Consider the following 144179-nt stretch of genomic DNA (forward strand, 5'->3'; position numbering starts at 1 on the left):
CTGCAACGGCCTTATGATCGCTGATTCCCTGTTCTGCGCTTACAGAGTCGAAAAGTTCGGGTCTGTTTGTTATCAGTAGGTCCAAGATGTTATCTCCACGAGTCGATTCTCTGTTTAATTGCTCGAGGTAATTGTCGGATAGTGCACTCAGTATAATGCCACTCTGTCCTTACCACCTGTCATACACATCTGAGTGTCCCAGTCTATATCTGGTAAATTGAAATCTCCGCCTAAGACTATAACATGCTGAGGAAATTTATGTGAAATGTATTCCAGGTTTTCTCTCAGTTGTTTTCCCACTAATGCTGCTGAGTCGGGAGGTCGGTAAAAGGAGCCAATTATTAACCTATCTCGGTTGTTCAGTATAACCTCCACCCATAATAATTCACAGGAACTATCCACTTCTATTTCACTACAAGATAAACTACTACTAACAGCGACAAACACGTCAACACCGGTTGCATGCAATCTATCCTTTCTAAACACCGTCTGTGCCTTTGTAAAAATTTCGGCAGAATTTATCTCTGGCTTCAGCTAGCTTCCCATACCTATAAAGATTTCAGCTTCAGTGCTTTCTATCAGCGCTTGAAGTTTCGGTACTTACCAACGCAGCTTCGACAGTTTACAATTACAATACCGATTGCTGCTTGGTCCCCGCATGTCCTGACTTTGCCCCCCACCCTTTGAGGCTGTTGCCCTTTCTGTACTTGCCCAAGCCCATCTAACCTAAAAAACCACTCAGCCCATGCCACACAACCCCTGCTACCCGTGTAGCCGCCTGTTGTGTGTTGTGGACTCCTGACCCATCCAGCGGAACCCGAAACCCCATCACCCTATGGCGCAAGTCGAGAAATCTGCAGCCCACATGGTCGCAGAACCGCATCAGCCTCTGATTCAGAACCTCCATTCGGCTCTGTACCAAAGGTCCGCAGTCAGTCCTGTCGACGATTCTGCAGATGGTGAGCTCTGCTTTCATCCCGCTAGCGAGACTGGTAGTCTTCACCAAATCAGATATCTGCCGGAAGCCAGAGAGGGTTTCCTCCAGTCCATAGTGACACACATCATTAGTGCCAACATGAGAGACCACCTGCGGATGGGTGCACCCCGTACCCTTCATGGCATCCGGAAGGATCATTTCCACATCTGGAATGACTCCCCTCGGTATGAACATGGAGTGCACATTGGTTTTCTTCCCCTCCGTTGCAGCCATATTCCTAAGGGGCCCCATTACGCGCCTGACGGAGCTCCCAACTACCAGTAAGCCCACCCTCTGCGACCTCCCAGATCTTGCAGACTGAGGGGCAACCTCTGGAATAGGACAAGCAGCCATGTCCGGCAGAAGATCAGTATCAGCCGCAGACAGAGCCTGAAACCGGTTTGTCAGACAAACTGGAGAGGCCTTCCATTCAGCCCTCCGGAATGTCTTTCGCCCCCTACCACACCTAGAGATGACCTCCCACTCCATTACGGGTGAGGGGTCAGCCTCAATCTGGGCAGTATCCTGGGCAGCCACAGCCGTAGTCCGATCGGGGCATGCATGGCAAAACCCCGTCCGGACCCCCACAGTGATGCCCATTGGCAACAGCCTCAAGTTGAGAAGGAAAGTTCCTACTCACCATATAGCGGAGACACTGAGTTGCAGATAGGCACAACAAAAGGACTTTCACAATTAAGGCTTTCAACCATGGTCCGTTGTCAACAATAGATACACACACACACACACACACACACACACACACACACACACACACACACACAAACAAACACGCACGTGTGCGCAGTCGTAACTCACACACACTACTGCAGTCTCAGGCAACTGAAACTGCGTGTGAGTTGCATTTGTGTGTGTGTGTGTGTGTGTGGGTGGGTGTGTGTGTCCTTATGTATATCTATTGTTGACGAAGGCCTATGGCTGAAAGCTTTAATTGTGAGTGTCTTTTTGTTGTGCCTATCTGCGATTCAGCATCTCCACTATATGGTGAGAAGCAACTTTCCTTCTCATATCATTGTTAATTTATTCACTCATTTATTATAACCTATTCACTTTACAGTTGCTATTTTAGCTGAACGTGCTGAGATTTGTTCACATGTTCTGCAATTGATTGTTTTGAATGAGGCACGAGCAATACAACTGCGCACAGTCAAAATTTCAGTGCGTTTCCTGGACTGTACTTTCTACAAGTGAAGCAAATAAAACAAACATACATTCTGTTAACTCACGTTTACAGAGAAGCAATCGAAAGGAACAACAGGAAAATAAAACTTGTTTTACAGTCACACAATGCAGCTGTGTGTGTATGAGACAATAGCACTTTCAGTTTTAATATATTATAGAGGAAAGCTCCGGAAATGAAAAAAATAAAATGTAACTTTTGTTACTCTATAACAACTGAAGCGAATGTCTAAGATAATATTAATACATTCTTCGAGAGAGAAGCGTATGAAATTAAGATGCAATGATCAATTAATTACCCTCTCTGGTGGGAAAGTGTCACACTCCCCCTGCCATTTATAGTTAAAATTCCATCAGGACAATGCAACCTCTACTAACCTAAGAAAATGGTGGGTAAAAATGGCACCTCCACTAACCTAAGTCAGCCGACCGCCAGCTCTTCCTCGGAATTGGTGGGAAAAAGACTCTGTTGATTGATCATTTGGAGGGTATTCGATTGTAGTGTATGGAATATTTTTTAAGCAACTTAGACATTGTGTGGAATATTGTTTGTTTAAAAAGTTTAATGGATTCAAGGCATTGTGTGGAATATATGGAAATTGGTGGAGAGGAAGGATCTCATAACACGAAATCAAGGGTATATTGTTTGTTTATAAAAAATTCAGTTTTTGGGGGGTTTGATTTCCTTTGCTCATCATTTTTTGCTGTTTGGAAACATGTACGTCTTGCAAGAAGCTGCATAACCTAATGTTCGGCACTGTACTCTGGCTGTCTAAACCTAATGTTTGGGCCTTTGTTGGCACTTAACCTATTGTTCCGTTAACAGATTTTCCATGTCACCACCATTTCCTTAAACTATTGCACAGCCTTTGATACCAAATTAAGTAATCAAATATGTCCTCCCACCACTTTCTGGTGCACTTTTCGAATTTCACATGCTGTTTCTGGCGCATTCTTCTTTGTCACCCACCCCTTAAACTATTTTACTGCATTTTACATAAAAATTATGCAAATTAACATAGTGTTCTGCACATAACCTGCTGTTGTGCTCCATGTCACCCACTTACGCACTCCCACCCATTAACTACTGTACTGCTAACACCACATTGATATAAAAATTTTTGCAAATTAATTAAATCGGTATTCTTCACATGTATGTGGTAGTTTTTCTTAATTCGCAGCATCCTATTGGTCGGAAAAATCGATGGAATATAGTTAAAACAAAAGATTGCTAGTAGGAAACATATCCCCCACTCAAGACCCGACGCCGCCCCCCCCCCCCCCCCCCCCCCCCCCCGCCCGCCACGCCACGAGCCACTGCCGGATGCAAGCCAGCACGAGTCATGGCTCTCACACCGTTGCAGGTGAAAGTAGGATCTATTTTCATGTATACAGTTAGAATTCTTAGAGTTTTATACTGACGTCACAGAACTCCAAGGCGTGCCCATGCTGGTCCCATATGTGATGATGCATAGCTGTGGTACGGTCCAGCATGGAGAGAGATGTTCCAATGCTTCCCAGAATAGCACAGGGTGCATTGCTCCTACCGATTCTTCCACCATTGTTTTCTACAGACGAGACTTTCACCGGTAAAAGTATTTTGCACAGATCGCTAAATTGCACTGACAGTTAAACATCGCTAAAGTTGTCTACAGGTCATCAAATACATACAAGACTCACAAGAATATTGGAAGCCAGGAACATATTTACCAGTATAACTACAGTTAAATATTACGATTGCTGCTCCAGTCTGTCACCGATCGATGTACAGGTAATGTCTCCTCTTAATGGCTGTTGTTCTGGAACGAATCTCAGTATCTATATCGAACTCTTTCAAATTACGTAGTGCCCCAGTAATACTTAACGTGCGCTTTTGTAGGAGTTATCGTCATGTCTCGGTTTGTATCCACGGAAACTCTTGCTCTAACAGAACCTGTTTACGAAAATAGCGTAGAATAACTTGGCAGCCCATCCATCACGTGTTACCCTTCCTGCTTTCAACATACGCAAACGTTCTCACCGCCAAAAAACCTGTAAACGCTCGCGAAAACACCGTTCATCATAAAAGCATTCTTGTTGTTTGGAACAGTTATGCAAACAGAATTCGAAGCAGAAGAGAAAAACATGGTCGGAATTTTCGGTATCCTACAGCTGCAGGTCTGGAGATGTCCTAATGCCACAGTGGCAGACGAGTGACGGCATCCCCGCCAGAGATGGATGGTCTGCTTCAACTTGACTTTGAACACATGCTTTCTCAGAACTTTCCGTACATACCTTGTCTCCATATTGTTCGAATCAGTTTGTAGATGCCCCTACATCCAGGCACAATTAATGTCTTGTGAATGAATAGCGCATTATGATTGCATTTTGTACAGATCACAATACTGCATCGACAATTAAAGCCTGCAATGTGCCCTACATATCGTAAAATATGGAAAGACTCTTACACATTTACACTGCTCTCCCACTGAGGATAGGAGCTTGAATATTAGAGCGCAAAACAGATCTACAACCCAGCAATATATCCCCATGTACCATGTCGATGTAGTAAACATACATTTCCTATCCTGCACCATACAAAATCATCCCTTTTACTTCATTCGTACATATACTGCAAAAACAGACAGCACCGTATATACTGCTTGCAGCTCTGGATATTTCCATCGGAGGTCGGTGGTCATCCACATCCAACAGGTGACCAGAGCGCTCAGAGCGAACTGAAGTCACTCCCAGAACTGTTCTACAAATTCGGACTCGGTTCCCCTCGGCACAAATGCGTTACTGTTTCTGGTCCGGACCTGCTTGCTTGCTCGCTTTTCTACACCGATCTCCAGACTCAGGGATTACAAGAACATATGTATTTTCGCATGATTTGCCATAATATTATACCATTTACGCGGTACTTCTCGATATCAAGAACACAGCAGCTGGTGCAACATAATTCTGAAGATATAGACGGGAAATTATCTCTCTACAAAACCCGAAACTTTAGCTAGGAGGAGGCTTGCTGTAAACCACTGACTAACTAGAAACTTGTCATGTCTACAAAGACATTTACGCGGAAACTCGTGAAAAATAGAGAAAACTGATATTTCAACTCGCGAATACCGATGCTGGTGATGTAGCAGATTCCCAATTAACCCTATAATTTACAAGGTTAACTAAGGTGTTTCTCATGTCTAGAGATCCGGTAAACATGTCTTCCACATGCTAGATGCTCACACCACAATCGATTTTCTCTCAACTATGTAAAGGCGCGAAATGTGCAGAAGCAGTCAACCGGACAATTTACATTGGAGAAAATAACGGTCCAGTGCAAACACACATCCATATTGAATCTTCTCAAATTTCCATGTGATCACGAAAGCTATCCAACACATACTAAGCGTTAGTTCGCTATTTGGCTGTCTAGAGGACAACAGTTAAGTCAGCTACATTCCTACACCCCAACAGACCTCTGCATTCGGACGGCTCTTACAGTTAATGGGAAACGTGAATCATTCCTGCCACAAGTCACCAGCGCTGCATGTCAACCAAGCATAGACAGTGTCGTCCTAGGAACAAAACTGGCCTCCTATATATCTGATCGCTATACTTACAATTAAATGTTACGATTTGCGGGTTCAGTGGAACCACATTTGACAATGAGTGAAGTATCGGAAATACATCCTGCTGACGGCTATGGCTCTGGAAATAGAAATATTTATACCATTCTTATGACTTGACATACTCCTCCCTTTGCATATTTTGGAACACAAACATATAATTTATTAGCCTGATACTCAAGGTGAACCTATCACACATCCCCTACTACTAATAAGTATAATACGTCGTCAATAACTGATTGCCTATGATAAAATATAATACTGAGAGAAAATCAGCGATGGCTGGACATGACTCATGAGTTTTTCTTGCGAGTGCTACCACTGCGTCTTAGAAAGAGAGACGTAATCGGCCAGATGTTAAAATAACCCAACCGCAACAACTACTGAATGTTATTGTCACAGGCAGTCATGGTTCTACAGGTTCTATGATTCGATAACATAGTTTGTCATAGAGAAACTGGGAAGAAGGATGTATGTGATCAGCTTGAAATATATTTCATTCATTGGCATATTAACAGTACTACATTCCATACAACTGATAGGTCGGAAATGCAAGCGATCTGGCATTATAGCTCATTTTAAGTGCGGAATGTTGTAGCCTTAGGAGTGCGTGTGTTTATGTTCTCTCTTACCAATACCTTGCAGCTACTTACCCTATACTCTAGAACAATGCTTTAGAGTTGATAGCTTATTTGATTTTCGTAAAAATGCGTCGAGCTCCATCTGCCTGGAGCTCCATTGCGCATAAAAATCATTAGATTCTTGTTCTTCTTAACTGTCTGCTATTACATCACAACACTTTGAAATCTGTTACTATACATCGATAAGGAATACTAACCTCCTCAACATGGGTGCATCTCAAGAAATCTTGTGTACTTGGATGTGTGAGGACTCAGAAAACTCCATTCATTCACACGATGTGGAATCTAGCGGTCTTCTTCTGTTTTGTTGCGGATTAAATCGGTAATGGTGTTACAGGGCTGGTTGGTCAATGACAGAGTGCGGAGGGTCTTTCAACCTCTAACTTTACCCTAAGACACCCAGAGTACAGTGTCGAACAGTAGGTTATGCAGCATGTGTACCCCATGTAATTGTTTCCTGCAAGACCTACATGTTTCCAAACAGCAGATAATGTTGAGCAACAGAAATCTAACCCCCCAAAAACTGATTTTTGTATAAACAAATAATATACCCTTGAATGACCTGTTATATGATCCTTCCCACCAATTTCCATATATTCCATACAATGCCTTGAATCCACTAAACTGTTTAAATAAACAACATTCGACACAATGTCTAAATTGTTTAAACAATATTCCATATACTACAATCGAATACCCTCCAAATGATCGATCAACTGAGTCTTTTTCCCGCCAATTCCTAGGAACAGGTGGTGGTTGGATGACTTATGTTAGTGTAGGTGCCCTTTTTTCCCGCCATTTTCATAGTTTAGTAGAGGTTGTATCGTCCTGATGGAATTTGAACTTCCAACGGCAGGGGGGTGTGGCACTTTCCCACCAGAGACGGTAATTAATTGACCAATTTAATTAAGTAGTCAATCAAATTCATGAGAGTGAGATGGGGGCTTATTCCAGTAACTCAGACCTGAAAGTGTACCTGTAGCAGCGAGGGTAAAAGGGGGTTGGGGAAGGGGGAGGGGGAAACAATAGGTTAAGTGCCTGTCAATCAAAAGTAAAGGGGGGTGGCATGGAAAAGCACTTAACAGAACAATAGTTTTAGTACCTGTCAATCATAGGAGGACAATAGGTTTGCTCCTGAATGCATACCTGCCCCTGATGTAGGCAACCTGCACTAACAAAATGCACCAGAACATAACTTGTTCTACTACTTTCGTTTACATGCTGATCCAACTTAGGTGAACTGAGTATGAAAGTATGTAGACAATGACCAACAACTCCTGCAGTGTTCTTTATCAGTCTCAAAAAGCTCATTCTTGATGTTATTTTTATTTACAAACAAATGGCTCTAAGCATTATGGGACTTAAGATCTGAGGTCAACAGTCCCCTGGACTTAGAACTACTTAAATCTAACTAACCTAAGGACATCACACACAACCACGCCCGAGGCAGGATTCGAACCTGCGACCATAGCAGCAGCGCGGTTCTGGACTGAAGTATTTACAAACAAATCTTACCAGTCAAAACATGTGAGTAGCAAAAATTGTGACTGAAGAGACAGGTATCCCCTCCCCCTTTTTGATTGTTACCTCCAGCTCTAGTGTTTTGCTTTATTTCTTAGTCTCCAGAAATCGGAAGCATTTGGTCACACAGCATATTTTCTTCAACACCGCTTTCCGACCTTGAGATCCTATAATGCCATACCGAAATAGTAGCAATAACTGCACTGCTACATGTGAGCAAGGCATGTAGGCAGTAGCTGATGGAAGCAACCATTCTGTTACAACTGTATAAACTATGATATCCACTGTCGTTTCTTCATTATGCTACTGAAAGGAAACAACACTATAAGAAGTGATATTGTGACAACAGTGTGAATTTAACTTTTTAATAGCCACGGGCTGACGGAATGCCTCTTCTCGTAGGCAGAAGATTTGAACACGAGGAGTAGTAGAATACATGTACCTCTCAGTTAATTTTTAAATCGTCTTTCTGCGTCTTTTTCTTATTTCTCAGGTAGTTTTTGCGTCCCTTCTACGTCTACATGCTTAGAGGAGACCAATCTCGCCAGCCCCTCTGTACGGTTTTGGAAAAGAATTTTTCGTCACTAAGGGAGTCTTTTTTATTTGTTTAAAACAACAGTAGTAATGTTTACTTGTTCCTTTGTTGCTTACAGTATGGATGAGGTGTTTGCATGTACAACTCAGTATAATTTTCCTCTTTATCACTGGTCGGAAATGGATTTTTACTATCGTCCTCTTGTAATGTGAGCCCAGTGGTGAGCTGGTCATTGCACCACCTCCCTCGGTCGAGAAATGAAGAATTCTGCAAACGCCATTTTGGATTTACAATTTCATACTTTTCGTATTATAACTTCCGCATTACGTCAGTATGCTATTAGAAGGCAACAGCGCCTTGAAAATTTATTTGAAACACGTCGCTCTTGGTACATTTTACTATAATTAAATGTCAGTTAATGACATATGGTGCTAAAAGCGTTTTGGAAATCGTAAGATAAAAGATAATGCAGAAGTCATATGAGTTCACTGTTGTGAGCAGAGGCACAGATTTACGAAGCAAGAAGTTTCGTGCCTGCTACATACAAATGCAAGGGTGATTCAAAAGGGAAGAACAGATTTCAGTTGTTTATTATGGACAAATTGTGAAAGATACACTCATTGCGCATGTTACTGGGTAAAGGTAGATTCAAAGTTTTGTGTTCATACAGACACTATACCATACATTCAACATGAGCACTGTGGACTGCTCGAGAAACATCGAAACGGTAGCTCATTTCATTCCATACACCAATCAACAAGTCCCTGTTTACTGAATCGCCAGCTTCAATAATTCGATGTCTCAGCTGTTCAAGAGTAGCTGCCATAGGTGGGACAAAGACTCTGTCTTTTATATACCACCACAGAAAAAAAAATCGTAAGGTGTGAGGTATGGTGACCTGGCAGTCCGAAAGCAATGAATAAGATCTTGTCCACCTCTTCCAATCCAATTTCGTGTGGTGGTGTTGTTAAGATAATGCTGAACCTCATGGTGAAATTGAGGCCGGGCGCCATCATGCATAAAAATTAAGTCATTGGAATCTTCTTGAAGTTGAGGAAAGAACCAGTCTTGCCGTATGTAAGGGTATCTCATTTCTGTTACAGTTTCCTCCGCAAAAAAGGAAGATCCACAAACTTGGCGAACAGAATTAAATTGTTCAAATGGCTTTAAGCACTTTGGGACTTATTATCTGAAGTCATCAGTCCCCTATACTTAGAACTACGTAAACCTAACTAACCTAAGGACATCACACACATCCATGCCCGAGGCAGGATTCGAACCTGCGACCGTAGCACAATGGCGGATTAAACAAATTTTATGGAGGGGGGGGGGGGCGGTAACCTTGAAGAGAAGGAGAACCTAGGGGTGTTCCCCAAAAACAAATAAAAAAAGGTCTTTAAAAATGTAGCATTTCAAACTTTTTGAGACTTAAAAAACATATCAAAGACGTGGGAAAGACGTGCTTAATTTTGGGGATACAGACATCTAAAATTTCTTCAAATGTCTGGCCTTCAAAGTCATTACATAGGTATTTACATTTACATTTACATAATTGTTAACAGGAAAGTATCAAGTTACACAAGCATTTTGTAAACACAAATACTATATTTTAAAACAGTATTAGTAAAGCCATAAATAAATCCATAGTTCTTTTTACTTTCTCAATTTTTAAACAGTTTAGAATGATACTAGTTCTGAAAAAAAATAGTATGAGCAATCGTCATTACAAACTTATATAAGAGATATAGAACAATAATTTTGAATATAATATGATGTATTTCTGTGTAGTGAGTGATTTAAATTTTGGTAGAAGTTACGTTAACAATTTTTGTATTGGCTCTCTATTTGTAAAGTACATATTTGATCCGTTTAATGCTTCTTAGCAGGTGGTTTGTTGTTCTTACAGTTCTTATAAAAGTGCAGAAACTAATATAGTTTCATAATTATTAATTACTCTATCATTTCTAATCAGCTGGTTTTACAACATCTAGATCTCAGAAAGCATACATCTTCTCCTCTTTCCACACTTTGCAATAAATCTATCTATGATTTTTTCTTTGTTAATAACAATGTTCCTATGTACGTACAATAAAGCAAGCCCAGTTAGGCGGTTTTTCCCACATCGATTTCTTAACCAAGTCTTAATCAATTTCAGTGTAGAGAAAGATCTTTCGGCTGTTGCAGCTGAGACAGGAAGACAAGAAAGGATAAACATTAAAGATGTAATCAAGGGGAAAATATCTTTAGTACAAAACCGCAAATACTCAACTGCAGAGCTTGGTAGAAGTGTTTTCTTTGCAGTTACCATGTGGTGTGTGGCAGATGTTTTGTTTTGTGTTTTAGAGATTTAAGCTGTTTTTCCACATAGTTTTAATCTAGACCTTGCTGAGAGCTTTAATTCTGTACTGCATAATTTTGTGTAGAACCTAAGGTTCACGCAGTGTACTGCAAAAGAGTACACTGGCTGGCTGGAGTCAAATTTTTGGCCAGCTTGATTGACTATAATCGACATTGCTTCTTCCGTTTGTTACATAAAGTAGCAAAATAAATACTAAAACAGAGCCAGAGTATTTGTCTATTAATTAATTAAAAATATTCCCATCAGTCGCATTAGCACAGCATTCAGTCAACTCATTTTGAACAGTTTTAGTTAAAAATGTGCGTCTTTTATTGCCAGAGCTGTACTGTGCTTCTAATTCAATTTCCCCACATTCTTCGGTGTGAAATTTCATCAACTCTTTAAAGTTGCCTTTATTTGGTAGTCCAGGATTGTTAGAAAAAGCAGAGCCATCATCTCAATGTCCTCTAAAAGGTATGTTCCGCCTTCCAAGAAATATGACGTTTTGGAAAGGAAATGACAACAGTTTTCGTTTTTTTCATTCTCTTTAGTCGGAAGGTGTCAACTTGATTTTCAAACGATTTATTTGGATTTTGCTAAGAAACAAAAAAAAAAAAAACTTTGGCACATCCTAAAGCTTGCTGCTCTACTGTGATTTTCCAGGTCACGATCTTTACCTTAAATTAGCAAATTTTGTGAGAGGTGCAGTTACTAACGTGTTTAACTTCATTCCAATATGATACCCACAATTAACAGGAGGTGCAAAGAAAGGACATACTTTGCAAAATCAACCTTCTTTGGATGGAGACAAAACTAACCATGCTTTATATTTATCTAAGTGCTCTTTTTTCAGAAAGCTTCTTTCAGTCTTCCCACTCTTATTATGAGTAGAATGTGGGTAACTGTATTCAGCAGGAGGTTCCCAGTGGTTTTGTGGTATGGTGGCAAGCATATCAGATGGTTTAGTCCCAATATGTAGACCGATGTCGTTTTCGTAATGAACCCCTGAAGCGGGAGTGTTATCTGCAGGTAATGAAGTTGAAGTGCAGCTCATCTGATCACCTGGATCATTCGAAGTGGCAGGCATTGGCGGTGTTGAGTCCTCAATCTCATTATGTTCATCTGATACATTGCACCAAAGTCATAAACGATATGTATTTAACCCTCCTGCCGCACAAACTTACATGCCATACCACAGTTAGTACGCACAAGCAGCTGTTGGCGTAAATGAATGCTTGGCTGCTCACACTGCCAATAGACTTTTGGCCTAAATGCGCATCAAAAGCTTAATACTATCTACATCTACATCAGCCTGAAGGGCACAAATCTTTTTTCCCTGTTCCACGATTTTCTTGTCACAGCTACATAATCTGCAACTCCATTGGCGAGCCTCATCTGGCACTATAACAGCTTCCCCTACAGCCGCTCAGCCTCGACACGTTACCTCATACTACAGCATCATCATTTAACAACGCAGACTGCTGCCACTCTGTCCACCAAATCATTTATGTATATAGAGAATAACAGCAGTCCTGTCACACTTCCCTGGGGCACTCCAAGGATACCCTTATCTGTGATGAATACTCGGCTTCGAGGGAAACGTACTAGGTTCCATATCTTAAGAAGTGTTCAAACGATTCACATATCTGTGACCTATTCCATATGTTCGTACCTTCTTCAACAGCCCATAATGGGGCACCGTTTCAAAAACTTTCCAGAAATTTAGAGATATGGAACCTGTCAGTTGTCCTCATCCATAGTTCGCCATATATCATGTGAGAAAACGGCAAACTGAGTTTTTCACGAGCGATGCTTTCTAAAAGAATCCCAATTTATTGAAGTAACCTTCTTGGTCTCAAGAAAATTTATTGTCCAAGGGTTCTGCAGCAAACCGATCTTAGGGATATTGGTCTTGTGGGTTTGTCCTTTAGCTCATCTTATACACAGGAGTCGCCTTTGCTTTATTCCTGTTACTTGGGACTTTGTGCTGGATGAGAGATTCGCGCGCTAAGTAAGGGGCAATACCACACAATATTCTTTGAAAACTCCAATTGGGATTCCATCCGGACCTGGTTACATATTTGTTTTCAGCTCCTTCAGCTGTTTCTCTACACGAGGAATGCTTACTACTATGTCATCCATATGGGAATCTGTTCGATGGTCAAACGGCGGTATGCTTATATGATTCTCCTGTGTCAACGATTTCTTGAACATAAAAATTTAAAACTTCGGCTTTCGTCAAACCTTTGCACATATTCAGAGAGGTATCACCGTCCATATTCCTGGGTAGACATCAGAATCTTCCACAGTCTGAGATCCAACCCAAGTACCGCATTCATCGCAAGCCCCCAATGCAGAACAACCACCAGCGTGGACAACCTGTTTCAGACAATGTGTTCAGTTCCCTGACTGTTTCCCCGTCACCGACGCTATTATTTCTCTGATGGTGCTGATGTAGCGTCTGACATGTGTGTTGTCACAGGTTAGTGCAGAATTAAGTGTTCACATAGTGTTGGTGGCTCAGTGTCACCTGATATAGTCAAGTGAGCCACTGCTGTCAAAACAATTCCACATCCGGCCGCCAGGGACGCTGTGGCTTTTTACGTGTTTTATACTTACCCTATGGATTTGTTTTATTCCTTTCTTTGTGAATTTTCATGTCTTTTTACGTGCTCCTTGTTGTCTTACTGTTACTGGTGATGACATTAACTTTCCTTTGACAAAGAATTCTGTTTTCTGCAAGGGATCAGTACATTAAAATACAATATCTCGTTTCTATCGATTAGCGAGGGTGTCAGTAGATGAAGTACTCGCAGTAATGTTCATACACCTCCAGACAAGTGTTTAATTGTCAGTTACGGTTACCATCACTTTCAAGCAAATGTCGGTCAGCAAAGTCGACCCGAAAATTATTATTATTTTTTTTTTTTTTACAGGCCTGGGCTTTTCACTGACACCCTGTTTTTCTCGACATTCAGTTCCATTCCATTAATGGCCTGCATGAATGCTGCTATTTATGATGCACTGTGGGGTGTTGTTAAGTCCTGTATAGCTCCTTCTGCTGTGAATCAATCGTTAGAATGCATAAAGCATTTTAACATAACATCTGGTAAAGGATAATGAACAAGCAGTTGTATTCCTCTGACAGACTAGTAATCTTGGATTCCACAAGCAACTGGGCTGACGCCACTGAGGCCTTGTTGCTCAGTTGGGCTGAAACTGCAGTGGTGTTGTAACTGTTTAGTTTATGTTTATTTGTTAAGCATCCATTCATCAAATATATGACATGGGATATGGCTTCTTTGTATATCAGCACACAATTTTAAGTACATGTTATATAACAGTAACATTGATTCAACAACATAGATAATAGAAACACATGATACAGTGTAGTAAATCATTAAAGTTCAATACCTTAATAGTATAACCTAATGTAGTACAATAGATGACAAAAGCAGTTTCAGACACATGATACAATGAAAGGAAATAATTTGAATTTATGTCCATAGCTATTCGTTTATGAAAATATTTTAAATTTACATGAACAGATATTCATTTACCGTATAATAGCACCTGTCTTGTAAAAATGTTTTCAAAGCCACTTTGAATTTTTGTAATTTTTATTTCATTGATGTGATGGAGTAGTTTTTTGTTAAGTTTTTGCCAGTTTGCAGCAGTTCATTTTGCCCAAGAATTATGCTTTCATGTTCATGATGGAAGTCTGATTTTTGTCTGGTGTCGTGTGCATGGACTGTTTTAGTTCCTGAAATTTTCTTTATGTATGTAATTATCTCAAGAATGTATAGGAATGGCAGTGGTATTATCTGGAGTGCTTTAAAAAGAGGTTTGCAAGAATTTCTGGTTGTGGCATTTTGAATTGCCCTAATATCCTCTTCTGTGCTATGAAACAGTTTTGCTTATTGTCGAATTTCCCCAAAATATTATCCGATGCAGGAATAGTGATTCTGCTTGGGCATAACACACATTCTTTAGTGTTTCTTTTGTTGCACACCTAGCAACTGTTTTTGTGGAATAGCATATTGTGATATGTTTGATGTGTGTGTTCCACTTTATTTTGACCAAAATTCATAATCCTCGAAATTTTGTTGAGTTTATAATTTTTTATTAAATAGATTTATGATGGGGGCTAATGGATGTTTATTGTCTATGGTATGAAAGTGCATTGCAACAGTTTTCTGTATGTTAACAATGAGAATGTTTGTGATGAATCATTTTGTAATGTGTGTGTTGTGCAATTTTGTACTTCATATTGTAGTTATGCAGCAGTTTTGCTTTTTACCAGTAAATTTGTATCACTTGCAAATTTTATATATTTTTGGGAATCACTAGATCATTCTAGGTGATTGACAAATATTAAGAACAACGCTGGACCCAAGATAGAAGCTTGGGGCACATCATGCTTAATTTCTTTTCTTTTAAATTGGTAGGTGTACATAATGTTTTCTTCATGATGCATGATTTCAACTATCTGCTCTCTATTTTACTGATATGATGTCACCCACTCATGTACCGGGCCCCTAATACCTATATACTCCAATTTTTGAAGTTGTAAGTTTTGGTTTATCACATCAAAAACTTTTATGAAATCCAAAAATATTGCTGACGCATGTTCTTCCTGGCCATAAACTCTTCGTTAAGAAAGTCAAAACTGGCAGTTTCTGTTGATCTGAGTTTTTTGATCCCATGTTGGTTAATTGATACAAAATTGTTAATTGCTATAAATGAGATAAGTCTTTTTTTAAAAAAAACTTTTTCTGTTACTTTAGAAAAACCAGACTGCATAAATATTGGTCTGTACTTCTTTTCATATGTCTTGTCTCCATTCTTGAAAAGAGATTTTACCTTGGCCATTTTTAGTTTTTCTGGAAAAATACCACTGTACAATCAAGAGCTGCAAAGATGAGTTGGGCTCTTAGTCAACAGTGATGCACATCTTTAAATATGTAATCAGGGACATTGTCTGTACCTGAAGAAAATTTTGATTTTAATTCCTTTTTAATATTCAGTACTTCCTTTTTATCTGTTGGATACAAAAGGATTGTTTTTTATTTGAGTTCTGCTTCCAAAAGCTGTTTTTTGCTGTTATTTTCACCAACTTGTTTGCTATTTCTGTGAAATATGCCTTAAATACATCAGCCATTTTTTGTAGGTCAGAATTTTTGACTCCCTTTTTAGGCAGATTAATGTTACAATGTTTTTCCCATGTTTTGCCAGTGCATTTGATACAAAATTGTTAATTTCTGTGAATGAAATCAGTCTTTTTCAAAAAAGATTCCAGTATTTTAGGAAAACAAGACAGCAGAGCTCTTGGTCTGTGTTTCTCTTCAGTTGACTGGTCTCCCTTCTTGAAAGGAGGTCTTACCTTGGCCATTTTTACATGTTGTTTTCATATTATTTGTAGCTTTTTCAACTTTTTTGACCTTCTGATAACATTATTTAGGACCTGTTTGTATCTTATAAAATATGCATCAAATTCCGGAGTTTTTTGGTTTGCTTGACTGTGGTATAGAGAAACCTTTTTTCTTCATTGAAGCTTTTATGCCTGAAATTATCCAACAACGTTTTTTATTTTTTCCTGGTTTTCCTTTTTTTGAGTGAGAAGCGCAGTTCAGCTGGAAGGTGCTTAGGAATTTATCAAATTTTTGATTTGCGTTGCTTCAGTTACATTCTTCCTCCCACATATCTTTAGTTAAGCAGTTACTAAATGTATTTATGTTTGGTACACTGAAATTCCTAGTAGTGGTTAGTGATGTTTTGTGAAGATGTACAGGGTGACCCAGTTTCACAGATATTATCTGTACAATACGATCCTCAGAACCTGTTGTGAAACATTTTGCATCACATTTTGTAAGAATACCAGTAAATATTTGGTCTATTGCTGTGGTTGATGTTTTTGTTACACCTGTTTCTGTTTCTATTGTAGGTTTCAAGTTGAATGTTAAGAGGAGGTTCAATATGTCAGTTTATTGTTTTGATTCTACAGAAAAATCAATATTAAAGTCACCACAAATAATCATATCTCTATTATTTTTAGATAACTTGTCATGGAGGTATTCTAAATTTTGTAGTAAAGTGTTCATCTCACTAGTTCTGATCCAGCAGTTTGTTCCAGTACGAAGCCAACTGAAAGAAAATCACCGGGAAATAAACAGGTGGGCCATGTGATTTATGACAGTAAAATTGGGCTCAAATGATTTTTATTGATACCATCTTGAGAACAATTTTACGGCAGCCAATGGAAATGGTTGCTCATGGCGCCACCGTAGTTTGTTGTATGTAGTTGTGGCGTCATTTTAGTTGCATGTGGTAATCCGGCTTGAAATGTATCTTTGCGATTGCGTTTAAATAGATGGCGATATACATCTGTGGTTGTAATGGCGGAATGTGAATTTTTTGTGTAGCGTCAGGGGAGGGTTTGTAGATGTTTAGTTGATTGTTTGTTTTTAGTATCTGTGGGTAACAGTGGCAGCTGTCTGTAGAGTGTCTTATTAATGATAGGTATATGCTGTGTCGCAACATGTTTAATACTGGTCTGGATAAACTAAACGCCTGTACCCACATTAGATCTTAACCTTACCGTACTGTCCGTTCTGTAATTCTCAGTAGCAGCGTGGTTACATTTTAGCAGTGTGTTTGTAACGTGGTTCAGAATTTAATGTTGTTTTGTGTTGTACGCTGTGTGTGTATGAAGAATAAAAGATCTTGAAATTCCCTGTATTGGAAACATGGATCCGTCGTACAATCAACGATTGGCGGGACCAGAAAATCAGTTCCTTCTAAATGATGTTGTTCCAGGGAATGGAATGACGGCTAGGGGGTCACGGAAGTTACCTAGTAAGTTTCTACTACCTTGTTCTTGATCGTGTTAATGATGCTGTTTCAGTGTGATAAGTAAGAGTAATTAGTTGCAACTTTTATTAGTGTTATAACCATCTGGTTATGCACAAATACAGTAATTTAAATTTGGAAGGAATACAGTTTTGCATTGTGGAAAATACTCTTATCATCCTGTTGATTTGCTGCACTGGAGAAGTACCTATCACAAGGAAGGTAGAATGTTGGATGGTTTAGGGTATGCTCATTGTTCGAAGTTACGCCTGTGAAAAACTTAGAGCAGTCTTACTAAAACATTTAATCTAGGTAACTTTAGCAGTAAAAATTATTGCCAACTTTGGGGACATAAATATAAAAAGTTAAAATATGATAGGCCCATATATTTCTATTCACTGACGTCATATTGAGTAATTTTGCAAGTATAAGAAGTCATTAACTATGGGGAAAAAAAGTAGAAATTTAGCCTGCCTGAAGGCTTGCACAAGTACATCTTATAAGGAATCTGTTAAAGTAGACCTAATAGTTATCATTAAGCATAAGTACCATTACTTACACTCTAAATTTGACACCATTAAAATATTGTTTTAAATGTGTGGGTTGACATTCATGTAACCAATACATTCTATATCATAAAGTTCCATTAATGATGAATAAGATATATGAGGAATGTTACTAACCCTTTGTTGGTAGAGAGTTACTTGCCTCATATCAGTTGTAAGAAAAGCAATTGAAAAGTTTGTAAATTATGTTAAAAGCTGCTGAAGGAGATCTTCATTTGATGTTACTGAAAGAGATTATCATGTGCCTAACTGGATAGGCCTAAAGATGAATATTCAATATTAGTCGTCATCTTTGACTAGTGACAAAGAAAACCCGAAGAATATCGTAAACAATATCGTTACTATGATGTGATATCAGTGGAAATTTTTCAAGCAGGCTAAGCTACAAATCAGTCTTGCTCACATGGCCAGGTTCTTTGCTTCCACATTTGTTGGCTTCACCAACTAACAACCAAACTGTGAAAATGTACACCAGAACTTGATATCACAGAGGAATACTTGATACAAGTCGACAGCTTTGACCAGTGACGTAGGAGACGTGTCCTTGACTATAGCTTGATCAACTGATTAACATATCTGTGTAGGCTCTTCAGTTTGTGGGGGTCTGATGAAAATTGCAAATTCAGATATGAAAAATGTAAATCCTTTTGGTCTTGTTTGATTCGTGGACTGAATAATAAAGTTTGTGCTGGGGTCATGAGATATACTCAATACTAGTTGTTGGCTTTGACCACTGATGTAAGGTACTGACATTCCGTCACTGGTCAAAGCCGATGACTAGTACTGAATATTTCTCATGACCCAACAAACTTTATTATTTTCATGAATCAAACAATACTGAAAGGTTTAAATATTTCGGATCTGAATTTGCACTTTACATCCGACCCCCCACAAACTGAAGAGCCTATACACAGATATGTTAATTAGTTGATCAAAACCTCAGTCATAAAGAAGTTTGCGTCACGAGAATTTTGCTGGCACAGTAATGTGATGGTTTATAGTTCCTGATTGTCAAGGTATGCATTAATATTTTTGATTAAATCCCAAATTTCTGTACATGAGATGCAAGTGTATTGTGATGATAACAATGATCTGTCTACTGACTGGGGCAATAAACACTATGGGTCCTGCTCAGTATCTTCATCCTTCTTTTTATTATAATCATTGACGATTACAATGACGCCTCGGAACTTTAATTAGAGCCAAGACACAAGCCCCTTACATGCATATGACAGAATCCTGCACTAGTGAACCAACTTCACAAAGGACAGGATTACTGTAAGTTCAGATCCCACTCTTCATCTTTGACCCATGATGACATCAAGATGGCAGCACACATATTTCAAGGATATTCAATATGGTGATCATGACACTACTCATTACATCCATGAACAAATGTAAATAACATGTGAATTACTTAACTCAAGCAATAAATGAAAGTAATTGGAAAAATGCACGAAGCAATTGGTGTTGGGTGGGGACAAACTAAATATATGATGATAAGAATAATGACATTGCTCCAAAACAAATATTAACCCAAAAAAGATGCAGACAAAATCTTCAACAATCAACCCAGCAAAAAATGCAAAAAAACACCATTGGTCATTCAAGTTTCACTTAACATAGGTAGGTGAACCAAAATCATACCACCAATGTAAACTAATAAGTACCCTGAAAATAACGCCAAACTGAACATAAATTACCAAACCTGAATCTCAACAAAAAAATTTTACACACACACACACACACACACACACACACACACACACACACACACACACACACACCAGTGCCAGCTGAAGCCCCTCCCCCAACAAAACATCTGGGGAGGTGGACAGAAAACAAAACACAATCCCACAAGTCCAATGTGCCAGCCCCCCCCTCCCCTCCCCCCCCCCCACTCAAAAAAAAAAAAGAGAGAGAAGAAGAAGAAGGAGGAGGAGGGCCGCTTCCTATCACAATACACCAAACAACATTATAATTTTCCTGCACACTTTTCCTCCAACAGTATTCTTCAAGATGAAATTGTAGAGTCAAAGTACACCTCTTCCTTGTAGCAGTCTTGAACCCCCCCACCCTTTCAAAACTCACAATACGTAATAAATTCAGTACACGTACCTCATGAAAGAATATCATTCCAACACACACTTACCACCCACACCAGTTTCAAGTGCACACAATCAAATAGGATAGCTGACAAGAAAACCAATAATACATCAACAGCAAAGTATCACACAAGGCCATCCGAGATTGCTCGAATGGGGAATGTTTCCTAATGGCTCTCAAAATATTATCGCAACAGCACCTTCACATATACACGTCCCTGGTTTGGGAAGGAGAAACTGATTAACTTCATCAACTTGCCATACTGGTGGTACCCAACACATTTGGCAAGTAAACTGAACAACTGTAGAAACTATATGATGTCAGCCAGTCATCCCCCCTGGCAGTCATAATGACTGACTATTAAAGTTAACAGTTTGATCTCTACCTAGAAACAAACAAGAACCCACAACATTAAATTAATAAAATGAAAAAATTTCAAATGCTGAATTAACAGCTAAAAAAAGAGAAACAAACTTATAATTAATCATTGCTGGTCTTCGATTCATAATCAAAACGTCCTTGGTCCCGGCTTCGAAACCCCCCCTCCCCTCCTTGTCAAAGAGAGCGGAGGAGCGGAAAGGGGTTCAGGGCACTTTCTTGCGCTTGGAGTGGGAAACTGCCCCTAAAAGGTGGAAGAACCAGCAATGATTAATGGCATGAGGATGCAGTGGGCAATGGAAACACTGCATTAAAGACACACAAAGTGTATATCCACAGGAAATGTGGCCTGTAATTGAAAAAATGTCTTGATGGTCTGTCCATTGGCAAAAGATTCCGGTATAGTCCCCTATTCAGATCTCTGAGAAGGGACTGCCAAGGGGGAGGTGACCACGAGAAAAAGATTGAATGCTCAACAAAAGGATAATGTTCAGTGAGTCAGTGCGTGGAATGTCAGGAGCTTGAATGTAGTAGGGAAGCTAGAAAATCTGGAAAGGGAAATGCAAAGGCTCAACCTAGAAATTGTAGAGGTCAGTAAAGTGAAATGGAAAGAAGACAACGATTTCTGGTCAGATGAGTATAGGGTAATATCAACAGCAGCAGAATAGGTATAACGGGAGTAGGATTTGTTATGAATAGGAAGATAGGGCACAGTGTGTGTTACTGTGAACAGTTCATTTATAGGGTGAAGTTCTCTAAGGCTGTAGATAAAACAGTAAAGAATAGTCCAGTAGGCAGTAGAGTTGAAGAGTAATGGACATCTCTGAAAGGGCAGTCACAGAAGCTGGAAAGATAAACATAGGTACAAAGAAGAGCAGTATGTCATCCTGAGTGGGATGACTTCAACAGAAACAAGCGTAACTTCAGGTGTACCCCAGGGCAGCGTAGTAGGTCCACTGCTTTTTACGATTTACATAAACATTCTGGTTGATGGTACTGATAGCACCATTAGACTGTTTGCCGATGATGCTGTAGTCTACAGCAAAGTAGTATCACATGAAATTTGTGAATGAATCAATGAGTGTTTGCAGAAAATAAATGCATGGTGTAATGACTGACAGTTATCTCTCAATATTAGTAAGTGTAACCTACTTCATATAACAAGACGAAAATCCCCATTAATGTACGAGTAAAAAATAAATGCCCGATCTTTGGAAGCGATAACATCTGTCAAGTATCTGGGTGTGACTATTCGAAATGATCTCAAATGGAATGGTAGGATTACACAAGTAACGGGCAAGGTGAACTTTAGACTGCGGTTTATTGTTAGAATCCTGAAGTGATGTAGTCCTTCAACAAAGGAAATTGCTTCCAATACGTTAGTTCGTCCAGTATTAGAGTACTGTTTGTCTGTATGGGACCCTTACCAGTTGGGTCTGATTCAAGAGTTTGAGAAGGTCCAAAGAAGAGCGGCAAGATTCATAACTTGGTACATTTAGCCATCGCGAGAACGTTACAAATCTCATAGAAAGTTTTAAGTGGGACACACTTGCAGATAGATGACATGCTAAACAGAAAGGGCTGCTCACTAAATTCGGAAATCCTATCTTTGCCGAGGATGTAGAGTATATATTATTACCACCAACTTTCAAATCATGCAATGATCACCATTCAAAGATAAGGCAAATTAGAGCTTGTTCTGAGGCGTTCAGACAATTGTTTTCCCTTGCGCGATCCATGAGTGGAACAGGGGGGAGGGGGGGCGGCGGCAAATTGTGCCCTCCGCCACACACCACTTGATGGCTAGTGGAGTATGTCGATGTAGATGTAACTGCAAAGAAACCATGGGTAACAGAAGAAATACTTCAGCTGATCGATGAAAGAAGAAAGTACAAATATGTTGAGGGGTGTTCAGGAATACAGAAATAGAAGTCGCTGAGGAATAAAATAAACAGGAAATGCAGGGAAGCTAAGATGAAATGGCTGTGTAAAAAATGTGAAGAAGTTGAAGAGAAAGAATAAAAAGATAGTCTGAAGGATTGGCTCAGCATATAGAAAAGTCAAAACAACCTTCAGTGAAATTAAAAGCAAGAGTGCTAACATTAAGGTTGCAACTGAATTACCTTTGTTAAATGAAGAGGGGAGAGTGGGTAGGTGGGAAGAGTACATTGAAGGAAGATTTGTCTGATGTGATAGAAGATGAAACAGGAGTAGATTTAGAAGAGCTCGGGCAGAATCTGAATTTAAGAGAGTTTTGGAGGACTTAAGATCAAATGAGGCAGAAAGGATTGATAACATTCCATCAGAATTTCTAAAATCATTAGGGGAAGTGGCAACAAAACGACTATTCACGTTGGTGTGTAGGATGTATGAGAGTACCAATATACCGTGTGACTTTCAGAAAAATATCATTGACACAATTCTGAAGACTGCAAGAGCTGACAAGTGCAAGAATTATCGTACAATCAGCTTACAGCTCATGCATCCAAGTTGCTGACAAGAATAATATATGGATGAATGAAAAAGAAAGTTGAGGATGTTTTAAATAACAATATGTTTGGCTTTAGGACAGGTAAGGGCACCAGAGAGGCAATTCTGACATTGCAGTTGATAATGGAAGCAAGACTAAAGAAAACTCAAGACACATTCTTAGGATTTGACCTAGAAAAATTGTTTGACAATGAAAAATTGTGCAAGATGTTCAAAATTATGAGAATAACGGGTAAGCTATAGGGAGAGGCAGATAATGTACCAAATGTACAAGGACCAAGAGGGAATAATAAGAGTGGATGCTCAAGAACAAAATGCTCAGATTAAAAATGGTGTAAGACAGGGATGCAGTCTTTTGTGCCTAGTGTCCAATCTTTGCATCAAAGAAGCAATTATGGAAATAAAAGAAAGGTTGAGGAGTTGTATTAAAATCCAAGGTGAAAGGATATCAGTGATATGATTTGCTGATGACATTGCTAGCCTGGGTGAAAGTGAAGAAGGATTACATGATCTGCTGAGTGGAATGGACAGTCTAATGAGTACAGAATATGGATTGACAGTAAATTGAAGAAAGACGAAAGTAATGAGAAATAGTCGAAATGAGAACAGCAAGAAACTTAACATCAGGATTGATGGTCACAAAGGGGATAAAGTTAAGGAATTCTGACACCTAGGCAGCAAAATAACCCGTGACAGACGGAGCAAGGGCGACATGAAAAGCAAACTAGAAGTGGCAAAAATGGCATTCCTGGCCAAGAGAACTCTATTAGTATCAAACATAGGCCTTAATTTGTCGAAGAAATTTCTGAGAATATATGTTTTGAACACAGCATTGTATGGTAGTGAAATGTGGACTGTAGGGGGAACCGGGACAGAAGAGAATTTAAGCATTTGAAATGTGGTGCTATAGGTGAGTGTTGAAAATTAGGTGGACTGATAAGGTAAGGAATGAGGAGGTACTGTGCAGAAGTGGAGAGGAAAGGTATATGTGGAAAAAACTGACAAGGAGAAGGGGCAGGATGATAGGACATCTGTTAAGAGATCAGGGACCGATTTCCATGGTACTAGAGGGAGCTGTAGAGAGCAAAAACTGTAGAGAAAGACAGAAATTGATATACGTCCAACAGATAGTTGAGGACATACTGCAGATTGCAAGAGGTGAAGAGGTTGGCACAGGAGAGAAATTCGTTTTGGGGTGTATTAGATCAGTCAGAAGACTGATGGAAAGGAAAAAAGGGGGAAAAAAATAGGCATCGCACAACACAACAGTTACTGCATAGATCAAAGCTGACAGGCAGAATCACAACTATCGGTTGACCCCAAATGACTTATTGAGAAGGCAGCATCCTTTTCTCGTACCATAATCTACCTTTACTACTGTAGTGATTGTTGATTTCTTTGTTTTGGAAATAGAAGTTTCTTAATTACAGTCTGTTTTTATTTCATTTATTTACATTTTATTTTTATGAGTAGTTTCAGGGCCGCAGCCCTATTGTCAACTACTCCCATGTAAAAATAAAACATAAAATGTATGAGTCTCATTAAAAAACATAAAAGTTTTGCTAAATTACAGTATGAAAGAATTATAGTTCCATTAATTTATGTAGTGCACAATGGGAGACTCTTCCTTGCAAAACATGAAATGTAGTTTCTGCTACTGACAGCTACGTAATCTACAAGCAAATTGCATATTTCATTATAGGAATAAAACAGGATAATGCACTTAAAGGCAGTGAAACTGTCAAGAAGCAACAATTATAAACCATACAATATAAATAATTATATAATTGACATTTGTTGTCAAGAGCAGAACTAATCTCCTGGACATATATTTAATGCAGCTATAGAAATCTTAGAATGTGTCTTATATCTATGCTTTGCAGAAAGTGCAATATGGGATCATATGGATGGCGGTATGGTAAGCAGATTGTGAGATCTAACATTCTGGCTTAAATGCACTAAAAATGAGATTTTAATGTTGATCAACACCGACAAACATTGGAAGAATATACAAAGATCAACAGAACAGTATTTGTCATTGGATCATGCTGAGTGAAGGAAAAGAACATGCTTGGCCCCTCATGCCCATGGCCTTTCTGCTGTTGAACACTCCCTCTCCCAATGCCCATGCAACTCCAAACTCTCTATCTCTTTCCTTATACACCTTACCAGTTATATCCTCTTGCACAACTATTACTCCATTGAGGGGAGGATACACAAACATGTCTGTGGCACAGCTGTTTGCACCGGCATGGCACCATCCTATTCCAACCTGTTTATGGGCCTTGTAGAGGGAACCTGCCAAACCTCCCAAGACATTAAACACCTTATATGGTTCAAGTTCTTTCATATATTCAAGATTTGTATTCAGAGATGAGACATCCTTTCCTGATTTCTCTACAGCATCAGCACCTCCCCAACTGCTTCCCCTGCCCCACTACTGGATCCCTACTCATCATTGTTGATGCCACTTCCCTGTACACTAATGTCCCTCATGCCCTTGGCCTTGGCCTTGCTGCTATTGATCACCTTCGTGCACATTGTTTCTGCACCCCCTCTGATGGCTCCATCCATACCATGGCAACTGTCACCCCTTCTACCCCAAAAAATCACTCCAATTTGGCCTGGGTGCCCATTCACAACATATCTGCAGTGACAAGAAGGAGAAGCCCCTTGCCCATTGTGATGAACCTCTCTTGAAGACCTTCAAAGGCAGTCACTACCCCACGAAACCTAGTCTGCAAACAGATTTCCTGCATCATATCCTCACCCCCCCCCCCCCCCCCCCCCCAATCCTCTCAACAATCCTGAGAACCAGCTGCAAAGAAATTACCCCTTCATCACCCAATATTTACCAACCTGGACTGGAGCAGCTCAACCATGTTTTTCGCCAGGGCTTTGGCTATCATTATGCCCAAAAACAAGGGACATCCTACCCATGATCCTTTCCGCTGTTTGTCAGTCTTCGACGGCTGGCGCGCTGCCAAGATGAACTTGAGCCGCCTTATCGGCGGGGTCAAAGGTCACGCGCTCAGAGAGCTGACGTAACATGCTGTTGCATACTCTATGTCGACAGATCCTAGATGTACCCTTGTCCGTTTTTAAGCTACGCTACATATCACTTTATTTATGGAAATACAATGTACAATCTCCAACAAATTTAACATATTCACAGGTACCTTTACCTTTAATCCATATAAAAACAGTTTCATTAACTGATATCTTACGTCTACTACGTGTATACAAGGAAAAGGGTGAGGGTGACATATATGTTGATTTGCCAAAGTCTTTATTTGCATTTTCGGTGACATGATATGTGACCCCGCCGATAAGGCGGCTCAAGTTCATCTTGGCAGCGCGCCAGCCGTCGAAGACTGACAAACAGCGGACGCGGGCACCTAGTATTACTAGTGCCCGCGTCCGGGATAACACTCGGCTGGCACTGTGAAATTTTCTAAGTCCCTTATCTTTCGCCGCGCCAGTGCGCGCCTTTATAAGCGAGCGCTGCCCGCGGAGCGGATCATTCGCACTGCTGCTGCTGCACAGGCAACTGCATTGAACGCTGCCAAGATGCCTTACAGAAGATACAGTCGCCGTCGTCGTCCAAGACAGACTATATATAAAACAATTGAAGACGTGGAAATGACCACATCTGCCGCCGACAAGAAAAAGAATACGATCAAATCTGTCGCTGCACACGCTCTACTGGATGGACCTGCAGTGTTTTGTGGATGCAGACTGAACTTCAGCATTGACATCAATGATTTTTTTACCCACGGTAACGGATGGTTAACAGTCGCTGTTGTACGTGGTGGTACAGGCGTACCCAATGTATCCGGACTGGAAAGCTTCGTTGATCGTGACATCATAGCCTATCGAACATATCATGTCACCGAAAATGCAAATAAAGACTTTGGCAAATCAACATATATGTCACCCTTACCCTTTTCCTGCCACCCAAAGTACACAACTTCTTGGTCCATCCCTATGCCACTCCCGCCTTCCATCCCATACCACAGGAGTCATAACCATGTGAAAAGCCCAGGTCCAAAACCTGCCTGGTTTACACACCCAGCAAACCTGCTCCAGTCTTGTCAAAGGCTTTCTTATACTATCAGAGGCAGGCTCACCTGCACAATCTTGCTTAGCATTTTATGTGGGCATAACCACCAAACAGCTGCCCACCAGAATGAACGGCTGCCGCCAAAATCTACCCAAGAACAGGGTTGACCACCGAGGGGTGCTAAAGGTCGCGGGGCACAATATCCTTGAGTTCAGTGGCTGCATCACAATCCATGCCATCTGTATCCTTCCTTCAAGCACCAGTTTTTCTGGGCTAAGCAGGTGGATATTAATCTTTCAACATATCCTTCACTCTTACATTCCTCCTGGTGTCATTCTCCGCTGACCCACTGCGCACATGCCGTCTACGCAACAGTCTCCCCTTCCTCTGTACTCTCATCCCTTCCCATTTGACACCTCCATGTCATTGTTGTTAGGTCCTTGCACGAACTAACTGGCTTCAATGCTAGTGTGTCCCATGCCTTCTCCATACACCTGCTGCCCACGTCCCCTATTCCTATTCCAGAAACTGGCTACCCTACTCTGAACTGCTAGCTACACTCCCCAACCCCTTTCTCCCGCTTCCCTATTCATCTCTCTCTGTCCACCTGGTCTATCTGCCATTCTGTTATCCTGGCATTTTGTGTTCAGCCAATGCAGTGTAGCTGCTTAGGTGTGTGTGTGTGTGTGTGTGTGTGTGTGGGTGTGTGTGTGTGTGTGTGTGTGTGTGCTCTAGCTGCTCATCAGAGATTTTTCCTGGAAGCTAGCAAGTTTCCATTCTTTTTGTGTGCCTGTCAGTGACTCAGTGCTTCAATATTTGCTTAGTGGTCTCCTTGACTCCTAAAGAGTTAAAAAAAAAAAAAAAAAACCACTCTTCAAATCCATGTACATATAAAATTGTATTCAAATGGACTTTTGCTGACGCAAGTAAATGAGGAACAGCTGGCTGGCATATGAAAAAGATCATCTGTAATGCCTGTATGAGATATAGCAAAGTAACGGTTGTAATCAGATTAAAAGGCTAGAATTTAAAAATAATAACAAAAATAAAAATGAACTGTAGCTGTGGTGCTTCTACGTATCAAAACAAATAATTTATTAAGTACATACTTGCAAATAGAATTCTCTTTTAAAAATAATGGAAATGATCATGTTGAGTTGTTTCTGTAGGAATAATCTTGAATACTGAATGAAAGAGAGCACATAGAAAATATACTGCAGTGTTTTATGGATTTTGGTGTGTACAAACCTTGATTATGATAACTTGTTGTGTATGTAAGTGACGATTTTGATCAAGTAACAGATAATTCCTCCAATAGAAGTTTTGGAATATTGTAAACTGGGTTCAGGAAATCATCCAACCTTAGGGATAGGAAAACAATGGAACTCCAGTTGCAGACATGTGTAGATGTAATGTGGATGAGGGATTAATTATAACATTGATGAAACATTAGTATAAATACAAAACTATTGTAATTTTTTGTAGATCTGCACCACGTAGTACACTGAGGTAACAGAAGTCAATATATACCACCCAATATCATGTTGGATCTCCTTTTGCCTGGCTTAGTGCACCAACTTGATGTAGCGTGGACCCAAAAGTTGTCGGAAATCCTCTACGAAAATATTGAGTCATGTCGCCTCTATGTCCAACAACAATTGTGAAAGTGTTGTCAGTGCAGTGACTTTTCAGTTATGTCCCACAAACGTTGGATGGAATTCATATTGGGCCAAATCTTTTGCTTGATTTGTCCAGAATGTTTATCAAACTAATCACGAGCAATTGTAGCCTGGTGTCATGGCACATTGTCATCCATAAAAATTTCATCATTGCTTGGGAACATGAATTCCATGAATGGCTGCAAATTGTCTGTGGCTAGCCGAATGTAACCATAGTTGGACTGGAGGACCCATCCATTCCATGTAAACACAGTCAACACCATTATGGAGCCACCACCAGCTTGCACAGTGCATTGTTGACAACTGGGTCCATGGCTTCATGGGATCTGCGCCACATTTGAACCCATCATTAGCTGTTACCAACTGAAATCGGACTCATCCAAGCAGGCCATGGTTTTCCAAGTGTCTGTGGTCCAGCCATGGTTTTCCAAGTGTCTGTGGTCCAACCATCATGGTCATGAGCCAGGGGAGGCATTGCAGCCAGTGTATTGCTATTAGCAAAGGCACTCGTGTTGGTCATCTGCTGCCATAGCCCATTAACTCCAAATTTCACCACACTGTCCTAATGGATACACTCATAGTTACTTAGTGGAGATGTCATCACCTAATGCACATTCGAGGAGACTTATAATGTGCATTAAGTGATGACGTCCACAAAACATTTTGTTGACCATAAACTGAGCATGATCTTGGAGCCATGAATATTCAGTTTGGCTGTCAACATGGAAGTTTGGCCGGCATATCCCCATAATTTTTTGTGTTTAGGGTTATCGTAATGAACCCATTTATCATCCACAGTCACAATGTGATGCAGAAATCCCTTCCATTTTTGCATATGAAGCAAATGTTCACAAACACACAAATGCTGCTCAACGTCTCTTGGTTTCAGCTCTCATGGGATCCAAGTTCCTTCTTTCTGAATCATGCCCATAGCCTTGAGATGTTTTGAAATGGCTTGCTGTGTCACTCCCTCTAATCATGCCAATTCTTCTTGAGTTTGACACGAGTCTTCACTTAGCAATGTCTCCAATTCTGCATCTTTGAAAACATTCTCTCTTCCACCACTATGCCGATCTACGACATTAAAATCACCGCTCTTGAAGCGTTGAAACCACTCACGACACAAGCTTTCGCTAATAATGTCCTTACCATATGTACTTGAGAGCATTCGATGAGACTCAGCTGAAGTTTTCTTCATATTGAAACAAAACAGTAACACCTCCTGCAAATGATGAGAATTAGACTTGTAAACCGACATTTTCAATCAAGAACAACTTTATGATGCAGACACAAATCTAATGTTTGAATGAGGTTATGTTGACGGAGGTCCAAGCTAACTGCCTGATGTGTGCAATCTGTTTCTTTCGACCGCTACTTACTGTTGTCGCCACCTATTGGCAAATGGCGGAAGCAAAGTTGTACACCTTGTAACTTGTCAAGGCCATTTGCTGTTTGACCTGCTGGTTAGTAAATAAAAAAGTTCTTTCGAACTATGAAACCAACTGTGTGACTGGGTTGAAAATAAGTGAAACAGAACAGAGTATATAATTTCTGTTGTATACAGAAGACATCACAAATGGTGAAATTGGGATCCATTGTGGCATATAGAAGTGTGGTAGTACCCTTACTATTCACTGAATAGATTAGCAGCTTACTTTAAATGTACAGAAATGTAAAAATGTGCAATTTGCAAAACAAACTCAATGAGTCACAGTTGGAATTGGCTTTCTCATGCAAATACCTGGGTGTAACAATTTTTAGGTAGGCCTATAAGAAATGGAATGACCACCCAAGCTAAGTCATTGGTAAAGCATGTGGAAGACTGTGGTTCATTGGTAGGATACTAGGAAAATGTAATCAGTGTACAGAGGAGATTACTTACAAAGCAATTGGTGACTCATCCTAGAATATTACTGAAGTGTGTGGGGCCCTTACCAAATAGAACATAGAAAATGCAAAAGAATGGCAGCACAAATGGTCACAGGTTTGTTTAACACATGGGGCAGAAAGTCACAAAGATGATGAAAAATCTGAGCAAGCAGACATTTGGAGATAGATGCCACTACACCACAAAAGTGTGCTTACAAAGTTTCGAGAACCGGCATAAGTGTGGTCTGTAGGAATACACTACAACTCCCTACATATTCCTCCCGTAGGAATCATGAAGTCTAATTACAGCATGCACAGAGGCATCTAGGGAGTCACTTTTCCCACACTTCATATGTGAATGGAACAGCAAGAATCCCAAAAAGCTGGTAGGATGGAAAGTACGTTCTGCATGGATTTCACAGTGGTTTGCTGAATGTAGATGTAGATGACATTGTTGGTTTTCTGAGGCAGTGCACAAACAACACTGTTGTTCATAGGAAAATCAAATAATTAGACTATTGTAGCAGTGTACAAGATGTCTCGCAGGTGACCAATGCTCAGTGCAGAGAGTAGCACTTGATGTTCAGCATAAACATCATAATATTTATAATTTGACAAAAAATACTCAGTGTTGTTTTACACCACAGTTGAACAGTATCTAGTGTAGTTATCACTACAAAAATCTAGTTATGATGAAGACTAATACCAGACTGTGATGCATTGGAAGAATAATGAAGTATTGTCTCATGTGCATATGAAGTCATATATAAACACTCATCCTATCTGTTGAGTATCTTTCATCATTTTTCATTCTCATACGAGTTCATATTAATGTAACATAAAGACCAAAAAGATTCAAAGAAGAACTGTGTGATTTTTCTGACATTTGTTTAGTCAGTGCACAAGACTTTGACAGCAGTGCTCAGTAATTTGCACTGGAAGATGCTGCAACAAAGTTTATGTGAGCCACATAAAAGCCTAATCCTAAAATTCCAATGGTGTGCATTTCAAAATGTTCCAGGAAACATATCACTTCCTCCCACACATATCTAACATAAAAGATTTGATGTGGAAATTGAAGAATTATAAACTTAAAATGGGTATGTGCCAAAAGTCCTTGCACACTATCATGGAATGGATCAGAAAGGGGGTGAAAGATACTCGTACACTACTTACCATCCACTGTACACTGTGCGGTGGCTCGCAAGATATTTATGTGAATGAAAGATGTTACTACAAAAATCATTTTGTGATACCAACATGAAAGGTTGACTGAAGTGTGGTACGAGCTAAGTGTGAGTGAGCTGTCTGTGTCACTGAGGTGTACGATTTCCATCATGTTCCTCCTGAGCAATTACTTTCAAGCAGCTGTTGCAGTTTGTGTCAGGCATAGTCACTGTACGTTCCAAAGTGAATTTATTAACGAAGTGTAGCTTTTGGACAGTTTAGTTCCTCAAAAGATAACTAAGTTATATGCTGATTTATTTTTCACAGTTTCCATGGGACTATTCGAGCCAGAAAAACTTATAAAAACAAGGAAATAAAATATTAGGGAATTATACGTAAATGAATAGAACCTTTCACTTTACTGCATTAAACTGCTGTTCGGAACTTCTGTATAGAATGAAGAGCCTTTGAACTCGAATTTAAATACCTGGAGCTCATTTCACAAATTTTTCAATTCTGCAGAAAGCCTGTTGGAAGTACAATCTACAGGATAGTACACTTATTTCGGTACAATATTTGAGGTAGTGGTATCAAAATACAATTTTTTTTTCTGTCAAACGTTACCAGGGTGAATGCTGCAGTTTCCTCCTAATGAACCTGTATTCTTCATCAACCATTTGACATCCATTGCTAGCAAAGGCCTTCTCAAGATGGAATGGCAATGTAAGAATTCCACGAAGTTTGAACGGTGGCCAGCTCAAAATTCACTAACTGACACTGCACATTGTTCAAGTTCTTCTTTTCTTAGATAAGAATGTTATAGAAAGTGCACAGAGCTGCCCATGTAGCCTATACAATTTGAGGTAGTGGTTGTTGTACTCAGTTCAAGCTATCACTTTGCATGCATCCTGGAATAGATCAAACTGATCAGCTTTTTCTTTTAGAAGTGTACTGTTCCCTTTACAAGGATGTAACCAACATTAATGTATAACTTTCTGAAGTCTTTAAAGTATAAAATTACTTCAACTGTACATATGTCAGATAGAAAATTCAAAAAATGAAGCCCTCCGAGTAAGTACTACAAAAAAGAAATTCGTAGCGGGCTGATAAGTGACTGAATGTTGAAATTGTGCACAAGAATAGATGGATTGTGTGCAGATGATCTGCCAAACCACTAATGAATCCATGTAAAAGTTTTCTTTGCCAATGCAGAAGACATGATGGATTAGGTAGTGCAGCTTTACAGATATGAACAGTCATGCAGTGCTCTGGCTCTTGTGCTGTCATATCAAAGGCAGAACGTGATTATTGAAGGGAGTTAGAAGCTCACTATAGTAATTCCTTAAATATGTTACTGAGTCTTCAGTTCTTTGGGGGAACCATCGAGCTAATTTCAGTACGAGGTGAGAAGTATTTATTTACTGCTGTGGGAAGATTCTTTAAAATCTTTAAATTCTTTAAAATCATGGAGACATGGCCATGATGATAGGCAAGTTTGCTAGAAACATTGCGAGTCATGATAATGCTTCTTCTGCCATTAAGTAAACACTGAAAAGGGCAGCTGAAACATCACTTCCAAGAAATGTGACGCTATTGCCTGTGCATGGCAATTGGGTACAGTATTGCCTGTAGCTTGTGTCTCATGACTAGGTTGTTGCAATAACTGACAGGGAATAAGGAGACCCTCCTCATCCTTTTACAGTTACATCAGTATCTATTGAAATGTCTGGAAACGTGTGAATATTTCTGCTGAACTGCAAACTTCAGTAAAGTCTTCTCAACATATTCTCTTTCATGCTCCATGCAGTAGTTCATGTTTTCACGTGAGTGCAATACATGGAAAGAAGTCATTTTTATTTCCCACCAGAAACATGTGAAAGACAGTACCTTGGAGCCAGCCACCACTCCAGGACGTACCATTCCATCTTTGGCGTGTCTGGCTCTCTTACAAAGTCAATGCACGTTAACTATAGTGTTTGATTCTCATAAGACTTATGATCCAGATTGGTGAGCAGTATTTTCTGGTAGCTTCAGGAAGGTACTTTGCAAGATATCTTTCTGTATTTACATTGTCCTCTTTTTCTCATTATTATTTTAGCCACCAAATTGGTGACCATTGTATATGAGAGAACAGTATTCCTCAGTGTAGTGTTTTAATTATGAACATTTTCACAATTTTACTCCAGGCATGACATCTGTTATAATCATTATATACATGAATGTAATTTTCTTCTTTTCTTTTCGCTTAGCAAATTAAATTCATGTGCAAAATGGATGGCTACAGCAATGGGCAGAAGCTTTTTATTATTTTAGGTCTAAATGGCTATAATTATTGTAGTATGAAAATAATATTGTAAATGTGATTGTGTCCAGAATAAAAAGAAATGTATATTGTGCCAGTTTCGTTTCTGCATTGACAAAAAGTTATTTTTTCCAAGAGATAATATTTTTGTCCATCAGTGGCAGCAAAAGTGTTGTAATTTGTGAATTACTATCTCAGCTGTGACTGTTCAACTGTTTATTCAGTAATCAAACAGTGGAAACTCCCTGTAGGAATATCAACAGTGTAGGAGAAGATAAATTGCTACTTTTCAGCATCTCGGACTGGAATTCCGGCCCGAAGACTGTGGCCAAAAGCCACATGTAAGTGTCTTTTAATAATGCTTGTCTGCAACTTGACGCGTCGTCTTCATGGGGTAAGTAGCAATCTGTCTTTCCCGAAATTGCTGATCCAGTAATTCATCTATGCGGAAGAAACGGCATGTCTTGATGAAATGAGAGGCAGGCTACAATGTTGGTCAACAGTAGTAAAAACTTTTTATTGAAATCTTATTCTTCTGTAGTTTTTCTGTGGAAAATTTAGTTTTCCATGAAGTCCATTCCCGATGTCCTGCTAAAATAATGATTTCCTCTATTGTATTGATATTTCATTATATGTATTTGTTTAGATAATTTTGAAGACTTCTCTGTTACTTATTTTGCACTGGTAATTTGTTTTTTAGCAGGAGCAGAAGGTTATGAAAAGCAGCCACTGTTTGAAAGAGCGGGTAGTGCTGAGCCTGTACGGTTGACTCCTGCGTGGGAAGAGACAAATCTGCCCAACGATGAGCTTAACTTCAAGGGTGTCACAATGGAAAGAGCAGATCTTGAGATGAATCCACCAATAGACAGGCAAGTTCTATATAAATATACCTAGTTTTTTTATATTTGTTATACCAATAAGGGGGCACAAGATGGAGATTTTGAGCTTTTAACAAAAATAAGCTAGCATTTGTTCACTACATTACACATAAGGTATTACATCCTTCCCTCTAATGAGTCAGTTTGAGGTGCTGATCTCTACCAAAACTGAAAATAAGCTGGTGAGACAAATACCACATTTCTGGAATCCTTCATGTACTCTGATGGGGGGAAGCAAGAGCAAAAGGGTGTGGATCAGTTAATTGTTGGCAGTTCAAACATATGCCAAATATTGGGACCCTCTAGAGATATGTCAAGAAGGGATAAGAAGGATCACCTTGTACACTCAGTATGTGTGCGTGGAGGCCTCATTCAGCTGTCATCAAGGGGACAGAGTGCAAACAGCTGCAAATTGTGGCACACATAAGAACAAGTCATTGTGATGTGAGAGTCATTCCACCAACTGGCAGAGAAAGTTGAGGACACCGTCTTTGCTCACAGAATTTCGGTGAAGTTCACAGACTGCATCATTGTCTGTAGAACTGATCATGACCCCCTGGTTAAGAGTCACTTGGAAGGTTTGAGTTAGAAACTTCTAAGGTTCAGCAAAAAGCTAGGCTTCGACTTCTTAGACTGTTTCCATAGAGTTCATAACCCCTAAATGAATCAGGGGTACATTGCACACCAGAAGGTGCTAACCATGTATCTGACTCTGTGTGGGCTGCACACAAGGCTTTTATTATTATTATTATTATTATTATTATTGGGTAAAGTGGTTCTCCATCCAGTCCAAATAATGAGAGTTGTGAGACACTATGAAGTATAGTCTAAGATCCAAAGATAAAGAAATGTACCCCTGCCCCCTCCTCCGCTCCTCACTCACAGATAAGACTTAAAATCCTAGTGATCAAGTGCCAAAGCATTCACAGCCAAGTTACAGAATTTGAAACACTCCTAAGAAGCTGATGGAATTAACACAATACTAAGTATAGCAAAAAAAAATTGGCAGCAGTGAGATTTCTTTGGATAGGTTTGAATGTGTATTGAAAGAATAGGCTAATGGGAAATATATTTGTGGTGTACTTACACAGTAAAAAATAAACTCAAACACACCGAGATAAAATTTGATGTTGCATGCAAGACCTAGTTTCACAAGTGAATGTAAACATATAATTGCATTCTTCTGTTGACCACCGACTCACCCCCAAATGTAACTGAAAACTTCAGAGAAAATGTCAGCTTTCTAGTACATATGTTTGCAAATCGTACTGTCATAACAGAGAGGGAGCCTAGTATCCAGCCATCAACTTTGGTAATTACAGTTTGCCAAGTGGTAGGCATGACAGGACATCCTGCTGAACAATACTAAACGCCTTCTCTGTGAAGACTACATAGGTCAAACATTTTGGAAGCCAACTCATGATGGACATATATTAGATCTGGTGGCGACAAATAGACATGACCACCTTGAGCAGGGACGGCCACGGCATGCCAAACTGCACGCATGTACAGATGTGCTACACGCGTGCCGTCCAGGGCTCAGTCTGCCTCGCCACTACTCGGTTTTCCTCGGTCTTTCGCGGCACTGCTCAGCATGGCGCGACATTAGACTAGCTGTGCAAAGCGACATCTTTTCATCCGGCATAGGGTGCATTAGTTGATTCGTAGTGGCAGCCATGTTTATTCCTCGCTATTTGTTGGCGATTCGTAGGAAGTTTATAAGTACTGTACAGTGGTTGTTGCAATGGAACACATGCTCACAAAGAGGTGGGGTAGTGACACAACGTCACGAGCCTTCAGAGCTGAATGGGAATTGCAATATTTTTTCGAAGAGAATGATGAAAATTCTCAATGTCTATTATGCAGTCGCATACTCGCAGGACACCGCAAATTTCCAATAGAACGGCATTATAAGACCACACACAAAGGACTTAATGATTTAGTTGGGTTGATAGATCAAACAAGTTGGCGGAATTAAGAAGACGTAGTGTTATGCAGCGAGACGGACCGAACACGAGTACCACTTACAAATCTTTGTGTTTCTGATGTTTGTATTTGTACATATTTGTCGTTAGAATTTGAATTTAGAGTTCACTCAATTTTTGTTTCCTTTTTTTAGCCTGCAACTGAATGTAGCGACCTGTCTTTCAGAGCAAGCTACAAAATAGCGCTCAAAATTGCAAGAGCGAATAAGCCTTTCAGTGATGGTGATTTCATCAAGGAGCGTATTGTTGAGGCGGCGGAACTCTTGACGCCCCTGGAAGTAAAGAAGTTCAGTGAAATTAGTCTTTCCAGACAGATAATAGCTCGCCGCATAGCTGGTATGACAGCGGATGTCTACAGGCAGTTAATTGATAGGGTCTGCAAGTTTATTGCATTCTCGATTGCTTCGAACGAGTCGACCGACATTTCAGACACAGCACAACTAGCGATTTATGTTGGTGGAGCTGACACAAATTTGCACGTGACAGAAGAACTGTTAGATTTAGTACCAATGAAACACACAACAAGGGGTACTGACTTGCTAAAAGCAGTTGAAGCCGTTGGCCTGAATTGGAAAAATGTTAGTTTCAGTCACCACAGATGGAGCGCCAGCAATTCGAGGTGCTCAAAATGGGCTTGTAGCACTGTTGCATAAAAAACTAGGATGATTGACAGAAGATTTGTACGGAATTCATTGTTTTGTCCACCAAGAAGTTCTTTGTGCTAAGTATGCAAATTTGGAGCACGTCATGAAGTTAGTAGTCACCATAGTACATTTTTTGAAGTCTCATGGCTTAGTACACCGTCAGTTTCAACAGTTTCTCATGGAACTGAACGAAGAGTACAGAGATGTTATTTACCACTGGGAAATACGTTGGTTAAGTCGAGGATCATGCCTCGATAGATTTTTCAATTTAAGACTCGCTATTATTGAGTTCCTGAAGGAAAAAGGAAAGGCAGAGCCAAAATTAGAAGATCCAAAATGGATTGCAGACCTCACCTTTTTAGTTGATCTCACTGCACACTTGAAAGCTCTCAATAAGACTTTGCAAGGTGAGTAGCAGCTTATTTCTGATCTGATGAAAAAAGTGGATGCATTTAATAAGAAACTTGCATTGTGGAAGGAACAACTCATGAAAATGAATATTGCCCATTGCCCTACAGTCTCTAAAGTCAGAGAGAACGCAACTTCTGACGAATTCGTTTCTGTGTTGGAGTAACTACAGGCACAATTTTCTAAACGTTTTCAGGACACTGCCAGTCTGACATCTGTTTTTGAACTATTTTCTAGACCCTTTGCCGTTTCAGTTGAAAGTACTCCAGTGCATTTGCAAATGGAATTGTTGATCTGCAGTGTAATTCCCGTTTAAAGGACAAATTTTTTTACATAAAAACTGTCCAGGAATTTTACGAAGGTTTTTTGTGGAAAGAGTTTCCCTGTCTCCACGATGAGGCTGCAAAAGTTATATCAGTGTTTGGATCGACATACGCGTGCGAAAGGTTTATTTCGATTATGAAACTAAATAAGTCAGGATTACGTGGCAATCTGAGTGACAAAAATATGAGAAACTGTCTGCGTTTGTCCATATACCATCAGTTTGTGCCGGATATGTACTTTATTATGTCTACAGTGAACCAAAAATAATTAAATTAATAGTGATAATTTTGTTGTATTTGTCATATGTTTTGTTGAGAATTGTAGTTATTGCAAATTTTGTACAGTAGTTCCAGAATATAAAATTTGCTTGTTTCACATGTAGTTGGAATCACTTATTCCACATCATACTGCATGCTGTAGACTACTTTCAAGTCTGTTTCTATATCTCAGCTTAAATGTTGTAAGAATTTTACGAGTGACGATGTGAGAAGCACGATATTGTTGGTGTAATGCAGTTTGAAACCGAGCGTTATTGTTATTTTTCTGTAGGTGTATGAACAGCTAACAAAGATTAATTGCTCAACATGATGTGTTGTACAGAGCTTAATATTATCAAATGTCGTAATATGAAACTAAGCCACATGCTAGCAGGGCAGTGTTCCATACGCGAATGCACTGTTGCGTGCGGCGTGTTCGTAGTTCCACGCATGCGCGCCCAGTCAGCTGGTGTGGTAGTGGGGGACGTGTGACGTCAGAAGAGAGCGATCCGCACGCTTGTGAAAGCTCGGCACGCATGCATGCACGTGTGCCGCGTTCTTGGCCGTCCCTGACCTTGAGAATTTCCTCACTGGGTTTATTATTGAGCAAAATTGCTTGTAGCACCAGTAGTTACCAAAGTACAAAAGGCAAATACAACAAATACAAAGAGTTACATATGCAGTAAAGTAGGTAAAGAGGCAGTAACATCGAATTTCAGTGAGGAACATAAAACATTAGCTCTGAGCAGTAGGTTGTAGAGAGATTGTGACCGAAATTTTAGAAGACTAGTTGGCCAAGCTAAGGATGAATGTATTTCTTAGTAGAACAGTTTGTGATGAGAGGGATCCCTCTCTGGTATACAGTCTCTGAGAAGAAACATGAGAACTGTATAATAGGTACAAAACAAAGCATAGGAATATAGGTAGAAATGTGATAAAAGAAATGCATTGGCTGTCAGAAGTGTAATGCATGAAGCCTTCAATGGCTACCATAGCAGAGTCTTATTGAAAGGCCTTTTGCAAAGTCCAAAGACATTCTGGTTATATATAAAGGCCGTTAGTGGAACCAAAGTTAGCGTCAGTATTCAACACCATAATATATTGTAGGTCACGTGAATAAATAACATACTCACTAGTTGGAGGAAAGTATAGGTCACATCTGTCTACACGAAGGCTATCAGAAATGGCCCACTAAACTACCATTTAGTATCCTTTACATCTGCCTGTTGTAGAATCTCAGAACATGTTCTGACCTTAAACATAATGAGATATCTCGAACAGAATGAGTGGCTCCTTGCCAACCAGTATGAATTCAGAAAATGTTGGTCATGTAAAACACAAGTTGCACTTATCTCACATGACATCCTGAGAGCCATATCTCAAGGCAGTCAGATAGATTCAGTATTCATTGACTCTCAGAAAGCATTTTGTTCTATGAGATATCAAGCAAAACTTGTGGCTGGATTGATGATTTCTTGAATGGAAGAATGTTATTTTGAATGGAGAGTCATGGATAGGTTTTTAGAAATATCTTCAGGTAAGTGTGTTGGGGCCCCTTGTTTTTCAGGATGTTTATTAATGACCTTGCAGAGAATATTAATAATAGTAACATCAGACTTTGCATGTGATGCATTCATTGGTAAAGAAGTACTGTCTGAAAAAAGTTGTGCAAATTTGGAAATAATATGTGATCTAAAATGAGAAAGCGCCCTCCCACCAAAGATGTGCAGATAGACTCAGTTTTTCTTTATCAGTAACTGAAGGCATAACGTCATTCGTCAGCAGTGTTGATATATTTTACTGAGTGGGATGGTGCCATGCCTAAAACACCTGACTTGCTACATTCTTTGATAAATGTTTCTCAGTTTTCCTGCCACATCAGATTTGTTTGTTAACTCAAGTTTGTAATGATTTTCTTTCTCATCATATCAGAAGTCAACTGTCATAAGTCGTGTGGATCTCTTATGTAGTTGACCAATTTATGTTATGGGGACACCTCATTTTATTCCATGCTCTCTGATAACTTTTAACACATCTAAAGTACTGTGACAAAATTTTGTCCTTTCAGTAACGTAACAATTTCTCTGAAGCATTTCAGTAGTCATTAAATAAAAGTTCTCTCATTTTATCACAGCGTCTAGGGTATTAATAAGACCTCTATCTTGAAAAGTTGAAAATCCAGTTTTCAAGGAAATTGCAAGTGGCACATAAAAAGTTTAACATGCAGCATAGACTTACAGGCAGGCCAGTTTCAAAGAGTAGAACTACACATAGTTACAGGCAGAAGCTAATCAGAGGACTGTCGGCTGTGAGGAAGATCTTTTGAAAGGTTGCTGTCCCCCCCCCCCCCCCCCCCCCCCCTCCAACCACCCTCCTCTCTCCTCCTAGAATGGGGGTCCCAATCATGGGGCTAGCAGTGTCTCTTCTACCAATAAATCTGTAAGACAAAAGTTGTTTTATTACTCTGATCTCTCTCACCTGAATAGAATGCAAAAAGAAAGAGTAACAAAAGAAGTTTGTTTGTATAGACTGATAGGTTGATGAGACCTAGGAAGAGCAAAGAAATGATGGCAACAAGTTAGTCTGTAGCCAGAACAAATGAGTCACCTCCTTCTTTAAAGAAGAAGGTACAAAAATAAATAAATAAATAAAATGAAATGAAATGAAATGATCGTATGGCTTTGTTGGCCAGGAGGCCCCATGCAGGGGAGTTCGGCCACCGTATCGCAAGTCCTTTTTAATTGACGCCACTTCGGCGACTTGCGGGTCAGTGATGATGAAAATGATGATGAAGGACACACAACACCCAGTCCCCTGCCGGGAACCGAACCTGGGCCCCTTGCATGGTAAGCGGAAACGCTACTGCTACACTACGGAGGCAGACAGAAGAAGGCACAGTTTTCAAATGATACTGTGAGTAAGTGCCGCGGAAGCAATATGTGGGAGGACAAGCAACAAAAAGAGATGGAAAGAAACACCCTGGTGGAATGATAAAAGAAAGTATATAGTACAGAAGAAGAATACATCCTTTAGGGTATGGTTCCAGAAGAGAACAGTAGAGACAAGAGAAGAGTATCAGGCAAGCAAGAAAGAAGCAAAAAGAGTGGTGGCAGAGGAAAGAAGAAAGTGGATGGAACAGTGGACCAGAATGATGGAGAAGGGTAGTAAAGGTTGAAAAAAGGTGTTATATGGGATGATTAAAAGTAAGAGGAAGAACAATACAACAGATTATGCTCGAAAGGTGAACAAAAGTGGACAAGATGTAGAGAATAAGGAGGAACTCAAGAATATGTGCAAGGAGTGTTTTGAAGAACTTCTGAACCCGAATGGAGACCTGGATGAGGAGGAACAAGCGGAGGAGAAAAAAGAGGAGGAACAGCAAATAGAAAAAGACCTTACATGGGGAGAATTGGAAGAGGCATTGGGCAAGATGAAGGGAAGGAAGTCACCAGGTCTGGATGAGCTAAGTGTAGAGATGGTGAGAGCAGCCGGAGAGGTAGGGATACAATGACTATATCGAGTAATGAAAATTGTGTAGAGACAGATGATCCCAGAAGACTGGAAGATGGGAATATTGTCCCGATCTTCAAGAAGGGGAATAGATAAGAGTGTAAGAACTATCGGGGGGATAACATTGATGAGTCATTGTGCAAAGATTTTTGAGAAAATTTTGGAAGCACGAATTCGGGCAAAATTGGAAGGAAGAATGAGAGAAGAGTAACATGACTTCAGAACAGGAAGGTCCAGGGTGGATCTGATTTTGCTGTAAGACAACTGCAGGAACAGCACTATGAATATGGAATAGAGCTACTAATGACCTTCCTGGACATTGAAAAAGCGTATGATAGTGTACCTATCTGTTTGCACAGATAGGGTAATGCACAGATGAATAGATTTGTTGCTTTTATGTCACTGAACTCTGTTTACTGCAGAATTTTACAGCTCATTGTAAGGTCAAACTTAATGACTAAACTTCGGGAGAAAAGCATCCTCCACAATAAGCATAATGAATCTGAAAGCAGTGAGCCTCAGAATCCATGTAAAAGGAAGCGAGAGTGATCGCTTGTGTCAGGATGGTTTGTTCATTGTTTTATTGTCAAGTTGTAAAGTATTCTTTAAAATATTGATTTGCTGAATTTGAAATTCTCCAGAATATTATTTGAGAACAGAATACTGCCTGGTAACTGAGATGGATGGCTAGTCTGTGATAGAATTAGAAGTGTTTCATACTAGCTTCATAATGTTATTATTGTTCCAGCACTGTTGTAACCTGAAACACAACACTAAATACCTTCACAAACTACATTGTTGCCTGTGATGGAATGTTGTTGTGGGATAATTGCTTGATCTTGCACAGTTTTCATAAGACTGCAAATTGGCCTAAGAACTGGCAGCTGGCACTGAATGTGGAACACTAGGAAAATAACTACTGAGCATTACTACATGTAGTGTTGTTGGGGATTAAGAGGTTAAGAGTACACTTTTCTGTTAATTACATTTCTAGTTCTCTGTTGCAATTTATGGATCTGCTACAATGACATTATCAACAGGACTTTTGTAATCAAGACCAGCTTCTTTCAGAGTGCATACACCGATACGTATTGTGCTGCAGCCCCACTGTAGCCATGCCTGCAAGCAAGTGTGTGTGTGTGTGTGTGTGTGTGTGTGTGTGTGTGTGTGTGTGTGTGTGTCACTCAGCACACCAGTCACCCAAGGAATAATTTTTCTGCTGGCCAGAGTGGCCGAGCGGTTCTAGGCGCTACAGTCTGGAACCGCGCGGCCGCTACGGTCACAGGTTCGAATCCTGCCTCGAGCATGGATGTGTGTGATGTCCTTAGGTTAGTTAGGTTTAAGTAATTCTAAGTTCTAGGGGACTGATGACCTCAGAAGTTAAGTCCCATAGTGCTCAGAGCTAATAATTTTTCTTGTCCTCATCCCTGTATTCGTGCCTCCCACTTATCTGTACCCACAGCATTCGTATTCTCCCTGCAGTTTTCTTCATCTTCTATTCTGTCTTTCCGTGTCTCCCAGCTGATGCATTCTCTTAATGATGTGACATACACAACTTTCCCTGCCTTCACCAAGATGGTGCCATATTTCTCTTCCATTTCCTTGCTATCTCTCCTTCTCAGTACATGATTAGTTTGCAATTCGCAGTTAAGAGTTGGCCCTAGACTGGCTGTTGGCATTAAATGTGGAACACTAGCAAAACAACTACAGAGCATTACTAGATGTGCTTCATCAATCCACTTTCAGATTATTTCTCCGCTGTTGCACTCTCAAATACCAAGTGGGAAAAATTGACACTTAAATCTTTCTGTGCAGTCTCTGATTTCTCTTATTTTATTATTATGATGATGATTTCAGATTGGAGTGCATTCAGAGGAGAAATTTTGTGATTGAAATTTCTTGGAAGATTGTCATCCCGGCTCACACATCATATCCATGACACTGTCTCTCTTTTTTCACAAATGTCGCAGTAGAGTCTCAATATTTTGCATGTACATCATACCGAACCTTGGTTCATTTCCTCTGCCCACTTGTAGCACATTACCTGTTGAACCACTCACTCACCTTCATTGTGTCTTTGTCAGTGATACCATGCATACCCTTCTGCCAGTTTTTAATTATTAACACACGTAATCCCTTTGTTGATAGTGGTGTTTTAGGTTTGTCATTTTTGGTACGGTATGGTGCTGCGTTTTTTCTTTGTTGACTCTTTCTTTACACCTTCTAAATGAGTGCTGCAGCAAAGAGAAGGAAATTTGTTTCTTTTAATGTAAAATTAGAAGTATTGAAACAATTTGACAAAGGAGACACAATAAAAAAACTTAGTCTCGAATATGGTGTCGGTGAGGTTACTGCCGATGACTGGTTAAGAAGCTGACTTAAATTAGAACAGCTTCTGAAGAATCTCTTAACCAAAGGACTATAAAGAAGTCAGTTTGAAAAAACAAATCAGTCATTGTTCATGTGGTTTACACAACAAAGACAGAAGGGGGTCTGATTTCTGGCCCAATCTTACAGGAGAAAGCTTTGTTTTTTAGAAACCATCTACAGGAAGGAGATGACTGTTTTGTCTCTTGCATGGGCTGGCTTGACAAGTGGAAGACGAGGTATAGAGTGTGTCAATTAGATGTATGCAGAGAAAAACCTCGGTACTCTGAGGCCATTTCGGAATTTATAATAAAGTTTAAGAATATCACAACTGAAGACAATTTATCTAATGAACAAATTTACAGCTGTGACAGAAGCGATACACATTTCAATATGTTGCCAGCAAAAGTATTGCTTTTTGAGAAGAAAAACGTGCTCCAGGATGCATTAAAAATAAAGAGCTACTCACAATTATAGCAACTTCAAATGCAAATGGAACTGCAAAGTAAAACTGATTGTAACTGGGAAGTCTGCCAAGCCAAGAGCAATCTAGTATATGACCATTTCAGCTCTTCCAGTTATCTACATGCATCAAAATAATGGGTGGATGTATTTGGAAATCTTTAAGAATTGGTTTTTGAACTTAGTTTTACTGGAGCGCAAAAAAGTGTTTAAAAGAAAAGGGATTGCCATGCTAAACTATTTTGGCAATAGATAACGCGTCCTCACATTCAAGTGCAGAAGAACTGCTGTGTGATGGGATCAGTGCCTTATTTCGTGCACCAGATGTTACCAGTTTGATACAGCCATCGGATCAGGGCATTCTGGAAAGTACGAAGGAAAAGTATCATCTGTGATTGCAACAATTAGTCTTCCATTGGGAAGACAATGAAAACATTGTAGGAGCTTTAAAGAAAGTGATTGTGAAGAACACTGTGTTCTTGATTAGTGAGCCTTGGAGCGAAATAAAAGTCAGATACAGTTTCTCAGTCACAGAGAAAAATTGTATGAGAAAGTAGGCCTAACACAGAAACTGAAGATTTCGATAATGATGACAAGTATTTGTTGTGTGATTTAATCAGAAGGTTGCCACACTGTGAAGAGGTGGAAAATGTGGAAATAACTCGGTGGTTAAATTCAGATGCACAGTTGGAAGTTACAGACTCTTCTATAATTGACATGCTTAACTCCTCAACCCACTGTAAGAGTGATGAGAATGATATGAGGCTGAGACTGCACTGATGATGAGGCACACCGATGACTGTGCTGCACTTGAGCCCACAATGTGCTAGGTGGAACAACAGCCTGAGCTGACACCAAGTGACACCCTGCTCTGCAGTAGCATGATATTGCCACACACAAACATTGCAGCTTCTCCAAATGAAAGACACTCCACCATTACTTCACAAAGTAGATTGTTAGCAGTTTAAAAATGAAGGCTTTATTCTGCCAATGTAAATGCTTATGTAAACACTTTGTTTAGTAAAGTTCATATTTTGACACCTGTGTTCTTTTTAACATAGTTTTATTTCTTTTTCCCATATAAGTTTTAAGAGTCCGAGTTTTCAGTAGTTCCAGGCAGTTCCAATCTCGTGCACCTCAAACTATCGAGATTGTACTGCTGCCCTACTTTGAATTTTTTTAACATCCTCCACCAAATCTTTTTGGCAAGGGTTCCACAACACACAGCAACACTCCAGCAGAGAACAGACAAGCCTATTTTAAGCAATCTCTTTAGTAGATTGGTTAAATCTTCTAGGCGCTTTGCCAATAAAATACAATATTTCTTTTACCTTCTCCAAAATATTTTGTGTGTGATGGTTTCAATTTAAGTTATATGTAGTTGTAATCACTAGATAGTTAGCTAAATTGACAGCCTTCAAATTTGTGTGATTTACTGTGTAACTCAAATTTAATGGCTTCATTTTAGCACTCGTGGATGACCTCACTCTTGCCACTTCTTGCACCATACAGTTATCTAAGTCATTTTGCAATTTGCATTTGCATCTTCTGATTACTGTATTAAATTTTAAATGACATCATCATCTGAAAACAATCAGAGTGCTGCTCAGGTTGTCTTCTAAATAGTTTATACAGATTAGGAACAGCAGAGGGCCTATATCATTTCCTTGGGGAATGCCAGAGACTACTTCTGTTATACTGGATGACTTTAAAACTCATTCATAAAAACTTAATAAGCTTCCCTTAAAGAGTTAATGAATTGTAGCTGATATCATTTATAGCATGTAAATAGCAGGAAATAATAGAGCAAAAAATAATAATCGAAACATTCTCATAAGCTGAATTGCTGATCAAGAAAATTTTTGGAAGGAATACTGGAAAATTACAGAATGGTTCCACTATTTGTGTTGTCCAAACTAGCTGATGGAAGAAACTGTAAAAGAGTTTGACATTTATGGTCGCTCCCAGTGGTCATCATGTTAAGTTTCAGCTTTGAATGTGTGAATAGTATGTATGGATTATAATCAGAGCAAGAGTGCTTGCAAGTTCTAGCAGTTGTCTTACTCATATACAGAACAGTCATAATTGACAGCTTGCTTTGTTTTCCTCTAGTATGCTATTTCAATAAGTCTAACTAGTCTATCTGTAACATACTTGGAACTTTCATTTGGAATGTCATTTTCAGATTTTGAAATTTAAATTATAATGGCATGACAAAAATTAAGAAATGTGAACTGGTATTCATTAGAGGATTATTTTTGCATTGTACAGATTAAAGCTGGTATACCTAACGTTTGTTCTCCATGGAGTGGGGACACTTATGCCATGGAATATGTTCATCAATGCTAAATCTGTAAGTATGTTAAAAATGTATATTTGCTTTCATTTCCATTGAAGGATTTCTTTCAACTGTGATGCTATGAAATCTTACCTCATAAGAACAAATAATTAGTAATTATTCCTTCAGGATTTATTTTATTCATATTTGTTACTATGTATTTATTAATATTTTTATTGCTTTGTTAGTTAACTGAGATCATTTGTATACATGTATACGTGCTGTGAATTTTATTCTGATGGATGTCTGTACATCTGTTAATGCAAAGGAGCAATAGCCAACCATATTTACTTTATGATAACTTTGGGAACATTGTAACAGTGGATGTAGTGGTAGAGAAAAGCCATCATTCATTCACATCTGTTTCTCAAGCTCCACATTCCCTTGAGTAGCCTCTTTCGCTAGAGAGATCTTACTGTAAAAGTATGCCTGTCAGTGGTTAAGTTGAAGGTAGAGATTGCAGTACCACATGATGGTAAAACTACTGTTGAACAACAGAAGCTTCAGGCATAGCTAAAAGTCATTTTCTGCTCTGTAAATGAAAGGGAGAATGAGTGTAAATGTCTGCAGTGATAGTGGAAGAATACCCTGCATATGAAGTAATGGCCTACTTGGCCCAGATGCACACCTTTGCACTTTTTTAAAGCAACCTTTTTGTTGGAAGTGAATTGTACTAAAATGAATTTCTGTATGTCCGCAAAAAGTTGAAGTAAGTGAAGTAAAACACTTATACGTAGCATTGGTGGCTGTTGGTGGAAAATATTTTCATCATAAATACAGTGATGTTTCATTTCCCACACATTTTTGTGGCATGCCAGAAGAGTAGCAAGTTGCATATTTGGTTTTTTCTCTGTTCTTTTGTAGTTCTTTTGTAGTTAAACTTTTAAATTACTTGTGTAGTTGTTTACTGAAGAGTTATATCTCACATTTAGTAACTTTGCAGTGTAGACTTCTTTAGTGCAAATGTCATGTGTTTTGAACAGCCTGGGACCTAGCAGGCAGCTCAGTCACACCATAGCCTTCATTTGTGATACACAAGCAGAGTAGCAAGCTACATATTAAAAATCTGTATCTATATCTGTACTCTGCAAACCACCATGAGGTGCATGGCAGAGGGTATGTCTCATCGTACCAGTTACTAGGGTTTCTTACTGTTCCATTCATGTGTGGAGTGTGGGAAGAATGGTTCTTTGAATGCCACTGTGCGTGCAGCAATTATTGTAATCTTATCCTCACAATCCCTATGTGAGCAATGGACAGTGAAAAATCCAGGATGGAATAATGACAATATTATGAAAAAGTTAGTTGCTGCTCACCATATAGCGGAGATGCTGATTCACTAGGCACAACAAAAAGACTGTCAAACAAGTAAGCTTTCAGCTGAAAAGGCTTTCATGGGAATTAGACAGCACGCGCACACACACACACACACACACACACACACACACACACACACACACACTCTCTCTCTCTCTCTCTCTCTCTCTCTCTCTCTCTCTCTCTCTACCACTCTGTCACTCTGTGGCTGCCGAGGACTGGTCTGGCCCCAGCAGCCAGAGACTGTGGCTGTGCATGTGTGAGCTGCACTTGTGTGTGTGTGTGTGTGTGTGTGTGTGTGTGTGTGTGTGTGTTGCTTAATTCTGGTGAAGACCTTTAAGCAGAAAGCTTACTTGTTTGTCTGCCTTTCTGTTGTGTCTGTGTGTGACTCAGCATCTCCACTATATGGTGAGTAGTAACCATCCTTTTCATAAGTAAAATATTTATTTTTTTCTGCATGCTTTTATAGTTTAATTCTTAAATTAGTAGTAGTAGGATGAATAGAGTGTGTGCATGTTGTGTACTGGACACAGGAGAGCTGGCTACAATCCGCAAACAGCTGAAGGCGGTGTTGGCTGCTGTCAGCCTTCTGTAGGCTGCTACCTCATGGTGTAGTGGTGGCAGAGAGTGGTGCATCCCATGGGAAACCTCAGGTGTAGCTTGTTTCATCCATCGGCTCTGTTGTTTTCTAGCATAGCTGATGCCATCTGCATCAGCTACGTTGGAAAATAGCAGAGCCTGTGGACAAAACAGGCTATACCTGCGAGTGGATGAGTGCCTGGACCTTCACCAGTGTGTGAGCAGGCGTGCAGGGAGATGGGTATTCTAGTTATTTGGAGTTCTAATGTTAGACACCTTATGGAGCCTCTTAAGGAAATAGTGTGCAGGGCTGGAAAGAGATCCAGTGTGCACTCGGTATGTCTGCTGGGGGTGCCTTAACTGAGATTTGTACGAAGCCTTGTTGGCGGCTATTGAGGATGCAGGTCGCAGTCATGTGCGAGTTGTGACTCAAGTTGGCACCAGTGATGCTTGTCATTTGGATTCTGAGGCCATCCTCAGTTCCGTTGGGGATGTTGGCAAAAGCAGTGCAGGCTACTGGCCTCGCTTACAGGGCACAAGCAGAGTTCATGGTTTGCAGTATCATACCCAGAATTGGTCGTGGTCCTTTGGTTTGAATCGACTGGAGGGTCTCAAGCAGAGGCTCCATAGATACTGTGAAGGTCTTGGTTACAGATCTCTGGACCAGTGTTGGGGGATGGAGAATTGTAGGGCTCCCTTTGGTTGCAGTACACACAGGGAGCAGCTACTCGAGTAGCAGAGAACATGTGAAATGCACATGGATTGTATTTTTTTTACATTAGGTGATATTTCGAGATCATCAGATGAATTCTTGCCAGTTGATACACTATATACAGTGTGTGAAATCAGATCATGTACAGTGTAGGGACAAAATAGTTTATAAACTGGGCATCCGCAGCTGTTGAAAGGCACGATATTAGGTAGAATTCTGCTAACAGCTGGTAAAATTGTTGTTTAATAAAACGCAACTAGTCTCGTGGCCTAAAGTCGCATCATCAGGTGCATCCTACATAGTAAAAAGGAAATTACATTGTTAAAATTAATAAAGAGATGTATAAAATATACTCACAACATTAAAAGATCTTGGGCATACCTGTCTTTCTCATCAAAATTTACTAATCAGTGAAAGTTTTAAATGGGACCAGATTGGCGATAAAAAATTGTCGCTGCGAAGGTAGCAGACAAAGAAATGCTCTATTTTTTTTTTTTTTTTTTTTTTTTTTTTTGTACAATACCGTATCTGGGTGCAGTAGCTGAAAAAATTGGCAGATGTATGACACCTAAAACCAGTATTCCAGCATATTTTACTTTTTCAGATCTAGGTAGAAAACTCAGGCAGAAGGAAAAAGCTGTGGTAAATAAATATAATGAAGCGGGTGTATGCTACATCACAGGCAATGATTGGTCTACAGTGCACCTATGCGAAGAGGGGCAGAGCACCGCAAGCCCTTCAGAAAACTTGTATAAAGCCATATTTTTAATATGGTGGAATTAGATGAATTAAAGGCAAAGATTTTAAATTGTGCCCAGGAGAAGTACATTCTGAGTAAGTAGATTGATAACAGAAAGACCCACCATGGTGTAATAATAAAATTTTGAAAATTCTGAGGAATGAGAGACTGTTGCACACTCAATTAAAAAAAGGATGTGGAAATGTCAACAGACAGAAATTAGTAGAAATTTTTGTGTCAATAAAATTTTTTTTGCCAAGAGTTCAGAAAAATTCTGGTCCTAAATAAAATCACTTAAGCTGGTCAAAGGCTTCTTTTCAGTCATTCATTGACTAGTGTGGTGTGGCAAAAGAAGACAGCAGAAGGAGAGCTGAAATTTTAAATTTTGCATTTAAGAAATCATTCACATAGGAGGCTCTTAAAGACTTTGTTGTTTGACCATCACATAGACTCCTATATGGAAACATACTAATAGGCATCCCTGACATAGAGAAGCTACTACTGCATTGGGTTCTTACTTAGCTTGCATTAATCATGAATTTCTCACCCATTGCAAAGTTCCAAGTGACGGCTTTATATAAGAAGTGAAGGGAGTGGACCTGCAAAATTACAGACATATATCCATTATATCCGTTTTATGCAGAATGCTTGAGTGAATTCAGATTTCAAATATGATAAACTTCCTTAATACAAAAGCTTCTGCACAAATCAGCATGGATTCAGAAAGCACCCCTCATGCGTAACTCAGCTTACACTTTGCTTAAATTATATCCTGCAAATCAGGGATTAAGGGCAACAGGCAGATTCCATGTTCTAGATTTCTGGCAGGCATTCGACTGTTAATGGAGGCTTGAGCATATAAAATAGATTCCTAGATATGTGAATGGCTTGAAGACTTTTTAAATGATAGAACCCAGTCTGGCATTCTTGACGGTGAGTGTTAATCAGAAAGAACGGTCCAGGAGGATAGAGGATGATGTAGCCAGAATTTCTATTTGGTGTGTTGGTTGTAGCTAGTTCTAAAGATAGAAAAATGTATGTTAATGCAGAGGGACAAGAAAAAATCCTGTAATGCTCGACTACAGTATTAGTCATATGCTGCTTGACACACTCATGTCAATTAAGTATCTATGCATAACATTGCAAAGTGATATGAAATGTAATTACCATGTAAGGGTGCTAGAAGGGAAGGCAAATGGTTGACTTCGGTTTATTGAAGAATTTTAGGAAAGTGTAACTTACCTAGAAAGGATAGTGCATATAGAACACTAGTGTGACCCGTTCTTAAATATTCCTTGAATGTTTGGGATCCTCATCAGGTCAGATTAAAGGAAGACATAGAAGCAGTTCAGAAGTATGTTGCTAGATTTATCACCAGCAAGAATTGTTTCGTAAACTCAAACAGGAATCCCTTTAGGGAAGACGACATTCATTTTGTGAAACGCTACTGAGAAAATTTGAGGAACTGGCATTTGAAGTTGACTGCAGAAGATTCTGCTGCCATCATCATACATTTTTCATGAAGACCGTGAAGACAAGATAAGAAAAATTAGGTCTTCTTTGGGGGCATATTGAAAGTTGCTTTTCCCTTGCTTCATTTGCAAGTGGAACAGGAAAGGAAGTCACAAGTAGTGGGTCAAGGTACCCTCTTCCATGCGCCATATGGTGGCTTGCGGAGTATGTTTGTAGATGTACGTGCTTTTTAATGTGTGCCTCCCATGAGAATTTCCCTTCTATTCTATATCCCAGAAATCTGCTGCCTCTTTTCATCACTAATTACAGCACCATTGTAAATACAATTTCACCACTGACAACATTATGTGTAGAAACTGGCTTTTTAGTTTTAATTACTTTGTTACGAAGTTTGTAACCAGAATTAGTAACAACCATTCTTACATCATCTGCTTTTAAACATTATTGGAGATATTTGATACACTTTATGAAAAAGTTGTAGAAATATGTTAGGAATGAAGAGATTCAAGGATGGACCACCAATGTACACAATGTGATAGTTTAAATTGCCTTTTGCCTAAAACCATGTAAATATGAAGGACATTAATTACAGTAGTTGTACTCATATTTTCAAAGTCGGTAGTATTTTCCTTTGTCTGTACTTTAATTTAAATATTTTAAATAGTTACCCTGCCGAGAAATTAAATACTATAATAGTTACCCTGCTGAACACACAGAAAGATGCTGCTACTTCTGCATTTACACAACTCAACTACTTTATACTGAGGTTTGCAAAACAAGGGAAACACCAAGAACACAACACATTTTTTGTGTTTTTGGTTGTAAAGGTTGTATGCAAGTGTGATGGTCCTGTGTTGCATTTAAGTACACTTTTATTACAGCATCACAACAAAGCGATGTTCAGCATCCAGCAGAGTAACAACTGAAATGATTGTTCTCAATCAGATATAAGTAACAGGATCAAAGTCTGTACTGACGACGATCTAGTGATCACACGAGCACGAGTATACAGTCAACATGTCTCAGGTGCACTATTGGTATAGTGGCACATGGTGTCCTGTGAAGGCCAGGTTGGAGGAAACAGCAGGCTCCGACAGATGTTGTTGGCCGCCCAATGTGGAGTGTCATCCCTAGTAGCAGCTGGAGCAGTGTCGTGGTGCAGTGCAGTGTAGGCCCGTTGGAGTTGGCCACCACTTGACTCAGAGCTGTTGTGCACGCTGCCTGTAAACAGTGATGGTACCCATGATGGCACCTGCTAGCATTAGCTTATCAACAGTACAGTGTCCACAACTTATCAGTGTATTAGCTAGAGGTCTAAGCAGTCTCCAAAGGAGTAGCATCTTCAACCCTGGAGCAGGCAGTAGACACAAGAAGAGAACAAACAATATTTTGGAAGAATGAAACAACTGTGGTGCAGCCTACTTCTATGTTTAATTGCTGGTTGTATGAAAATAAATTAAAATTTGGTACAGGCATGTGAAATACCTTTTGTTGAATTAAAGAAAAGTGTACATGCTGAGGAAAAAAGATATACCATGGGGATTTGTCCAAATGGGATGGAAATTGGTAGATGTGATGTACATATATAGACAAATAAATGATTACATTTCGGAAAAAAATGGGTAATTTATTCAAGGAAGTGAGCTTCACAAATGGAGCAAATCGATATTGGATTGGTCCACCTCTGTCCCCTATGTAAGCAGTTATTCAGCTTGGCGTTGATTGATGGAGTTGTTGGATGCCCTCCTGAGGGATATCATTCCAGATTCTGTCCAATTGGTTGTAAGATCATCAAAATTCTGAACTGGTTGGAAGGCCCTGCCCATAATGCTTCAAACGTTCTCAGTTGGGGAGAGATGCAGTGAGCTTGCCAGCCAAGGTAGTGTTTGGCAAGCACAAAGACAAGCAGTAGAAAGTCTCACCTTGTGTGGCTGGGCATTATCTTGCTGAAATGTAAGCCCAATTTGGCTTGCCATGAAGGACAACAGAAGAGACTAGAAAGGGTGCTGCAGGTGACAACTAAATGAACTGCTATTGAAAGCAATGGCACCTCTGACCTTCACTCCTGGTTGTTGGACCATATGGTTGGCTGTCTGGGGCATCTCCAGACACATATTTGGCTTGGAATCTCATTTACTGGGAGAAGGAGAGAAGGTCTTCTAACAATTCCGGCAAGAGTGAATTTGGGAGTGGGTCAAAAGGTAAGGTCTTTGAAAAAGACTGTTGCTTCTGTGGGTCTAAGGCTGTTGGGGAAGACATTCATGACTGTGCTTCAGCTCTCTTTAGGTCTGGGTTCTGTATAATGGTGGGAGTGAGTTCCTGAGTGTGCGGTAAATGTGGTAGGTCTGCAAGGCAGGGTTTGTTAGCTGTGAGGGGATATGGGGAAGGTTTGGAGGCTCATGTAAAGGTGATGGATAGTGGTAGTTCAAGGTGGGAATAGGAGCTGAACAGGTTGGTGAGCTTTTTGAGGTGTGTTCCTAGAGGATAAGAGTTTCATTGTGAGAGAAGGGATGCAGGAATTTGAGATTGCAGAGCAAGAGAATTTTATACACGGAGAGGGGGTATTGCAAGGAGGTTGGGGTCTGATTTACATTGTTTTCCAGAACTAGATTGGTGAGGGCTATGGACTGACAGAATTTGAACAAATAGAAGTCGTTGTGAAAGGAGGGGCTGCAGCTGGAGATGTATAATTTATGGTCAAGCTGTTTGGAGGGATTCCATAAGCTAGAGATAGGGAAACTTTCCTATATTGGCACAGGTGGAAGGAGCAAGGATTCATAGTGGAGGATAAAAAATGTGTGAGAATACGTGGGAAAAACTTGTAAAAATACATAAAATATATAGAATTATGTGGGGAAATATCACAAAAAAAAGACGGAGCGGATGAAGTGTGGGAGGAAAGGTGAAATCTGAGGGAGTAAGGCCAGTAGTGAAAGGCAAAAACGAACTAAAAATGATCTCAAGACACAGTGAAATCAAAGAGAAAATTAAATGGAAAGATGATAATAGTGAGATGCAGATCACTGGGTGGATGTGTCTGATCAGAGAGAAAAGCAGGTGTAAATGGATTTAGTGAGGTTAGTATTTACATGCTGGAATAAGGGGGGGAGAGGGGGATGAGGTGAAGGAAGGGGGGGTTAGTGATGTTAAAGTTGAGCAAGTTTGTGTGGCACATGAAGATACAGAAAAGATGTGCAAAAATATGAGAGAGTAAGGGCCGACTTGTGATGAATTTGAAGATATAGGATTAATTACATCGGCAGGAAGAATGTGACACTAGATGCTGCACCAACAATGTAATATGCTGTTAGTGATATTTGAACTGATGACCTTCTTATTTAAATCCCATTACACTGTGCATTTGACTACCAATGAATTTGTTAAGTAACTACAATTGTTTGTTACTTAAAAGCACTGAGAAATCTTCAAATGCTATCTTTTCAAAGTTGAAGAAAATCAAAGAGGACAGACAAAAATTACATACACACGTCAGAATTATTCTCAATGTCAGTGACTGAATTTTGGTGAGTGCATCATACCACCTGTACATTCCATGCCAGTTTCTTCAGGGCATTTTGTCGAATAATAAGTGTAATTTTGCAGACAGGGACATGCACACATTTTTGTAGAAATTCAGGTGCAGACTAACTACTTAAAACCTTACAGGCTTTAGAATACTGAGGGAAAACTGCCATGGTATGGTTACAAAAAGCAAGAAGAAATCATGGCAGGGAAGCCTGACCACCAAAAATTGTTCCAGTACAGCTTCAACGGTGTGGAGACCAATTGGGAGGATTCTAGGCAAGGGGGCAAGGTGCCCTGTTGTTGTTGTTGTGGTCTTCAGTCCTGAGACTGGTTTGATGCAGCTCTCCATGCTACTCTATCCTCTGCAAGCTTTTTCATCTCTCAGTACCTACTGCAACCTACATCCTTCTGAATCTGCTTAGTGTATTCATCTCTTGGTCTCCCTCTACGATTTTTACCCTCCACGCTGCCCTCCAATACTAAATTGGTGATCCCTTGATGCCTCAGAACATGTCCTACCAACCGATCCCTTCTTCTAGTCAAGTTGTGCCACCAACTCCTCTTCTCCCCAATCCTATTCAATACTTCCTCATTAGTTATGTGATCTACCCATCTAATCTTCAGCATTCTTCTGTAGCACCACATTTCGAAAGCTTCTATTCTCTTCTTGTCCAAACTATTTATCGTCCATGTTTCACTTCCATACATGGCTACACTCCATACGAATACTTTCAGAAATGACTTCCTGACACTTAAATCAATACTCGATGTTAACAAATTTCTCTTCTTCAGAAACACTTTCCTAGCCATTGCCAGTCTACATTTTATATCCTCTCTACTTCGACCATCATCAGTTATTTTGCTCCCCAAATAGCTAAACTCCTTTACTATTTTAAGTGCCTCATTTCCTAATCTAATTCCCTCAGCATCACCCGACTTAATTAGACTACATTCCATTATCCTTGTTTTACTTTTGTTGATGTTCATCTTATATCCTCCTTTCAAGACACTGTCCATTCCATTCAACTGCTCTTCCAAGTCCTTTGCTGTCTCTGACAGAATTACAATGTCATCGGCGAACCTCAAAGTTTTTATTTCTTCTCCATGAATTTTAATACCTACTCCGAATTTTTCTTTTGTTTCCTTTACTGCTTGCTCAATATACAGATTGAACAACATCAGGGAGAGGCTACAACCCTGTCTTACTCCCTTCCCAACCACTGCTTCCCTTTCATGTCCCTCGACTCTTATAACTGCTATCTGGTTTCTGTACAAATTGTAAATAGCCTTTCGCTCCCTGTATTTTACCCCTGCCACCTTTAGAATTTGAAAGATCGTATTCCAGTCAACATTGTCAAAAGCTTTCTCTAAGTCTACAAATGCTAGAAACGTAGGTTTGCCTTTCCTTAATCTTTCTTCTAAGATAAGTCATAAGGTCAGTATTGCCTCACGTGTTCCAGTGTTTCTACGGAATCCAAACTGATCTTCCCCGAGGTTGGCTTCTACTAGTTTTTCCATTCGTCTGTAAAGAATTCGTGTTAGTATTTTGCAGCTGTGACTTATTAAACTGATAGTTAGGTAATTTTCACACCTGTCAACAACTGCTTTCTTTGGGATTGGAATTATTATATTATTCTTGAAGTCTGAGGGTATTTCGCCTGTTTCATACATCTTGCTCACCAGATGGTAGAGTTTTGTTGTGACTGGCTCTCCCAAGGCTGTCAGTAGTTCTAATGGAATGTTGTCTACTCCCGGGGCCTTGTTTCGACTCAGGTCTTTCGGTGCTCTGTCAAACTCTTCACGCAGTATCATATCTCCCATTTCATCTTCATCTACATCCTCTTCTATTTCCATAATATTGTCCTCAAGTACATCGCCCTTGTATAGACCCTCTATATACTCCTTCCACCTTTCTGCTTTCCCTTCTTTGCTTAGAACTGGGTTTCCATCTGAGCTCTACCCCTAGTGAGATAGGCCTCTACATCCTTACATTTGTCCTTTAGCCATCCCTGCTTAGCCATTTTGCACTTCCTGTCGATCTCATTTTTGAGACGTTTGTATTCCTTTTTGCCTGTTTCACTTACTGCATTTTTATATTTTCTCCTTTCATCAATTAAATTCAGTATTTCTTCTGTTACCCAAGGATTTCTACTAGCCCTCGTCTTTTTACCTACTTGATCCTCTGCTGCCTTCACTACTTCATCCCTCAAAGCTACCCATTCTTCTTCTACTGTATTTATTTCCCCCATTCCTGTCAATTGCTCCCTTATGCTCTCCCTGAATCTCTGTACAACCTCTGGTTCTTTTAGTTTATCCAGGTCCCATCTCCTTAAATTCCCACCTTTTTGCAGTTTCTTCAGTTTTAATCTACAGTTCATAACCAATAGATTGTGGTCAGAGTCCACATCTGCCCCTGGAAATGTCTTACAATTTAAAACCTGGTTCCTAAATGTCTGTCTTACCATTATATAATCTATCTGATACCTTTTAGTATCTCCAGGGTTCTTCCATGTATACAACCTTCTTTCATGATTCTTAAACCAAGTGTTAGTTATGATTATGTTGTGCTCTGTGTAAAATTCTACCAGGCAGCTTCCTCTTTCATTTCTTAGCCCCAATCCATATTCACCTACTATGTTTCCTTCTCTCCCTTTTCCTACTGACGAATTCCAGTCATCCATGACTGTTAAATTTTCGTCTCCCTTCACAACCTGAATAATTTCTTTTATTTCATCATACATTTCTTCAATTTCTTCGTCATCTGCAGAGCTAGTTGGCATATAAACTTGTACTACTGTAGTAGGTGTGGGCTTCGTATCTATCTTGGCCACAATAATGCGTTCACTATGCTGTTTGTAGTAGCTTACCCACATTCCTATTTTCCTATTCATTATTAAACCTACTCCTGCATTACCCCTATTTGATTTTGTGTTTATAACCCTGTAGTCACCTGACCAAAAGTCTTGTTCCTCCTGCCACCGAACTTCACTAATTCCCACTATATCTAACTTCAACCTATCCATTTCCCTTTTTAAATTTTCTAACCTACCTGCCCGATTAAGGGATCTGACATTCCACGCTCCGATCCGTAGAAAGCCAGTTTTCTTTTACCCAAGAGGACGCCATCATCATGTAATCATACAGTAAAGCTGCATGCCCTCGGGAAAAATTACGGCTGTAGTTTCCCCTTGCTTTCAGCCGTTCGCAGTACCAGCACAGCAAGGCCGTTTTGGTTATTGTTACAAGCCCAGATCAGTCAATCATCCAGACTGTTGCCCTTGCAACTACTGAAAAGGCTGCTGCCCCTCTTCAGGAACCACACGTTTGTCTGGCCTCTCAACAGATACCCCTCCGTTGTGGTTGTACCTACGGTACGGCTATCTGTATCGCTGAGGCACGCAAGCCTCCCCACCAACGGCAAGGTCCATGGTTCATGGGGGGGCAAGGTGCCCTATCAGGGCTAAATAAGGAATGGCACACTCTGGACCACCAAAGGAGATAGTACTCACACCATGGCAAAGAATTTCATCTCAGTTAATGAACCTGTTGCCATTGAGTGGTTGTGACTTAAAATTCACCAATAATAAAACATCTGTTTCTTAATGTGGGTGTTGGCTTTGGCATTTTTTTGGCACACCACTAGGCCATGACTATATCCATTACAATATGTTCCACCATGTCACCAGGAATGCTAGGGAATTCAGACTTGATGTGTGAAGCAGGCTAATTCCCTGACTCAGGAAAAGAAGTCAGTTCAATTAATCTCCTTAAACCTGGCAAGGGCAGTATGTTCTGTGAACCTAGCATAGTGTTGACACTCCCTTATTGTGTAAAAAAGACATGGCCCCAGTTGACCCAAGTTTCCTTATGCTCCTTGCTCTCCTCATACTACTAAAGAGATAAAGTACAATTTAACCAAGAAAATTTATAAATTAAGAGGCAGAATGTACTAGGCTCATAGATAGAAAGTCGGTGTCATGCAATGTGGTTGAGAACTGTGTCCTCCAATGTACCATTTAGTATGATTGTGCTTATAAAAACAGTAAATAATATTACATATACAGTAAATAGTCCTATTTTTCTTCTGAAAGACTTCTCAATTCTTAGATGTTCTTACATCAGGCACAACCATCAAGGACCTGATTTTAAATTTTAAAGACTGGGTAAAGCTTTGACATGTAAAATTTTATGAAAATCCTGAAAGCAGGATTTCTCCTAGCACATCGTATTTTAAAATTTTTGCCACTTGTGTTGAGGAGCAGACCAAACTGGCCTGTGTCACTTTATGGAACCATTTTACAATACTAACTTAGCTTTGTATCTATGTTTCCTCAGAACATTATATTTATTAGGATATGATGATGCATACTGGGGCAGTTAAGAACATCCTTTTAACCAATGCTGATGATTTACCAATCTCCATCACTCAGGAGCAGCAAGTGTACAAAGTATGCTCACGTCACATTCACCAGTGTACTATACTTTTTGAACAGCTGTTTAATAATTGCGTAAAATCTTCAGACAGCTTCAAGCATGGGTCTTCTGGGGACATATTTCTGTTTTTGTTTGGTGCTCTCTCTCTCTCTCTCTCTCTCTCTCTCTCTCTGATTTAAAGTCTGTGACATCAGATAATTCTATACAAGAAAACATTAACCCCCAGTGTGGTGTTTTAAGTATGCACTGTTTTTAATGTTTTTAGTGGTTATTAATATAAGGGCAAAATAATAAATAAAGGTTTTTTCTTTGCTCCAAAAGTTAACAGCTCTGACTCAGTGATGACATATCTTAACCATATTGTTTTTGTTTGTGCTGTATTGTGTTAGCTGTGTTGGTTCAGTGAGTAACTATGTTTGTAGTGATTTAGGAGCGTTTAATTGTCAGTGCCGCATTGTCCATAAGCACCTTGGAAGAAATGGAGGAGTGATTCATTTTGTGTATTCTGATGAGACTTTGCAGACTGCACCTGCAGTATAGCTATCACTGTCTTAGTGAGTGAAAAATTTATAAGTGGATAAAACACTTTATAGGTCGATGTCTATCTGTCTGTGATGACGGTTCCCTTAGTTACTCCACTTTGAATGAGTAGGAGCATCAAGACAGCTTAGTGATTATTATCTTGCAAGAGATGATGACATTCTACTCGGAGTTGGACAAAGCCACAGTTCAGCACCTGCAGTTGTCCACTGATCTCTAAACACATATGTGTTCATTGGGTACTGCATCAACTGACAGACAAATACAAAGTGGGGCATTTGGAATTATAGAAATCACCTTTAAGGCATTTTGAAGAGGAAGGAGGAGATTTTCTCTGTTATATAGTGACCATCCATGAGATGTGAGTTCATCACTATGAATGACACAGTAAGTGATGGAGCATAATGTGGAAACATCTGTCTTTGCCTACAGCAAGAAATTTCAGAAGTTGAGCTTCTGCAGGAAAGTTGATGATGACAGTGATTTGTGATATGGAGGGTGCACTGCTGATTCAGGTCAAACTGTGAATAGTGACAGCTCCTATGAGACCCAAAGTCAAAATGAAGCGGACAGGAAGTCTTATAAAAGTTGTGATTGGCTTCAGAATAATGCTTACTATAATTCTGCTGGAAGAATAGTCCATTGCATTCAAAATCTTGGTTTTGACTTCATGGAGCATCCACAGTGTGATCCTACTCCAAATGATTTTTCACCTTTTTGGTCTGATAAAGGAAAAACTGCATGAGGTCAAGTTTTCATTGGATCAGAATGTTGTGGAGGTGGTGCAAGAATGGATATTCATGATGCTACAAAGCTGCTTCCAGGGTGGAATTTGACGGATTGTTAAGAGATGGATCAAGTGTATAGAGGCTGAGGAAGATTGTATAGAGAAATGATGTTGTTTGTTTTTGTTGTTGTTGTTGTTGTTGTTGTACTCAGTCTGAAAACTAGTTTAATGCAGCTCTCCATGCAACTCTGTCCTCTGCCAGGCTCTTCATCTCTGCATAACAGCAGCAGTCTACATCCATTTGAACTTGCCTACTGTATGCATCCCTTGGTCATCCTCTAAACTAGTTACCTCTCAAGCTCTCCTGTATTACCAAACTACTGATTTATTCATGCCTCAGTGTGCTATCAATTGATCCTTTTTTAGTTAAGTTGTGCTATAAGTTTGTATTTCCCTGATTAGTTACTTGATATGTCCATCTAATCTTGAGCATTCTTTCTGTAGTACACGGGTTGCTTGAAAAGTTCTCAGGAAGGAATAGAAAAAAAGTACTTACACCACTGAAACGTTTTTTATTTTTCAATGTGGTCTTGGTCTAGCGATGTTCCAGTGCCTTGATCCCACCAAAATGAGTTTCCTCCAGGCCTGCGATAGGCACAACCCTCCAAAACTCCCTCTCACCACCACACAGAACCCAGAACCTAAAAAGACCTGCAACACAGTTATGAACGTTTCCTCCAGAAGCCTTAGTCCCTTAGAAATATCAGTTCTTTCCAAAGGCCTCACTTTTTGCCCCGCTCCCAAATTCAACCATGCAGGACTAGTTAAAGACTTTCTCTCCTTCTCCTGGTCCATACAGTGGAAACACTTTTTTGCCACCAACCCGACCAATCAGACTCAACCAAAGATCAATATTGAACCTTGCCTAACTCAGTTCACTCCTCCATCCAACCATGATCCTACCCCACTGCCTCCAAACCAACCCCTGTTAACTTTCCAGAATTTCTTAACCTCGGACCTTGCCTCAGTATCATTCCCCAAATCCCTCAACATGCAAACTAACCTTACATCTGCAGAAAGAACCGCAGTCTACAGTCTAAAAACTGATCCTGATCCTATAATCCTACCTGCTGACAAAGGCTCCACTACCGTTGTTTTGAACTGCAAGGATTATATGGCAGAAGGACTCAGTCAACTGTTAGATACTTCCAACTACAAACCATGCCACAGTGATCCCATTCCAGTAATCCAGCAGGATCTCCAGTCACTACTCAAATCCTTTGGCCTATCCCAGAACCTCTCCCCAGAGTCCATCTCTCTACTTGTTCCTACCACTTCCCGCACTCCCACCTTCTACATGCTTCCTAAAGTCCGTAAACCCAACCACCCAGGATGCCCCATTGTGGCTAGTTACTGTGCCCTCACTTAGAGAATCTCTGCTCTCGTAGACCAACATCTTCAACCTATTACCTGAAACCTATCCTCCTATATAAAAGATACCAACCATTTCCTTGACTGACTCTGCAGTTCCTGTCCCTTTACCACATGTTGCCCTGCTCGTCACTACTGATGCCACCTCCCTGTACACTAACATTCCTAATGGCCGTCGCCTTACTGCTATCGAACACTACCTTTCCAGACTCCCTATGGATTCCAAACCAACAACCTCCTTTCTAGTCTCCATGACCAACTATATCCTCACCCACAATTACTTCTCCTTTGAAGGCATTACCTACAAACAAATCCATGGTACGGCTATGGGCACCTGCATGGCACCATCCTATGCTAACCTATTCATGGTTCATCTAGAGGAATCCTTCCTAAAAACCCAGAATCCTAAACCCCTCACTTGGTTCAGATTCATTGATAACATCTTTGCTATCTGGATTGAAGGTGAGGACGCCCTATCCACATTCCTCCAGAACCTCAGCAACTCCTCCGCCATTTGCTTCACCTGTCCTACTCAACCCAACAAGCCGCCTTCCTAGATGTTGACAACCACCTCAGAGATGGCTACATCAGTACCTCCATCCATATCAAACCTACTAATCACCAGCAATACCTCCACTTTGACAGCTGCCACCCATTCCATACCAAGAAGTCCCTTCGGTACAGCCTAGCCACCTGTGGTCATCACATCTGCTGTGATGAGCAGTCCCTCTCAAAATATGCCGAAGGTCTCACTGAAGCCTTCACTGACCGTAATTATCCTCCCATCCTTGTACAAAAACAAATCTCTCATGCTTTATCTTTCCAGTCTCCCACCATCTCTGAAAGTCCCACAGTCCGGCCACAGAGGAGCATTCCCCTCGTAACTCAGTACCATCTGGGTCTGGAGCAACTGAATTACATTCTCCGCCAGGGTTTCGATTACCTCTCACAGTGCCCTGAAATGAGAAATGTCGTGCCCACTATCCTTCCGACCCCTCCTACCGTATACCGAGCGAGATGGCGCAGTGGTTAGCACGCTGGACTCGCATTTGGGAGGACGAGGGTTCAATCCCGTCTCCGGCCATCCTGATTTAGGTTTTCCGTGATTTCCCTAAATCGCTTCAGGCAAATGCCGGGATGGTTCCTTTGAAAGGGCACGGCCGATTTCCTTCCCCATCCTTCCCTCACCCGAGCTTGCGCTCCGTCTCTAATGACCTCGTTGTCGACGGAACGTTAAACACTAGTCTCCTCCTCCTCCCTCCTACCGTGGTATTCCACTGTCCACCGAACCTACACCATTTACTCGTCCATCCTTACACAACCCCTGCTCCCAATCCCAATCTCCCTGTAATAGACCTAGATGCAAGACCTGTCCCATACATCCTCGTACCACCACCTACTCCAGTCCGGTCACTAACATCACTTATCCCATCAAAGGCAGGGCTACCTGTGAAACCAGTCATGTGATTTACAAGCTAAGCTACAACCACTATACTGCATTCTATGTAGGCATGACAACCACCAACAAGCTGTCTGTCCTAAACGGCCACTGACAAACTGTGGCCAAAAAACAAGTGGACCACCCTGTTGCAGAACACACTGCCAAACATGATGTCCCTCATCTCAGTGACTGGTTCACAGCCTGTGCCATATGGATCCTTCCCACCAACACCAGCTTTTCTGAATTTTGCAGGTGGGAACTTTCCCTGCAATACATTGTACGTTCCCGAACCCCCCTGGCCTCAACCCTCGTTAGTCACTGTCTTCGCCCATCCAGCCGCCTCCCTGTTCCCATTCCAGCACCACACAGACGTCATTTCACCGCCACACCCAATATTTTAATTTCTTTTTATTTCTTTCCTTTCCGCTACTTACCCCTCCCTCCCCCTCCCCTCTCACCACTATCCGCACCTTCTCTCCTGCCCTCCGTCTGAACTGCAACACTTCACTGTCCGCCACTCCCACCGCACTATCCCTCTCCCTCCCCGCCCCAGCCTCCTCCTTACCCGCACCCAGTCGCCACTCCCATCGTGCACTGGTGCTGCTGCTCGCAGTGTGGTTTCAGCTCTAAGACTGCAGACGTGTGTGCAAGTTGCATTTGCGTGTGTGTGTGTGTGTGTGTGTGTGTGTGTGTGTGTGTGTGTGTGTGTCTACTGCTGACAAAGGCCTTAATGGCCGAAAGCTATAGTTGTGTGAATCTTTTTGTTGTGCCTATCATGACTCAGCGTCTCCGCTATATAATGAGTAGCAACTTTCCTTCTCTGGTATTGTTAACGTGTGTTAACTTAACTAACAGATGGAAAAGGTCTGTATAACAGATCGCAAGGTATCATGAAATAAATTAGTTTGGAAGTGGAGTGGTGCCAAATCTTCAGTACAATAGGTGGGTTGAGATGGATGTAGTTTGCTGTAGCAATATGTAGATGGAGAGACTTGCACAGGATAAACTAATGCGGAGAGCTACATACCCCATTCTTGAAAGTGGAGACTACAACTATAACCATGCAGTAAAATTAGAAAATTTTAGGCTTATGCATATGCACATCAACAGTTATTCTTCCTCTACACATGTAATCACACAGTTCACTGAGGTTTTCAGAGTGCAAATGTAGACACTCATTTAGTATCGCTGTTTTGAGATAACAATGATCATAGTGGAATTTGGTACATTTCATCTTTTTATGGAAAGCATAGTATTATATATTTCCAGTGATCTTTAGGTGTAATTAATATCCTTTATCATTTCAGTATTTTGTGGACTACAAATTAGGAAAGGCATACCTTGGAACTGAATCTGTGTATGCTTCTAATTTTTTGGCATATGTTGGTTTTGCTGCACAGGTTCCTAATTTGCTATTCAATTGGTTAAACATCTTTATCACAATACGGTGAGTAAATACTGTACAAAATTGTTGTATCTGGGCTCATTTTATACTAATTAATGTTAATTTTTATTTCATGCAATAATAAGGTAATTTTTTAATTTAATAGTATGTTCTTTTCTGTTTTTTAATCAATTACTATTTCATAATTCACACTATTTTCAGAGGCAACTTGACAACACGTATTGTGTGGAGTATTTTTGTCGAAGTTCTTGTTTTCATTGTCACAGTAATTTTTGCCATGTCAGATACATCATCATGGCCAGGACCATTTTTCTTTGTGACAATGGCCACCATTGTGTTGCTGAATAGTAAGTTTTCAGTCAATTTCTTTAATTACTTGCACTTCCTATGTAATACCATAGGCTTATGTTTCAATTTTCACACATTTTTATTAATGTTTCAGTGGCTGGTGGCATCTACCAGAACACTGTTTATGGAATGGCAGCTAAATTACCTTTTAAATATACAGGGGCTGTTATTTTGGGATCTGTAAGTATTTTCGTGGTCATGTTGTTGCATGCTATTTAAAATTTGAGAGGTAGAAACGTTCTTGATAGAAAACGTCCAGGGAATGAGCTTGTCTGTCTTTATACGTTACATGAAATGCTTCAGCAGGAAAAAATTCAGTATTTAAAAATGAAAGTGGTGTTTTTAATTAACTTGTATTCAAAATTAATATAGTTGCTGCATTTTATGCTATGCATTTTGGTGATGCCAAATATTATTTCAGTTGAGTTTCTTTCTATATCATTACAAGCCATATATTAATGAGCTGTGGCAATATTATGAAGAGGGTAGATTGCTACTCATCATAAAGAAGAGCTGTTGAGTCACAGACAGACACCACAAAAAGACAGCTACACATTAAGCTTTCAGTCAAAAGGCCCTCTTCTGAAGTAGAAAACACATACACATTCACTTAAGCACATTTCACACATGGAGGGATAGCGGGATAGATATTAGGGAAGATGTAGTGCAACTCGTGAGAGTATGCAATGCTTGGTGGGGGCAGGCATGGATTGCTAGGTGCAATCTGCAGGTTTGGGCAGAGAGGTCGGGGAGGGGGAGTAGAGTGGAAAAGGAGAGTAAGCAGAGAAGTGAAAAACAGACTAGTGGATGCATTGGTTGAATGGAAGGCTCTGTCATACCAACTAACAAGCTATCTGTCTGCACAAATGGCCACCAACAGACTGTGGGCTAGAGGCAGGTAGACCACCCAGTTGCCAAATGTGCTGCACAACACAGTGTTTTTTTACTTCAGTGACTGCTTCATGGCATGCTTCATCTGGATCCTCTCTACTAACATCAGCTTTTCTGAATTGTGCAAGTGGAAATCCCCCTGCAATATATCCAATGTTGCCATAACTCCCCTTTGCCACTTCCTTGACTAGTCCCTGTTCTTCACTTGCCTGTCCCCTTCCACACTCACAGTCCAACACTACACAGCCTTCTATTCCTTCTCTCCTTCCCCAATCTCTCTTTTGTCCCTCCTCCCCCTTACCTCAAGCCTCCTGCCTGCACCTAAGAGCCCTATCCTGTCCCCACGATGTTCCTGCATGCTCCCACAAGAGGCATAACACAGTTCCCCACGTCTACCATGTTATCCCTCCCCTTCCCTGCTCCAGCCTCCACTTTTGCACCAACTACATGCACCAGATGACTTCTCCCATCAGGCACAGTTGCAGGCTGCTATTGTGGTGTGTGTGTGTGTGTGTGTGTGTGTGTGTGTGTGTGTGTGTGTGTGTGTGTGTGGTTTTCTACCCCAGAAGGGGGGCAAAATCTTAATGTGTAGCAGTGTTTTCATTGTGCCCGTCTGCAACTTAACACCTCCTCTATATGGTGAGTAGCAACATATCCTTTTCATAATAATGTCGTTGTTCTGTCCAGGACACTCTGTTACTGATAAAAATTGGTAGACAACAACATTTTGATGCATGTATAAATTTGTTTATTTTTTGTTGTTTTTCTTTCCACAAACAAGTTCTCTATTTTGTGGGTATGTATAATTTTCATCTGCTCTTTGGATAATGCTGAATTGTTAGCACCTCATTAAGCTTGGGCACACTAAGCTTCATTTGGATTTATCCAACTGGAGACAGGTCAGTGGTGCCAGTTCTGAGGTTGCTGCTAGCTTTGGCCATGAATTAGGTCAAATATTGTTTCTGAGAATAGGGATTTTTGACTTAGCAGTTTACACCATATGAGAGTACAGATCACTGTTTTCTTTCTTACCACACCTGTTAGACTCCACCATTCCTTTCCTTTGCTTCTCATACGACTGGCATGGATCTCACTAGTTCAATATCACCACTCCCTTTGATTTGAGTGTACCACCAGGACACAGTGACATACAGACATGAGACCATGAATGTTCAATGGTCCTAATGAATCTTTAATGTTTTTAGAAAGAGTGTAGCAGTAACAGGGTACAGCCTGTCATTTAGATTCTGCTTGTACTCATAATAAGAGAGAAGGGACATTTGAGAATGTGTCCCCATGATGTGACTTACCAAACGAAAGTGCTGGCAGGTTGATAGACACACAGACATGCACACAAAATTCAAGCTTTCGCAACCAACGGTTGCTTCATCAGGAATGAGGGAAGGAGAGGGAAAGACGAAAGGATGTGGGTTTTAAGGGAGAGGGTAAGGAGTCATTCCAATCCTGGGAGCGGAAAGACTTACCTTTGGGGGAAAAAAGGATGCTCCCGGGATTGGAATGACTACTTACCCTCTCCCTTAAAACCCACATCCTTTCGTCTTTCCCTCTCCTTCCCTCTTTCCTGATGAAGCAACCGTTGGTTGCGAAAGCTTGAATTTTGTGTGTATGTCTGTGTTTGTTTGTGTGTCTATCGACCTGCCAGCGCTTTTGTTTGGTAAGTCACATCATCTTTGTTTAAGTACTTTTATGTTGCCATTGAACCTAATATGCTACACAGCCTCACTAAACAAGTATACCCAGGGAATACCCCCATGAGATGAATTCAGAGGTGATTGGAATAATAATGGTATAACAAAAGTGAGAAACATATCAAAATGAGTGAAAACAACTACCTGACTACCTACTAGCTACTGTAAAATGGTGGTTTTTTTGCTTACAACTTGGAAACTATCAACTTTTCATAAATAACCTCTGTATTAAAAATGGAAGTACATAAAACTTCCTAGAAATGTCACTATCTAGGTTTTATCTCCGACAAGCAATTGAGATTCAATTGCTAATTGAAATGTGGCGTACATCGACGGTCTCCACAAAAATCCACTTTTCCAGTCCAAAACTCTTAATTTTTTTTATTAAAGGCTGTAATTTAGTGAATTCATCCTAATTTTAAGTCGAATACAATGTAGACTGGTTTTATCTGCTACACCAACTCCAGTACTTTAAAAAAATCCAAGTTTATATTGCCTCATTTTAATTCTGTTGCAAATGTAATTCCATATTGTACATCTTTTCATTTATTTATTCTCTCCCTTCATCAGGGCCTGTTTGAGAACATTTTTCCACACAAGTGACTTAGCAACTTTTTTCGTCATACACTTTCACCCATGTAGTCTTGCACTTGGGCCCCCTTGGCGCCCCTCTCACCTTGTTGTCCCAAGCAGCACAGTGGACAAGATTGCCAAAGCAAGAAACATGTTTCTCATGCTCTGTACGGGAAAGGACGTGCAACTGGCCCAAACAATGTGACGTACAGGCAATATTTCCTCATTACTCCCCACCGTAGCTGCTCCATGACAACATTCACTGAGAGTTTACTTTCAGGTGCAGCAGTGGGTATCTGGTCAAACCAAACTCAATGATCAACTAAAAAATCTGAACGAGCGGGGGTGGAAAACAACAAGGAGTAGTCTTGGGCCAGTACCGACCACATTGCACCCTGCACCAAGCTTGATACTCTGACCATTTCTCGTAAATGTAAAAAGGCTGCCAGTACAATTGTGGCTGCAGGTAGGCTGGCCTTCATTGCTCCCCAGTCTGCACATCGTGTGAAGGGCTGTGTGAAAACGTTGAGTCCGCAGAAGACAGCATTAACATAGATGAAGAAGAGACTGAAGGAAGATACCAAGAACAGATAGAAGAAAGACGCTTATATGATGCGGAAGGTGTGTGTGATCTCACAGTCTGTTTTGTAATAATTCCTTTTCTTGAGATGAGATGTTATCACAAGTTGTTGTTTTCTCACCACCTCTTTCATTTTCCAGATGAAGCAGCCCTGACACTGATGATTGAACAACCAGAACCTGTGCCAGGATCCGCCATCTTCGAAGAACCTCAATCAGAAATCTCTGAGTGACAAAGGCACATGCAATTTTTGCTCTTATAACTATGTAATATATAAGCATATGTAATATTATATAATAATATGCAATATTTTTTTCAATATTTTGCATTGGTATTTCAACTTTATTGTAACTGAATTTGTACAATTTCAGACTTGATTAAATAATTTGAATGTTGTGTAATTTTTCAAAACATGACCTATGCCTTTATGTATACAACCTAAATAAGGTTCTGCGTAGAACTGGAGGAATTCACAGACAGCCTTCCAAAATAAATTCGAGTTTTTGAGTGGAAAAGTAGGTTTTTATGGAGACAGCTGAAGTATGCCAATTTTCAACTAGCACTTGAGCCCTAATGGTCCAAGGGAGAAAAAACCTTAATAGTGAAATTTGTAGGAAATTTTATCTACTTTCATTTCAAATTCAGAGGTTATTTAAGAAAAGTTGATAGTTTCAAAGTTATAAGCCAAATATCGGCCAAGAAGTGATTTTTTATCTTTTTTATATTTTTTCAATGTTGTATCATGAAATTTAGTTGACGAACCTCAGATAAGGATTCAGTATCCCAAAAAGCATATGTACTGGAAGAAATAAAAACTAACCCACAATTTTTCTTATAAAAAGACAATGCGACTGGGGTATTAAGACCTGATTGCAGTTCGAGACAGTGGTCATGTGTATGAGGAGTGGTATGTGGAAAAGGGAGGGGGGGGGGGGGGAGGAGGCAGTCACTTGACATCTGTTTAACAAAGAACGCGAGAGTCTGACAATATAGGAGAAATCTTGTTACATTTGCAGAACACTTAAGAGAAAATAAACACAAGCGAACCAAAAGAGACAAAAGCATGAAAATAATCAGGATAAACAACAAAACACATTCTAACTTTAGGCCTACAAGAAAGTTATCATACACACAGAATCCAATATATAAGATTATGATAAAAAAACTAAGAGGTGTAGTAGATGCATGTGACTGACTGGTAATCACACTAAATGTACATTAACTAAACTCCAAAACATAAGATCTTCTTCCTTCTTTCTTCCATTGACAAAAGACCTTTTCACTCAACAGTGAGGTAATGGCTGACATGTGGACGGCATGTTGTGCCACACTATAACCGGACTGTCCTCCATATCCATATGTCAGATAAATCAAATTCGTTGATACCTATGTTCTTTGATCCCCAGCAAAATGTTAAGCATATTCCACAATTAATTTTTAGCATCTTCAAACCGTTTAATTTATGTACCAACATACAAGCAAATAAAAAGCTAATTGAGTATTCTTCTATTCAGGGAAGGGAATTACCAGTCCTCTAAATTCCAGGGTACATGGGAATTAGCTAATGTGTTTAGTAAAGATGCCCATTGGATACACGGTAACCCAACTTATGATCTATTTATCAAGCATTGGCTCACTGTTACGGTACCGAGTTGTGCCACAATGAATATGACACAATAAAATGTGAAGCCCTACTTTTAAAACATACTACACAGATACTTGTTTTGTGACATAATCATGTGTCTTGGGCCATGGCCTTGTGCCCATGAAACAAATGTCAGCAGTAACCCAGATCCAGCAGTGGAAGACTGCATTCAGTGATACTACAGAGATTTGGCAAACATTTCTGTGGATTTGTGTGTAAGGTGAAGTGCTGTTGAGCCATCATCAAATCTGATTTACCTAGCTTAATATACACTGAAGTGCCAAAGAAACTGGTATAGGTATGTGTAGTCAAATACAGAGATACAGGGTGTTACAAAAAGGTACGGCCAAACTTTCAGGAAACATTCCTCACACACAAAGAAAGAAAATATGTTATGTGGACATGTGTCCGGAAACGCTTACTTTCCATGTTAGAGCTCATTTTATTACTTCTCTTCAAATCACATTAATCATGGAATGGAAACACACAGCAACAGACAGTACCAGCGTGACTTCAAACACTTTGTTACAGGAAATGTTCAAAATGTCCTCCGTTAGCGAGGATACATGCATCCACCCTCCGTCGCATGGAATCCCTGATGCGCGGATGCAGCCGTGGGGAATGACGTATTGTATCACAGCCGTCCACAATACGAGCACGAAGAATCTCTAAATTTGGTACCGGGGCTGCGTAGACAAGAGCTTTCAAATGCCCCCATAAATGAAAGTCAAGAGGGTTGAGGTCAGGAGAGTGTGGAGGCCATGGAATTGGCCCGCCTCTACCAATCCATTGGTCACCGAACCTGTTGTTGAGAAACGTACGAACACTTCAACTGAAATGTGCAGGAGCTCCATCGTGCATGAACCACATGTTGTGTCGCACTTGTAAAGGCACATGTTCTAGCAGCACAGGTAGAGTATCCTGTATGAAATCATGATAACGTACTCCATTGAGCGTAGGTGGAAGAACATGGGGCCCAATGGAGACATCACCAACAATGCCTGCCCAAACGTTCACAGAAAATCTTTGTTGATGACGTGATTGCACAATTGCGTGCGGATTCTCGTCACCCCACACATGTTGATTGTGAAAATTTTCAATTTGATCACGTTGGAATGAAGCCTCATCCGTAAAGGGAACATTTGCACTGAAATGAGGATTGACACATTGTTGGGTGAACCATTCGCAGAAGTGTACCCCTGGAGGCCAATCAGCTGCTGATAGTTCCTGCACACGCTGTACATGGTATGGAAACAATTGGTTCTCCCGTAGCACACTCCATACAGTGACTTGGTCAACGTTACCTTGTACAGCAGCAACTTCTCTGACGCTGACATTAGGGTTATTGTCAACTGCACGAAGAATTGCCTCGTCCATTGCAGGTGTCATCGTTCTAGGTCTTCCCCAGTCACGAATCATAGGCTGGAATGTTCCGTGCTCCGATCAATTGCTTCGAACGTCTTCCTGTCGGGACAGCTTCGTTCTGGAAATCTGTCTGGATACAAATGTACCGTGCCACGGCTATTGCCCCGTGCTAATCCATACATCAAATGGGCATCTGCCAACTCCGCATTTGTAAACATTGCACTGACTGCAAAACCACGTTCGTGATGAACACTAACGTGTTGATGCTACGTACTGATGTGCTTGATGCTAGTACTGTAGAGCAATGAGTCGCATGTCAACACAAGCACCGAAGTCAACATTACCTTCCTTCAATTAGGCCAACTGGCGGTGAATCGAGGAAGTACAGTACATACTGATGAAACTAAAATGAGCTCTACCATGAAAATTAAGCGCTCCCGGACCCATGTCCACATAACATCTTTTCTTTATTTGTGTGTGAGGAATGTTTCCTGAAAGTTTGGCCGTACCTTTTTGTAACACCCTGTATGTAAACAGGCAGAATATGATGCTGTGGTTGGCAGTGCCTGTATAAGACAACATGTGCCTGTCACAGTTGAGAGATCAGTTACTGTTGCTGCAATGGCAGGTTATCAAGATTTGAGTGAGTTTGAACATGGTGTTACAGTCAACGCACGAGTGATGGGTCACAGCATCTCCGAGGTAGCAATGAAGTGGGATTTTCCTGTACGACCATTTCACAAGTGTACCATAAATATCAGGGATTTGGTAAAACATCAAATCTCTGACATCACTGCAGCCAGAAAAAGATCCTGCAAGAACGGGACCAACGACAACTGAAGACAGTTGTTCAACATGGCAGAAGTGCAAACCTTCCGCAAATTGCTGCAGATTTCAGTGCTTGGCCATCGACAAGTGTCAGTGTGCGAACCATTCAGTGAAACATAATCGACATGGGCTTTTGAAGCCGAATGCCCACTCATGTACCCTTGATGACTGCACGACATAAAGATTTACACCTCGCCTGGGCCCGTCAACACCAACATTGGACTGTTGGTAACTGGAACGTATGTTGCCTCGTCGGACGAGTCTCATTTCAAATTGTATCAACAAATTGTATAGACATTTACGGGTATGGAGACAACCTCATGAATCCATGGACCCTGCCTGTCAGCACAGGATTGTTCACAGTGGTGGAGACTCTGTAATGGTGTGTGGCGTGTGCATTTAGAGTGACATGGGATCCTTGATATGTCTAGATACATCTCTGATATGTGACATGTACGTAAGCATCCTGTCTAATCACCTGCATCCATTCATGTCCATTGTGCATTCCAACAGACTTGCACAATTCCAGCAGGACAATGCAACAGCCCACACATCCAGAATTGCTACAGATTGGCTCCAGGAACACACTTCTGAGTTTGAATGCTTCTGCTGGCCACCAAACTCACCAGATATGAACATTATTGAGCGTATCTGGGATGCCTTGCAACATGCTGTTCAGAAGAGATTTTCACGCTCTGTTGCTCTTGCGAATTTATGGACAGCCCTGCAGGATTCATGGTGTCAGTTCCCTCCAGCACTGCTTCAGACATTAGTTGAGTCCATGCTGCTACATGTTGTGGCATTTCTGTGTGCTCGTGGGGCCTCTACATTATATTAGGCAGGTTTACCAGTTTCTTTGGTTCATTAGAGTATACGGTAGCATTTAATAAGTTTGCCACAGCAGTGTTTACTTTGTCTTCCGGAAGAATATTGCACAGTGTTCATCTTTCAATGTATAAAAAAATAAAATGAAAATATAACAATACGAGAGAAGGAAAGTTGCTACTCACCATATAGTGGAGATGCTGAGTCGTGATAGGCACAACAAAAAGATTCACACAATTATAGCTTTCGGCCATTAAGGCCTTTGTCAGCAGTACACACACACACACACACACACACACACACACACACACACACACACACAAACGCAACTTGCACACACATCTGTTTTCTCAGAGAACTGAAACCATTCATTTAAAATGAAGATATTGATGACACCCACTTCATTGTCCACTACATACAGAGGGGTCTAGAAAAATATAGACGCTCTTTGATAGTCAATATTAATGGGAGAAGGTTATTTTGTGTGTTCAAAGTGACCCCGCTAGCAGCCAAACGATGTCGATGCCTTTGAATTGTTTACCGAACTAAGGCTGGCAATGTTGCCAGTGTGATATCTGCATAGGACTGGTTTCTCGTAGCTCATTCAGTGTAGCTGCTTTTTGTTGATTAACTTCATTTTTCAAGGTTGCCCATTGGTAGAAGTCGAGGTGTAAGGTGTGGAGACCATGGTGGGTACTGAACAGCCCCTCTTCAACCTATCCATGGTCCAGATGATTTTCATCCAAGTAGGCTCTGACATCTCTTTGGTAGTGAGGCGGAGCGCCATCTTGTTGTAGGTAAATTCTTCAATTTACAAACACCTGTTGGCTCTCAGGTAAAATCGATGATTGCAGCATATGAAGATACACGTCACCAATTATGGTATCGTCAAAGAAGAATGGGCCAATCAAACCGCACCAGACATTAACACCTGGTAGATTAACATATTTGTCAACGTGAATGTGAGGATTTTCAGGAGCCCAGTATATGCACTTGTGGCAGTTTACAGTACCATTCAGTTTCAATTGTGCCTCATCAGACAAGGTCACCATCTCCACAAACTGTTCATCCTTGCGGTACTCCATCCTTTGATCCAGCTCATCCTTGTTCATAGTATGCAGCTACACTTTGCAGCCTTCAGAATTCGTCATATGCTTGATCGGCTTACCCTGCTGTCAAGTGCACCCTGCATCACAGATTTTTGAGGTGACCTAGTAAAATGTTGCAACACTACAGGACTTGAAGCTGGACTTGATGTTTTTGGTTAGCCAGACCTTTCTTTATGCAAATCCTGATCAGTACTGTCAGTTTCAAATTCATCCCAAATGTGATAAATTGTTTTATGTGTTGGTGGCTAAGTTCCGTACACATTCCACCATTGCCATTTACCTCTACTGGGTTTTTGTACTTAGAAGTAACACTTCAATACGGCCTTGCATTGGTCAAATGAGAGTCTTATTTCATTCATTGCTACACTGCCATCTGCTGGAAAATATGCACCAAGATCTTTTGAGAAAACAATGGACTACACTTCCTTGCAAAATTGCAGCGACATGTCATTTTGTTCCAAAAATATTAACTATCAAAGAGAGAGTACATTTTTCTGGACCACTGTGTATATGTTCTCTAAGGAAGGTTTTGTTAAAAAGATTAAAGAAAAAATGCCTGTATAGTTACTTTGAAAAGTGCATGGCCATTTTCCTTCCCTCTTTTTTTTTAATCCAAGCTAGTGCTCCATCTCTAATGACCTCGCTGTCGAAGGGATGTTAATCTCTAATCTTCCTTCTGTCTGATACTTCTTTTACACTGCAGGTGTTTAATACATTTATTGAGATGCTATTCATTCCTTTAAATCCTTCAATACTTCTCAGAAACTGGATCTAACTACTATAGATATGCAGTTCTTGTTTACCATCCATAATACATTTCTATATAATAGTACTGCTAGAACAAGTCTTATAAAAGTTCAGTGACATGTGTTTGAGAGCTTTACTTTTTAGATATCTATTGATTGTACTGTAAATTTTCCTGAATGTATTCACCTTATTTTTTATCCCTGTATCATAAAGAGATGTTATAGCCATGATATCTGAAGTGTTCAACTTGTTCTGTTATTTTATTGTTAATGATAATTTTAGAAGCTATTTTTTGGGCACTGGTAGAAAACGAAGTACAAAAGAATGCTATGCTTACTACCCCATGAAACTAAAGTAGCTTTCACTGTTGCATGTGCCCATTTATAAATTGCTAGCTTTGCAAATTAATCATTGTCATTAACATAGAAACTGACTCATTATGTACCATGATACAAAGTGCAAATTACCTGTGGAACACAGAGTTATTTAACTATCAGCTGGAGAACTCTATTTCATACTCACATGCTAAAACAGAAATATGTGGAACAGGTCTTGCATCGCGTGCATGCATGTCATTTTCTCCCCCCTTACTACACACACACACACACACACACACACACACACACACACACACACACCTTATGCTAAATTCTGAAAGACAAGAAAAAAGTGTTATGTACAGAAACTTAGCTATCTGCTTACAAGGGAAGAAAGGTAAAGACAAATTTGGATGACGGAGGTAGACTTTGTCCAAAGAAATTGAAACATGCACCAATGTGTGGTGTCAGTACAAGAGTGGTGAAAGTGCCAAATCAACCCTTGTGTAGTTGCCACAGAATAATGCAAAGATAAAAACTCATCACACGCCGTGTGCATGTGGACTATTTTCATACGGTTTCTTAGACTGATTGTAAATTTTGAGTAAAGCAGTTGCCATTATGAAGGCAAAGGGTAGTGTGACTGTTTTGCACTCCCATTGTTTGCTGTTTACTGATTCTCATAGTGAAAAATTATGTTAATCTCCTTCGTGAATATTTGAAAAATTTGCTTAGCTATTAGATGTAATAGAGATTGATTAATTAATGTGTCTTTTTTTTTTATTTAGAACATCAGTGGTGCAATTTCGTCAATCATCAACATAATGTCATTGGCAATGGCACCAAATGTGAGGACAGCTGCCATTTATTACTTTATTACAGCCCTCTTCATTTTGTTGGCATGTTTTGATACCTACTTCGCCCTTCCTTTGAATGTAAGTTTCAGTCAGTATGTTAATATAATATAAGTTATGTTAGAGTTTGTTGTTGTTGTTGTTGTTGTTGACAATCATTTCTTTTTAGAATGAAAGTAGTTTTATCAATTAATATGACTTTCAAGTTAAACAGGGAAAGATTTTTCGTATAATTATAAAATAAAATTTTACTCTGACATCCTCTTATTTTACATTTACTAGATGAAGATCTTTAGAATACTTCTAAGATTCAGAGATAAAACAATTTAAATGAGGAATATCTCGATATTTTTGCCGCGTAATTACTGATCTATTAAATTTCAGGAGTACTGCCACATGCAAAAGAGGAAATAATATGTATGCAGCTGAATTCCTGAAATTTAATGGATCTGTTTAAGTGAGGTTTTGCAAATATATTTTGGTTTTATTTTCTCCGATCTTAGTATAAGGAGTGACCAGAACTAGCCAGGTGTAATTTAGAAGGTAAAGAACTGAAACTAATCAAGGCATTGCTTACAGATGTAGTTATTTTGTTCTGCAGTGTTTCAGATGGTATCAAAAGAAATATGGAGAAATTAGGAATTAGTTTCAAAGCCAGCATGGATGTAGCTCGATAGACAGAGGTATTTGTTCAGGGTTTTGAACATTTTGTTAATTTGAGGATGACAAAAGTTGAGTTACCCAACCAGCATAAATTTTGTGCTTGGAATTGTGATATGTTGAAAGACGTTGTTTAATGACCTTGATTCACAAATGGATGTCAGATGGGCCTGTCTTAATTATTTACAAGCACTGTCAATGTTGATGGCAATGGTGAAATAATGTTAATATCCAACATAACTTTATGCCCCAGTAGGTTTTTTTCCCTGCAGAAAGCAGTAGGACAGAAAATGATGCAAGTTGCAATCATAGCACTAATATCTGTCTTAAGTGGTGGCCTGGTAGTCCGACAGTAAAATGTGTGCTTGGAAACTGAAAGGTGACAGGATCAAATCCTGTTTGGATATCGGTATATTTCATTCAACCTTTAACTTAATGTACATCTCTCAGTGATTTGTGAAGATTCGCTAGGAACAACACTTAAGTCGGATTTCATGTCAAACTGTTGGTCCCCTTTCCATGTTATGATTACAAGGTACACACAAGTTGCTGGAGTAGTGTCCAGTTGAAGACTTGCACTACTGTACCAGTATGACACAGCGTGTTATGCTCCCTGCATGTACTGATGGCTATACTTACGCAAGGTGGTCAGCAAAGTGTTTCAGTGTGCTCATCATGTTCCTGAAAGTTCCTTTCAGTGGTATGTGTGATGGTTAGACAGTTTTGAGTAATGACATTAACACATTTCTGTCACTTTTTGAGATTTAGTTATGAAGATTGTTGGTGAAGTTAGAGTGTCGTTTTAAGATGTTCATTTAGAACAAACCAGATGTGGTGTAGGAAACATATCAGAAATAAAGCTCTGATGGTTTTTATTAACTTTTATATTATTGAGCTTTGGAGCACAAGATGATAAGGAAATTAATAAACTGTAATTTTAAGGAAGCTAGTGTAAATTATTTATTTCTGCACTCAAAAACTGTTAGTAAATTTATTTGTCACAGGTGTGCACATGTTAAACTTGAAAAAAAATCTGTCTTGTAGGCTCATTTCTGGAACAATACTTGCATTCTCCTTACTGCATTTGTACACAGGACTGGTTCATTTTCCTACACATAAACAGACATTGTTTCCAAATGTAATAAGTGTCCAGCAGCAGTAACTAGTGCATGTTTTATTTAATTCAAACATTTTGTAGTAGTTTTAAAAAATCCTTTAGTGGTTTATCATAATGAATAAAAATTAGATACACTTCTGTATGGTGTATTGCACAAATCTAATAATGCTTTCCGGCTACTTGATATTTTATTATTGTTGTTACTATTATTATTGTTGCAGAGATTTTATCGTTACCATGAGCTTCTAGCTCAAAAAGAACAACAAAGCAAGGAGTGTCAGGCTGTTGGCAGAGCATCACCACATGTGCCCTACTTTCAGATTTTCAAACAGTGTTTCCCACAGCTTTTCAACGTGTTTTTCGTTTTCTTTGTGACGTTGTCTGTTTTTCCAGCTGTTCATTCAGGTTAGTTGAAAATCATATGACTTATTTATTAGACTCTCTTGTGCATGTGAGAGATTATTAAATTGTATGTAGTAGTTTGCTTTTTACAGGGATAGAAGTTGTCTAGAAATTGTTGTCAGTAACTTTTCTGATATGATCTTTGATTGTTGAGATCACATGCCTTGTATTTGGTAGAACTATATCTGAGCAAATGGATAATTTATGAGGTAGAAACAGAGTTGTAACACGGGAGTAACCTTTTAAGTGGGCATGGCGGATATATGCGTGCATGCTCTGGTATTGCACAGTGGGTTCGACGGATATATCCGTCCACTGCGTTCTGTGGCTGGTAGTTAGTGGGAATGACGAGTTATCGGCCTGCCGTTGACACTGTGGTATTAGTTGAGCTTCGTTCACTAGATGGCAGCTCTTCTCATGCAACACAGCGTGTTCTAGGCTAGTTATAACATTGTCCACCCGAGCGCGTCGAGAAAATGCGTCCTGTGAAGCAGCTGCAAAAGCACGCCTTTTTTGTCTGTGTTTACTGCAGCCTTAGTGAGTGACCTTTTGCAATGGCGAAAAGAAGTCGTTTATCAGATTCGGAGATTGAGAAGCTGCTTTTAGAAAGTGACGATAATTTCAGTGACAGTTCTGAAAGTTTTCAAGATACAGATGTTGAGGATAGTGAAAGTGACTTCGATTCAGAAACATCTGACAACGAGACACTAATGCAGCAGACGGTACCTAGTGAATTTGTGAGTGGTAGTTCAGTTCGTATTCAATATTTGTTCAGTGGTAATAGTGGTACAGTTGTGCTTCTAAAACAAAACGATGTGATGAGTTGTTTTATGTGTTTTGGCAGTTGTGCTTCTAAAACAAAACGATGTGACGAGTTGTTTTATGTGTTTTGTGGATGATGCTTTGTGCACAATGATAGCTGAACAGATGAACTTATTTGCAGAACATTTCATAGCTTCTCATCCCAATTTAGCAGCATGCTCCAGGGTTCACAGTTGGCAGAATACTACACGTGACGAGGTAAAAACACTTATTGGAATGCTTGTACCTCAAGGAATTCTTCACAAACCAGACCACAAAATGTACTTTTCAAAGAGGGAATCAGTTGACACACCTTTCTTCAGGAAAGTGATGAGTGAAAAGCGGTTTTATCTTCTATTGAAATTCCTCCACTTTGCTGACAATACCTCATATGATCCACTAGGTACTCTCAGCAGAAAACTATTCAAAATTCACCCCATTATGGAGCATCTGCGGCCTAAATTCAGAAGGAACATCACTGTTGACAAATCGTTGTTGCTCTGGAAAGGACGGCTTGGATGGAAGCAATATATTCCATCAAAGCGTAGCAGATTTGGCATCAAATTGTTTGAACTCCGTGAAAGCAGTTCTGGGTATGTATGGGACTTTATTGTTTACACTGGAAAGGACACTAATTATGGTAGCCACTATCCAGACAAAAAAAATAACCTCTCAAATTGTTTTGGAGCTTGCACTCGGGAAAGGCTACTGTATTTATCTTGACAACTGGTACACCAGTACAGATTTGGTGGACAAACTAACCAGCAATAACACCGATGTTGTCAGCACAATGCGGCAAGACAGGAAGGGGTTCCCTGACCTCGTAAAAAAGGAAAAACTGAAGAAAGGGGAGTACATAACAGGGTACAAAGGCAAGCAGATGGTAATGAAATGGAAAGACAAAAGAGATGTTGTTATGGTCAGCACCTTCCACGATGATACATTTGTAAATGTAGGTTAGGTTAGTGGTGTTTAACGTCCCGTCGACAACGAGGTCATTAGAGACGGAGCGCAAGCTCGGGTTAGGGAAGGATGGGGAAGGAAATCGGCCGTGCCCTTTCAAAGGGACCATCCCGGCATTTGCCTGAAACGATTTAGGGAAATCACGGAAAACCTAAATCAGGATGGCCGGAGACGGGATTGAACCGTCGTCCTCCCGAATGCGAGTCCAGTGTGCTAACCACATTTGTAAATGTAAACTCGAAGAAGGGAATCATTCAAAAACCACAAGTTGTCGTTTGCGTTTGACTACAACAAGAATATTGGGGGGGGGGGGGGGGGGGGGCGTGGATAGGTGCGATTCTCAGTTACAAAGCTACCAGATGGCCAGAAGCAGGCTGAAAAAATACTATCAGAAGCTTTTCCGCCACTTGTTGGATATTGCATGCTACAATGCATACATTCTGTACAAGAAGCATGGTGGCAAACAAAGTAGAATGAGCTTCCTGATTAGTCTTGGTGAACAGTTAACCATATCTTCACCACATCAAGGGACATCAGTAGGACGTTCACCTCGAACACCAAAAGCAACACGCCTTACAGCCAGGCATTTTCCAGACCTTCTGCCACCCACAACGAAGAAAAGATCAACAAGGAGGTGTGTGGTGTGTATGAGAAAAGGCCTTCGCAAAGAGACTTCATACTGGTGCGCAGAATGCGAAGTTTCCTTTTGTGCAGCACCTTGTTTTAAAATGTTTCACACTGAAAACAATATGTAATATTGTGAAAATACAGTTTTATTAACGTCTGCAATATATTTTATTCATTTCCACCCAATATCAACCGAGCGTGGTGGCACAGTGGTTAGCACACTGGGCTCGCATTCGGGAGGACGACGGTTCAATCCCATCTCCGGCCATCCTGATTTAGGTTTTCCGTGATTTCCCTAAATCGCTTCAGGCAAATGCCGGGATGGTTCCTTTGAAAGGGCACGGCCGATTTCCTTCCCCATGCTTCCCTCACCCGAGCTTGCGCTCTGTCTCTAATGACCTCATTGTTGACGGGACGTTAAAACACTAATCTCCTCCTCCCAATATCAATTTGAATTCAACAATGAAAATGCGAAGGAAAACGTGAGAACAGTGCGCAGCCACCGCGAACGGGCGCGCTGGCCTATGTTACCCACTGTGGAAGAGGGGCGCGTACACAAACTACCCACTTAACAGGTTAATGAGGCTTCAGAGGTATAAATGTTGCGCATTCTCATATAAGAAAATTAGGCAATGACACAACAGGTGTAAATTTTTCATCCCCCTTTTCCTTTGTTACGCTGTACCCAATAGATTTATGACTGTCCTTTCCCCTACAGGGGAAGAGTTAGGATTCTTCTCTTTAATTATACAGTGTTATTTTTGTCCTCAATTCAAAGCTTCACAAAGTTATTGATCTCTCCTTATCAAGATAATCTGTTTTACAAAACATAACTATTTGCTATGAATAGATAAGTGCTATTTTTTATTAACTATAAAAGTTATGATAAGACATCAGATGCTTGAAATAACCAAAAAGTAGCCTGTCTTGGTATGCAGTGAGTTTCATTAAGCTGTTGCTAGTGTATCAACTATTATTCTACATTCTTCCATTATAACGACAGCAGTTGTATGCATCATGATTTTATCCAAATGTGGCTAAGTGCATCTTTACTACACAGTTCTTAAGTATAGCCAAACTAAAATCTCGAACCAACAGAAACACTGCTGATCTGCACACCATCACTATTTCTATAGTCTAATGATTAGTTATTGTTGTTTATTCCAGCACTTGTCAGGCAAGCGTAGGTAGTCTTTATGTAAACAGCATGGTATGATTCAAAATACTTTCACTAGTCTGTGTGCATGACATGAAGGGGGAAAGGGGAGGGGGAATGATCTATTTTATCATTTTCATGGTTTCAGTACTCATTCTCTAATCCTTGTTTTTGTTGTTTTTGTTTTGTAAGTGACAGGGAGAAGTGTGTCAAATTGTAGTATTGAAGTATGTAATTAAAGCGTCTGTAAATTTCTGTTTTAATCATATTGTATTTGGAAAAGATAGAACTGTTAAAGATCTGTATTGAACGTTACCTTTTTATAATATCATGACTAATCATATCTTTGTTCCTACAGATATCAAACAGAGTGATCCAGATTTTATCATAAGTGAGAAGTACTTCACTGAGGTTACGTGTTTCTTAACATTCAACGTTTGTGCTATGCTTGGAAGCTTGTTGTCAGCTGTTTTCACATGGGTAAGTATTACTAATTGGAGAGTACTACTATTTTGTTTATTGTGAAGAAGTATTTTGGTTTAATTATAAAGACAAAAGTTTCAAATTTCTTTAAATTAGTCATCTCACCCATGTGCTGCAATGAGTTATTAAACATAATTATTGGGAGTTGCAGTTCTCCAGTTTCTAATCTATTTTTGTTATGGAATTAATGAAGAGGTAAGAAGAATGTGTTGAACTTTTAGGGAAGCTCACTGCCAGTTCATGGGATGATGTGTACTATGACATGGAAACGCCTAATGTAGTACTTCTGAATTATTACAATGCAATCAACTTGTGATAAAATATATGTGGTTGAAGTAACATCTTGCAGAGACTTCCTTAACATCCCTGTCACTTTATCATTTCTATCAGTATATATTACAACAAAAATATTCAATTATTGATAAAATATAATATAAACGAATAGATAAAAAAATCCACTCACCAGGGAACACACACACACACACACACACACACACACACACAAAAGGATTTAGCTTTTACAAGCTTTCAGAGCCAGGGCTGAGACTTACCGGACGGGATGAGAAGGAAAGACAGATCCTTCTCATCCCGTCCGGTAAGTCTCCCCTGACTGGGTGACTCTTTTTAACTGTACTCCTTTTCCTAAACCTCTCCAGTCCTTTCCCTTCACCCCTCTTCCTTTCCCTTCAACTCTTCTGCCAGAAGAAGGAGCCACTGGCTCTATTGATCTTATTGTTGGGGTAAACATTAAACCTTAACCTTCCTTCTTCCAAAGTGGCTTGAATTCTCTATCGGATAAAACGTCCTCAGGGGTGATCCATTACATTTTATATCAAGCTTCAGAAAGAAACATCCAGTTTCTGAGTTGGTTAATATGCCCTTAATTGCTTTTCACTTCAGGTGACAACTGTCCAATAATATTCAAATTCAGGAATTGTAGAATTGAAGGAAATCATGGTATTTCAGCCTCATGATCACCAAATCAGTCTTAGAAATTTACTGTCATAACGCCAGGCACTATCATCTTATAACATGCACACTCTGCTGGGAACTGTGCATGTTAGGTTGAATGCATAACTTATCCTACCATTGTTCCACAGACCTTATTAATTATCTCTGCTTCTTTACTTTAGTAGACTGTAGACCCCTCTAAAAACACTAAAGATAGAAGAAAGTAGCAGAGATTCCCCTTGTGTTCTCAATACGTAAACATAGGAAGATAAAGTATACTTGTTGGACTACATTGGATTTTTTTCATAGGTCACACAGCCAGGTTTTGTGCTTCTTACAGTGCTGAAGCCTTTACTTTGCATTTACCGGTTTACAAGATGTTTGCAATACCGACTATATTGTTAGGACCCACTGGCCGCAGGGGGTTATAAAGTGCTAGGATGACTGAGAGATATGATTTGGGGAGAGGGCTGAATCACGCCAGGGCATACAGAGAATCACAGACAAGTTTGGCATAGATTTTTATTCTGCTGAAGAATATACAGTGTCTCTACTGATCCAGTTGGCAATTGTGCAGTGTGTGTACGTGCATCAGCACAAACATATTCACTGGACTCTGCTGGTACGCCACTTGGCCTCTTTGTCCTTGTGATGTAATGGTTCCTGTCCTGGCGCAGGCGGCATGGCCGGCAGTGTGTGTTGGTCGAGCCGGAAGCCCCATGCAGCTGCCCACCAGAGTGTGGCTGGCTATTCCCTCAAGTGCTTCTTGTGAGCGAGCCTCAAAAGCTCCAGTCACTTGCCCAGGGCGGCAGCTTGCAGTCTGTCGGAGCATGTCACCAAGAGAGCAGAGGATGGCTGGCCGCCTGCTGCCCACACCTGTGCCCCTCCTAGTTTTGGACTGTGGCATGCCTGTACAGCAGAGCTTGGCGGTTGATTTAGGGGGCCAATTGGCCACTGAAATTCATCAATTCATTAAACTCAAACAATCTTTATTCCCTCTGGTTCCAGATATGAACAGAATGGTGATGCAATTGCTTGCCTTATGCCTCTGGGCTCCCTTATTATACTCCTTTTCTTACATCTCTGATGTAGTCTGTGTGGAGGGGATGAGTGGGGTGTTCCTTAATGATTATAATGTCAGCTTTTTGTGGCCTGCTTCCGCCCCCACATACAGGTTGCTAGGTCCTGTTATAGCTGCAGCATACAGGTATTTTGTTGCATGTCAGTGTCGTGTGTTGCGCCTGATTTCTCCACACCCATCTCCACATTTGTGTATATTCCTGCCAGGCCGTGCTTCCTCATCTGTGAGTGATGTCGTCAACTTACCCTGCAGAACTACTTGCTTAATAACAATACTACCAGTGCCCACTGTCCAATGTGTCCATCGGTCCTGTAACTTTTACCTTCCGAATGCTGCCCAAAATTTTCAAGGATTCCTTAAATCTATACCTATACTTATTTGTAATGCAGCATACCTCTTCCCTTTCGAGAAGATTCATCTCAAATCTCAAATATCTGGCTCCCACTAAACTACCTTAACTGTAATAATTTATATATTGAGGACAATCCTCCAGTTCACATTGTAATTTCCCCACATGGAACTTCTCTTCACACTTATATTGCCCCCCTTAACTACCATGTACCCCTATTGTACTCTTAAATACTAATTAACTCCTTAAAATGCCTATCAACCATTCTGCTGGTTATTGGTGTGCTGGCATGTCTACAGCATATGCCTACTTCCATTTTACTCAGAAATACAGTACGCAAAATTCTGCTAAAAACATGCCACAGCCAGTAGCCGATACACTTAATTTTGACACTTTGGGCCGCTGCTGTTCCCGTGAATAGTTTACATGCCGCCACATTGTCTGCAGATTGTGGTCTAGTGGCTAGTGTTGCTACCTTTGGATCATGGGGTCTTGGGTTCGATTTCTGGCTGGGCTGGGGATTTTCTCTGCTCGGGGACTGGGTGTTCGTGTTGTCCTCATCATTCCATCATCATTCTTGAAAGTGGCTAGATTGGACTGTGTACAGATTGGGAATTTGTACAGGTGCTGATGACCACACAGTTGAGTCCCCCACAAACCAACTAACATCATAGTCATCATAATGCCACGTTTGTTTCATCAAAATTCTTCCTTGCTGGGACTTGTAATTTGTCCAAAGACTGCATAAGTTATGGATTGATTGTTATTTAAACAGGCTAAAATTTTGAGTAGGTAATACCCTCAGACATCCTTCCAGCCAGTACAATGTATTCTGTGACAGTGTCATAACAGTTGAGCCTGCGAGTGTAGCCAGAATATGAAAGTCTGTCCCAATTATCTCACAAGGTGTACCATTAATAATCATTCTACTTTCCCAAAGCTCGAGTTTTCTCAACTCTACTGATCTTCCTCCTTCATAGCAATTCAAGCATAAAGTTCTCAGCATGAAGACTGACTATACCATGTGTATACTGACCCTCTGAAAGTAAGTTCAGGCTGTCAGAAGCTCTCACAACTTGTCCCATTTAGATTCCCCAGTAGCAAACTCACTTCAAATATTTCCTTGTCAGTCCATAGATGGTCACCCAGACGGATCACAACCTTCCCGTGTACGTACCTTTCCAACTTTACCCATGACATTACCATGAGTCTGCCTGTTGTCCAAGGCCAGCAATACTTCTCATGTTCTCACTTGTGCCCACATCCCCAATATCCCCTATTTCACTGGATACAGGTGAATGATGTAGCATTGAAACTCCCAAGTTTCTCCCCGCAACAGGTACACGGATCGCTATATGCATCCTGGCCACATCTGTTTCTGCCTCTACCCTAACTATATGGAAGAACAGTGCAACATTTTGGCTATGTGCTGTAACTATGTGGAAAACTGCTCTTCTGCTTGACACAGTCTGATTATGAATACCTTAGGTGAAAAGTTGCCCATTTACCACATAAAACATCACCTCCTGTAACACTACCACTTCACTCCAGTCATCCCCAAGTTGGTCTGTTATTCCATGTAGTAAATTGTGCTGGATTCAATTTTTTGTCCAGTGCACTCAGTTGCTTCTGTATTCCCTCCAAATTGCTATTCAGCACTTCCCTCGTCCCACTAACACATCGAGTTAGCTCTGTTGCCAGTTCCTGTACTAGTCCCATGTTATTCAGCAACCTTTGTTCCAAGTTTGATAACAGTGCTGTATGCCACTCCATGACATCGTTCACAGAACTTATCTGCTGAACCTGAACAACTGTGATATTTAACTCCTGGACTTCCTCATCAACTGCTGTGGCGAATGTCGTCTTTAACAATGTTCCTCCTCCATTTACTCAGTCGCTCTTCCACTGGCTCCTAGCTTGCGGAATCACATCCATCAACTGTGACAACTACTTCCTTAATTTACTGTAAGTGAACTGCAACTCCTGGTACTCTCCTTTATCTATCTAAACAAATTATTTCCCTTTGCCTCCTTATACCATTCTTAAAAGACTTCTTCTAACCTTTGTACCTCATTTATAATCTCCCAGATCTTCACTATTGCTTTTAGCATCCATTTATGACTAGTAAACCAAACAGCTGTTTCTCTTGAGAACATCACACCAAATTCTAGAAACTGAACAGCTATTACAAGCCCTGCCTCACCCTTACTGAAAGTCAACAACAGCAGGACCATCCTCATCCTTATGCATTGTTGAACAAAATTACTGTCTCACCTCCTCCCTTCTTCTGAGAATGCACGCATGCGCGCGCGCGCCCTCACACACACACACACACACACACACACACACACACACAAACAAACAAAGAATATCAATAATAACAATATGAATAAAAACTAACAACTCTGCATCATACAGCGTACTTACATGACCTTAAACTACATAGCACATCATGCCCCTTACGCTGCTCTACTAATTGTTGCAGTTGCCTTGCTATAGGGTATGACTTCCTATAAATTGGTGTACTATCCCATGTTGGTATGTGCCGTTGTGTCACTGGATTGCTGGGAAACCTCCATCTGCACAAAATAAATCACTAAACCTCAACAAGTTTTCCACAGCCATTCAATCATTGCCCTACAGGTGACCCACTTTCCCTCATAACACTTCCGCGTCAGCAGTTGTTTGTGGCTTTTCTCTAGACTCGACCTATCCAGGTTTCAAGACTTCCAGTGTGATTATTATTGCACCCTCTGCGAAAGTTATCCACACTAACCAGAATCATTTTTTCCGCAATAATCTCATTTGCACGTGCCAAACTCCTGCAGATGAAACAGTGTAAACTATCCAACTCTTTATTACTTAAGAGTTCAGTCACACATAATGTTTCTCAATATTTCTCTTGGCAAATCAGTATCCACTGAAACCCACTCTTCCATTCCCGTATCGACTGGTATTTTATGCTGCTGCTCAATCTGTACTGAAAACATTCATAAATATCAACCTTAGCATGATGTTTGTTGAGAAAGTAGCGCAAGAACCACTGAATAGCCCTCGCTTACAAGTGGCAATACCTGCATATGTTTCCTGAACTAATTTTTCTCAACTGAAAACTCCAATACTGCCATACCCAATTATTTCACACTATTATCGCTAACCCCTTGTAACCTATATCATGGTCACTCCAGTCCCCTATTTCCCATGAGGTTCAGAATAGTAATGGACACATGCGCCCCAATGTCAACCAAAAACCTTTGTTTCCTAACACTTACCAAGCCCATTAGGTAGCATTCCATCTCTGCACTAATTTGTGCAGTGTTACAGTCTATTGGAACTGCCTTCCAACAGTTGAAGCACTCCCGTTTGCATTTACCAGCTGCTTCCCATGGATGTGCTTCCCACCTTTCCTACTCTTACACATGCATAGCACTCTTGTTGTCTACATTGCTTCCTTGTATGTCCCTCCCAGCCACGTCTATAACAACTGATTTCAGAACTGAACACCTGGTGGTCCACTTTTTGCTTTGATAATATCCACCTCCTCTACATGTGTTGCAGTCCTAAGAACTGACACTAATTCTTCTGGCTTTTCCATTTGTACCCTCTGTGACATCTCTGTTGGTATACCATGCAGAAAAACATCCACTGCTCTATTTTCTGCCTCTTGGAATAACAGCCTATTAGCTCCTGCACTCTGGGTCTGTGCACATATCTTTGCATTCACAGGATGTATATGCCCCAGGACAATCAATAAATCTGGGAAAACCCCAGGAATTATTCAGAATTCTGGAAATTTTTGATTGTTTTAGTTTTCAGTTAAATTTTGTAGTTTTGACTGGTAAGAACTGATACTCTAACAAATAATATTACTGTATTCCGCTAGTGCAGAGTAATACTACAGCAATAAAATATAAACGAGAGAAAAAAAACAACAAACTGCTTCTCATGAGCGTGATGTCACAACTGTTTATGTTAGGTTCATTTGAGCAGTTGCCAGAGGGCTCATGTGCATGAGCAGTCCAGTCCCATACGAGCAGTATCTTCTCCCGCTTCTGGCTACTTGGAGCCAGATGCTAACCAAAAAAATTTATCTGGCGCATGCCAGCTGCCAGATTCGTGCATGCACAGAGCAGTCTGAGCTGTAGTGCAGACAGGGATAGTCTCCACGTGACCTGTGTTTACGTTTAGTGATTTTGCTGTTTCCCTTTAGTTTACAGCTCCCCTCATCAAATGAAAACAAAATGGATTACTGTGGCCGGGAGCTATCAAGTCAATTAAAATACATTCACGTAATTACGGTAGGCTGGAATATATTATTAGTTTGTTTCCTGATTATATTTTATTTCCATGTTTTTGGCAGGCAAGCAATAATTGCCTTGCAGAACAATGAAGTTATTTTCATCAGTTTTCCAAAGAAATTTGGTTTTTATTAATATTTTCTGCTGAGACAGTCAATTTATTTGAAACGAAATGTTTCATTCGAGACCATTGGCTAACTTCAGCTGCTTGCTGAATTTTAAGTGCATATTTTCATTTTCTGGCACATATGGCATTATGCCATAATAAAGAACCAAACGCGAGGTAGTACAGTACTGGTATTCGAAGAAAATGTACATCCCAAAAACCATACCAGGTTGAGGTTTACTTCATTGTGTATCCGGACATACGAATGTGCACTTCAGGCTGAGTTGTACATTGGAGTATGTTTTACAAAATTCCGATGCTCTTGGGGTATCCTCTGATGATGTCCTGTTTCTTTTATGATGTAAGATCTCTCAATGCTTTATATGTATGAACATATGGGCTACATACGCCATCATAGCTGTGCACGCGCAGTGATGCCTTTTTTCTGGCGCTCTCTGGCAACTGCTGCAACGAACCCATTTCTAACAGATTACGGGAAGATATTGCGAATGGTAGTTTGAAAAGCTCTACTTTCAATGTGAATTGCCCTTTATGTAAGATGAATTCTGTTACATGTGAGAATGTGCGATGAATTTCTTAAATCACAGAGTGTTTGACTCTCGTTTAAAACTTAACACTTTGAGGACCAGTCACTGAAAAGAATTTCTAACACAGAAGACTAGACATTTATGTCATTATTTTAAATTTTACTGGCACATTTGTGTTATGTACCTTAAAGAATAACACACACATAAAAAGACCAATTTACATGTAAAAGCTTAGCTTCTCTTGTAGCTTATTAATCTTCGAGATCAATATTTATGTGAAAGTTTAGCTTTTCTTGTAGCTACACTATGTATATTAATTTAAACGATTAACGTTTCCTGTTTGTGTTAACACTACTTAACAATGGTGTTGCTATTTGCTGACATCACGTGTCTTATGCTATGAATATCTACTGTCATCTGCTGGCCAGATTATCTGATATGAACTGTGATTAGCTTACAGAAGGGCATCGTAATCCCAAATTCAATGTTTTGGAAACTAACATGCTTTGTTTGATAGAATGTGAATTTATCATTTCATAATTATGAAAATATGCAGCTTATCGTTATATGAAAATACACAATGTACATGTTGCTACTCATTAGAGATCTTTCCAATGTTTTTTTTCTGGGTTTCATTTTCTAAAGTGATGGCGGGAAGATCCACTGTTTATAAAGCGTTAACCATTCAAAGGATTGATAAGTTTTAGAGTTCCATGGGAAAGTATATTGTCACTTAACATGAGAAAAGTGTATTTTCACCCAGGAAAAAGTGTATTTTTTACCAGGAAATCCGGGAATTTTTTTCCTTGTCCGTGTATACACCCTGATTCAGTTTATAATTCTATACGAGAACGTCTCCACAGACTTGTTGCACTACATTAACAAAGTACTTGTACTACTGGCACAGTACGGCAGCTCACTCTCGAAACATATGTGCTTTACTCGAGGTCCTACAGTACATACAGCATACCTAATATCCTTAATAAAAATTTTCACATCCTCTGTTGCCTTGCCTAAAAAGAGATTAATTAATGTGACCACTGTGGGGTCGGATGAGGCAGAAGGCACTCTCAATCCAGATTTATTTTCATCATCATCATCATCATCATCATCCAATTGCAGCTGAACCTGACTCGCTTTCCCATGCTCTAACTTACAATTAAGTTTGAAATTTCTCTACCTCTTGTGCACCAATTCCTATGTTAACGTATGCACTCGCTGAGTTAAAGTGGCAACTGGATCTGCATAGCGGTAGCCTGTTTTTCCACCATTTTGCATACTCTAGTCTAAGAAAAAGAAAAAGAAAAACACACACAAAAAAGCACAGATACACAAAAATCTAACAACAAAGTAATTCTTCTAGTGAGTCATTGACCACCTACACTCAGTACAGCTACTAGCCAGATGAGCAATTTGCCTCTACACAGAACAGTTTGCTGCTTCAGCTCTGGTACATGGCACGCCTTAGCTCAGATAAATAACCCTGACACAGAGAGCAAACGCCAAAAATAGAAATAAAACTAGACTCACCTCACCACATTGTGCTCAGCTGATACCACCAACCCCACTTCAGGTGCCACTGCCTCACTCACCACTCACCCAAAACCGACTCTCTCACCAAATTGTAGTGTCGGACACAGACGAACACTTTCTGACACCAGATTGTTACAATGCCCTGACCCAAGGGATCGTAATGCGACAGGATGACTGAGAGATATGGTTTGGGAGAGAGGGTTGGATCACGCCAGGGTGTGCGGAGATACACAGACGAGTTTGGCACTGACATTTATTTCGTCAAAGAGTACACTGTGCCCCTGTCGATCCAGATCGACGGCGGTGCAGTGTGTGTACGTGTGTGTCAGTGCGAGTGCCAGCACCAGAATCTCCTGCTACGGTACACGCCTTCTGACCTCGTGAGGTAATAGCTTCTGTCTCGGACTGGGCAGTTCGGCCGGCAGCAGTTGTTAGCCGAGCTGGAAGCCGCACGCCTGCCCTCCGGAGTGCAGGTGGCTATTCCCTCTAGCACTTCTCGAGGTCACTGTGTAGATGTTAGAGGGCAACAACTGCCAGTCATCGTAGTGGAGCGTCTCCACCCTTGTCAGTGGCAGTTTGTACCTGTCAGACAAAGTAACCCGGAGAGTGGGTGACAGCTGCCCCTGCTCCCTGCACCCACACACCACTGACTTTCTCAGACCCACATCACCATTGCTGTGATGCATCTGTACGGCAGAGTTCGGCGATTGATTCGGCGGGCCGGTCGGCTGCCAAAATTTGTCACCAGATCATTGTGATTAGCCTACGTCTGAAACAATCATCATTTTTTCCTGTATCAGGTGCAGTCAGAATGGTGACACGACTGGTTGGCTAGAGCCTCTGGGCTCCCTTATTTATACTCCTTTTCTTTCATCTTGTGTAGTTTGTCTGGAGGGGACAAGTGGAGTGTTCCTTAATGTTTATAATGTCATCTTTTTGTAGTCTAGTTTGACCTTCATATACAGATTGCTACGCACTGTTGTAACAGCTACGTTTGGGTGTTTCATAGCACTTCAGTGCTCTGTGTTGCACCTGATTATTCCACACCTGTCTCCTCATTTGTTTATAGTGCCTGCCAGGCTGTGCTTCCTTTCCTACGAGTAGTGTTGTAAAGACACCTCACCAAATAACGACGTTGCAGTGCTCGCTACCCGATGTGTCCGTCAGTCCCTTAGCTTTTCCTTATGGCCATAGCTGTGCAAAATTTTCAAGAATGAACCCGTACAGCAGGCATGATATGTTAGACAGCACAACGAGCTGTACAGGTGTGTGTGTGTGTGTGTGTGTGTGTGTGTGTGTGTGTGTGTGTGTGTGTGTGTGAGTGAGGGGGGGGGTTAGCTTATGAAAGGATTTATCCAAAAGCTAGTGAAGTTCTCATTCTTTTTTGTGTTCCTGTTGATGAGTGAGTTATCTTCTTTTTAATAAATTTAGTTTTTTTTCCATTGACTGTGTATTCTCTCAGGCCTCTAGGTACCATAGCTTTAGATCCCCCTAGTAGTTTTGCGATGGTTGTAATGTCATGTATATATGCATGCAGTGATTGTGTGTGCCCCAACAATTTTACCCTCATGAGAAGTATGTAGAGTCAAACATGAAGGTGGATCAACACATCTTACTGCTGAAGCTGTTTACCGACTGGCATTACCCCTCAAACATAGTCCAGAAACATTCCTGGGCCATGTCCACAGGCGTCCCTAACCCTCTTACGTTGCCTATGAACCAGTGGCATATGAGGAACCCATATCGTCATGGACTGGAGTAACTTAACCACTTCTTTCACCAGAATGAAGTGACGAACATCCTACCCACAATACTTCCCGTCCCTCCCAAAGCTGTATTCTGCAGTCTGCCCAATGTACGTAACCTCCCGGTCCCTGCTTGCGCAGAACTTACTTCCACCCTCTTGCCACATGTGTCACATGTGTCACATGTGTGGAAGATGCAGTTGCGAGACCTGTCTGTGCACTAACCCTCCACATCCCTCTTTAATTCTGTCACAGGCTTTGCTTATCAGCAGCAGTGCCACCTGTGAAAGCAGTCGTGTCACACCTAGTTATGCTCTAACTTCTATACAGCGTTTTTTGTGGAATGGCCACCAACTAAAATTAATCCTTGTGAAATCAAAATTAAACATATTAAAATAACAATGCAGTAAAAAGTATGATGTGTGTCAACTTTACCATAACTGAATTACAAAGTGCACCTAAATTGGCATTACTTGTGATTATGCCATTCAGTCGTGTGACACCAAAAGATCCTGAATGTGACTTTCAAATATCCCACTTCAAAGAAAGCAGGAAGTGATCAATAAGGTATTGCAACCATTGTCTGTGAAGAAAACACTTTCATTAGTGACCCATCATGTAGTTCTCTGACAGCACTTTGGACACTTTCAGGAAATTTTAAGGTATGGTTTTATTTTGATTGCACTGTGGGACTTTTAGGGAGTTGGTAATGTCCTATTTTTATTCTGAAGTTCCTTACACTTTTACCTGCTGTCTTGGACATCTCATATCTCTCCACAACTGACATTCACATAACACAGTGGTCGGGTTACAGGTATCAAAGCCTTTTTACATGAAGTTATATTATCCATATTTTCATATTTTGCTAGCTGTAATTTTAGGCAATATTGGCTTTGATTCACAGACCCTGCAGGTAAATTAGTGTAGACAGATAGAGGTAATAACAGTCCCTGAGCTGTCTTGTCCTAGTTTATGTGACTGTTGATGCCACAATGTTATCAGTGTGTGAACCAATTAGTAAATTAACTTTCACCCAAGCAGTGTCAGCTAGCCTTCAATTACTTTTCTGCCAGGAATTTTCCTTCATCTATTGCTGTTACAGATTCTTCATTTTTCTCCGTGTGACAAAAATCAGTTTGTGGGAGGGGGAGGGGGGACTATTCATGTGACTCATTTAGCTCATTGAGGTTGTCATTATGTTTCGAATGGGGACTCACTGCGATCTTTTCTGAATCGTGTACCAAATGTATTCACATATTAAACATAACAAATACTTTTAATGTTTAGGCATCTTCAGCTCTGTGTCCATAACCATGTACACCTGTAATCATCAGATCATCTCTGCTAACTGCTTCAAGACAACAGCAGTTAGCATAGATAATTTGTTGGGTTACAGATTTGTTAGATATGATTTTGGATAAAGTAAATATCCATCCATTGTTGCAATCAAGTCTGTAAGGAACAAATCTCAATCTCTAGTTATACCATAGAGTGAGCTTTAGGAAACTAGCAGTAGGCCTACATCGGCTCTTTTACTTCCTTTCTGTCTCAGTGGAGTTCCCTGCCATCTCATTAGAGGTTATGTTTGCATTTATACTATGCATTGTTGCCTTGTATCCTTTGTTGCACTGATCATTTTTTACTGGACATTAATGTGAATACAGAAAAAATATTTGATAGTTTTATTTACAGCTATATACTGTACTTATGGTCTGTGGAACATAGAACAGTTCCACAAGCAGCAGCAAATTAGTGCTATGTAGAATGATTATGTCCTCATTTACACTATAAAATTAAGGCAGATAGTAGGGAAACATGTGACATTGTTGTCAATACCTTATATGAAAATTACCTTAAGCAGCTTATCAGAGAACTGACTTATCAAGCCAACATATTAGATTTCCTGGTCACTTACAGGCCCAAACATTTTGACTCAGCTTAGAACAGGGAATCAGTGATCGTAAGCCTGTTGTAGCATCAGTTGAATACAACTGTAACTAGGAATATAAAGAAAGGTAGAAAGATATTCCTGCTTAGCTGAGCAACAAGAAACTGGTTTCGTATTACCTGATCAGTCAGGTTGAAAATTTATCTCCAGCACTGACAATATTGAACATCAGTGGACAATGTTCAAGAGTTGTACAATACGCTTTAGACAGGTATGTGTCAAGGAAACTTGTGAAGATTGGGAAAGACATGCTGTGATTCAACAGTCATGTTAGAAAGCTGCTACAGTACCAAAAAGAGGTTCAGTGCAAACTTAAATGTAGCCAAAACCTCAGTGATCATAAGTCTGTTCCAGCATAACTTGAATAGTAAATAGGAACCTAAAGAAAGACAGCCAAAACTCAAAAAAACTAAAATTAGTGTAATGAGAGCCATACATGAAGCTTTAAGAGTTCAAAAGTAAAATTCTGTGTTCTGAATTGACTGGAAATACTAAGTTTTGTCTTATGTTGAAACAGTAAATGGATTGTGGATTGAAGCTTTCGGTCCAGACTATCTGTGACCAAAATGGCATCGAAATGGAGGATGACACAGTTGTTGTTGTTGTGGTCTTCAGTCCTGAGACTGGTTTGATGCAGCTCTCCATGCTACTCTATCCTGTGCAAGCTTCTTCATCTCCCAGTACCTACTGCAACCTACATCCTTCTGAATCTGCTTAGTGTATTCATCTCTTGGCCTCCCTCTACGATTTTTACCCTCCACGGTGCCCTCCAATGCTAAATTTGTGATCCCTCGATGCCTCAAAACATGTCCTACCAACCAATCCCTTCTTCTAGTCAAGTTGTGCCACAAACTTCTCTTCTCCCCAATCCTATTCAATACCTCCTCATTAGTTACGCGATCTACCCACCTTATCTTCAGCATTCTTCTGTAGCACCACATTTCGAAAGCTTCTATTCTCTTCTTGTCCAAACTAGTTATCGTCCATGTTTCACTTCCATACATGGCTACACTCCATACAAATACTTTCAGAAACGACTTCCTGACACTTAAATCAATACTCGATGTTAACAAATTTCTCTTCTTGAGAAACGCTTTCCTTGCCATTGCCAGTCTACATTTTATATCCTCTCTACTTCGACCATCATCGGTTATTTTACTCCCTAAATAGCAAAACTCCTTTACTACTTTAAGTGTCTCATTTCCTAATCTAATACCCTCAGCATCACCTGACTTAATTAGACTACATTCCATTATCCTCGTTTTGCTTTTGTTGATGTTCATCTTATATCCTCCTTTCAAGACACTGTCCATTCCGTTCAACTGCTCTTCCAAGTCCTTTGCTGTCTCTGACAGAATTACAATGTCATCGGCGAACCTCAAAGTTTTTACTTCTTCTCCATGAATTTTAATACCTACTCCGAATTTTAAGGCTACAACCCTGTCTCAGTCCTTTCCCAACCACTGCTTCCCTTTCATGCCCCTCGACTCTTATAACTGCCATCTGGTTTCTGTACAAATTGTAAATAGCCTTTTGCTCCCTGTATTTTACCCCTGCCACCTTCAGAATTTGAAAGAGAGTATTCCAGTTAACATTGTCAAAAGCTTTCTCTAAGTCTACAAATGCTAGAAACGTAGGTTTGCCTTTTCTTAATCTTTCTTCTAAGATAAGTCGTAAGGTCAGTATTGCCTCACGTGTTCCAACATTTCTATGGAATCCAAACTGATCTTCCCCGAGGTCGGCTTCTACCAGTTTTTCCATTTTCTGTAAAGAATTCGCGTTAGTATTTTGCAGCTGTGACTTATTAAACTGATAGTTCGGTAATTTTCACATCTGTCAACACCTGCCGGCCGGAGTGGCCGTGCGGCTCTAGGCGCTACAGTCTGGAGCCGAGCAACCGCTACGGTCGCAGGTTCGAATCCTGCCTCGGGCATGGCTGTGTGTGATGTCTTTAGGTTAGTTAGGTTTAATTAGTTCTAAGTTCTAGGCGACTGATGACCTCAGAAGTTAAGTCGCATAGTGCTCAGAGCCATTTTTTTGTCAACACCTGCTTTCTTTGGGATTGGAATTATTATATTCTTCTTGAAGTCTGAGGGTATTTCGCCTGTCTCATACATCGTTCTCACCAGATGGTAGAGTTTTGTTGTGACTGGCTCTCCCGAGGCCATCAGTAATTCTAATGGAATGTTGTCTACTCCCGGGGCCTTGTTTCGACTCAGGTCTTTCAGTGCTCTGTCAAACTCTTCACGCAGTATCTTAACTCCCATTTCGTCTTCATCTACATCCTCTTCCATTTCCATAATATTGTCCTCAAGTACATCGCCCTTGTATAAACCCTCTATACTCTCCTTCTACCTTTCTGCCTTCCCTTCTTTGCTTAGAACTGGGTTGCCATCTGAGCTCTTGATATTCATACAAGTGGTTCTCTTCTCTCCAAAGGTCTCTTTAATTTTCCTGTAAGCAGTATCTATCTTACCCCTAGTGAGACAAGCCTCTACATCCATACATTTGTCCTCTAGCTATCCCTGCTTAGCCATTTTGTACTTCCTGTCAATATCATTTTTGAGACGTTTGTATTCCTTTTTGCCTGCTTCATTTACTGCATTTTTATATTTTCTCCTTTCATCAATTAAATTCAATATTTCTTCTGTTACCCAAGGATTTCTATTAGCCCGCGTCTTTTTACCTACTTGATCGTCTGCTGCCTTCACTACTTCATCCCTCAAAGCTACCCATTCTTCTTCTACTGTATTTCTTTCCCCCATTCCTGTCAATTGTTCCCTTATGCTCTCCCTGAAACTCTGTACAACCTCTGGTTCTTTTAGTTTATCCAGGTCCCATCTCCTTAAATTCCCACCTTTTTGCAGTTTCTTCGGTTTCAATCTGCACTTCATAACCAATAGATTGTGGTCAGAATCCACATCTGCCCCAGGAAATGTCTTACAATTTAAAACCTGGTTCCTAAATCTCTGTCTTACCATTATATAATCTATCTGATACCTTTTAGTATCTCCAGGATTCTTCCATGTATACAACCTTCTTTTATGATTCTTGAACCAAGTGTTAGCTATGATTAAGTTATGCTCTGTGCAAAATTCTACAAGGCGGCTTCCTCTCTCATTCCTTCCCCCCAATCCATATTCACCTACTATGTTTCCTTCTCTCCCTTTTCCTACTGACGAATTCCAGTCACCCATGACTATTAAATTTTCGTCTCCCTTCACTACCTGAATATTTTCTTTTATCTCGTCATACATTTCATCTATTTCTTCATCATCTGCAGAGCTAGTTGGCATATAAACTTGTACTACTGTAGTAGGCATGGGCTTTGTGTCTATCTTGGCCACAATAATGCGTTCACTATGCTGTTTGTAGTAGCTAACCGGCACTCCTATTTTTTTATTCATTATTAAACCTACTCCTGCATTACCCCTATTTGATTTTGTATTTATAACCCTGTAATCACCTGACCAAAAGTCTTGTTCCTCCTGCCACCGAACTTCACTAATTCCCACTATATCTAACTTTAACCTATCCATTTCCCTTTTTAAATTTTCTAACCTACCTGCCCGATTAAGGGATCTGACATTCCACGCTCCGATCCGTAGAATGCCAGTTTTCTTTCTCCTGATAATGACGTTCTCTTGAGTAGTCCCCGCCCGGAGATCTGAATGGGGGACTATTTTACCTCCGGAATATTTTACCCAAGAGGACGCCATCATCATTTAATCATACAGTAAAGCTGCATGTCCTCGGAAAAATTACGGCTGTGGTTTCCCCTTGCTTTCAGCCGTTCGCAGTACCAGCACAGCAAGGCCGTTTTGGTAATGTTACAAGGCCAGATCAGTCAATCATCCAGACTGTTGCCCGTGCAACTACTGAAAAGGCTGCTGCCCCTCTTCAGGAACCACATGTTTGTCTGGCCTCTCAACAGATACCCCTCCATTGTGGTTGCACCTACGGTATGGCCATCTGTATCGCTGAGGCACGCAAGCCTCCCCACCAACGGCAAGGTCCATGGTTCATGGGGGGGATGACACAGAAAAGACCAAAATACCAAACCCCATTTTCCAAAACTGTTTCACTAAGAAATATCGCTCTGTATTCCCTCCTTAAATCCTCGCACAAGCATCAAAACAACATATATTGAAATTTTTGTGTCATGGCCAAGGGAGCCATGCCAAATAATGTGCTCCAGGTAGCAAGAAATAAATGAACTTAACTCAAACTGAATCCAAAAATCAGTCATTTGGGGTTGAATACCCACTACTAATTCCCGATCAATTGAAAGTCAGTGATGTTGCACTAGGAGACAATGGAGGAGGTAGCAACGGCGAGTTGCACATAGATGGGCCACAGGTACGGCTGATGTTGGGTCAGTGTGGAGAACTCAAATGTAGTGCAGAATGACAGCTAGGAGATTTGGAGCAAAGGCATTGGCAGCTAGAACAACGATCTTGAACAAGACACAGAGTGAAGACTGGGGATGCGGCTCAGATCAAAGATGCCAGAGGCCAGTACAGTGAACTAGAACAGGATTTGGGGTGAGGACTTGGACACAGCTCTTAGTGCTTTATAACAGCTGCCAGAAGGATACTTCCGTGACGATCGGCAGACACTTGATCAGCAGAAGAGAGTCGGTGCCCGTGATTGCAGTTCTAATGGCAGCACCTCTACCAGTGAAGCAGGTTACGAAACTTCCCTACAGCTTAGGTCTTCATGGCAAACGAATCTGCTCCAGTCCTGAATCACTGAACCATTACACCAATAACCTAAAAACAGCTTTTGCATCCCGCAAATACCCTCCCGACCTGATACAGAAGCAAATAGCTAGAGCCACTTCCTCATCCCCTCAAACCCAGAACATCCCACAGAAGAACCCCAAAAGTGCCCCACTTGTGACAGGATACTTTCCGGGACTGGATCAGACTCTGAATGTGGCTCTCCAGCAGGAATATGACTTCCTCAAATCCTGCCCTGAAATGAGATCCATTCTTCATGAAATCCTCCCTACTCCACCAAGAGTGTCTTTCCGCCGTCCACCTAACCTTTGTAACCTCTTGGTTCATCCCGATGAAATCCCCAAACCACCTTCCCTACCCTCTGGCTCCTACCCTTGTGACTGCCCCCAGTGTAAGACCTGTCCCATGCACCCTCCAACCACCCCCTACTCCAGTCCTGTAACCCGGAAGGTGTACACGATCAAAGGCAGAACCATGTGTGAAAGCACCCACGCGATTTACCAACTGATATGCCTACTCTGTGAAGCGTTCTATGTGGGAATGACCAGCAACAAACTGTCCATTCACATGAACGGACACAGGCTGACAGTGGTTGTTGGTAATGAGGATCACCCTGTGGCTAAACATGCCTTGGTGCACGGCCAGCACATCTTGGCACAGTGTTACACCGTCCGGGTTATCTGGATACTTCCCACTGACACCAACCTATCAGAACTCTGGAGATGGGAACTTGCCCTTCAGTATATTCTCTCTTCCCGTTACCCACCAGGCCTCAACCTCCGCTAATTTCAAGTTGCCGCCGCTCGTACCTCACCTGTCATTCAACAACATCTTTGCCTCTGTACTTCCGCCTCGACTGACATCTCTGCCCAACCTCTTTGCATTTACATATGTCTGCCTGTGTGTGTATATATGCGGATGGATATATGTGTGTGTGTGTGTGTGTGTGTGTGTGTGTGTGTGTGTGTGTGTGTATACCTGTCCTTTTTTCCCCCTAAGGTAAGTCTTTCCACTCCCTGGATTGGAATGACTCCTTACCCTCTCCCTTAAAACCCACATCCTTTCGTCTTTCCCTTTCCTTCCCTCTTTCATGATGAAGCAACCTTGGGTTGCGAAAGCTTGAAATTTGTGTGTGTGTGTGTTTTTTATTGTTTATATTGTCTCTATCAACAAACCAATGCTTTCGTTTGGTAAGTTACAGCTTCTTTGTTTTTAGATATATTTTTTCTATGTGGAATGTTTCCCTCTATTATATTGATATTTTAAAAAGTTTTTATTAAGTACAGGTATAAGTGATGTTATATTGTCCTTCATTCACCTTAATTCCGTTCGATCATTTTTTATTTTTTTTTTGAAAGCTTTCTACTTTACTAATTGGACCATACTGTGCTGTGTCTTGTTACTGTGTCGCCACAGTTGCAATCATTTACTGTTGTTATTGTTACATTACTTGTCACATTACTGTTCACTTCTGAGTCTGTTGTGATTACTTTTTAATTGGTAGTCCTACATCATTGGTAACAATGTTTTCAATTTTTGTTTCAGCCCAAGCCTAAGCATTTAATTTTTCCTGTGGTACTGAGAGTTTTATTTATTCCATTCTTTATGGTGTGCAAGTACGAACCTCAGAATAGAATTCGCCAGTTTCCAGTATTCATCCATAATGATTGGGTGTATTGGGTAGCAAGCATGCTGCTTGGTATTTCCAGTGGGCATCTCAGTGCACTTGCTATGATGTACTGCCCAAGGTAAGTATATGAACCACTTTTGCAACTTAACCCAAGTACCCTTTTTAGATGTTATGGTCATTTTAATACTTACGAGGGTTTCACATTAAGGGCTTAAGAGCTAATGACATAATGAAGTTCATTTTATTTCATGTGAGTGTCAAATTGTTAAAAGACAGAAAACAAAATAACCAAAGAGTAAGTTCTGAAGAAAGATAAAATTACCATTTGCACTGAACTAAAACATGCTAACAAGGCCAATAGGAACTTAGCAAAGGTGGAACTATATAACAGATGGTTTGGAAATAAATTTTCCCTGTTCTTTATGGTGAATTGATATTCACTGGAAAAATATTTTCACCACATAGACTTAAAATGTATTGTGTTTTGTCTTCTGATGTACGGGTCCAAGAAGAATAATGGAGCAAATAGGTAAACAGCAAAGTCTATGAATTATCTGAACATCTTAGTATTGAAAAAACCCCTACTTATGTTGTAGAAAATAATAATTCTCCTTAAATAATTCTCCATTCTAATGAATCATAGGTATTAACTGTTTCATAAATATCCAAATAACTACTAGAATCTAAAAGCAGATAAAGAGCAGCTATATAGTTAAATGAAAACTGCAGAACAGTAAGTTTTGAGAACAGTTACCTTTCTATATACTGATTATGATGACATTATCCAAAGTATGTTGTATTGTTTTAACAATTTAGTTGTGCTCAAGAACTCAGGACTATCTGCCATGTATATTTGTTTCTTTTTGGTACACACTTTCATAATTAGAGGGTAGTTTTGACAGTCCAAAATTGGACAGGTTTCAAAATTAGCACCCATTTTTTCATGGGCAGTGCTCATAATGACTAAGCAATTCAGACATGAGCCATCATCACAGCATCCATTCAGCTCGTACGTATCTCGGTTCAGGTGCTGGTCCAGTATAAAGTTTAAATCCACCAGGATGTATCAAACTGGTGAACATGCCATCAAAGAGTGAACATTTCATTTTGGAAAAAAAATCACGCAGCTGTGGCTAAGCCATTTCTCTGCAATATCCATTTCTCCAGGAGTGGTACTCCAAAAGGTGTACAGGAGGGTGTATGTTAAATTTGGAAAGCAGGAGATTAGCAATGGCAGAACTGAGTCCGCGAGGCCAGTTTATTAGTTTTGTCTGGATAATTTGATCAGTAATGTATTCGTCCTGAAAGACAAGGTATAAGTTTGAGTTTCTGTCCAGTCCGTCCTTGCAGTTTTGTCACCAGTCGATGATTAAGATGTTACTGTGGAATCTGGATGGCATCAGAAATTGTACAGGGCAAACAAAGGTCTTAGTAGAGGTCAGGTCTGTCTGTATTTGTCTCTTAGAATCACATTTGATGCCTTCTGATGCCATTGTACTGTGGTTTTATTTTTGACAGAAAAGAGCAGTGAAAGGTCCAAGGTAAGAAGGGAAGTGCTCATCAGTTTATCATTCCTTTGTCACAGTACATATGTCTCACACACAAATGTTCAGCTTGCTTTAATTTTACAAAAGCTTTGTTCATTAATGTTCAGATTTTGGTTGCACAGTTTATCAGTCAGCTGACCCATCCTATTTAAAAACCTTGGATGTAGTATAGCTTGAGGGCACTTACTTGGTCTGAAGGCCTCAGAGGATCTTACAGTAGTATTTACTGTAGGATCCAAGCAGGGGATAAGCTCAGCTGCTGTGTCATTTTCCTCAGCTGCGTTCCCATGGTCTCTCTCCCCTATGAATTTGGTCTGTTCAGAAAACCCTATGATTATCAGGGCTATAAAGTAGATAGCGTACAACCAGATTTTGAAATTCCTCATTTATTTGGGTTCTCTGAATGCTGCACAGAGCTTCCAGCACTTGTAACCAGCGTTTCTAGAATGCTCATTTTTCACTTCAAAAGCATAGGAAGTATGTGGAATTCTGCTGGGTGTTGGAAATTTGAGCTAATAAATCAATGGGCACCATACCCAAGGGAATGATTAGGTTACTCAGTGTGTTGTCTCTTTGTTGGCTGTAGTGCCATTATTTTAGTCTGCTACGCATGTATAAGACAAAGAGTTGTTGAAAACATTGGATAACAAACTGTGGCTGATAAAGCTAACTCTCTTAAGACAATAGACATATCCCATATACCTTTGTAGAGCTAGTTAGTGGGTATAGTTAACATGATTTAGCTGTATTTTCTGCATAATGTACTATCTTCAGTATTACTGTAGGATGCAATGAGGAAAATGGAGACCAGTCTGAGGAACTAGTCATTATATCAAATTTAGCTGGCCAGCAGGTGCAGAGTTTTCTATTAGTGCACTCCAGGCGTATATTTCCTGTTCTATTGTAGATGGGGATGAGAGAAGGAAGGAGCAGAAGATTTAGAGTTTTAATGTCCTATTGAAAATGATGTCACTAGATGTGAAGCTCAAACTTGCATTTGGGAAGGATAAGGAAGGAAGTTGGAAGAGCCCTTTTTAGAAGAAATGTCCCAACATTTGCCTTAAGCAGGTTCTTGGATAAACTAGTGGCCAAATTGGGTGAATGTCAGCCCATTGCCTTAACAACAGCACACTCTCTCTTATTTGGAGAGGGTCATTTGACAAAAGAAAGTGAGTGGAAAATAAATTATATGTAAAGCTGTCAAAACAAAGGTCAGATGTGTGGCAGTTTTTTTAAAAGGCAGAAGACTAAAACCCTTTTTCTGAGTGAGTGAGAATGACTGGTTTTTACAGTGATATATTTTTTTTAGTATACTTTCTGAGAGAAGATATTTTTTCATTTTACCGACAACTGCATGTATTTATTTGTTATTAATTTAAATGATAATGGAAAGTCATTGGTGCAATATAAATCATTTAGGGAGTGAAGGTGATAACATACTGAATAGTTGAAGCATTGAGTCATCTGTAGGAAGATAAACGAAACTGAATGTTGCTAGCTTTTGGACAAATTCTCCGTCATAGCTTTAGAGTACACATATGTATACCTGCGCAGCTACATTGTCCCAACTGACTACTTTGCACTGGCACTGCAGATCAACCCGTGTAATGTATTGTATTGGATGAGGTTGGGGGGGGGGGGGGGGGGCGGTAAGAAAGAAGGCTGAAATGGGACTGAAACTCATAGGGAAGGGTAGCATACAGCTAGAGGGAAGAGGCAGCAGACACCCAGGATGAGAATATGCCACCAGTGAGACCTCTCTGGCAGAATTGTGAGTTGCACACAGTGTGGAATTATGCACAGTAAGGGAAGATAGAGGAAGGGAGGAGAGGAGGTCGAAGGATGTATTGAAAATTCCTTTCTTCGAAGAAGAGAAGCTGGTATTGGCAGGGAGAGGGGAAAATCAGATGATGGCACAAGTTGGGAAACAGCCATTGAAGTCAAGTAGTGTTCTGCCACAGGATCTGATACAGTTTGACAGTGGCTATTCATTCATGCGGACAGTTGATTAGGGTTCTTACCCACATATAAAGTTGTTATATAATTGCTTTCACAAGTGTTCCTGCCTCTGACAGGATAGGATATGCTTGTGATGTAACTGGAATGCGATGTGTGGGGTGGGTACATAGGACAGGGCTTGCATCTGGCTCTTTCGTGGAGATACGATCCATGTGGCAAGGGATTTGGATTAGATCAGGTTATTTCATAGGCTGTGTGGATAGCAGAATACCAGTTTTGGAGGTAAGGGAAGGATTGTGGGTAAAATGTTTCTCATTTCTGGGGCACGATGATATGTTGCCAAATCCCTGGTGAAGGATATGTTTAAATTGTGCCAATTTGTTGCTGGGAGAAAGAATCTGATTATCTGAGTACTTAAATGGATTGTGAGGTGGTGCCTTTTGTGCTGTGGAACATGTGCTGCTGTAGAGTACTGTTTGCTAACAGTGTAGATTGTCTGTTTACATTTGCCCTTAGTGGAAGTTTAGTTATTACCATGCCAATATAAGAAACATTAACAATGATTGCTAGTCATCTGATATACTTGTCTGATATGGCTATTTGGCAGGTGATGAAAGTGCTTTTACCACTGATGTGGTACACTCCGCTGCTTTTCTTTTTGCCTTCAGGGATGTCTCAACCATCTGCTTTCAGTAACGTATCTCTTTCGTGCTGTCAGTTTTGCATGATGTATGTTAGTCTGTGTACCCTTTCCATCTGCCTTTTGACAGGCTGCCGTCTGTTCCACACATAATTACTCAGATTTTCAAATCTCACCCATTGCCACATTTTCATTGTTTATTCTACTCCCTTTCCTGTTGTGGTTCTTGGTCGAGAGATTCTGAAGATTTTCCTAGTTAATTCCCAGTTGTGTTTTCTCCAACAAGGACAATACAGTTTATTGACCAACATATTGTGAGTGAGTCTCATACTATGCTCAGTACTGACTTCTACTCTGTGTCTCAGTTAACTCACTGATACATTCTGGCAAGTGGTGCACTGCCTCTTGATCAGGTTAAATGGATGTCATCTTATTTGAATTTTTGTCTAATACAAAACTGATGTCTGAGAGTCAGATGTGTGTGAGAATGTGTGCCATCTTTGTGTTTGGCTGAAGTAAATGAAACCTCATATCTGTACTCATTCACAGCAGGCCCCAGCTTTGCATGTATATATCACCCTCGCTTTGTACATTCAAATGAGACAAAGGAAAGCCAGTAATTGTTTATATTTGTTATGAGATGAAATTTTCTAGCAAGTGGAAGGGCAACTTTGTTTTTGCATAGACAGTTGCAAATGCAAATTTTCTTTTTGCAAGTAAAATGGCAGTTTTGATAATTCTACATCGCTGCAGTGGCAGTACTGCTCCATTCCTGCACTGGCAGTGCTACTCCATTCCTGCATTTGGAGGCATGGGGCATAAGTGATTTAACAGAATTAAAATGGACTAAATATTTATGTAGGATTTGCACTTGTAACTTTTGTATGTGTGTCTGCTCTTCTTTGTTCACTATAACAGTAAGCCATTTCTAGTGGTTTTTGAGCCAAGGGCAGACTGAGGTCTGGTAAGTAAGAGCCAAGCAGGTGGTGGAGGAGGGGGGGGGGGGGGGGGGTTGTAGCAGAAGCAGCATAGAAGCATAGGAATGCAGTTCCTTGGCAAAAATCCATTGATGGAGATTGCCATATAACAGTGTACATTGTTATGGAGCAGCATCCAAGTGCATGTAATGCCTGGTAACATGTGTGTTGTACTTCTGCTGAGTTTTTATAAGACTTTCTGATAAAAAGTGTGATTGCCTGTTTGTTCTGGAGGCACAAGTACTTTGTGCATGGTCCACCAGCTATAAAAAAGCAAACAAGCATTCATTTGATTTTGAATTTGGTCATTTTTAAGTTCTTGGAATGTGGATAGTTTGCAGTGTGCCACTCCTGACTTCAGCATTTTGTCTAGGGATCGTATTTGGAGGTCCATCATTGGTTGCTTATGATAATGTGACTGGAAAATTTTGATTCCATTTGATGCCTGCCGAGATGATCAATACATTTGTCCTTCTGATTGCTCTTCTGTTCAGTTTTGCAGCTCTTTGGAACATTTTTTTCACAATTTTCCTAGTACAAATCTTTTCTTAATAATTCATGGTATCTTAACACATTCAAAATTAAGTTAATACTGATCATTCGTGCCACCAATCCATGATCTGACTCCACAAGACACTTCATTCTTTCCACATCGTCATTCATTGTAGACATTGGAGGTCTACCTGCAAAAGATTTACCTTCCATTCTTAGCCTACTGAAGAGGGTTTCTGCGATATTAGTACTTATGACCTAGATAGGGGATATCCTCCATTAGCTGTTTGTAACTTTGTGTAAGTAATATTTGCAGTTTGCATGAAGTTTTTGATGGTGCAGCATTAATCATACTTGTACACTTCACAACTACAGCTTCACTTCCGGTCCTCTCAACAATCGTTTAAGCTGGGGGGTGGGTCATCTAACATTAAATTAACTTTACAATCAGAAGAAATACCAAAGTCATCCTCTTTGAGGATAGTAAGGATCTTCTCGTCTCTGTACTTCTTTTTTCTAACATATTTTTTATTTCGCTGTGTATATGCCGCAGGACAACCAGGAAATCCGGGAAAAACTCAGGAATTTTTTCATCCAGCAGGAAACCGGGACAAACCCAGGAATTTTTTAGAATTCTGTGACTTTTTCATTGTTTTAGTTGTCAGATAAATTTTTGTAATGTTGACTGGTAAGAACTGATATGCTAACAAAGAATTTTACTTTAGCCCACTTCTGCAGAATAATACTGCAGCAATAAAACATAAACGAGGGAAAGAAAACAAAAATAAACTCAAGTTGCAAAGGAAATGCACCATTTCCAACAACAAAACACAGTGCACAAACAAGCATCTGCTCACACCAAAATGTGTCAAAGGCTTTAGGACGAAGACTATGCACTACTTCATAACAACAAACTGCTTCTGATGATCGTGATGCCACTTGAGCAGTTGCCAACGGGCTCATGTGCATGCACAGTTGGGTCACGTATGAGCAGAACCTGCTCCCGCGTATGGCTACTGGAAATATGGCTGTTAGCTGTATCAGCAATAGCAAAAATGAGCACGCAGAAATAGCAACCAGCAGTCAGACACTAGCCAGAAAAATTCTTCTGGCGAGCAAAAGCAGCCAGATTCACGCATGCGCAGAGGAGTCTAAGTTGCAGTGGAGAGGATGGAAGTCTCCATGTGATCCATGTTTAGGTTTAGTGATTTTGCTTTTTCTTCATTGTTTACAACTCTCATGCCAAATGAAAACAAAACGATTTTCTGTGGACGAGAGCTAGCAAGCGAATTAAAATTTGTTCACATACTTATGGAAGGCTAAAATATGTTATTAGTTTTAGTTTCCTAGATTTATTTTATTTCCACATTTTTAACAGTCAATCATTAATTGCCTTGCAGAACACTGAAGTTATTTTTGTTGATTTGCTAAAGAAATTTTGCTTTTATTAATCTTTTCTGCAGAGGCAGTCAATTTATTTGAAACGAAGTGTGCCACTTCACAGTATTGGCTAGTGTCAACTGTTTGCCGAAATACAAGTGCCCATTTGTATTTCCTGGTACATATGGCATTATTCCATAATAAAGAACCAAACGTGAGATAATACAGTACTGCAGCCCAAAAACCATGCTGAAAAGCTTAATAGCAGGTTGGATCCTACTTCTTTGTGAATGTGGACATACGAATATCCACTTTCACCCGAATTATGGATTTTAGTTTGGTTTACAAAATTCCGATGCTCTTGGAGTACCCTCTGATGTTCTGTTTGGTTTACGACGTAATGTAAGATCTCTTAATGCTATACAGATACGAACATATAGGCTTCCTACATCATCGTAGCTGCGCATGCGCAGTAATGACAACTGCTGAAACGAATTCTAACAAGGTCGCGGGAAAATATTGCGAATGGTGGTTGAAAAGTGTTACTTTCAAAGTAAATTTCATTTTACGCAACAAGAATTGTGTTACATGTGCGAATGTGCTTTGAATTTCTTGAATCACAGAGTGATTGGTTCTCGTTTAAAGCTTAACACACTGAGGGCCAACAGCTAAGAAGAATTTCAAGCCCAGATGTTTATGTATTATTTAAAATTTTGCTGGTACATTCATGTGATGTATATTAAAGTGTAACACGTGTAAAAAAGACCAATATTGTACGTTAAAGCTTAGCTTTTCTTGTAGCTACACTATGCATATTAATTTAAACCATCAACTTTTCCTGTTTGTGTGTTCATGCTACTGAACAGTGATGTTGGTTGCTATTGGCGGACTACGTCACATGTCCTATCCTCTGAATATCTGCTGTCAGCAGCTGCCGAGATCACGTGACATCAGCTATGATTGGCTTACTAAAGTGCATCGCAATCTCGATTTTAGTGCTTCGGAAACTGACGTGCTGTGTTTGGTGGAATTCAAATATATACTTTTGTAATACAAATATTTGCAGCATACATGCTGCTGCACATCAAAGATGGGGGGGGGGGGGGGATCATCTTCTAAAGTGCTGGGAAGTTCTACGATAGTGTACAAAGTCTTAACCATTGAAAGGGTTGATAAATTGTATGGTTCGGAGAGAAAGTTCTTAAAGGCCACAAGACCAGAAAACTGACCAAAGAGAGATTTAAAAACACTTAAGACTAAACTAAAATATGATTCCAGAGAGAAGTTTCAGAGGCTTTTGAGATAAAGACAGGAGCGAGCCAGGATGGTAGAAAAATATTATCCAAAATGGAGGGAACAGTGCCGTGCATACAGATATTTAACGCACAATGGTAAAATAAAAACTGAGGAGATATGAAAAACAAAGTGGAAAATACTAAGAAATATACAGGGTTCTGGAAAGGAATGTCACATTTGGAAGAAAAGGAGAAATCATGTTCTGCACACACATACCAAAGAATTGACTGTTATAATTAAGGAAAAATGGCTGAATTTTGCCGGGCAGATCTGTGAATGAGTGATGGCAGGTTGCCCAGAATAATCTGGAAGTGCAAAAGCTCTACAACATGGATGTAAGAAGTTACAAAAGTCTTAGAAGAACCAGGTCTCACCATAGAGAAGACATGACAGACAAATGCACACAGAAGAGTAATAAATAGATACGAAAAAAAGAGTTCAAAAAACCCAAGAAACAGCTGAGGACTGTTACTGACCTGAAGAGGGATGTTAGAAGTTTGAAAAGGTTTTGGGAGCGGAAAAGCAGGAAACTGAAAAGCATAAGCTAAATCTAATCCACAAAACCTGCCCATGCCTTTCCCCTTATAAAAAGTGGGTGGGGAATAAATAATATTCTCAAATGTTGTACAAATGTGTGGGTAGCATATCACATTTCACTACTGTGACAGCAGATAGTAACTAAGAGTTTATCTCTGTTGTGCTAAGGAGTAACATGTGATCAAAAGTAGTTAACATAGGAACAGTGAAAGAGTTAAATATATATAATTGATTGCTTTACCAAAGATGTAAGATTTTTTATATTTTTTTCTTTTGCTGAGGAATTCCATAGGAAAGACTTAATATCAGTGGACTATTCATGTTCAGTCATATTCAACTTTACTTTACTGTCTGTAACCCTTGCAGTAACAGCCACAAAGTTGCCTTCAAGGTTTGCATTAACTGCACTCCAATCTTTTTCCAAATAGCTGACTCATTTAAATGTAATATAGTTTGAATGTATTTTGATTAGGAAATCAGTCTAGTAAAATTCAAAACCTGACCAAGAACAGTATTTGCCTGGAGAGACCAGTGATCCATTCTGGAACATCGTGTTGGACAGCGTGACCAAGTTATCTGTGTTTCTTATTCTTTTGTAATTTCTCAGCAAAAAGAAAGTGATGAGGGCTGATAAAGGCTACTTACGAGCTGCCTTGTTTCAGCACATTTTACCATCATTGCCACGTATGTACTTTGTATAGTTGAGGTTAACTTTATTTGACATGAAGAGAACAGTAATTCTTTTGTTTGCAGGTGTGTGGAGCCACAGTATGCGTCAACAGCTGGCATGTTTGGTGCAGCTGTGCTGATAACTGGAATTTTCTCTGGTATCATTTTTACACTTGCCTTACCAGAGTTTGTTGTTGGAGTTCCTTGGAACTTATGAATATTTATTACTTTAATACTGCCAGGAATTTAAATTGTGAGACATTATTATTTTGAAATAAAAGTCAAACTAATGTCTGTTTTACTGTGTGATTTTCTGTGATGTGCTTATTTTCATTTTATAAATTTTTGTTAATTTTATCCAATTTTGTATATCCAACCAATCAGGGTATGATCTTAATATTAAAAGAAAGTGTTTCAAGGCAGTTTTTAGTCCACTGTGACACTGCAGCACTGACTTTCAAATTGTGTTCAGTCTGATTAGACACATTGGACTTAAAAATATTGTCTTTTTGTGCATTTTCTAGTTAATAATTTGGGATTAGATTTATTGTCAATTATGATTTGTTGTTTAACAAATTTACCAAAGTTCAACATACAAAGAGAAAAACAATCATACTTTGTATATAATCCTCAGTATGTTGTTCACATTTTTATATTTTTTCATGAAGTACAATGCTCTCTCTGATACGCTTTCGATTCATATCTATCTCTATGTCTTTCTTTCATTTTCTCTTTCAGCCATAACAAAATATATAAATCTTTATCATATTGTGGTTTAGATATCTTTTTATTGAAACTGCAACATAAAGAAAACTAAAGCAATATTAAGAACTTCACTTTGTACATTGAGTATATCACAAGAATATTTAGACATACAATGCCAAACATTATCAGGCATGTATCATAGTAAAGTATAAATACAGTTATAACATAAAGATGCAGCAAAACATTATTGTTGTGAAATATAGGAAATCTGCAATGTGAAAACTTAAATCTTCAGAGATTCCAAGCCTACATGATTTCAGAAAACGATATGATAGGATATCAAGATCCGTTTCATTGCAGCTGATCTGTTGAGTTATTTATCCAGTGTAAGATGACAGTCAACTGGTGGAATATTATTGGCATACTGTATCTAAAATGCTATCAGTAACAAACAGTTGATTGAGGAGAATCCATAAAACAGAAATATGTTAGTCTTCAAAACTTTGAAACCTTCATAGCACTTATGTGAATATATCATCATATACTCCTGAATGATGATCAACAGATTTCTCATAAAAATGGCAAATTTCTTTGTTTTATAGAAATGTTTATATCAAATTTTCGAAGTATGTGAAATGTATGGGATGTATATTGTTGAGTATAGCAAATGTCAGCTGATGCTGTCGAACAGTAGCAGACCATATATGTGGTGTAGCTTGCTTCATGATGATGATGATGATGATGATGATGATGATGATGATGATGATTTGCAAGTATGGCTGGTTTTCATCTTTGTGTTCAATACTCAATCCAGTTCCACTGTGGCAGATTTTTTGTTGGCCACTGAAGAGCCACAGATAGGATTCTTTGTAAGTCATTACATCAGTGCACCTCTAAATACTTCCTGCCTTTCATTCTGTTCTGCCAGATACATCTTAATTCTACCATTATTTAAAACTTAGTATGCATCCGACAGTTGGAAGCCTTTATTTTTTCAGTACTTCTTGAGATAAGTAATTTTCCTGCCTCAAGCTGGTTTTCATTATCAGTGAACCTGACTACATCACTTTCAAAAGGTTTATAATATTAGGTTCATGTGTACCCCACATCAGGCTTTGTGGGCATCAGAGACCTCTCTACCACCATTTATATTAAACACAAAACTGATTGCAGATTATCTCTTTGCTTACCCTCGGAATACATTTTGCCCACATTGCCACATTTGGCTTACCTTTTATTCTAACTGAAATATAGTTTTCAACAAGTTTGCCTTTCACATTTCTTATTAAAATGACCATTCTGTATCAGCTGCATCATATTGTTGTCTGGTATTGGAGTACCTGACCTAATATGTCGCAAAGCAAAGCAATGCAATCCAATCCAATTCAATTCAATGCAAAGACCTTTTTTATGTGTGGGGCCATAGCTGCGTTACATTTCTCGAAAACCTTATTGTCCTGCATCAGGTTCCATTTTGCCAGTGGCGTAAAGTGTTATTTCAGATAAAAAATGCCCGATTCAGGAAATTTGTTTAAGTTGTGAAGAAGCATTTTCAGCATGACATAAGTGAGATGTAAACTGAAAAGTGGGGCATATTTTTGTCCATAAGCTAAGAAGGGTAGGCAGCATTAATCCTATGAGCATCAATAAAATCAAAGTTTCTTCAATGTTGCAGTTTTGATAAGAAATAATATTTTATGTAACTAAAAGCACTGTATTATCATTGTAAACAATTTTATTTTGCAAACATGACAAATACCCAGTAAGCTGTCTTCCATGTTTTCCGTCCTAAGATGCTACATCAGATGCCTTATCTGCAATAAAACTGAGGTGGATATGGGCCAAAACATGAAAATGTTTGAAGTTTTCACAGTCTTGCTTACTGGGTTTCTGTTGGTTGCAGAATTTTCTTGACATTGAATTTTCTACTTCCATTTGTTCTTTTTGTAGTGATACTCTTTTTAACAGTGAAGATCATGTTCAAATACTCTTTAATTTCTGTGTTATATTTTACATATCTAATCATGGCTAGCTATGTATTGACTGGACCAAAGAACATTTTAAAACTGTATAGTAAGTGAATTTATTGGTGCTCAAATACTTTAAGTAGGTTTTATAGAGAGATCAGCTTAGTATTGTTATATCTACAAGCTGTAGGGCAGTGCTACAGATCACAGTAAGAGTAGTTCTTTTTTATGACATTGTGGAAACATGTTTGAAAGAACTGAGTGTTTTATATAACATAGTAATGGGGTAGAAACTTATAGTACAGATACCTGTTGACAGGTTTGGTGAATTTTACAAATAAATCTGTCTTGTTATGGATTTGAAATATTGTATCTGATTTATTTTTTATACTAGTTGTGTTTCTACAATCCTCCCTATTGTGTAATATAGTGTAATAAATGTTCATAATCATTCCTGCTTGCCTTATTACCAACTTAATGACCAAGCAATGTCAATGATGATTCATTTTTGTACATACCTATCACATTTGTATGCATGTTCATTTCTGTAATAAGATTTTATCCAAGTATAAAATCATCCACTGTTAAATTAAAAATTAACAAAATTATCAAAGTGTGTTTCAGAAATATGAAATTGTTTGCTTATCTATAAAATTTACTTACACCCCTTTAATGCATTTATTTTATAAAAATCATTTGCATTCGACCCAGAGCATAATGGGACCAAATTGAGGGAATATTTAATTCTCTCTCTGAAACTTTTAGTGCCTGCTACCATAGACCTATGAAAAACATGTGATGTCACGTAAAGATGTTCCTTTTGTAGGAATCTTCCATGAATAACAAAAGGTGGAGGTACCTGCTCTTGCAGTAACTCAGGATTTCCTGAATGATGCTTATGTACTGCCGTGGACAGTATGATGTCCTAAAACAAATCAAAACTGCGCACTGGACAAGGACTTAAATGCAAGTTATAAGTTCCAATCCAGCACACAGATTAATCAATCTGTCACTCATTTCACTGCAAATATAAATTTTACAAAGGGTTTGGATTTATTGACAATCTTTCTCTAAATTTCAACACACACAACTTCTGAGCTATGAAAGCCATATTATGTAGAGTATGTTTGTAGACGACTACCCACTGTCTACCCAACGACATTATAGAGAGGCTGTTTCACAAGATTCTCCCATCCTTCCACAGTGCACCTTATAAATCAGTAGTGACACAATATGCAGACTTGCCTGTGGAATCTTACTTTTCAGTAATAGGTGTAGCATTCTTCCTATAAAGGCCAGTTCCCTCACCATGAGAACTGCTCGCACATCAGTTTACAGACAAACTACGGTATGAACTGTGGTGAAAAATCAGAAAAAAATGTTAATGATGTAATACTTTCTGTCCAGTTCTCTAGCCTAGTGATATTTGCCATTTCCTTTTTGTGTGTACCTAGTCAACTTTCTACTGTCCAACTAAGAAATTGCTATTGCTTCCCATTCTAGACAGGCAGACATATGGTAATAAAAACAGAAAGGTAGGAAAAACACTGTCCCCATAATCTTCTACTGCAGGCTATTTTTAGGTGTTTTGCCCAAAAATTGCAAGTAATGTTAACTGCTGTCTGCCAAGTCGTATAACACACTCCTTTAGTAAGATGAGTTATTATATGAAAATGATTCAGTAGTTTTAAAATTCAAAGAATATAAAAGTTCCTTTCTAACAATTGTATTGAGTGGGGTAGCACAGTGCGAAGCACACTGGACTCACATTCGAGAGGGTTCAAACTCGCAATCTGGCCATCCTGATTTGTGTTTACCATGATTTCGGTAAAATCACTTGCAAATTCCAGGATGGTTCCTTCAAAAGGGCACAGGTGCTTCCCTTCTCCATCCTTCCCTAATGTGAGCTTGTTCTCTGCCTCCGATGTTCTGATGACATCATTGTCAACAGAGCATTAAACACTAATCTCCTCCTCCTCCAACTGTTGTCTTTCAGAGGTCACTAGCGTAACAGTTTAAGTAACTCAGAAAAACTGTCTTGTAAATTGCCGATGGCAATTTTATTGCTCACCCCAAAAGTGAATTTTTGCAAATTGTCATCATAACCTACATTAGTTTATCACACATAAATAACTCCACCACCCATGCAGTATTAAACATTGATGGCATTATGGGAAACAGTTAATAGGAATTAAGATTATTTCACTTCACTTTTACGTCATCATTCAGATCATTTCACTTCACTTACAACACTGTTACTCTCAATAAAAATTTAACAAAAGTTTTATACATCGAAGGTGGAGCACAGAGAGACTGTTTCAAATCATCGACCCGATTCTTCCTCTTGTTGTCCATGGGTAAATGCTGTTCACGGGTGCAGCTGGTGTCCACAGCTGCATCTAGCAGCCACTCATCCTAACTCGTAAAATTGATCATAGCTTCCCATTGATCATACCTTGCAGTGACCTGATCTGATAACATTCAACTGGGAGGGGATCTTTTCCTGAGTGAAACACAGTAAAAAGTATGAAACTATCTTGAGAAAGTAAGACAAATAGAAATTTTGAAATACTTGACGCAAATGTATGTAAATTTCAAAAGGATCATTCAGGTGTGGATTGTGGCAGAAGTATTTATGATACAATAGCCTAGTGCCACACCACACTAAATTTCGGAGCTCAGCAACATATAGAATTTCAAAACTGTATGTCAAAACCAAGAGGTGAATACTGTCCACAGATTCTACAAAATTTGACATTGCATGAGTTTTTCCCAAAGTAATCATTCAATATTGTAAACATAGAAAAATCAGCAGAATGAAAACATGTATGTGGAATTACAGGTTTCTGCAAAATCTGGACTTTAAAAACCATGCAATGACTCACCTTTTTACAAATTAGCCAAACATTCTCTACTACACCCCAGTGACAATAAAGTTATTATTACTTAAGAATGATTGTGCAATGAAAGTGATGTCTTGCAGATGCTCTAGTGGCCTCTGGAATGAGGGAGTGCGTCTTTCAATCACAGCAATGGAGTGGAGAGCCTCTCATTGTATTAGGGGGTGGAGCAGAGACCACTTCATTTGCCAACCCGTGACATGCATTGTGACAATCATCACTCCTAGAGTCCTTTTTAATGTTTCACAAAGTAAGTCATTTCAGTACTTTACACTGCTGACCATTAAAATTGCAGCACCAGGATGGGTAGCAAATAACGTAATTTACTTACTGCATGTACAGTAACGTAGGAAGAATTTGTGATTAAGTTTGTCGATGATTTGGGATGTACAGGACGTGAAATTTGAATAGAACTGCCACCTATGGCAGCGACAGTGACTCTAACCCATCCGGGCATCGAGATGAACTGATAAGCTCAGATGACAGATCCAGGTATGGACAAGTGGTGGTGTGCCAGTCTGTTCAAATTACCAGCTGCATGAACCAGATGTGATTGTGTTGTGTGCCTGTGGCACCCCATACCATCAAGCCAGATGTAGGGTCCATTGGCAATGAAAGCTGCAATCTGGCAGTGTTAATTCCTTCTCAGTGTCTCCACACACAGCCCCGGTTCTACTATATTTCCAAACTGAGGCAAAAACTTGATAGTGGAGCCCGCTCCCCCATCCTCAATTGTTTGAGATAGGATGTCAAAAATTAAAAAAAAAAAAAAAAATAATTTTTCAAAAATATCTTCATTTATTCTCTGTTTAGGCATTATTACATTTTCCAAGCTACTACGAGAATAGAACTTTAGCAGCTGCTAACGGGGCTGTACAACTGGCCCTTAGTAGTGTAGCGATCTGGCAAAAATTTTCTCTCAAAATTTCATTTTCTTGGATACACAAGACGATGATACGTAATCTTTCTTAACTGTTATTCCTGTTAGTCGTTTATTTCCACTCTGGTAGTTTGAATCTATGGATTTTGCTAATAATTATACCAACACTTGTCATTGTCACACCCAACTAACCACTTAAACCAACAGCGATTGGTGTTCACCCATCTGGATTTATTCAGCTCACCTCCTACGGCCCTCGTACCCTTTTGTCTGTGGGAAAGTTTTTTATTTCTACATGCGACAGGAATCTCACAGAGATATCATGTACACTGTGCACACATTTAAAAATCAATTTATGATTCATTCAGAAATCAACTTAGAATGTGTTCAAAAACCAACAGAGATGCATTTCAAAATCTTACGAACAATCGATAGACCAATGTGTGCTGGATGCTAGGCGCTTTGTGAAACAAGGTCTTTTCTTCAAGAATATGAATTTGGTGCCCCCTGAAATTGCCATCCAGGGCAGATAGCCTGGTTGCCCCCCTCCCCTGCCCCACAGAAATGGGATTTGTGTGGGACCACTTCTGTGTCCAGTGTTGTCATTGGATACATCACTGTTGGCAAGCTTCTCTCTGCTGCCACATAAAGGGAAACAGTGGTCCCCATGCTGAATTTCTAGTGTTCCAGGCATCTTCACACTGTTGGTGTGAATTTTTGACAATTTCCTGACTCGAGGTCCATAGATTTTTACAGGACAATCATGTAATCCTGACCAGCCTGAGCATCAGTATGCCAGAACAATAACCCACAGTCCTGATAAGGCCACGATCATGCCACTGTCAAATTCTGACACGTGCAGGTAGTCATTTCTCACTCTTATATATGAAGCATAACACAATATTCTCACAAACAACTAACATTCAAATGCAGTTTCTGAGAGAAACATGCTGCACAGTCTTTCCTTGTGTAAAGAATATAAATGACATTGTTTTGCTTACTTTGTCCAGAAGTGATAATAGTTTGCATATCCAAGCATGTAGCACACTTCATGCCAATTTGATATTTGTTGCATTCAGTATTTAAGGTGGTGTAATTTTTAAAGTTATGTGGCCTAAAAATTGAGCATTTCTTTTGTAAACAACAGACAATTTCAGTTCGGCTTAAGAGTTATTCCACAGATTTTTTATGGAAAGCACTGCAGTGATGCTTTTCATTACGAACATCTGTATTTGATTATTTTGAATAATTGCAATCCACCATTACACATTCATATGAAGTGAGATCAATCCTATCAGATAACAAAAGAAACTCCAAGTAGAAATATCAACAACATAGGAAAAGACAGTTTGCTACTAACTGTAAAGAAGCCATGTTAAGTTGCAGACAGGCACAATTAAAAGACACTTCAGCACAGCCTTCATCAGCAAAAGTGAAACACACACCATGCATACACACAAGCAAGCACACCTAACACACATATGGCCACCAACTTCGGCAGCTCGAGCCAGAATGCAACTATCACATGGGATGGATACAGCAATCTGGAGGGGTTGGAAATGGGAAGGTATAGTAGTGTATGAGTGGTGGGCAGAGGGACACTATCTGGCAGAGTGTGCAGGAACTAAGATGGTAACAGATGCAGCATCAGGAAGTTGTAGGGTAGGTAGGTGGGGAGAAAAGAAGCATTTGCCAGTGAATCATTACACAGTTTTCTATATTGGTATGAGTACCAACCAGCTGTCCACAAGGATGAACAGCCACTGCCAAACTGTGGCCAAGAGCGATGTAGACCACCCTGTAGCACAACATGCAGCAGAACATGGCATGCTCGATTTTAATGGCTGCTTCAGTTCCAAAGCCATATGGATCCTCCCCTCCAAGACCAGCATCTCTCAACTGCACAGATGGGAGTTATCCTTACAAAAATTCTTTCCTCTCATAATTATCCCAGCGTCGAGCTACAGTAACATGCTGTTCACACCCCCCTCTGTGTGTCCACACACCCACCCAATTCTCATCACCCACCCTCTTTGCTGCCCTTTGCCATCACACCTGCTGATCTTTCCCCTCTCCTCTCCTTTTTATGCTTCTTTTTTCCCCACCTTCCTTCTCCACATCCTCCTGATGCTGCACCTGTTGGTATTCTAGTCCCTGCACACTCTGCCAGACAATGTTCCTCTTCCTCACCATCCATACACTACAATCCCTTTCCCACCCACTCCAGATTGCTTCTTCCATCGCATGTGATAGTCGCATTCTGACCAGAGTTGGTGGTCGTGTGTGTGAGGTGTGCTTGCTTCTGTATATGAATAGGTGTATTTCTCTTTTGTTGATGAAGGCTGTGGCCAAAAGCTTTGTGTAAATGTCTTAATTGTGCCTGTCTGCAATTTCACATGTCGTCTTTACTGTAAGTAGCAATCTGTCTTTTCCTACACTATAGATAATAGAAGAAAATCTTTGACACTCGAAATATTTTGGAATATATATTGTAATGGTCCCACACAAGAGAGAATACCCAACAATTCGTAACAAATGAAAACAAAATGCATCAAGAAGTTTCAAACAGCATGAAATTAGCCGGCCCCATAACAAGAGTTCACAGGAATTATAAGATTGTGTTGCAAAACAGACAGACAGCTGGTGGGTGTAGTTCGTACAAGCAACTTATGTGCCATGAATGACAATGGCAGACTTTTGAACTGAGGCTTACTGAGCAGCCACTGAGCTCAGTTGTGTTGTACAATTAAACCTGTGTACAGGCAATGGAACAAGGTGCCAAGTAACAACAACTGAAACAGGTCTTTATTGTGTATTTGTTTGTAGTGTGTGTGTGGTGGGGAGGAGGGTCAATTTTTATATATTTGTTTTTCCTTTCAGTATTCACAGAATATGACAAGATATACATATGAGACAATGGAGCCATTTTATACTAAATGTTCATAGTATCTGTATTATGCGTTACATTTGAACTGTTTGCCATGTTATGCAAAAGGAAGAACACTTTCCATTGTGATTGTAATTAAAGGTGTTACAGCCTCTTGACACACATAATAAAAACTCTCATCTAGAAGTATGCAAGAAATCTATGCCATCTGATTCTTAGATGTACTGACCAGAAAAAGATGTTTAATCTGCTCATTTGGATTCACTGATGGTGCAACAATGGTAGGTAATAGCTGGATGTTAAAAGTGGCCAGCATAATGTATTGGTAGCTCATGCTGTGACATGGCAAAATATTGCTTTGTTTGGTTTAAAACTAAAACAGTTGAATTTTTGATTGATTTATTTACTTGTTTCACATTTATAATTTGTTTCATCTGTAGAGAATATGAAATAACAGAGTGTTGTGATTACAGTTCTTATTGAGAGATGTAGACCTAAAAGCAACACAGCATATTGTTTTCTCAGCACTTAATATCCTATCCCAGGGCCTTAGACTTCAAGGATCATTCTGATAGGAAGTAAGTATGTAAGGTGAGTAATAAGTGTGTCACTTTCTGCAACATCCTCCAAGGCCGCTAGGTTGATATCCCACAGGCCATCTTGAGTTCTGGGCACAAGATCAGGCCAGCTTGTCAAAAATCTGTTTCATGCTGACACTTGGTTTGATCAAGTTGAGAACTGGTACAGGAGGAAGCCAATGCACAAGAGAAATTTCGTTCTGTTCTGAAAATTATCCCAGCAACATTTCTAATATATATACATTGGAGATTAGTCCCGCTAGAAACATATTATTCACTCAGGATACAGATGTTGTACCAACTGAGAGCATATAAGGCAGCATCGAGTTGACCTTCTATGATACAAAGCATTCATATTTCACAGAAAGAGATCTTGCTGTGCACATGGTCACTGTGAGATACAATTTACATTTTTCCCTGCAAATACTAGCCACTAGTTAGTGTTCATCATAGAGCATCACCTCGATGGCGTCACATTTACTACATAGTCCAGCCTAGCTTCCAAAAGGCACAAAAAAATTCCAAATGCATTATTTATTGACGCAGAGAACAGTAAATACTGCAAATAAGATCACTGATTTAATATTTTATTGTCAGTTGGTCACTTCCTTAGTTCAAGGGCTATGTGCAGGTTCCAGAAAAATGGCTGTTTGTAGTTGGCAGATGCATATTTTATGCCACTGGTTTTCATGTTCCCTCTGAGATCTGTCAGCACTGTAGTGGTGTGCCAAGGAGCTGTTTTCACTGGTTTACGCAGATCAACTGAAAATTGGTTTTCGGGTCTTCATGTCTTCTAACCTTTTCCAACTTTTTCCATCAGTTCTTCTGCTGTCTAGAATAGCAGTGTCAAAATCCACATTATGAATTACCTCAAGGAAAACATTCTGTTAACCCATTGTCAGCACAGACTCAGAAAATATCGTTCTTGTGAAACACAACTAGCTCTTTATTCTAATGAAGTAATGAGTGCTATCAACAGGGGATCTCAAATTGAGTCCATATTTCTAGATTTCCAAAATGCTTTTGATACCAGGCCTATGGAGTATCTTCTGAAAGTCATTGAGTAAAATGGAAGTGATATCTGGCATTCTCCAAGGAAGTGTTACAGGCTCTCTGCTATTTCTAGTCTATGTAAATGATTTAGGAGACAATCTGAGCAGACACCTTAGATTGTTTGCAGATGATGCTGTCATTTCCTATCTAGTAAAGTCATCAGTTGATCAAAACTCTTTGCAAAATAATTTAGACAAGGTATCTGTAATGGTGCAAAAAGTGGCAGTGTTTTATTTATGTTTACTCTGTTTTCAACAGTCAGTGATTGATTGACAACATGAATTGCTTCAGAACAGTTCAGTATTTAATGCCTTACGTGAGCAAGTGGCATTAATTGTTTCTTTTTATGTTAAGATGACGGTTCTCATAGCTGCTTTCATATGCGTCAGTGGAAATGACACACTCAACTCACTTGCATTCTCCATGTTGCCTTTTGTGTTGTTGCTATACTCCCTCTTAAGTTGATTTTGGAATTTCTGAATGCCTGATGGAATGACTGCTTAGGTTGTGAAGGCATGATGATATAGATGAATACACCATTTTTAGTTTACAGTGTGCTTTACCACACCTTCTGAAGGCCGAGTTCAGATGGAGATAACATACTCAACTATGATCTGATTCACGAATTGTGGTAGTCTGCACAAAGGCTATGGTTGTGTTATTTTTGTGCATGAAGTGGCACTGGGCTGTGCCTATCTGACTTCAGAATGTGCTAGGGGATGTCGTGAAGATGAGGAATTGGGGTTGTGTGCAAATATTCAGTGTGTAGACTTGTGCTTGGTGTTACGTCATTCGTGTATATGGAGCAAAGGGCGGGACCTATAACCGAGCCTTGTAGACCTCCTGCCAAAATCTGCCATGTCTCACTGGACTTGTCTCTGTTCCTTAGAAAGAACTGTCATTCCATAAGGAAGGAGTCAATGATCCCGATTGTGTGTCCTGGGCACCTTAATTGATCTATCTTGTATGTCAGGCCATCATGTCAGACGCTGTCAAATGCATTCTCGTTGTTCAGGAACACTATTACTGTTGCTTCTCTCCTTGCCTTCACCAGACAAATGTGCTCTACCAAGTGGAGGGATTACTGGATAGTGGAATGCTAAGTGTGGAATCCAAACTGTTCAGGTATAAGGATATTGTTTTCATTCAGGAACTGACAGAGGGGTAAAAGGATTATTAACTGTAGGATTTTACTGAGCCCAGTTAATAAGGAAATGGGCCTGTAACTTACAGCAAGGAGTAGGTTTCTGTCAGGTTTGGGTAGGGTGATGACCTTTGCAGTTTTCCACGCAGAGGGGAAGTATGTTAGCTTCAGGCAGGCATTATAAACGCTTGCTAGGTATGTTGAAGCAGGAGGGGAAGATGCTTTAGGAGTGGGGTATGGATTCGGTTGGGGCCAGTAGCCTTGTAGTGATCCTGATGTTTGACGAGTGCACATACTGTTGGCTCGTTGACAGGCACGAGTTCTGTCATTGGGCACGTATTTCTTATCTGAGTCACTCATCCAATAACTATTCTTTCCAGCCTATTGCTCTTATCATTGTGGATGATATGAGTTTGGAATTGTGACTCCAATGATTTTGCCATTACATCAGTCTGATTTTGTTTGTAACATGCAACACCGTTCTTGACATGGAGTGGCTTGTTTTGGCTGGTAGGAGCATTCCACTGCTGAGCTATTTTCCCGATTTTGCATCTGGATAAGTCTGTTTTGGCTGATCTTAGTTTCTCCTCCCAGCAGTGGCTTTTGTTCTCTTGTAATCGTTGTTTGACAAGGTCCTCTAGATTACAGAATAGACAGCACTCGGCTGGGTCACAGTAACATTGTCACAACTTATGCCTCCTGCGTTTCATGACTATGAGGTCCCAGATGTCAAAGGGCAGCTCCCTGGCATCAGGATCAGTGGTAATCCTGATGCTAGTTGCACAAGTACAGGCATGGAGGATACTAGTGAATTGTTTGATGGTTTCGTCCATTTCCCCTTCCATATGTAGGGGTGGTGTTTCTGCCATGGGTTCCCCACTAGATAGTTACATCTGCCCCAGTTTGTTATCACTTGTGTGCTAGCCCTTACCCAAGCATTGTCTTAGAGACTGACAACATCCAGCACTGTGGCTGATGCATCGAGATTTTTGTTCGCGTCTCCAGGAATGTGCGTGGGTTCCTCAGAAGCAATGACACTAAGGGTGGCATGCCTCTCAACAAACCCCCATAAGGCCCTGCCACTTCCAGTCTAAGCATGATAGCCCCAGCCTCTATGTTTCGAATTTAGGCCTCCTCCCACCAATATATGAAAGCCAGTCCCCAGCAAAGCCTGAAGATCCTGAACAGAGATGTGTGTAATGGAGGGGTGTTAGGCCAAAATAATTTGCAAAAATTTCAGCCAATTTTGATTTCTACACTGGCAACCTCGACACTCTGAGTCCGTGGAAGATCCAAGGACTGTAAGCAACTCCTGCCCTTGACCAACAATGCTGTTCTGCCACCTGTGTGGTCCATGCGGTCATACCAGTGGATGGTGTATTTTCTGACAGCAAATTCATTTTCAGGCTTCAGGTGCACTTTCGTCAGGCACACAATATTGATGGCGGACCAGTCTAGAAAGTCTTCTGAAACAGTTTCTCTAGTTTTAATGCCATTGGCATTCCAGGTTAAAATTTTGATTCTGTTGGACCCACAGAGATCCATCAAAAGATGATAGTTATGTTGCTGCTCCTTCTGCAATAATCGTGACTTTAGTTAGGGCATCAGGCACAGCACGAAACTTTGACATGGTGTCCTTAAATGCGGAAAGAGCACAGAAAGGTTTATTCCTGCAAACAACTACCAGAGCTCTCTCAGCTCGTCAAGAAACATAGCTGGTGGAGCACTGGCAGAAGACTGTGGTTGTGTGGTAGCAATCTCTGCACCCAGGTGTGGGGAGGGATGATGTGGTGGGGTGCATGGCAGCGACAGAACAGCAGCAATTAGGGCACATGGTGAGGGAACTGCAAGGAATGAAGCAAACCCTGGCACATTCGGCCTGCAATTATTGACAGTGGCAGAGCTCAAATTGTGAGTATGGTTGAGTGAGCAGGACTCTGGTCACTGCAGCAGCTGCAGTAGTAGAATGCAGGGACAACTGCAGTGGAAAGGCTCACCATCAGCTTTAGTCTTGTGGGGTAGCAGCTGTAGTTAGCTGGATGGATATCACTGCAAAGTGTGCAATTTGCTGGTGTTATGATTTTTGGGGCATGTGCTAATGAGGTGATGGCCGGTGCATTTGACACACCTGGGTGGGTGACTACAGTTCTTGGCACTATGAAAGAGCTGCTGGCACTGTACAGGGCCTTCAGGCTCCCAATATTTTTCAATAGTGACATCGCAATGCAGAATGTGATTTATTGTGTACAGTTCCCTATTCTCCTGATCTGAATAAGTAGATCCTTGAAAGATGCACGCTTTTTGCTATCCTCTCCGGGTTTCGCTGGGTCAGAGGCACATGTTTCTTGCTGAATTTGTGGAAGATTAAGTTCACCTTAATTTCAGCTGGGTCTGTATTGCGAGGGAGCCCTTTGATCACCGCCTTGGAGGTGTCTCGCTCTATTGTGGAATAGATGTGGTGGGGGATGTTGTTCTGTTTGAAGCAGTCTATTAGTGTTCCCTAATCGGGTGGTGTGGAGGCCTGAAATTTAGCTGACGTGCCCTGTGTGAGGTATTGAGGTCACCTTTCAGCTTGGGGCTGTAATAATTTTCGTAGTGCTATTTTGAATAGTGACGATAATAGGGGGATCTTTCCCTTCTTCTGTCTCTGCTAGGCCCCTGAGGATGAGGACTGGTGTTTCTTCATCACGATTTCATCCGTTTCTGAGACTGAGGACCAGGGAGGACGCCCTGTGGCAGTTTTTGATTGGAACACATTGGTAGCAGATCAGATGACTCACAACAAAAACAGCCCAATCCCCACAGACACTGCACTGCCAGTACATCAGCAGCAGCTGCGCCACAAAGGTACTACGCCCAAGTTTTCACACAAGAATTTTGCCATGCTCATGCAAAGTGTGCGCACCCAACACACGACAATACTGCTAAGTTGTGTATATGCAGTATACATGACAAATTTTGCTCCACTTTGGCAAGCATAGCACACTCAGGGTCCAGCTGAACAGTGATCGACAGCACAGCATCCACTTGCCATGAGTCCATCCTCTTGAATGGGCCCAGCTGGTGGTCTGTGCAGGCATGGACAAGGATTGCAGCATTGCAAGCAACAGTTGTGCCACATGCACACAGGTGCTCTGCTTGTGAAGAAAGTATATATCCTGCAAATTACGTCTCTTGCTTGCTTATGTAGAATTAAGAGCAGCAACTCACTTAATGAGCTATCTAAGAATGATGCCGTCATAATCATGGGTGGAAGTAATGATGTATACAGAAATGAGGGTAAACATGCGACTCAGTGTTTAAAAACTACATTACTTGATCTGAAAGTTCCGAACATCATAGTTACTAGCTTGCCTCACAGATACGACCTGCAAGACAATTCCATTGTAAATCTGGAGCTTGCAAAAGTAAACAGACAGTTCTACAAAATATGCAAGTCCCAACAAAATGTAACATTTTTTGATCTTCCTGATGCAAGAGATTTGTTTACGAAACATGGACTACATTATAATAAGGCTGGCAGGTCATATGTTGGCAAAATGCTAGCGAAATTAATACAAAAAGATGACGACGTTGCAAGAAAAGCAATTGCCATGCAACCAGTTTCGACCAAGGATATGGAAAAACAGGAAAACAATTTCAAAATCACACACATAGTCGCAGCCACAGCACCAGCTCAAACAGGAACATCACGTCCAGAAGATGAGACGGTGCCAGAACCAGCTTCAGAAGATACAGCAGAGATTGAAGTTATCATCAAGAAAACTGTACCTACTCATTATCCAGATGCTCAGACACAGGGGAACTGATGAAAGGGGCCAATTCTTTCTGAATTTGGCCCAATGCAACAAATCCAGAACAAACAGTCAACACTCAGGTGGACGTTCCATTACTTTATATTCAATTTAGTTTTAAAGACCCTCTACCTAATAATATATGCAGTAGTAATTTCATTATGCACTTAAAACATCAGAGGTCTGTCTGAAGGAGTGATCAGGAAGCTTTATGATATAGAAATTTTGCTATAAAATGTAAAACAATCTGTGAAAGTAATATGCCTTAATGAACATTGACTAAAATCTGAAAATATCAGTCTCCTGAATAAACTTACAGGTTATAAACTGGCTACCAGCTTTTGCAGGACCAATGGGTATGGAGGCTCTTACATACTAGTTCATTCCACAGTAGACTATGATATCAAGACAGAATTCTAGCCATCTGAATGAAGAAGGTACATTTGAAAGTAGTTGTATAAAACTTTTTAAAGAGTATAACATATTAATTATCAGCATATATCGCACCCCTGGGTACCATATAAGCTCTGTATTTTTATATAAGTTTGATACATTGCTACATAAATTAAAAAGTGAGAAACTGTACAAGAAAGTGGTTATATGTGCTGACTTCAACACAGATGTAAGGACTGATGACAAATTTTCTTCACACTTAAAGAACCTGGTAGCCACAAATGGGTTATATCTCAATTTTGATCAGTATACAAGAATTACAGCAACCTCTGCAACATGTATTGACAATATTGTAAGTAGTTATAATTATAATGTAAAAGAAAAGTTTCTTCTAGATTTAGGAGTATCAGACCATAAAGCGCTATTTGTATCACTACCGAAGCAAAATTCAGTCTGCACAACAAAAAGCTGTAGGAATTTCAGTCAAGAAAATGTGGAAGTATTTTGCAAAAAACTAAGCCAAACCAAGTGGACAGTCAGCAAACACACTTCCACAAGTGACAATTACAATAAGTTTTTAACTGAATTCTTGGGTATATTCAATGAATGCTTCCCTTTTGTAACAGTGAGGACCAGATCCAAAAAAAGTAGATCCTGAGTAACAAAAGGAATTAGAGTGTCAAGTGCTACTAAGAGGAAACTGCATATGGAGGCAAAAGTAAATTGAAGCCCTCAATTTCTTAAGTATGTAAGCACATACAAAAAACATTCGACAAAATAGTTAAACTAACAAAACGTACTGTGAATAATAACTTCATTTCAAATGCAAAAAACAAATCAAAAGCTGTTTGATCTGTTATAAGAAGCGAAGTTGGCAGTGAGGCAGAGAGAAAATGCCCTCCTAAAATAGTGATAAATGGTAGAGCTGTTACAGAACCCGGTGCCATTTGTGAATCATTCAATGACTTTTTCATAAAATGTAACAAATTTGGTGACTGTTCACCACCAAAAACAAAGCCCAATATGACAGACAGCAATTGCCCATGTTTTAAGTTTTCTCATGTTTCCATCTCAGGTGTCATCAAAATCATAATGTCCCTAAAAAATTCAAAATCTGTGGGGTGGGATGAGATCCCCACTGAAGCAATGAAAATAGCCTGTCACAGTATTGCACATCCACTCTCCTTCATAATCAACCAATTTTTTGATGAGGGATGTTTCCCAGATCGATTAAAATATGCAGAAGTTTGGCCCATACATAAAAAAGTCAAACAAGATGAATTGGGCAACTATAGGCCAATCTCACTGTTACCAATTTTCTCAAAAATATTTGAAAGAGCTGCATGTGACCAGATCGAAAATCACAATTCATCTAACAGCATCATCTTAGGCAATCAATATGGTTTCAGAAAAGGCCGCAGCACAATCCACGCAATAAATGAATTAGTCACAAAAGTCAGCAGGTGTCTTGATGATAGAATGTGTGTGTCAGGCATCTTTTGTGACCTGTCCAAAGCCTTCGACACAGTAAATCATGACCTGGTTCTCAAAATATTGGCACGCTATGGTTTTCAAGGCAAATCTCTTAGCTGGATGTCATCATACTTGGCAAACAGAAAACAAAGAGTACTTATTAACATCAACGGCAAGAAATTTCTCTCTGGCTGGAAACACACTCAATTAGGTGTTCCACAATGTTCAATATTAGGGCCACTACTTTTTCTGTATTATATTAATGATATGCCATGTTAGGTCCAGTCTGATACTATCCTCTATGAAGATGACTCAACAGCTGTAGTCTGTTGTAAAAATGAGGTAGACCAATTCATCATATTGAACAAACACTTGGGGAAGTGGAGGCATGGGTCAAAAACAATAACTTGACATTAAATTTTACAAAAACAGAAATTGTTCATTTCACCACAAAACAATCTGCACAGTCTATAAGTGAAATAAGGTACTTGGACAAAACAAAAGACTGCAGACTGTGTCAAATTCCTTGGCGTATTAGTCAATAAAAATCTGTTATGGAGTCACCATGTGGACAACATACTGGGTCGACTGAATAGCCTTGTATATATTATGAATACCTTGTATAATATTACAGATTTAGCTGTAAGAAAAACTGTATATAATGCATATTTTGTTTCAGTCATTAGGTATAGTATAATTTTCTGGGGGTCTGAAACAACAAATTTACTTAGAGCTTTTAGACTACAAAAAAGAATCATCCGAGCAATGGTGGGAGCAAAACCAAAGCAACATTGTAAACCTTTATTTGTAAAACTAGATCTAATGAGCATTCCAAGCATATACATCTATGAAACTCTCACTTTCACGAAAAGAAACACACAACTTTTTGAGGGCAACTTCTTCTTGCATCAATATGATACTAGATATAGAATGAGCTACATGTTGCCTACCCACTGTTTAAAATCACATGAAAAAACCCCATACTATATGGGCATGAAATTTGCAAATAAAATATGGAAAGATATGGATGACCTAAATGTAAAAGGTACCAAAAGAGACCTGGAAAAATATCTGAAAGATAAATGTTACTGTAGTGTAGAAGATTTCATGAATGGCAACAATGCATTATAGTTGTAATTAAAATACCTCTTTGAAGATGTTACACCATATATATTATTAGTTTATTGTCTATTTTTAGTATTATTATATACAGTGTAAAACTGACAAGTCACCTATGTCACAATCTTTGATTGTATAAGGCATGTTATGTGATAATAAAAATTGAATTGAATTGAATTTATGCTTACCACTATCACCAGCCATGACAATCACAACAAGTGGAATAAAAAATTCAATAAATACCTCACTATAATTATGTTTAATGCTCACACTGGCTGTGATATTCACAGCAGAGTGCTCATATTATCACTGAACACTCAACGGCCATTGGAGAATGCATTTCATCACATGTGCAGAAAGTGCCTAAACTCTACTGCCATCATTAGCGACATCAACTATGGCCTTTACAAATGTCTGCTTGCATCTGTGTATGTGTGGATGGATATGTGTGTGTGTGCGAGTGTATACCTGTCCTTTTTTCCCCCTAAGGTAAGTCTTTCCGCTCCCGGGATTGGAATGACTCCTTACCCTCTCCCTTAAAACCCATATCCTTTTGTCTTTCCTTCTCCTTCCCTCTTTCCTGACGAGGCAACCATAGGTTGCGAAAGCTAGAATTTTGTGTGTATGTTTGTGTTTGTTTGTGTGTCTATCGACCTGCCAGCGCTTTTGTTTGGTAAGTTTCATCATCTTTCTTTTTAGATATACAACTATAGACATTTGTATATTTCCAAAATCCTCCATTGATTTCTACATATGGTATCAATATTTTTACTTTATCTTCAATGAATTTTGAGATTCCTCACTCCGAACAGAAAGGTCACCTGAACAGATAAAACATAATAGTGTGGAGAACACATCTATGAATTACAGATTGATTTACTAAAACTTCTGCAGAATCTGCTGAAGTAGTGTAATCCACCTTTTGGCATTTAAAATGCATTTGTTAGGCATACTTTTAGTTAATGCACTGATTCTGACTCTTTTCTTATTTCTGCATTGTGGATTTGGATTTTAATATATTGATAATCTGCCACACATAAGGAACAAGATATAAGTGATTAGTTAAGATCTGAACTGACTGGCAATTGGGTAGCTGTCAAGAACAAGTTACTAACACTGTGCTTGTTAGCAGTTTATGTTAAAATATGTATGAATGGTCTGTAGAAATCACGGGTGAGATTCTTATGAGAACAGGAATTCACAACACTTTATGGAAACTGAAGGAGACACTTCTGTCATCTGAATCCCTGGAATGAAGGGTATATAAGAATCTAATTTTTTTAAAGATAGCTCTCTCTTCCATTAGGTCTGCAGATAGGGTACAATGTAATGCTGTCTTTTCTGTACTGCAGCTCAGGCTGTTTCAGCTCAAGTGCCCGCCAACTGGCAGCTGAACATTGGTGCACAGTAGTCATCAAACAGCTGACATGTGGGAATTGGGCAGCTGAGCTGTAGCCTGAGTGAGAGGCCGTCATGGCATGGAGGGATGGCCAAATGGCTAGTGCACACACAGAACATGTGCAGAAGGACTGCCTTGTGAGCAGGCTTCTCCCCTTTTGGCAACTTAGGGTTGTTCACGAGTGCTTGTGCCCTGTGGGGAACAGTTGGTACAGCTTGCTGTGCTGAATTAATTACTACTGGGACATAATTTTGTCATCATATAAAGTCAGATTTTATCATTAGAGTCCTCTTATGTAGAAAACATGGCACACCACAATTTTTGCTGTTTTAGTGAGATTAAAGAAGGATACTAGAGTTCATTTTTTTGACACACTGGTATTGAAGGTGTCACAAAATCAGCTAAATGAAAAATTTCTACATTTACATGTATACTCTGAAAACCACCGTCAGTTGCATGGCAGAGGGTATGTCCCATTGTACCAGTTATTAGTGTTTTTCCCATTCCAGTCATGTATGGATTGCGGGAAGAATGTTGTCTGAATACCCCTGTGTGTGTAATTATTCTAATCTTATCCTCATGTACCCACATGAGCGATACGTGGTGGATTGTCAGGAATTCCTAGTCATCATATAAGGCTGGTTCTTGAAACTTTGTTAATAGACTTTCTCGAGATAATTTACGTCTGTCTTCTAGAGTCTTCTCATTCAGTTCCTTCAGTATCTCTGTGACACTTTTCACAGATCAAACAAACCTGTGACCATTGTGCTGCCTAAGCAACAACCAGTCACACAAAGGATTTGTACACAACCTCCTTTGTAGGCTGACTGCACTTTCCCAGTATTCTACCAATAAACCAAAGTGTACCATCTGCTTTACCCACGACTGAGTCTAGGTTATCATTCTATTTTATATTCCTACAAAGTGATACACCCAGGTATTTGTATGAGTTGGCCAATTTCAACTCATCGCAATTATAGTCGTAGGATACTATAGGTTTTTTCGTTCTGTGAAGTGCAAAATCTTACGTTTCTGAACATTTAAGGCAAGTTGCAAATCTCTGCACCACTATGAAATCTTATCAAGATCTGTCTGAATATTTATGCGGCTTCTTTCAAAAAGTACTTCATTATAGATAACTATATCATCTGAAAAAAGTCTTAGGTTACTATTGATATTGTCTGCAAGGTCATTAATATACAATATGAATGGCAAGGGTATCAGCACACTTCCCTGGGGCACACATGAAGTTAGTTCTACAATTGATGATGACTCTCCAGCCAAGATAACATGGTGCATCCTCCCTACCAAGAAATCCTCAATCCACTCACAAATTTTGCTTGATACTCAATATGATCATACTTGAGTTTTATAAGTTTAAGTGTGGTAATAAGTCTAATGCTATTCAGAAATCAAGAAATACTGCATGCACCTGGCAACATTAATCCTTAGATTTCAAAATATCATGTGAGAAAAGGGCCAGCAGAGTTCCATATGATCAAAGTTTTCAGAATTGATGCTTACTTGCAGGGAGGAGGCCATTCCATTTGAGTTCAGAATATGTTCTAAGATTCTACAACAAATCGACGTCAGGGATATTGCATGGTAGTTTCATGGATTACTTCTACTACCCTTCTTGCAGACTCTCTACTACCTTTCTTGCAGATACTCTACTACCCTTCTTGTGGACAGAAATATGGGCATTTCCCCAAGGTTATTTACACACATAATATGTGTCAGATAAAACCTCTTCAAAAATGTACATCTTAATATTTTAGATACAATTTAAAGGCACTGTTCATGTTGTTTCCTCATTATCTTTCACTGACTGTATCAAAACTTATGCTTGTGACATGATATATTGTGTATTTTTGATTGTTTAGAGGCTTGCAAAACATAATTCATACTACATCATTGTTGTAAACCACATCTGTGCTGTCTGAAAATTTTGGCAATAGTACCCTCATTCAGACAACAATTCCCCTCAATTTTAGTGTGTATCTGTGTAAATAAAGGGTTTTCTTGAGAATTTTTGAAAGTTATGACTGTTGCACATAATTTATTTTATAGAAAATAAATGGTGCAAGATGCTTCACCCTTTGGGAAGCTCGTTGTGTTCCATGTCAGGGGGAAGGATCACTTTTTGCAATCAATACGTAAGCCAGTAAGTGTAACTAAACAAGTTCAGGAGGCCACTGAGGGAGTAGGATGCAACCTGCTGCATTGAAACAAAGTATAAAAAGGGCTTTGAGGTCATATTTGGAATGTTTCAGAGACTGGCAGAGAAGCCATAAATGGGCAGCCTTGCTCACAGAATTCCAATGACATTCACACTCTGCATCATTGTCCCCAGAAGAGATCATGATGCCCTGGTTCTGAGATGAGTGGACGGGTTGAAACAGAGACTTTGAACCATACCATACAACAGAGTTTGAGAAATGTAGGGTTCCTCTAAGTGGCTCAGGTAGTTGACTTTATGTGAGGTGCACTTAATATCTTTTTTTATGACTCTTCACACATTTCAGAAAATGATACCTACACGAGTGTAAGACCAACCTACATGGGACTGCAGAGTATTAGTGTAAGACCAATCGAAATGCGACCCACAGATGAGACTCTTAATATCCCAGTGATCAGAAGTTGAAGCATACACAGCGAAGTCCCAGAGTTTGAAGCACTTCTAAAAATCCAATGAAGCTCATAATACTAGGCACAGAAAGCTGGCTAAAGCAAAAAATTCAAAGCCCTGGGATTCCTGGAGCAAAACTTTAATGTATACCAAAAGCAAATATTAATGGGCAATGCCGATGGTGGTGTATTCACGATAGTGGACAAGAAAGTAAAATCCACCAAGAAATAAACAAGATGCGGCACCTGTAGATTAAAAACCCATAATTGCATCCTTTTATTGACCACCAGACACAACCCTAGATGTAACTGAAAACTTTAGAAAAATGCGGAAACTGAGAAAAAGCACCTCACCAATATGAGGTGAGACCAAAAAGTAACAGGAATTTTTTAATTTTGCAGGCTTTATACATCTGATTTTAAATTCTTTTTATTTTGTTAGTACTTGTGTTCCTAATGTTTGTTTGCATTTTCAGCTGTTTTGAATAATTATTGGTAGAATCCTGAAGCGATACAGTCTTTCAACAAAGGAAACTGCTTACAATACTTTAGTTCATCCAATCTTAGAGCACTGTTCGTCTGTATGGGACCCTTACCAGTTGAACCTGATTCAAGAGACTGAGAAGGTCCAAAGAAGAGCAGCAAGATTTGTGACTGGTACATTTAGCCATCACGAGAGTGTCACAAATCTCATAGAAAGTCTGAAATGGGACACACTTGCAGACAGATGATGCACTAAACGGAAGGGGCTGCTCACTAAATTCCAAAATCCAATCTTCACCGAGGATGTAGAGCATATATTATTACCACCAACTTCTAAATTGCACAATGATCACCATTCAAAGATAAGGGAAATTAGAGCTCATACCGAGGCATCCAGACTGTTGTTTTTCCCTCACGCGATCTGCGAGTGGAACAGAGGTGGGGTGGGGTGGGGAATATGACTTTGGCACGAATAGTGGCCTCTGCCACACACTGCTTGGTGGCTAGCAGAGTGTATGTGTACTTGTACATGTACATGTATATGCAGAGGTATGAGTAAGACAAGATTTTATGAGTGGTATAAATGTTTCAAATAGGGTCAAGAAGATGAAGATGATGACTGCCCAGGATGCCCTAGCACATCAATTACTAATGACACTGTGGAAGAAGTGAAGAAAATGGTTCTGGAAAATCGCCATCACAGAGGTTGCTGATGATTTCAGTATATTCTTTGGCCACACCAAGCAATTTTTTTGGATGTTTTGGGCATTGAACATGTATCAGCAATGTTTGTTCTGAAACTGTTGAATTTCGACCAAAAACAACATTATGGAGACATTGCTCAGTATTGCTGAATGAAGTCGACGACAATCCAGGACTTCTAAAGAAGGTTATAACAGCCAATGGAAAATGGGTCTATGGGTATGACGTTGAAACCAAGGTCCAAATGTCCCAAGGAATGGGACAGTACATTGTGAGTTCCTACCTTATGGTCATACAGTCAATTAGGAATACTACCTGGAAGTTATGCACCATTTGCGTGAAGCAATTTGAACAAAATGACCAGAACTGTGACAAAACCACTTATGGAAATAGCATCACAATAATGCACTCACTCACACCTCAATGCTTGATCATGATTTTTGGGAAAAAAAAAAAGACATTATGTTGCCTCAGCCACCATATTCAACAGATGTGGCTCCCCTGTGGCTTCTTTCTATTCCTGAGGCTGAAGAGAGCCAGGGAAGGACATTATTTTGCCACCACTGATGACATATGAACACCATTACAATGACTGCATTCCAAAAGTGCTTCCAGGATTGGAAAATGTGCTGGCACAAGTGTATTATATCTGAGGGGGATTACTTTCAAGGAGACCAAGTTGATGTCGATGAATACATAAACATTTTTTAATACAAACAAAATTCCCATTACTTTTTGATTCCCCAGTTGCACTGTCATACTTGTTATATCATCCAACAATTAATTGGGACAATTACTTTTGTAAGAGGTGGGTACAACAAGACATCCTACAAAACAGTACTAAAGGTTTTTTTCTAAGAACTATACAATAGAGAGATTTCAGAAGCCCATACATGATGTAAATACACTCCTGGAAATGGAAAAAAGAACACATTGACACCGGTGTGTCAGACCCACCATACTTGCTCCGGACACTGCGAGAGGGCTGTACAAGCAATGATCACACGCACGGCACAGCGGACACACCAGGAACCGCGGTGTTGGCCGTCGAATGGCGCTAGCTGCGCAGCATTTGTGCACCGCCGCCGTCAGTGTCAGCCAGTTTGCCGTGGCATACGGAGCTCCATCGCAGTCTTTAACACTGGTAGCATGCCGCGACAGCGTGGACGTGAACTGTATGTGCAGTTGACGGACTTTGAGCGAGGGCGTATAGTGGGCATGCGGTAGGCTGGGTGGACGTACCGCCGAATTGCTCAACACGTGGGGCGTGAGGTCTCCACAGTACATCGATGTTGTCGCCAGTGGTCGGCGGAAGGTGCACGTGCCCGTCGACCTGGGACCGGACCGCAGCGACGCACGGATGCACGCCAAGACCGTAGGATCCTACGCAGTGCCGTAGGGGACCGCACCGCCACTTCCCAGCAAATTAGGGACACTGTTGCTCCTGGGGTATCGGCGAGGACCATTCGCAACCGTCTCCATGAAGCTGGGCTACGGTCCCGCACACCGTTAGGCCGTCTTCCGCTCACGCCCCAACATCGTGCAGCCCGCCTCCAGTGGTGTCGCGACAGGCGTGAATGGAGGGACGAATGGAGACGTGTCGCCTTCAGCGATGAGAGTCGCTTCTGCCTTGGTGCCGATGATGGTCGTATGCGTGTTTGGCGCCGTGCAGGTGAGCGCCACAATCAGGACTGCATACGACCGAGGCACACAGGGCCAACACCCGGCATCATGGTGTGGGGAGCGATCTCCTACACTGGCCGTACACCACTGGTGATCGTCGAGGGGACACTGAATAGTGCACGGTACATCCAAACCGTCATCGAACCCATCGTTCTACCATTCCTAGACCGGCAAGGGAACTTGCTGTTCCAACAGGACAATGCATGTCCGCATGTATCCCGTGCCACCCAACGTGCTCTAGAAGGTGTAAGTCAACTACCCTGGCCAGCAAGATCTCCGAATCTGTCCCCCATTGAGCATGTTTGGGACTGGATGAAGCGTCGTCTCACGCGGTCTGCACGTCCAGCACGAACGCTGGTCCAACTGAGGCGCCAGGTGGAAATGGCATGGCAAACCGTTCCACAGGACTACATCCAGCATCTCTACGATCGTCTCCATGGGAGAATAGCAGCCTGCATTGCTGCGAAAGGTGGATATACACTGTACTAGTGCCGACATTGTGCATGCTCTGTTGCCTGTGTCTATGTGCCTGTGGTTCTGTCAGTGTGATCATGTGATGTATCTGACCCCAGGAATGTGTCAATAAAGTTTCCCCTTCCTGGGACAATGAATTCACGGTGTTCTTATTTCAATTTCCAGGAGTGTACATTGAACCTAATGGCCACATGAAGACATGACCATGACGTAGTTGAAGTGACAATGGTTACCAACACAAAAAGAGCAACTAAAACAAGTAGGAAGATTTACATGTTCAGAAAAGAAAGATAAAGAGACAGTAATGCCACATCACAAGGAAGAACTCTAAACCTTTAACTTTCGGCATGAGCATGTAGAAGAATTGTAGCTCAAGTTTAGAAAATTAGTTGACCACGCACAAGATAGATATGTACCAAGCAGAACAGTTCATGATGGGAGAGACGCCACCCATGGTACACAGTCACTGTAGAGAAACAGCGACTTATGCACATTATCTAAAACAAATCAAAGGGCTTTAGCTAGAGAAATGCTAAATGAAACTTTTTTGTTGTTAAAAGAGCACTGTGTGAAGCCTTCACTGAATACTGCAGCAGAAACTTCTTGAAAGACCTTCTGGTCATATGTAAAAGCTGTGAGTGGCACCAAAGTTAGTGTCAATACATGCATGGATGACACAGGAACCAAAATTGAGGATAGCAAAGCAAAATCAGAAAAGCTGAACTCCATTTTCATATTTTTGTCCATAAAGAAGGATCCAGAAATCCTGCTCCATTGTAATTCTTACACCATTGAAAAAATGCATGATATCAATATTAATGTTAGTGGCACTGAGAAACAGCTGCAATAGCTAGAATGGAACAAGACCTCAAGGCCTACTGGAATTCTTATCAGATTCTAAACAGACCTTGCAGATGAGTAACTCTCTCTTTTAACCACAGTATATCGTACATCTTGCAAACAAAAAGCAATGCCCAGAAATTGAAAGAAAGAACAGATTAGACCAATCTACAAAAAGGCTAACAGAAGTGATGCATAAAACTGCCATGGAATACCATTGACACCTGTTTACAGAAGAATCTAAAAATATATTCTGAACTCCAAAGTAGGGAAGTGTCTCAAACAGAATGAACTCCTCCAAGCTACCCAGCAAAGAGTCAAAAAAACAGGTCATGCCAAACTCACACTTTTCCTACATGCCATCCTGAAAGCCATGGATCCAATAATCATGCAGATGCAGCAAATCACTGCTTATTAACAACACTATGATCATATGGGAGGTCACATTGAGGATTTCTTGGCAGGGATGGTATTTTGACTGAAGGGTATCGACAAACGAGGGCGTAACTCCAGGAACACCTAAGGGAAATGTGTTGGGACCATCGCTGTTCATGTTGTATGTTAATGATCTGGCAGACAATATTATCAATAACCACAGATTTTTGTAGATGATGAATTCATACATATTATAAAAATGGATGTGTATATGTTCCACATCTCCTCCTAAACCATACAACCAATTTCAGCCACACTTGGTACACACATCGTTTACTGCAGGCAGCAATCGCAGCGGGCATAAGAACCACCTACCTATCGTAGTTCAAGAGATATGATGTCATCAACACTGAGATGTGTGAAGAAATACATCATGAATGAAGTTTTAACACATTTACTCTTTACTAATATGATAGCTTTCAACTGCAAAGCACAAATGGCTGTAGGTGATAACAATAGTATCTATAGAGCTATGAAGAGGCATGGCCATAGAGATGTTTACAAAATCGCATGGCAGACATGCAAAGCAGTTGTGCCCAGCATATAGAAACTTTCAGAATTTCAAAAGTGTTTTCATGAATACATAGAAATGAATTTTTTTTTATATTACACTAAAAACATGATTCATTTTTTGTTCATGTTTCTAATAGAAAATTCCAAAAATTAATACCTGGACAATGCTGGGCTTGTGAGTTAGTTATCTACAGTAAAGCACTGTCTGGAAAAAGCTGCACAAATGTTCAGTTAGATCTTATTAGATATCAAAGTGGTGCAAATACTGACAACTTGCTTTAAATGTTCACAAATGTAAAACTGTGCACTTCACAAAAAAATTATACCGTATGAGTACAGTATCAATTGGAATTAGTCAACTCATACAAATACCTGGGTGTTGACCATTTGTGGGAAGATGAAGTGGAATAATCACAACGCTCAATCGTAAGTGTAGGGTAATGCTTGCCATGTCTGTGGTGCTTTTGATAAAGTCACATGTGCCCCTCTGACCGGGCCATTCTATACGTCAAGCACCTCAGGAAGCTTAGAATTCATTTTCTGCACTGGTGACTAGTGAGAGTAGACAGTCCTCTGTAGCCATAAGCTCTGAGCATGCTTCAGCAACCACCGTGCGGAGTGGTGGTGGAACATTGTATGAAACAGGGAGCAAGAATCTTAGCTTAACAACCTGGACTGTGAGGATGGTAAAAATCTCTGTAAAGAAAACCATTGTGCCACCTTAATCAGTGGGCTAAAGGAGGTGTGGCCATTTTTGTAAATGATGCCATCCCTCAAGATCAGCCTACAAGCAGTTGCTGTAGTAGTGCATGTGCATCATAAATTGCCAGTATGTTCACTCTATCAGTCCTAATACAAGGTGCAAGACAAAGAGGCTCTCCGCAACTATCTTACTTTGCTCTGCCACACATTGGTGGTTTTAATGCCCACAAAGTGCTTCGTGGCCCCAGGGGTAGAGCAATTGAGAGCCTTCTCATGTTGTCATGTGCACACTTGTTAAACAAGGAGCAGAGTATGCATTTCAGCACTGCAACGAGGTCATTAACTGCTACTTACCTCTCGATATGCTCTCCAGTTCATGGGAAGTGATCACTGCCTGATCTGGAGTCACATGCCAGACACAGCATTGCCTGAAAGAAAGCTGCCATGTTGAATGGTCAGTAGGACAGACTGGACATTTTACAGCCAACTTGTTGTGTTTGAACACCTTCATAGCATCCAGAAAGGTTCGGATCATACTACCCAAATGATCCATCAAGCCATTAAAACATCCATTCTGCAGTCTGTTGAGTGACAAATGCCATTCTGCAGTCAGGACCAGGCTGGCAGCTCTGTGTAGGTTGAAGTCCCAGCCAACTGCAGAGATCTTGATCAGATTTCAAATTGGTGCAAATATTGACAACTTTCTTTAAATGTTCAGAAATGTAAAACTGTGCACTTCACAAAGCACAAAAATGTAGTAATGTATGATTACAGTATGTCTTCTCCGATTCCTCTAAGAGGGAGAACGGTGTCCCTCAGGGTAGTGTTTTAAGCATGGTTGTCTTTTCCATAGCTATGAATAGTATTACATCGGTTGTTAAATATCCTGTCCAATGTTCTTTGTTTGTTAACAATTTCTGTCATTTGTTCCTCTCTATTCCTTGCAACAACTTGTCAGCTGCAAATGACTCTTCAATGTTTGGAGGAATGGGTGGAGAAGAGGAGTTTTAAATTCTCAACTGGGTGGTCTGTGTGCATTCTTTTTAACCATTCACATTTTGCCTTAAATGTTCCTGAGTTGAGGATGAAGGACACTGGTCTTAATTTTAATGACATGGTGCAGTTTCTGGACCCCACATTTGACTCTTAAATGTATATGGTTGCCACAAGTTAGGAACCTGAAAAAAGGTCTCTAAAAGCACTCACTATTTTAAAATGTCTTAGCCAGAATTCATGGGGAGTAGACTGAACTTGTCTGCTACAGTTTTACAGGCTCTTGGTGCAATCTTGGCTTCATTACGGGCACACAGTGTAAGGAAATACATGACCCTCTTATTTCAGATTTGTTGCAACATGAAGGAGTTCGGCTGGGCACAGGGGCCTTTAGAATTAGCCTCATATTGAGCCTTTGTTCTGAGGCTAGTGAGCCATTGCTACACAGCAGGCAACAACTTCTCATGGTGTGACAGGCCTAAAAGACACTGGGCATGCCATGCACTCCCTGCTTATCACACTACTGTTACCAATGGAAAGGCTTTCTATGTGATTCACATGAAGGACTGCATTTTAGAGATGGGTGTGGCTAGTTTTAGTTTTACACCAAGATTGCCGCAGAACTGCAACTTGGCTCCTAAGGAGACCCAGAATTATTTTTGATTTGATGAATTATTAACAAGACTGCATTTCTCATTTTATATTTCAATCTCTGTTTTTTAACTATTAGATAGGTATTATGGTTTTAAAGTTGTGCACACTGATTTCTCCAAATGCAGGGACCCCCCCTTGGCTGTTCAGAAGTGTTCCCCGACCATGTCTTCAGGACTCACTTTCCCTTTACTTATATATCTGCTGCAATTCCCTTAGTGCCCTCGTGCAGCACATGTACACAGCAGAGAAGCTGGTCCAGCTAGTACATGACATCCTACAGCAGTGGGGGAAGCAGGTGTCAATCTACTGGGGACCAGGACATGCAAGAATTTAGGAAAATGAACAAGCATGCAAAGCTGCCAAGGAGGCCTGCCAGGAATGTGATAGGACACAATTTGCCCCCTGCAGGCTGTCATTTCACTGGTGGGTTAGAGATCCACGCAACTGTAGGGAGAAGAGTGGCTAGCAATGACAGATTTTAAAATTTTGTGTGTTTGTGTGCGTGTGTGTGTGCGCGCGCCGCGCACACTCTCTGTCCACACTTGTTTCATAAAATTTTAGTATGGCTGCTAAAGACCGTCCCCTCCCACGTGAGACAGCCTCACTGAAGGCACATTCAGTGCCAGGCAGGAGAGTTTGTGTATTCCAGTGAAGTTGAGGATTATGCCAGACAGGCTTTGACAGGAGCCGGACAAATCGTGTCTCACATAGGGCAAGGGTGGCTCTATTGGCACAGAGAAGCCAACCCTAACAGAAGAGTACAGCCCAAAGGAAAATTATAGTCCTCTACGTTGGGGTTTAGGTGTGGGGCTAACAACCCCACATTGTAAAATGGAATTTTTGCAGTGACCACATGTTGGCCACAGAAGGATACAGGTTACAGTATGACGACCCAGCAAGGAAAAAGATTAATGAGAAGGAAAATGGATATTACGGTAGCCACTTGCAGTGTGAGGACATGTAAGACACATTGCAAATTGCAAGAAATTTGAGAGGAAATAGATAAGTGAACATAGCTGCCTTAAAAGAAATACGGGATGGGGCAGAGAATGGTAGCATCGAGGAAACATATACTGCGGTATAATGGAGGGGTACAATGTACCAGCTTTCTTAAACGTAGGTCAATGAAAGCAAATGTACTTAGCTTCACAGCAATTAGTGTTAGGTTCTGTTCTTTGAGATTTAAGAAAATAAAAATTTTAATGTTAAACAATGGAAAATCCAGGATGAAATATAACAATGTTTTGAGAAGGAAAGTTGCTACTCAGCATGTAGCGGAAATGCTGACTTGCAGATCTACAATTCAGCATCTCCAGTATGTGGTGAACAGCAACTTTACTTCTCGTAACATTTTTACATTCCATCCTGGATTTTCCATTGTTTGATTTTTGCCTGACAGCTTTTCTTCGCTCCTAACCCAGTGCTGTTTTCTTTTGTTACTATTTGCTTATGCATAACGATACTGAATGTCCATCCTTCTCTCTCTTCTTTCCTGTGTTTCTCTTGCCGTCTTACAAACCGCACTGCACCCTCTACTTACGAGCCACACTGTATCAACTGTCTCAGCCGCGCAC

General features: G+C 40.1%; 1 protein-coding gene across 1 annotated transcript; it reads left to right on the forward strand.

Annotated features, from left to right (window-relative positions):
• The first annotated feature begins 17171 nt into the window (after window positions 1-17171).
• Window positions 17172-114401, forward strand: LOC124605547 (equilibrative nucleoside transporter 1). Its single transcript, XM_047137304.1, has 11 exons — window positions 17172-17668; window positions 34983-35151; window positions 47389-47470; window positions 65681-65820; window positions 65980-66125; window positions 66221-66306; window positions 77504-77650; window positions 79568-79751; window positions 83654-83775; window positions 102625-102827; window positions 112291-114401. The coding sequence occupies exons 1-11, from the start codon at window positions 17560-17562 to the stop codon at window positions 112421-112423; spliced, it is 1521 nt and encodes a 506-aa protein (XP_046993260.1). The 5' UTR covers window positions 17172-17559; the 3' UTR covers window positions 112424-114401.
• The last annotated feature ends 29778 nt before the right edge of the window (window positions 114402-144179 follow it).

This window comes from Schistocerca americana, chromosome 3 (assembly GCF_021461395.2).
Source record: "Schistocerca americana isolate TAMUIC-IGC-003095 chromosome 3, iqSchAmer2.1, whole genome shotgun sequence".
Classification (NCBI taxonomy): Eukaryota; Metazoa; Arthropoda; class Insecta; order Orthoptera; family Acrididae; genus Schistocerca; species Schistocerca americana.

Excerpts from the sequence above, each read along its gene's own strand:
- LOC124605547 (XM_047137304.1), top strand. The coding sequence starts at position 17,560 with ATGGATCCGTCGTACAATCAACGATTGGCGGGACCAGAAAATCAGTTC. Across the intron at positions 66,126-66,220 it reads CACCATTGTGTTGCTGAATA|TGGCTGGTGGCATCTACCAG; the intron begins GTAAGTTTTCAG and ends TTAATGTTTCAG. Across the intron at positions 83,776-102,624 it reads TGTCAGCTGTTTTCACATGG|CCCAAGCCTAAGCATTTAAT; the intron begins GTAAGTATTACT and ends TTTTTGTTTCAG.